The 144179-nt window shown below is 36.6% G+C and overlaps 1 protein-coding gene across 3 annotated transcripts; it reads right to left on the bottom strand.

The window, feature by feature from the left end:
- Positions 1 to 28565: 28565 nt before the first annotated feature.
- LOC124959450 (suppression of tumorigenicity 18 protein) lies at positions 28566 to 135154 on the bottom strand. 3 transcript variants are annotated; one of them, XM_047517909.1, is made up of 22 exons: positions 135119 to 135154; positions 134138 to 134239; positions 127757 to 127810; positions 125512 to 125543; positions 91292 to 91482; positions 82915 to 83706; positions 78426 to 78560; positions 76558 to 76648; positions 75457 to 75561; positions 73289 to 73482; positions 70840 to 71051; positions 62132 to 62377; positions 54884 to 54999; positions 50424 to 50486; positions 49613 to 49681; positions 47143 to 47205; positions 46962 to 47042; positions 45879 to 46100; positions 42670 to 42758; positions 35666 to 35769; positions 33231 to 33374; positions 28566 to 31082 (listed from the first exon to the last, which is right to left on the bottom strand). In XM_047517909.1, the coding sequence occupies exons 3-22, from the start codon at positions 127808 to 127810 to the stop codon at positions 30942 to 30944; spliced, it is 3144 nt and encodes a 1047-aa protein (XP_047373865.1). In that variant the 5' UTR covers positions 134138 to 134239; positions 135119 to 135154; the 3' UTR covers positions 28566 to 30941. The 3 variants fall into 3 exon arrangements, with proteins under 3 accessions (XP_047373865.1, XP_047373867.1, XP_047373868.1); XM_047517911.1 differs by lacking the exon at positions 78426 to 78560; XM_047517912.1 differs by lacking the exons at positions 91292 to 91482; positions 134138 to 134239; positions 135119 to 135154.
- Positions 135155 to 144179: the final 9025 nt, after the last annotated feature.

Here is a 144179-nt window from a genome sequence, read left to right as displayed (position 1 = left end):
AGCCGGGCAGGGCAGCTAGAGTCATCCACAGGCAGCCCTGCGCACTCCGGTGGTGGGCCCCGCCCACACAGCCAGCTTCTCCAGGTTCTTGGAATGGGCCCGCTAGTGAGAGCCTTTCTGACCAGAACAAGCTCCAAGTCCCAGAGCCAGTGCAGCGCAGCGTACTCCGGCATGCAAGCAGCTTCAGGGACCAGGATAGGGCAGCCAGAGACTTCCCCAAGTAGCCTGGACCCCTGCGGTGGGAGGTGCCTTTCAAGGCTAGCTTCTCGGAGCAGACCGCCCAGTGAGAGGCTTTCTACATAGAACCAGCCACAAGCCCCCGAACCAACGGAAAGCTTCGATCCGCAAGCAGTCTCTGGGATCAGGGCAGGGCAGCCAGAGACCTCTTCAGGCGGCTCTGCCCACTTCAGCTGCAGGCTCTCTTCACGGGGCGATCCAAGATGGCGGCTTAGAGGGTGACTGCACCCCCAGTCGCTCCAGAACCCAGGAGTTAAGAAGGGGAGGCATTGAGAGACTCAGACTGAAATAGAGCCACAGGTGAGTCTGCCCACTGGGTAAAGCTCGGCCCGGTTGGCAGGCCCAGATAGAGGTGGCTCATCAGAGCCGGGCAGGGCAGCTCGAGTCTTCCCAAGGTAGCCTTCCACACTCCAGCAGTGGGCTCCTCCCACACGGCCAGCTGCACGGTGCAGGCCCACAGTGAGAGCATTTCCGCACAGAGCCAGCTCCAAACCGTGGAACCAGTAGGGGGATAGGGGCAGTTTTCTTCGGATACGCTGCTTTATCAGATTCCTCCAAGACATCAGGCTACTGAAGGCTGGGAGGTGATACACTGGAAATCTACAGGGACACTATAAGCCAATAGCGGAAAACTGCAATATCTCAGGGTCCCACTGGACAGCTGACCAATATGAGAAAACAAGGGAAGAAAATGTCCCAAACAAACCTAGATACTACATCAATAAAACCCAATGACAGCACAGCAGAAGAAATGTCAGAAAGGGAGTTCAGAATGTACGTAATTAAAACGATCAGGGAAGCTAATAAGGAGATGAAAGAGCAAATGCAGGCATTGAAGGAGGAGATGAAAGAGCAAATGCAGGCATTAAATGATCGCACCAATCAACAGTTAAAAGACCAAATACGGAAAGCAAGAGATCATTTCAATAAAGAGTTAGAGATACTGAAAAAAAAACAAACTGAAATACTTGAAATGAAGGAAACAATAAACCAAGTTAAAAACTCCGTAGAAAGCATAACCAATAGGATAGAACACCTGGAAGACAGAACCTCAGACATAGAAAGAGACACCCATAGACTAAAGGTGAAAGGATGGGGAAAAACATACCATGCACACGGACACAGCAAAAAAGCTGGAGTATTCATCCTCATTTCAGATAATGTGAACTTCAAACCAAAACTAGTCAGAAGGGATAAAGAAGGACATTACATGCTGCTTAAGGGAAGCATAAATCAGCAAGACATAACAATCATAAATATCTATGCCCCGAACATTGGCTCATCCACGTACGTCAAACAAATCCTTCTCAATTCCAGAAATAAAATAGACCACAACACAATAATACTAGGCGATTTTAACACACCTCTCTCACCACTGGATAGATCGTCCAAACAAAAATTGAATAAAGAAACTATAGATCTCAACAACACAATCAGCAATTTAGACTTAACGGACATATATAGAATACACCATCCAACAAAGAACGAATACACTTTCTTCTCAGCAGCACATGGATCCTTCTCTAAAATAGACCATATTTTATGCCACAAAGCTACTGTTAGCAAATACAAGAAGATAGAGATACTACCTTGTACTCTATCAGATCATAATGGATTGAAATTAGAAGTAAATGACAGAATAAAAAACAGAAACTTCTCCAATACCTGGAGATTAAATAATACACTATTATATGATGAATGGATAACAGAAGACATCAGGAGGGAAATAAAAAAATTCTTAGAAGTAAACGAGAACAAAGACACATCATATCAAAATCTCTGGGACACTATGAAAGCAGTACTTAGAGGAAGATTTATTTCATGGGGCGCATTCAAAAAAAGAAGTAGAAATCAACAAATAAATGGCTTAACACTACAGCTCAAAGCGCTAGAAAAAGAAGAGCAGACCAATACCAAAAGTAGTAGAAGACAAGAAATAGTTAAAATCAGAGCCGAAATCAACGAAATCGAAACAAAAGAAACAATTGGAAAAATTAACAAAATAAATAGTTGGTTCTTCGAAAAAATAAATAAAATTGATAAACCCTTAGCCACACTAACAAAGAGAAAGAGGGAGAAAACTCAAATTACTAAAATTCGGAATGAACAAGGAAACATCACAACAGACACGAGTGAAATACAAAACATAATTAGAAGCTATTTCGAAAATCTATACTCCAACAAAACAGAAAACCTCGAAGACATCAACAAATTTCTAGAGACATATGAATTACCTAAACTGAACGAGGAGGACATACACAACTTAAATAAACCAATTTCAAGCAATGAAATAGAAGAGGTCATCAAAAGCCTACCAACAAAGAAAAGTCCAGGACCAGATGGGTTCTCAGCCGAGTTCTACAAAACCTTTAAAGAAGAGCTCATTCCAATACTCCTCAAACTATTCCATGAAATAGAAGAGGAGGGAACCCTCCCAAACTCGTTCTATGAAGCCAATATCACCCTGATACCTAAACCAGACAGAGACACATCAAGGAAAGAAAATTTCAGACCAATATCCTTAATGAACATCGATGCAAAAATTCTCAATAAAATTGTAGCAAATCGCATACAAATATATATTAAAAAGATAGTGCACCACGATCAAGTGGGTTTTATCCCAGGGATGCAAGGTTGGTTCAACATTCGGAAATCAATAAATGTCATTCACCATATCAACAGACTTAAAGTTAAGAATCACATGATTATTTCAATAGATGCAGAAAAAGCATTCGATAAAATACAGCATCCCTTCATGCTCAAAACACTAGAAAAAATTGGAGTAGTGGGAACATTCCTTAATAATATAAAGGCCATCTACGCTAAGCCCATGGCTAATATCATTCTAAATGGTGAAAAACTGAAAGCGTTCCCCCTAAAAACTGGAACAAGGCAGGGATGCCCTCTTTCACCACTTCTATTCAACATCGTCCTTGAGACTCTAGCCAGAGCAATCAGACAAACCAAAGAAATTAAAGGGATACGAATAGGAAAAGAAGAACTCAAACTATCCCTGTTCGCTGATGACATGATTATATATTTAGAGGAACCTGGAAATTCCACCAGAAAACTTTTAGAACTCATAAGTGAATTCAGTAAAGTAGCAGGTTACAAGATCAATGCTCATAAATCCAATGCATTTTTATACATAAGTGATGAATCTTCAGAAAGAGAAATTAGGAAAACTACCCCATTCACAATAGCACCGAAAAAAATAAAATACTTGGGAATCAATCTCACAAAAGAGGTGAAAGACCTCTACAATGAGAACTACAGAACACTAAAGAAAGAAATTAAAGAAAACCTTAGAAGATGGAAAGATCTCCCATGTTCCTGGATAGGCAGAATTAATATTGTCAAAATGGCTATACTACCTAAAGTGCTATACAGATTCAATGCAATTCCAATTAAAATCCCAATGATGTACCTTGCAGAAATAGAGCAAGCAATTATGAAATTCATCTGGAAGAATAAAAAACCTAGAATAGCTAAAGCAATCCTCAGTAGCAAGAGTGAAGCAGGGGGTATTGCAATACCAGATCTTCAACTCTACTACAAAGCAATAGTAACAAAAACGGCATGGTATTGGTACCAAAATAGACAGGTAGATCAATGGTACAGAATAGAGGACATGGACACAAACCCAAATAAATACAATTTCTCATACTAGACAAAGGTTCCAAAAATATGCAATGGAGAAAAGATAGCCTCTTCAACAAATGGTGCTGGGAAAACTGGAAAACCATATGCAATAGAATGAAATTAAACCCCTATCTCTCACCCTACACAAAACTCAACTCAAAATGGATCAAGGACCTCGGAATCAGACCAGAGACCCTGCATCTTATAGAAGAAAAAGTAGGTCCAAAACTTCAACTTGTTGGTTTAGGATCAGACTTCCTTAACAGGACTCCCATAGCACAAGAAATAAAAGCAAGAATCAACAACTGGGATAGATTCAAACTAAAAAGCTTTCTCTCAGCAAAGGAAACTATCAGAAATGTGAAGAGAGAGCCTACAGAGTGGGAGAATATCTCTGCCAACCATACCTCACATAGAGCGCTAATTTCCAGAATCTATAAAGAACTCAAAAAACTCTACACGAAGAATACAAATAATCCAATCAACAAATGGGCTAAGGAAATGAACAGACACTTCACAGAAGAAGATGTACAAGTAATCAACAGATATATGAAAAAATGTTCAACATCCCTAGTAATAAGGGAAATGCAAATCAAAACTACCCTAAGATTTCATCTCACCCCAATTAGAATGGCAATTATCAAGAAAACAAGCAACAATAGGTGTTGGCGAGGATGTGGTGAAAAAGGAACACTCATACATTGCTGGTGGGGTTGCAAATTAGAACAGCCACTCTGGAAAGCAGTGTGGAGATTCCTCAGAAAGCTTGGAATGGAAACACCATTTGACCCAGCTATCCCACTCCTTGGCCTATACCCAAAGGACTTAAAATCAGCATACTACAGAGATACAGCCACATCAATGTTCATTGCTGCTCAATTCACCATAGCCAGATCGTGGAACCAACCTAGATGCCCTTCAGTTGATGAATGGATAAAGAAACTCTGGCATATATATACAATGGAATATTACTCCGCAATGAAGAATGATAAAATTATGGCATTGTAGGCAAATGGATGAAATTGGAGAATATCATGCTAAGTGAGATAAGCCAAACTCAAAAAACTAAAGGACGAATGATCTCGCTGATAGGCGGATGAGGACATATAATGGGGGGTGGGAGGGGTTAACATTAGGTTTAGGGTTAGGTTTAGGGATAGGGATAAGGAGTGTGGGAAGAATGAAGGAAAGAAGGACTGTATAGAGGGAAAAGAGGGGTGGGAGGGGTGGGGGGGAAGGAAAAAAATAAACATCATTGCCCTATGTAAACGTATGATTACACAAATGGTATGCCTTGACTCCATGTACAAATAGAGAAACAACATGTATCCCATTTGTATACAATAAAAAAAAAATTACATAAAAAATAAATAAAAGAATTTTAATGGCAAAAAAAAAAAGAACTATTTTACACATGGCATGTCTTAGTAATTTACTTAAGTAAAAAAATCTGCTTACCATGAAGAATTGTATACTTTTAATAGCAAGAAGAGGTGACCCTCACATTTCTTGTTGTTGTTGTTGTTGTTATTATTATTATTATTATACTGGGGATTAAACCCAGGGGTGCTTTACTATAAAGCTACATCCCCAGCCCTTTTCATTTTTGAAATTTTGGGACAAGGTATCACGAAACTGCTGAGGTTGACTTTGAACTTGTGGTCCTCTTGCTTCAGTTTCCTGAATATATTATTTTCATCATTTAAAAATTTATTCCCAAATTCTCCCAGGAGTTTTGTCAGTTTATTCACCTAGAGAATGAATTTCTTCCCCAATCAACCTCCAGGGAAAGGGAATTTAGCAAATTCTAAAGCTCCAATTCTTTAATGGGTATTTGAGAATTTATTAAAATACTCAATTTATCACCTTGAGAATATGAGAGAATAATGAATCACAAGTGACAGAACCCTCTCTATTTCACATTTTAGCTAATGATAGTTTTATACTAGGACAAACTTTTGAAAATTCACTTATTCCTCCCATTTGTTTTTAACAAGTTTATCAAATACAATGCCCCATATGACTTTAGAATGTGTAACTGTTTATACCACATTGGATATCTTTTTTTAAATTAACTTTCAGGCATGTCCTAAAATTGACTGTCATTCAAAGTTACCCCGAGACAGAGCAGCAAGTTGACAAACTTTTTTTCTTTTCTTAAAAAAATGTGTCTTTTAGATCAGGTATTTCCCCCAAACTTACTAGAACTGAATAAAAGGTCTTTAATTTTGGATAAGAAACCCCTCTCTCTCTCTTTGTGTATTAGTTTCAGAATTGTACACGGTGTCTGGCTGCTTTTGGGCTGAAATGCTCAAAGCAGTGATCTCTAGGTGGAGCTGTTTGGCAGGACAACCACAGGTGCTTGGGTGAAACAGCAGTTACCTGTGAGTAGGGTTACTCTCTTAGACTCTCTCCCCCTCCCTCCCTCTGCCCCTCCCCCTCCTTCTTTCACTCTTCCCCTCCCCCCTTCCTCTTCTTCCTCCTCCTCCTCTTCCTCCTCCTCCTCTTCCTCCTCCTCCTCTTTCCTCCTTCTCATACTTCTTTCTCTTCTTCCTTCTCTTCCTCTATCTCTTCCATGCCTTCTTTTTCTTTGTCTTCTTGCTTCTCTTCTTAACATAGTAATTAGTTTGTCAACTTGCTGCTATATCTGAGTCAGGGCATCTTTAGATGACAGTCAACTTTTGAGTCTGGCCTGAAGGTTAAATCTTATTACGATATGGTAAAACTGACTCAGTTACATATTCTAAAATCATATGGAGGTTATATTAGTTTTCTAGGAGTACAATACCAAAGTTTGACAAACTAGGTGGCTTGAACAGCAGATGTTTATTTTCTCAGAGTTTTTTCAGCAAGAAGTCTGAGCTAAAGGTATTGGTAGGGTTGATTCATCCTAAGGGGAGAGGCCTCTGTCCTTAATGTATAGATGTCCATCTTCATGTTCACAGGGCATTCTCCCAGTATAGTCAACCCTTCACATCCACCTGACCTGGAGCTGCAGCTTCTAGTCAGCAAAGAAAGTGTTCAGAAAAATAAATAGTACCTGTTCTGAACATGTAGATTTTTTTCTTGTCATTATTCCTAAATAATATAACAGCTATTTGCATAGCATTTACATTGTATTGGGTAGTGTAAGTAATCTAGGGATAATTTAAATCATACTGGAGAATGTGTGTAGGTTAGATGTAAATACTACACCGTTATATATAAGGAACTTGAACATCCAGAGATTTTGGTACTTGAGGAGTGTTGTGAAATTAGTCTTCCTTAAATAGTAAGCAACACGTGTATATGCATGTGTCTGTGTCCTAATCTCATCTTCCTATAAGGGCACAAGTCATATTGGACTGAGGACCACCCTGATGATAGTCCTTAGTCCAAAATGGTATTTTAACTCAGATACCCCTTTCAAGACTCTATCTTCAAATATAGTCACATTCTCTGTTACTGGGGAATAGGAATCCAACATATGAATTTGGGGGGACACAATTCAACCCATAACATTGATAAAATATTTTTACTATAAGTAATTTATATATGGAAAGTCAAAGACAATGTGAACAAAATTATAATATATAGATAATGCCAGGTCCCAATTTGATACTATTTACATTACATGCAAAAAAGAATACAGCTGACAATCTGGATATATGACAGTGATTAAGAACTTCCACACAAGCCAGGTGTGGTGGTGACACTACTTGGGAGGCCGAGGCGGAGTTCAAGGCCAGCTTCAGTAACTTAGTGAGACTCTGTTGCAGAACAAAAACATTTATAAAAGTCTGGGGATGTACCTCAATGGTAAAGTGCCCCTGGGTTTCATCACCAGTACTGCAAAAAATAAAATTTAAAAAAGAAAACACTTACACAAAATAGCAGATTGACTATAGAAGTATCTTAGATAATTTAAAAATACTCATATCTTTCCACTTGAAGTACATATAAATTTTTTTGCTCAAGTTTTCTGTCCTGTTGGCCTGATGGAGTATTCTGCCAATGTGTACATCTCCTTCATAAAACTGCAAGTTCATATCCCGCCCCCTCGTGATCCATGGGAATCTCAAACTGCATCCCAAACCTGAGTGACAGTCCAGCACAGGTGCTTCCCTTGTACTGCTCGGCCTCCTTTCAGTAATATAAAACAGACACCCATGGTCATTCCAAAGACACTTCTTCCCACACTGTACTTTATTATGTCACACTAGTGTATAATCTGTATCTTTATGATCTCTCTTCCCCATCTCCCACTTTTATGGTATCTTAGTTTACATCTTCACCTCTCACCCAAGGAAGCAATGAAAACTCCTAGCAACTTAAAAACACATCTATACCTATCAGTTGGTGCATAAAATGCATGATTCTCCTAGCAACATGTAACTCTGCATGTGGTCCTCCATCCTTTCTCTTGATCCTAAGAAGCAGAAATTGAAAAAGGTGCTAAATTATTATTAAAGCCATTTGTGATGAGGTGAATAAAATTTAATAGTTATTTTATTGATTTTAAATATACTTAATTGACAAAAGTTATGCTTAGCCTTAAGTTTCTGAAAGTGCTTCTGTTACATTAAAGCAGAATAGGATTAAACAAGACAAAAAGTTGGTGTTTCACGATATAATAGCCATGGCTAATTTAAGAAAATAAATCCAAGTCAAGAGATTGAACTTTAAGAATTTTTAACAATGGTAGAAATATATGATATTTAGTATAATTATATCTCCTGAAATGATTATTAGTTTCTAAATATTGAGTACTGTTTGGTATAAGGTCTCATTTTTTGAACACATGCCACATATCTTTTAAATAGTAGTCTGACTTCCAAAATTTTGAATATAACACAGTAGTTCACAAAATTGTCACATTCCTCAAGAAGAAAGATATGTCAATCAGGCAAATCTGTCAAGCAGATTTTTAAAATACTTTTCTTGGAGCATAATTTGATACATAACAAACTGTATGTATTTGAAATTTCCAGTTTGACAACCTTTCACATCCACATGTGTGAAACCATCATCTCAGTCAAAATAAACAAAGATGCTCACTGTACTGCAAATTTCCTTGTGCCCTTTGGTGACAGTTCTTTCCCAGTCCTTTCCTCCCAAGCTGTTCCTCTAATTCAAGGCAATTGATGACAATGCTTCAGCTGAGCCCTGGAATCCTGAAAAAACTGCAAAGACTAAGAAATTCCTCCCACATCTTCTGGTTTGCCAATATCTTTCCACCATTTTGCATTAAGAGATAGATAGATAGAGAGAGAGAGAGAGAGAGAGAGAGAGAGAGAGAGAGAGAGAGAGAGAGAATCTAACCATAAAGGACTGCATGTCATCACTTCTGAGATAAAACCCATCTCATCTTTTCTCTTGATTCCCATAGGATGCTGGATGAATCTCTTCTACCTACCTCTACAAATTCTGCCCCCTTTCTTTTCTGTGAGGTGTTCCTTAGAAATAAACATTCTCCCTATTGCTATAGCCTGAATAAAACCATGTATGTTATTGTCCAAAATGCATTTTGGACTTGAAAGCATGATACTCTGACTTGACAGGATTAGATCTCACTTTGAATCTGTGTTTATTCCACCCAGGTTTTCAAAGAACTCAGTTCCACATCCTGAGACCTAACAGTGTGTCCAACATTTGGTTCAGGACTGTGACTTCTCAAAAACATTCCTATGGGAGTGTTTTAAGGTTTTGGTTACACTTTTTTTTTTTTTTTTTTTTTTTGGTTTCTCATGCCAGTTTCTTTTGAATGTATGGCTTAACCATTTGCTGTTCTCTCTAAATGAACTTGAGTCTGTTGAGAGAAAGACGACAGAGAATCTGGCTTGTGGTCTTTTCTAATTGCCTTTTTTGAGCTCAAATCAATTAACATTCATATTCTCTGGAAAGAGAACAGCTTGCTGATATGGACCAGTGAGTTCCGTAATTCTGTGTTTACCTCTGACCCACGCTGAAATTTTGAATTGTAGCTATAAACTTTCTCTCTGTGTGTCCTGTGACTATGTCTATAATTCAGAAAAAGCTTTACCTCTAATTCTGTGAATGTAAAACATTTTCCTATCTCCAGATGGTATTAATGAATTAGATTATAAAATCTATTAAGTAAAGGAACATTACACTGTCTTGGAGATAAATAAGCACTTACATAAATTGAATATTACTAAAATTCTCAGAAATTGAGAAAATTTAACAGCAAATATTTTAATGTTGTTAAATATTTGTATTCTTACAGAAACCAGCTCAAAAAATGTCCCCATTGCAATAGGCTGAATAAAATCACACATTTAATTGCCTGGTACATTCTCTTCTTGATATCACTGATCTGTTTTCTAGTCTTATAGATTATTTGCATTTTTTTAGATTTTTTTTTTTGATGGTACTGGGAATATAACCCAGAGGTGTTTTACACTTCAGCTATGATTCCAGTCCTTTCAAAAAATTTTTGAGACAGGGTGTCACCAAGATCCCAGGTTGGCCTGGAACTGGTGATCCTCCTGCTTCAGACTCCAGAGTAGTTCAGATTATAGGCATGTGCAACTTTGCTCAGCTAAGCACCTCTACATTCTTTTCTGATAAATGAAGTTGATGTATTTAATTAAAACAATATTCACATGCATATACAACTTTCATGTTTTCTGAGGATGCACAGAAGCAACTGGCAATATGCTTTCAGAAGAAAATTACAGACTTTTTTTCAGTATAGTTTTTCAGAAAAACTATAAAGTTTCAGAAAAACTTTCAAACAAGTTTTTCAACTTATCTGTCCAGTTATAAAAATTTGATAAAAATTGTGTTAGGAAAATTATTGAAGGAATATTGGAAGAAGGTGAGGACAAGGAAATTGCTACAATAGGCAATGGTTGCAGATAAATAATGTGTACATGTTAAAAGAATATGTTTTTTAAATCTATTTTACTAGGCCTGGTCGTGCACATCCGTACTCCCAGGAACTCAGGAGGCTGAGGCAAGAGGATGGCAAGTTTGAGGCCAACCTCTGCAATTTAGCAAGTCTCCATATCAAAATAAAAGATAAAAAGGGCTGGGGGATGTAGCTCAGTGGTAGAGTACCTCTGGGTTCCATCTCCAGTACTGAAAAAATATTTGGTTTGTAATACTTACATTTCTTGAGTGTCAGTGCATTTTTCTGTATTTACTTGCTAATGTACTTGTATGAAACAATAATTTATAAGAAAAAATGCAAACAGTAAACAATAAAAACATAATTGTTCTTTTCATCAGAAGTCAGATAAAATAAATACATGGCAGAAAAAAGTTTTTCTGGTGTTCTTCATGAAATAGAGTAAAGAGCTATTTCTGGTGTATATTAAATGTAGTAGCATGTTTGCATTCCTCTGATTTTTCATGGAGCCAAAAAAGAATAAGTCTATTACTATAAATTACATAGTTAAAATTGTATCAATTTATTACCCTGACTTTTAAAATAAAATGAATAGTTTATGAGTTTGTAACAAAATTGGAAGTTTTTATAATGTTATGTAGTTTACCCAATGGTTGCTAAAGTGACTCTTACAAAGATATATAAAGTTTCATATTTTTTTAAAGAGGCAGGAAATGTGAATCAGAGGAATATGCTCATGATTCTCATATAACTAGACTGTGACATGCACTTTCATAGTGAATATGTTACTCATAACACATCTTCTTTTAAAATATATTAAACATGCTGGGTACAGTAATGCATGCCTGTAATTCCAGTGACTGGGGAGGCTGAAGCAGGAGAATCAAAGGTTTTAGGTCAACCTGGGCAACTTAGGGAGACCCTGTCTCAAAATTAAAATAAAAAATGGCTGGGGATGTAGCTCAGTGGTAGAGCACCCTGGGTTCAAGCCCTAGCACCTGCCCTCCACAAGAGCACATTAGACATTAAAACTCAGAAAAATCTGCTCATGGTCCCTGGAGTTTAGTTTCCCTCTTTGAATCTACTAATGGAAAGATGGAATAGATGGGCTTGGGGTCTCCAAGGCCTGCCTTTGGTTCTGGGTCAACCTCTTAGATGCTGTGTAAACGCAAGTTGTCTTGTCCCCTGCTCTTTGGAACACTGCTTGTGTTCATGAGGGGAGCAAGTCACATGGAATAAGGCCAGCAGCTATGATTGCATGAGTGGTGACCAGAAATTTGGGCAAGTGAGAATTTTGAGTGAGTGGTGACCAGAAGTATATAGTCCTTCTGAGAATCCTAATATGTATCAGAGAAGGTGCTGGAATGCCCAGAGGAGATGGGTAGAGACTTAAGACACAAGTTTGCTTATAACTGGATGATTCAGAAGCTAAAATAATATTTATAACATTTATAAATAAGGATGCCCAGAGATATTATTTCATCTAGTAGTAGGTAAAGTTGCAAAGCAATCTTTATGGGTTAAATGTCAATCTTATTTTTAGCTCATTGGACCTCATTCCTGAGTGTCATTGGTATGTCATTATTACACATTGTGGACACCAGAACTTCTCTTCTGCCTCCTTCTTCCTTCTCCCACATTTGGCCTATCCTCATCTACGCACACTTTTTCCAGTTCCTTTCCATTTATGATCTTTTACTCTACCCAATTTGTACCACCCTATATTTGACGAAAATGAAAAAAAAAAAAAGCCCTCCATTCTTCACATTTTTTATTCTTCTTTTCATGCTGTTTCCTTCACTTAGGAGACCCATCTACCACCCTCTATTCCAAAATTCTACACATTCATCAAGTCCCAGCTCAAACATTACTGCTTCCAAGAAGTTTCTTTGGCAGCATGAGAATTATTGGTTGTCCTCAGAGCAAGTGTTGTTGTTATTTTTTCCCTCTTTCATAACACTTGATAGATCTTGCTTTGCAATATAGCAGTTTAGGAAGAGGGCTTCCTGGTACGTGGGTGCTCATAACCCTCACTATCAGGCTAATATACTGACCCCCTCCTCTCCTCCCACCAGCCACTGGGATTGTCGGTCCCCATGGGATTGTCAGTCACCATCAGCTGTCAGATGGGTCCTCTCCTGGAGTGAGTGGCCTTGACCAAGCCATGTCCACTCCACAGGGTGGCTGCGATCTAAGGCCACATCTATTTGGGGTGGGTGAGCTTATAAAGACCCCTTGCCCCAAAGTGGAATAGCTCTGCAGGATCTCTCAGCTATAGAGCTCCCTTAGTCTTTGCAGTGATTGCATCAAAGTCCAACTCGACCCTCTGCTCCCTCCTGCTTCTGTGTCACCCATAGGACTTGACCCTAAGGGCACTCCCCATTATATTGTGTCCATGCACATTTCACCTCAGCATCTCCTTCCTACGACCTCGCCTCTTCCTAAATGGATGTTTCTGGCAGCACTTGTTTGTGTAGTGGAGTTCTTAAGAATACTGAACAAAACAGAGTTTCCTGGTCCTGCCCTTTGAGTAAAATCCAACATTTGTAAAGGGATCCAGTCTAGGTCTTACTCTACAGAGTGATGTGGAGTTGTTTGAAGGAAACTGGGCTTTTTATTCCTAGGTAGAAATATAATGCAATGAATATTAAACTGAATTAAACCTATATTTCATCCAGCAGGGAGCACTGAGCTTAAGAAAAGTTAAGAAACTCATCCAATATTATGTGCCGAGTTGGTAACAGCTAGGTCTGCAACCTGGTCCTTTCCTCATTAAAGGATCTTATTAAAGGATAACTTCCCATGCATTTCATGAGAAGCCCATGACTTTGAGTTTCTAAAAGTCTTGATTCCAATCGGATCATTGTAGAAAATGATTTTTTAAAAAAATTTTTTTTTTATTTTTTTTATTTTATTTTTTATTTGTTCTTTTTTTTTTAATAGTTTGGGTTTTTTTTTGTTTATTTATTTATTTTTAACGTTTACATAGGGTAATGATGTTTATTTTTTTTCCCTTCCCCCCCACCCCTCCCACCCCTCTTTTCCCTCTATACAGTCCTTCTTTCCTTCATTCTTATCGCTCTCCTTAGCCTAACTCTAAACCTAACCCTAAACCTAATGCTAACCCCTCCCAACCCTGTTCGCTGATGACATGATTATATATTTAGAGGAACCTGGAAATTCCACCAGAAAACTTTTAGAACTCATAAGTGAATTCAGTAAAGTAGCAGGTTACAAGATCAATGCTCATAAATCCAATGCATTTTTATACATAAGTGATGAATCTTCAGAAAGAGAAATTAGGAAAACTACCCCATTCACAATAGCATCGAAAAAAATAAAATACTTGGGAATCAATCTCACAAAAGAGGTGAAAGACCTCTACAATGAGAACTACAGAACACTAAAGAAAGAAATTAAAGAAAACCTTAGAAGATGGAAAGATCTCCCATGTTCCTGGATAGGCAGAATTAATATTGTCAAAATGGCTATACTACCTAAAGTGCTATACAGATTCAATGCAATTCCAATTAAAATCCCAATGATGTACCTTGCAGAAATAGAGCAAGCAATTATGAAATTCATCTGGAAGAATAAAAAACCTAGAATAGCTAAAGCAATCCTCAGTAGCAAGAGTGAAGCAGGGGGTATTGCAATACCAGATCTTCAACTCTACTACAAAGCAATAGTAACAAAAACGGCATGGTATTGGTACCAAAATAGACAGGTAGATCAATGGTACAGAATAGAGGACATGGACACAAACCCAAATAAATACAATTTCTCATACTAGACAAAGGTTCCAAAAATATGCAATGGAGAAAAGATAGCCTCTTCAACAAATGGTGCTGGGAAAACTGGAAAACCATATGCAATAGAATGAAATTAAACCCCTATCTCTCACCCTACACAAAACTCAACTCAAAATGGATCAAGGACCTCGGAATCAGACCAGAGACCCTGCATCTTATAGAAGAAAAAGTAGGTCCAAATCTTCAATTTGTTGGCTTAGGAAAATGATTTTTTAAAAAAATATTTTTCATTAACAAATAATAATCTTGTGTATTTATGGGGTGCAAAGAGAAGTTTTGAATTTTACATCATGTTATTATTAATTGTAGTCACCATGCACTGCAATGGATCACTCAAATTTAATCCTTCAATCTAACTGAAACTTTGCATCCTTTAATTAACATTTTCCTTTTCTCTATCTCTCCTATCCCCTATCCCCTAGCTTCTGATAACTACTTTTTTTTTTTTTTTTTGATACCAGGTATTGAACCCAGGGGCTCCTAGGGTCACTTAATCACTTAGCCACATTTTATTTAGAGATAGGGTTTTGCTAAGTTGCTTAGGGCCTTGCTAAGTTGCTGAGACTGGCTTTGAACTTGGGATCCTCCTGCATTGGCTTCCCAAGCCACTGGGATTACAGGTGTGCCCCACTGCTCCCAGCTGGTAATTTCCTTTTTAGTTTCTGTTTATATAAGATCCACCTTTTTTTTTTTTTTTTTTTTTTTTTTACATTGCATAGATATGTGAGTTTATACATTATTTGTTTTACTGTGCCTGTTTAATTTTGCTTAGTGCAAAGTTCTCCACCTTCACCCATGTTGTAGTAAATAACAGAATTTTCTTCTTTTTAAGGGGTGAATAGTGTTCCATTAGTGTACATACACATTTTATTTATCCATTCATCTGTTGATGGGTACTTAGTTTGCTTCCACATTTTGGCTACTATGAATAATGCTGAAATGAACATCAGAGTACAAATAGCTCTTGGACATATTGATGCCAATTCCTTTGTATATAAGCCCAGAGGTAGGATTGCTGGAATTTGTAGTAACTCTATTTTTTATTTTTTGAGAAACTGCCATACTGTTTTCCAAAGTGACTGTATTAATTTATATTCCCACCAACAATGTACAATGTGGCTCCCCTTTCTCCACATATTGGGTAACACAAATCATTCATTTTTTTGATAATAACCATTCTGACAGGTATAAGGTGATATCACCTTGAGGTTTTAATTTGCATTTCTTTGATGTTGAGCATTTTCTTTTTTAAAAGTGTTTTTAGTTGTAGTTGGACACAATACTTTTATTCTATTTACTTATATGTGGTGCTAAGGATCAAACCCAGTGCCTCACACATGCTAGGCAAGTGCTCTACCACTAATCCACAACCCCAGCCCTGATGTTCAGCACTTTTATGTATCTTTTGGCCATTGGTATCTGAGGAAAAGACAACCTCTTTAATAAATGATGTTGGGAAATCTAGATATCCACATACAGAGGAAGGAAATTGGATACTTATTTCACACAATTTACAAAAAATTAACTCAAAATGGCTAAAAGGATTAAATAGGAGACCTGAAACTGTAAACCAACTAGAAGAAAATGTAAAGGAAATACTTCCTAATGTTGGTATGGACTCCAAAATCATAGGTAACAAAATCAAAACTAGACAAATGGTATTGCATCACACTGAAAAACTTTTGCATTGTAAAGGAAACAACAGAGTAAAGAGATAATCCACAGATTGTAAAAAATATTTGTGACTGTACATCTAAAAAGGGACTAATATTTAGCCCATATAAGGAACTCAACTCAAGAGCAAGAAAACAAATAACCAAATGTAAAATTGGGCAAAAGAAAAAAATGGGCAATGGCTCTGGACATCTGATACTTCTCAAAAGAAAAAAAAATTTTTTTTTTAAAGAAAATATCTATTTTACCATCACATTGATTTTCATTTTTCTGGCCCAACTTTCTTGCTAAACAAAAAACTAAACATTCCTCATCTCTTGGAATCCTGGACCCTCTTTTTGGTGGTCTCTATCTATGGTTTTGAGAATTTCTTTGACTTCAGGTCATGATCCCCTTTACCTAGGCATCCATAGTCGATTGCCACAGGTGTAGACTAAGATCACCTCAGTGCCCCAGAGAAAGCATGCTCCCTCTGCTCATCTGGGGCTTCACTGGCTTGGGAATCACCTGAAGTTTCAGGCCTCCTCCTTGCTTGAGAGTGCAGTGCTGAGATGAGGAATTGTGAGATGTGGAGAGAAATGCAGAATTACTTTAGCTATCTCCAGTTTTACAACTCTGTGTTAGTTCATTTATTCTGCTATAAGAGAATACCTGAGACTAGGTAATTTATAAAGAACAAAGATGTACTTTCTCATCTTTCTGAAAAGTCCAAGTGCAAAGGGTCAGCATATCTGGTTGTCTGGTGAAGGCTGATCTTTTCTATCCTTATGTGGCAGAAGAGCAAACTGGTCAAATTATAAAGGGCACTAATCCCATGAATGAGGCAGGAGTCCTCATGACCCAATCACCTCTTAAATGTACCACCTGCTCAACTATCACAAGGCTGACACCTGAATTTTGCAGGGGACCCATTCAATGGTAGTAAACTTGAAACCTGTGGCTAGAATTCCTGATAGACCTGCCAAAGTCACTATAAGAACATGGCTACGACACACTCAAAGTGAATGTTAGGGGCTGAATTCGGCCTTGCCCCAACTCAAGCCAAGGAGAGAGGCCTCAGGAAGAACCCAACCTGCTGACAACTTGATTTTGGACTTCCACGTTCCAAAACGGTGAGGAAATACATTTGAGCTGTTTAAGTCACTCAGTCTGTGTTCCTTTGCTATGACACCCTGGGCTGTCACACAGTGGCTTAAGCATGAGACTCAAGCAACCAGAGTAACCTCAGGGAACTCCCCATTTTCATCTTTTCTCTATAAAGGTGTCCCCAGGTGAGGACACTGCATCCTCTTGACAGCTTCAAGTGCTGTACTGGATAGATGCTCGTTGTGGTTCCAGGTGGGCGATGACAGAGAGAAGAGGACCCTTCTACCTTGGGAGGACACCTTGCAGGGGATTATCCCCAGGAAGTTGTGCATAGTATGATGTCTGCTTGACAATTCTTGGGACATGCCACACTATGGCTGTATTATTATACTTTGTTTGTTTGGAGTTCCTGAAGCTAATAAAGGTAAACTTTATTATGGTTATTTTTAGAAAAGTCACAAACACTTTAGAGACAATTAAAGGGAACCAGGTGTGGGGGCACAACTTGTAATTCTAGCAACTCTGCAGGCTGCGGTAGGATTGCAGTTTGACGGCAGCCAGAGCAACTTAGCGAGATTCTGTTTCAAAATTAAAACATAAAATAAAAAGGACTTGGGGATGTAGCTCAATTGTAGAGTGGCTCTGGGTTAAATCCACAGTGCCACAAAAATACAAAAATACAAAAAAATTAAAAAAGAAATAAAAAAGAAAGAAAGACAAGGACATTATTAAGAGAAATTGTTCTGAGTCTACTAAATAGAAGAGTAGATGTCAATTGACTTTAAATCTACTAATGTGGACTTTTAATAAATTAAATTATAGAATAAATTCAATTAATTTTCAAATAGAATATTGTGTAGGCTTCACTGAAAGACAATTATTAGAGCAAAAGAGATAAAAGATGAATTAAAATGATTTGTTGAAAGGTGTCAAAAATAGGTCATTGTTACCATCTATAAAATGCATGTAAATTTCTCCTTCTGATTTTAATGAGACCCTATCCATAGATCATGTAAACCAACCCTTTCACTAAAGAGTAAAACACATACCTATATTGACACAAGCTTTCCTTCAGTGTGTGTCCTAACAAAATTAGGTGTTTGAGGAATCAAATATAGAAACAGTCTCAAAATTACGAAGAGACATTCAGAAAAATGATATCCACTATAGTAGGAAATGAGTTTTGAAATTAAGAGCATCGTGGGAGATGTGTATAATTCAGTGATAGGAACAGGCTAAAAAAGGCTATTGAAAAGTTGATTTACTCATTGTTTGGTGCCAGATCCAAATGTAATTGCAGTAGAGAAATTAGCATTAGATTATTGCATAGCAGTTTTGAAAAACTGTGTCTTGGCCAATTTGTTTTTCTAAATCTATATAACATTAGCTAACATGAGTCAGGCTGTAATATTTATCAGGCTTTGCCTACTTAGTGCCAAAACCCTTTAGCTAAAAAGTAAAAAACAAAACCATACTCATACAGATGCAGATGTTTCTTAGCTCTCAGACAACAAATATTTCACCAAAGAATGTTTCAGTTTTTGCTAATGTGAGTCACAGTTTTGTACAAGTTTTGGGTGGAGAAAACAGACAACCTACCTATAAAGTAGCATTTTGTGAGGTAGAAGGCTGAAATTAGCAGTCTTTTCACTGGGCTGGGTGTGCCTGCCTGTGCCTCTGATCTCCCAAATGAAGATATCAGAATTAACCCATTTTTTCCCATTGTCCCAGACATTAAACACTTCTAAAAACTTGCATATAGTGTATACTATACAAATATAATTTTATAGCAATAATGTAATTGTAATATGATTAATAAAAATATTGATATTAATTTATATAATATGTGAACTTTAGATTATTATTTCCAACCTATTATTTAAAAATACTTTTTCAGATGTTGATGGACCTTTATTTTATTCATTTATTTATATGTGGTGCTGAGAATCAAACCCAGTGCCTCACACATGCTAGGCAAGTGCTCTACCACTGAGCCACAACCCTAGCCCCATTTCCAACCTATTTTTAATGCATATCTATCAATTTCATGGAAATATTCACAGATTTAAAAATTTGGAACTTAATGGGTTAAGTGGCCACTGTGAAGTTGGCACTGCTTGTGTTTGGTCTTGTCCCTCCTGTGCCCATTCTGTCATTCCCATTTATCACTGTGGGATTTTAGCTGTATCCTCCAGAAGTCCCTGATACATGGGTTCCTGTGAAGGTGATAGGAAGCACTTCCAGAGAAGGGTGACAGAAGGCCAAGCTAGCGGGCGATGTCAGGGCAAGTCTACAGAGCAGGGCCATGGTGGAGAGCTCTGAGGACAGTGTGGATCAGGGAGGAGGGAACTGAACTGCAGCAGTCAAGGGCAGTCCCAGAGGAAGGGAAGCACTTTCCCAAGCGCTGCCCCTGGCAGATAAAATAGCAGATAGAGGGTGGCCAATTCCTCGAGGGATACTAGAGGCCAGGGCCACTGGCCTTCCATGACTCTGTTTCCTTCCTTGTGTTTTAGGCAGCTCTTCGCCTCCTCTGCTGGGACTGGAGCTTCTGACTCCAAGTTCCAGACCCTGGGCTGTCCTTAGTCTTCCCACCTCAATCTTCTTCTGATCCCTGTTGTTCTACACAGGGATGTTGGATGTTGGGGACAAGCCTAGCCATGATTACCACCAATAGTGGAGAGGACTGGGGAGTCTATGGGGACTATGACCTGCCACATAGTGTGCAAGACAAGGTATTTGTCATATTGCCAATGTCCTTGGCATCGTCTTTTTTTTTTTTTTTTTTTTCCCTTCTGTGTTGGGGATTAAATGCAGGGCCCTGTGCATACTAGAAAAGTGCTCTACCACTGAGGTACATCACTAGTCCCCATGTCTTCTTTAAAACTACCACAGATTATCCAGATAATCTCCACTCCATAATAGAAGGAGAGACTTAATCTGTTCATTCAGACTGCTGAGAAATAGTTGCCAAGACATGACTGGGCAAAGGGGTTGTCTGCTCTTGGAGGCAGCAGAGTCTCGTGTCTGGACTAAGCCTACCCTGAGAAAGAAGAGGTTGGTTGAAGACGCTTAGGTTGCAGTGGAGTTCCAGAAGTTTCCCTGACTGGTGGAGAGTCTTGGAACCTGTCAGTGGAGGCTGGTTCACAAAGCCCTGGCCACGTGTGACCTCTGGTTGCATGTGTCGTGGGGAGGTAATGAGACCAGGCACCTGCACTGTGTGTCTGGACAGCGTCTCTTCTGTCTCCACCCACACAGTCACAAGTTGGTAGACAGAGGGCTGGGACTCAAACTGTACTTTTTGCTAGTCTCTTCCTGATGATCTCAGTCTCCACTTTTTCTAGAACTTTAAAATATGTAAATTCCATATTTCATAGAAAAATGGGCAAACTATGAACTAGAAAAGTTCAGTGTTTTTCTGAATGATTCACAAAGAAAAAATGGTAGAAATGAAAAGAAAATCTAGAATTTATGATGTACTGGATTGTCTCCAGTATATTTGATAGTTTTTCAGGATACCTCAGCCATTTCTAAAACTAAACGGCATTACTGTGTGTCAGATTCTTAATAATCAAAATAATAATATTGGTGTAGTTCTGTTTTTAAGATGATTTCTCACAAGTGTGATCATTTAAGGATCTGAGGAGAACTGGGTTATATCTTATTTTACATTTGGAAAACTGGACATAGCAAAGAGCTAGTGGCATTTTACTTGCTTATTATCATTATTATTTTATTTATATTGATTCTGGGGATGGAACACAGGGCCATGTGCATGTTAGGGCAGGGTTCTACCACTGAGCTACACCCCCAACCTCTAGTGACGTGTTAGATGTCAGTCAGTCACTCACTCAGTTCTTTCTTCATTCACACAATTTTTCAAATGGTGGTGGTGACTCTCCATTGTCCTGGTAAACAATGGTGACCATGGTAGAGACCTGACCCCCTTTGGCTCACAGTTCAGCTGAGTAAACAGTCATACACAAATTACAAGTGTTTGGTATGTCTGATATTTCAAACCACACACTCATCTCACTGGTGGGGAGTTCATGACCATGGAGGGTGGAGCTCAGTTGGACTGGCCTCCAGGTAAACTTGGCTTTTAAGCCTCTTCTGATAGAGTCAGATAGATAAATGCATTTCAAAATTTCAGTATATGCAGTCCATTTAATGTGTCCAATAATTGCAATCACCCCCCCTTTTTTTTTGGAAGAAACAAGATCAATAACAATTTTTAAAAAATTAAGAAGAATTTTTTTTTAAAAAATAATGAGCTTTAAAAAAGTTGCAGTGATATGGGTGCTGTTCTTTGAAGAATTTCACCCTGTTCTACTAGATAAACAAGCCACAGGTTCATGCTCCACATCAGCTTGGTTCAAGTGACATGTCTGCGTCCATGTGCCTTTTCTTCCTGCTGAGAAAAAAATTCATACTCAGTTCTTAGCTAGAACTCAGTTATTACCTAGAAGAAAAAAACTTCCTCTAGAGTTAGGTCAGGCCAGGTGACTAATTCCAGCTGGCAAAAAGGAAATATGAGTGTCACATGTGGTATCTGGGATGGTTGTTTAAAGGGACTTGGCTAACCTCTAGGCATCCCCTTTTTCTCTTAGTCTGGAATACAAGTGAGACAGCTGGAGATGTAGCAGCCATTTTGGGTGATGTGATAGCCTTGAGGATACAATCTAGTGATAGGATGATGAGTTATTAGAAGAGATGAAACTGGACCCACACGGAACTGCCTACCCCTTGTTGGGGGAGGGGAGAAAGTGGTAATTTTCTATCTTAATAGAACTATATGCTATGTTCAGATGAACCAATTCTATCTAATACAATTACGCATTAGTCTTTATTTCTGTTAAAGTAGGAAATCCTAACATAATTTTAAGTCATCAAGATGATATCAATTGTTTGGTGATTCTGGCAGGAAGTTCTGGATATTTACATTCAGCCTGGACCCAGAAATAATGGTGAGATTTCTCACTCCTTACTAATTTCAGTGCTTTAAAGAAATGAAGGTGACAAATACCTAATGTTCAAGCACCTAGAGATTAAATTTAACTTGAACAATAGATGGAAATGGATTCCTAGTTTGTATTTTTCATTGCATATGACTCTGAAAGCTTTTGCAAAGTATTCATCTTAGTTTCTAAACATATAACCTAAAAACGGGCCACAAATTTCTTTCTTCAGTGAATAAAAGGAACAATTAAGTGTTGTGAAAGATTTGACTTTGGGAGTTAGGATCCATAGTTGGTTTTACTCAAGAAATTCTGCTACCTCATCCTTAATGATAGAAATTATGACACTTTGGCTTTCAAGTTATAGGTTCAATAAAAGCAAGACAATGAATGCCTTTGAGATCAGAAGTTGACAAAGCTCCATGAAAAAGAAAAAGAAAAAAAAATCCTTATGAAATCTTAGAGACGGTTTTTATTAGCATTGAATTAGGAAATATCTTTATCTCTTCATTTAAAAAACCCTCAAACAGTACTTATATTTCCCTGTTTTAAAAGAGCACCCTTCCAATTCGCTTCCTAGTTCTTCACAAAGCACACAAAAATATGCATATTCAATGTCCAAAGATAATTTTAAAAACTTCCATTAAGACCAGGAGGCATATTGTAATGCCAGCTGCTCCCTGTGAATGGAGTTGTTTGTAGATTGGCATTCAAGTTTAACCAGCTTTATTCTACTGCTAACATGCTTCTTTTTCTCACACTTAGCAGGTGCTCTGTTAGTATGAATACTAGGTGTAAATAATGGATCAAAAATAGTCATAAATTCAGCAGAAAACATCTCACTGGTCTTGGGTGATAACAACACAGGCCTCTCTCCAGAATGCTTAATGCATGTGAGCTCTAGATCCACAATGGTAGAGTTTAAACCCAAGCTCTGCTACTTAGAAATCTCAGTGTCCCAGCTGTAGATCAAATGTTTGTTTCCCCCACAAAGTCATTTTGAAATTTAACCCCCCAAAGTTATGGTTTCCTCAACAAAAAATTGCTGTTGCTTAAAGGGAAGGAACTCTCCTGATATTTGTTAGGAAGAACTTGACACAGGTAACATCATTTTGAAATACTTCCTTCATTTAAGAACAAGAGTCACTTCACCAGGCTGACCTAACCATAACCAATACTATCATCATGAGAAAAGAAATTATCTGGGATCGGAATCCTGAAAGACAACTTCTTATGAAGGTGACACTACAAAGACCCTTCCCTGACAACACCCTAGCAAAGGCCTAACCACAAAAATTTCCCCCTCCCTCACTCCCCTATATGTACCCCAGACTGCCAGTGGAAGATGGGTCTCAGTCTCCACTGGGCCCCACTCTGCAGTTTTGTCCCAAATAAAGCTGTGTTACCTTCATTTAGTTCTTTCCTTAAAACATCCTTTTGATTTTACAATTTCAAATAGGTTTTCTAATTCAGTATTGCAAAGAAATACATACTAAAAAAAATCATTCCAAATATTAAAGTGATTTTTTTTTTTTTAATACTGGGGATCAAACTTGGAGACACTACCATTGTACTACTGAGCTACATTCCCAGCCCTTTTTATTTTTTATTTTGAGACAGGATCTAGCCACAGTGGTCTTTTTTGTTGTTGTTGTTGTTTTTGGTACAGGAATTGAATCCAGGGTCCTTAACTACTGAGGCACATCCCCAGCCCTTTTAATTTTTATTTTGAAATAGGGTCTTGCTAAATTGCTTGGGGCCTAAATTGCTGAGGCTAGCTTTGAATTTGCAATTCTCTTGCCTCAGTGACCGGAGTTTCTGGAATTATAGGAATGCACCACTGCAACCAGCTTCACTACAGTAATCTTTTAAACCAAAATTTGGTTATGTAGATGAATAATTGAGAAAAAAAGATAAAAGAAAATAAAGAAATTTTCAAGTCATGTCAGCACCTGTGATACATTCCTGAATCTAGTGTGACTGAAAAAATATTATAATTTCCAGACATTTTCTAATTTGGGACATACCACCTCAAAAATAAAAGGTAGGGGTCTGCATGTGGTGGCGCATACCTGTAAATCTAGAGGCTAGGAATGCTGAAGCAGGGGGATTATAAATTTGAGGTCATCCTTGCATGACCTGTCTCAAAATAAAAGCTAAAAAGGGCCGAGGATATAGCTCAGCGGTAGAGTGCCCATGGGTTCAATCCTCAGGACCCCAGAAAGAAAGACAAAGTAAGTCTTCAAGAGAAAACAATTATTTAATGCTCTCTACTGTCCCAATAATACACTGGGACTAGTAGTTTCAGTTCTATCTAGTTCTGGTAAATGGATTGTTAGGAAGTTCCTGGAACAAATATAATGAAGGTATTTTCAATTTTCCTTCCTGGGCAAGAATTTCCTGGAATAGCGAGCTCATGATGATAGAGCCAATCCAATAGTCAGGGTTTGCCCATGGGAACGGAGAACCACGGCTGGAGCACACAGCCAGGTGTGTGGATGTGGATGATTCTGGTTCTGAGGTCTTTGCTGAGGCACCAGATGTGAAAGTTCTCTTCCATGTTTTTGAAATTCAAGTGCATTAGTCTATTTACAAAGATTTTTAAGAGTTGAAAGTTTGATTCTTTAAAAGCATTATTAGAGTGACATATCCCCAAAGTGCCATTTGTACTTTAAAATAGATAGCCTATAAATCCAAAGGATTTCATTTAAAACTGAAAAAGGCAATCACTCAGAAGGAAAATGACTACTTTTACATATGATAATACATATCCAAGAGGAAAACTCTACTAAAACAGCTGCTATTTCTTAAGAGCAGGGATCTTTACATTCTCTTTATGTTTTAAAATATTTAATAGCTGGTAAAGGTCACTGGAAAGTGTCCTTTAATTTGTTGGGGGCAATCCAAAACTGTCATACACAAAGCAGCTAATGACAGAATAAAATAATTATGTTGTTTTGCTCTAGAAAGAAACAGAAAAATGAGTTATTTACATTTTCCTTATTTTTGCCATTTTATAATGCATATTAAAATATTCGATCCCAATTCATCAAATAAATTATGAAGGCATCACATTTTTGTGATATGCCTTTACAAGAAAAATACATTTAAGATAATGTAGTCTAAATGTGGAAATGATACTTCTTTGAACAACTTTTTCTTAAGTGGTGATTGATGGACCATCTCCTCCCCAATGATTCCATGATTAACAAGGCAGGTTGGGGCATTGGTCAGTCTGACAGGAGTTGGCAAGAGGAATAGAGTCTGCAGGACAGGAGCTCATCTCTGGGTAAGAATTGAGCAGAATTTTGTCCCTGGTACTTATTTCTAGTGCATCAAGCAAATTCTTTCTTCTTCTTCTTCTTTCTTTCTTTCTTTTTCTTTTCTTTCTTTTTTTTTTTTTTTATTGGTATGGGGATTGAATTCAGGGGCACTCAACCACCGAGCCACATTCCCAGCCCTATTTTATATTTTATTTAGAGACAGAGTCTCACTGAGTGCGGCAATTCCTCGCCGTTACTGAGGCTGGCTTTGAACTCATGATCTTCCTGTTTCAGCCTCCCGAGCTGCTGGGATTACAGGCATGCACCACCATGCTCTTTATTCTTCTTAAGCCTCAGTTCCTATCAGTATAACACTGATCATAATAATTCCATTGCAAGGTAGCCATGAAGCTATAAGAGAGAATTCAGGGGGAACATAAAATTAGTAGATAAGCATAGACCCACTGGGTTATATGAGGGTCCTAGCATGTATCTTAATCTTACCAAATTCTTATTCTCTTTCTCCAGATGAGACAACATCTGGCAAGAGCCCATACAGAACCCAGCAGTTAAAGCTGCTAGGTCCAGAAGTCTACACAAGTCTCACTCATTTCTGAAAATGCAGGTCAGTGAGTTCTGCCATCATCCTGACCATAGTAAAACTATACATAGTACTACAGTTTTCCTAAAAGCGGGGGGAAAGAGGCTGTGGTTTGCTTTTCAATTGAATGCATCTGAGGTTGAATTCTTGCTTCATGTTTTTCTTGTTTTATGGTCTGGGGCAAGTTGCTAACGTTTTTTCTAACAGTTTCCTCATCAGTTAATTGGGTGTAGTGATATCAACTCCACAAATTTGCGGAATTTGTGAGATGAAGCATACAAAGCATCATTGATTGTGTCTGACAGTGTAGATAGTTATTAGTCAATTAAATCTGCTTACTTTATAATTATCTGCTGAATAATGAGAGAAAATAGCAGGGTACTGCTCCCAGACTACAATAAAATGGATGTAATGTGTGGAAAGAGACATAGAAAAACATTAGTTTTTATGAATATTAATAAAATATTTATGTACCAGAACAAGTTAATTAAAACTTTTTCTAATGGGGCAGATCAAGGAATTATTCACCCCTTTCTTTTCATTCAGGATTTTGATTCCAATAAAAGCATTTTAGTCCTATGTTTGAAGACCCCAGAATTTTCATAACATTTCAAAATGACTAAGAAAAACTTTTGTTACTCTTATTATACTCAAAATGTACAGTACTGGACTCAATTTTGTTGCCTTGATGTAAGAAATCTTAATTATTTGAATTCATGGACCAAATTGTCTACAACAGATATCTTAACATTTTCTGATTTTTACTCTTCTATTTTTTTTTTGGGGGGGTGTTGGTGAGAGAGGTGCAGGGAGTTGAACCCAGGGCCTCACACATATTAGGCAAGTGCTCTACCACTGAGCTACATCCTCAGTCCAGATCTTAAGGCTTTCTTTAATATGCTGAAGTCGGCTTGCAAATATTTGAACTCTGAAACCTGGCAGTTTATACTATGACCCCCTCTCCCACTTAACCTGGGCTTTTCGCCTCCTATCTTCTCATTTCTCACCTCCCCTTTTATCTCTTTGCTATTTTAAATATGTTCAGCAGCTTATTCCATGTCTAGTCACACTGCTTTGCTTTGGTGCATGTGGTTCCTGCTGCCTAATACCTTTTCTTGAACTTTCCTTACTAATCTGGAACCAGTACTTTTCCCAGGACAGGCCCCTTGCACTGTTTCCATAGGAGTTTGCATATACTACAATCATAATGTCTTTTACTTATCTCATTGTCCCCTACCCATTAGGCTGAACTCACAGGGAAGTCAGGAAGTGGGTCTGACATCATCGTGGTTCTCATTAAACATATGTTGTGTGAATGGGCGAATCTGACTCATCATTCCTTTTTTATTTCCAATAACAAGGGCACTCAATCATCTGATGAAAAGTTGCCTACACTACTCACTGATTTAAAATCACAGTCAGGGTAAGATGTAAAAATGTAACTCAGCAAAAGGGAAGCTAAGAACCTGACTGAGCAGATTTTCATCTTGTGGCCCATTTTCAAAGGCCATATCACATGCACATTTTGTATAAGTTAACTTGGTGACTAAAAGAGAGCTATGCTGTGCATTAACTGTCATGTGCCAACCCTTGTTAGGTGAAGGTCTACCCAATACAGCCTTGGCTTTCCTCTGAGTATCTAAACCATTTTGCATATAAGTGACATCTAGTCCCAGAGATGTGTATATCTGAGCAGAAACTGGAAAATTGTTAGGTTGGCTATTTGACATTAGGTGAGAAAAAGCACACAAGTAAAATAGGGATTGTCAAGAATTAATTATCACTTCTCTTTAAGAGTTCAACTAGCTTGCCAGGTGTGGTGCTGTATACCTGCAATCCCAGGGACTCAGGAGGTTGAGGCAGGAAGATCTCTAGTTTGAGGTCAGCTTTAGCAACTTGGGAAACCAGAAGCAACTTAGTGAGACCATTTCAAAACAAAAAACAAAAAGGGATGTAGCTCAGTGGTAAAGTCCTCCTGGGTTCTAACCCAAGTTTCAACAAAGAAAACAACAACAACAAAAAAAAAAAAACAAAAAAAGAAAAGAAAAGTTCAACTAGCTTGAATAAAGAGAAATACTCAGTGCTAAAAGGAATTTGGGGATCAGCGGGGTGGAGTCTGTATCTTTGTGTTCACTAGATCTGGGTGAACTTTCATGTTGGCAAAGGTGTCACTGTGTACGAGTCTTCTCTGTTCTGGAGCGTATGCCACACCAAGGTGGTAACAAGTCATCCATTGGCCAAAAGTCCTCCCTACGTGGGTTAAAAACCTAGGCCAAAGAGACCAGCTGTCAGAACAGAAGTGTAGCAGAACTACTTGCAGACTGGAATGCACTCTGTTTCATCAGGGCTGCTTCTGTTACTGAGGGTTTTGGGGGATGTTGACATAGCTCTCTCTGTAGTAGCTATACAGTAGCCTGAGAAAGATCACAGCCAAACTCATTATCAATTTTTATTTCCTACCATACACCAAATGTACAGCACTGAACACAATTTTGTTGCTTTGATGTAAGAAATATTAATTGTTTGGAGAAACAGGATATAATACAAACAAACTACTTCAAATTAAAAAAATGCATACATCATTGCCTTTTTGTTGTTTACAAAAGACCCAATTTACAGTATCGATCATTAACATAGTTGAAAAGAAAAAAATCAGTGCACATTACAAAACACATCAAGTACAAAGGAGGCAAATAAATACCAACATACTTCACAAAACATCCTGTTCAATCTATGCAAACACAAATAAATTAACCTGAAGTCATAGTAAATTATAGTAATAAATACATAGGTTGGTAAGGGATTTCTTTTTAAATTAAATAAAATATATAACAAACTTGTTAAAATATTTAGCAAATTAAACTTTTGTCTTTGTAATAAGTGAACTCATTTGTATGCATCTATGAAGTACTGTATAGCAAAATGTTTGCAAGTACATAACTTTAATAGAAAATTTTGTTTGGTGTCCCATTTATAATAGACAGCACATATGGTAGCTTTTTCTTTAAAATTGATTTTTAAATAAACACCGTTCCTACCTAAGAACAGACATCTCATTTTCACTAAAACTAAGATTCAAGAGTTCAAATGAACCCCAAACCAAAGATAAGCCCCACTTGATGCATAACAATGACCACAATTTCATGGGGGTGGGATTACTGTGGAATATCACTTTTCTTGTATTTGTGCAGGTAACTGTAGTGAGAGTGGAATATATCAAGCCTGTGAATGCCATCACATTCAATCTAAATATCCATGAGGCTAATCAAAAATAAACACTTTTGTTATAGCACAGAAAATTAAGCCCACACTAAGTTCATGTGTACATTTACACTGAGGCACGTCTGCACATGAAATGTGTGTGCACACCAAAAAGGCAGTTTAGCTGGTTGTCTATACCTTTTCCTTAAAAAAAATAAATATAAAAAAACTTTTGAAACAATGCTTAACTACTTTACAGTCCCTGAAATAGACATTGCCTTTACTATAGCAACTACTACACTCTGACCCATTCAGAAATTCAAGATTGTGGGCTCAATTTTATGTGTGGATGGGTGTCTGTGAGTGTGTATATATATATATATATATATATATATATATATATATATATGTGTGTGTGTGTGTGTGTGTGTGTGTGAGTGTGCCTGTGTGTGTGAGTGCATGTGTATGCTTTGTATCAATGGCAAGATTTTAATCAAATTGAATCCTATCTCCTATCTTCAATGTTGCCAATGTTCAAAATAATCACTCAGATTGGAGTAATATTTTTTCACGTTTTACTCTATTTTCCATTCCTTTTCAGTCAAACCCAGTAAGATAAATGCTATTTCAGGGGATATGGTATCTACAAAATTTTTCCATTTGGATGTGTTTGCATTTGCTAAGTACAAATCTACACCAATGTTGTCACTTGTATATTGTACCAACATATGGCAGGAAAGCCTGGCTGGTCACATCAAGTTTTATTTCTCATCTTAAGATGAGAGTTGCCAACTATCTGATATGACTTGAAAAACAGACAAATCTGCATCACTAAAAATGCTTATGTTTCTTTAAGACATTTCAAATAAATAATTCATATGAACTAAAACCATACAGCCAAGTTGAATACTTTGCTGACTGCTATATTTAATTATTGCTAACAAATTCTGAGCAGGCTGTTTTCCAGTGTTCTGTGCTTCTGTGAGTGCGGATGCCCCACTAGTGGGCGCCATTTATCTTCTTATTCCTTCCATGCAGCTCACCTTACTGCAAATTCATTTTTAAATACAAAACCAGTGGAAGAGGGGGAAAAGAACTGTGCAATAAAAATCAAACTCGACCATAGTGCAGTCCTTAGACAAGGATTTCTTTCACACTTTTTGTTTTCTCATTTTAACCCAGCAAGATAGATGATTTGAGAATAGCATTTCTATTTAAATCCTATTAGAAAATAAATTAATAAACACACTTGTAAAAATATGGCAGACTTCAAAATGCAGTTAAAAGATAAAAAACTCTTTGATTAGTAATAAATAAAATATAAAAATGTCACATTTATTTTACATATACTTTACAAAAGAAAGAGTGCAATGAAGAAATAAAAGAAAAACATATGAAAATAAATAAGATCTAATAATTGACTGCATTGCTTTTAATCCAAAGAGTCTATCATAGTTTTTCTTTCCTTTTTATGTCAGCTGGGGAAAAATTAGTGCAATGTTGCAGTTGTAAATGCATATGGCAACCTCCAAACCTTAGCAGTACATGAACCCCTTCGCAGGTCCATCTGGAGTTTACTGCTGTTGGTGATCTCTGTTGCCCGGCAGCACTGTGATCCTACACATGGATACCCTTCACTGCCTGTTTGATACTTTCCAGGAGAGCTTTGCATTCCGGGGAATAGTCCCGTTCCAGATTGCTGTACATGTCTGTGAGTGTATTTACATATGCTTCAAAATTCTGCTCACTGATAGGTCCCTAAGTGGAGACAAACACATTGAACCAATCATTGTGAGGCAAAAGGAAGATCAAATAACAAGAAAGAATGTGAGTGACTCAGGAGTCTGGGAGGGAAGGCAAGGATTCACATAGCTTCTGGAGTTTGGGAAAATGGAGAGATTTAAGTATGCATTGGGATTCATCTGTTTACTCTTCATGGAATTAATGAAACTTGATTGCTGAAACATTACTAGAGATCTGTTTGGAGCCAAATAAAGTATACATATGACTGCTGAGCTGAACTCAAAACTGTGATTTCTTTTGGGAGGAGCTATGACCTCAATTGAGCATGTGCAGCAAAAGAGACTCCTGCTTAAGGAAGGTGGATGTTTGAGGCTGGGAAGGAAGGTTTGCTTATGCCAATAGGTTTCACTAACAGTGCTGGGATGGAATTTCAGAAATGAAGATTTGAGCAAACTGCTCACTAACCAGTTGGGATGGAAAGTATGTCAGATGCCTTTGTGTCCATTTACCTTCTGCATCAACATTGCAATATATTTTATTATCTCCCTGTATCCTCAGGTAGAATATCAGTTTCACAAAGTTGAAATTTGTTCACCTTTATCCTGTTTGGTGTTTTGGTGTTTCCTTTGCCCAATGTGATGCTTCAGAGTATACACTGAATAGATCTAAATGGCATGCATGAGTGACAGGAGGTGTATGGCACAAAGGGAACCCTACTCAGCCATTGTTGGTGCCTCCATTGCCCCACCTTTTTAAAGATCCATGACATATACCTTACTTCAGAAGGTACTTGGAAGAAAGCACTCTTAATGGTCTAAGTATTATAGATGTATGATATTATTATCATTGTTGCTATTTAGAAGGCAAGCTTTCTAAATTTGAAGATTATTTGTTCATGCTTAGCAAAGTACTGCTCTAGATTATTAATATTATCCAGTCACAATTTTTTTGTTCCCTTTAAATTTCCCCCTTTTCCATACCATCCTCTTAAAAAACAGTTCTGGGTGGCAGAGCAGATAAAGGCTCCAGCGTGAAGCCAGGACCACCTGACTCATGCGGGCTTTGGAACTGATGGAAGATTCCTTCATCTACAGAAAGGGAATGTCAGTGTGGGTCTTTGGTGCTTTTGTGAACATTTCATGTGATCATCTCAAAAAGTTACCAATGGAATACTTTGTATAGTGACTATCCAAGGTACAAGTTATCTTGTATGACATCTATGTCTTTTATGGCACTGGCTGAAGAAGAAAATTTTAAAAGTTTAAAAGAAGAAAATTTAAGTATGAAGTAGGCAAATGTTAATAAATAACATTAAAATGATCTCCAATAATTATAATAAAATAGTAGTCATAAAATTTAAAAAATTCCTTTGTGCTATTATATTACTGATTTTTTAGGTCAAGAAACACATTGGAATTAAAATGAAGATTCCATTCTAGAAAGCTGGGTAAATTGAGGTATTTATTGTTTTAAGCAAAACCAATTGTATTTCTTTATTACATTGTTGCATTTTAAAACCATTTTATATATAAATCTGGAAATTTTAGAAAACTTATTCTAGGAATGTAAGTTCAGAAGAAATTAAAAATGTTCATCAATATGGCCCTTCCTCCAAAGATTTACTTATATTTATAAAAATGTAAAATAAACCATTTTTATAAATTCTAAATAGGTTTAGATTTTGGAAATACGGACTCTGCTTACTTCTGTGTTTTTATGCTGCATGAGAAGAACTGAATTATATTCTGCATACATACATATGAAAAAAGTACCAGGTTTATTGGGAATTAAACTTTTTTGTAGTTCTTGAGTTGGGGAGATAATGTAAAGGCTTGGTCTCAGATTTTGTAAGACATGAAATCTTACACTTGGAAATATATTTCAGTGAGGATGTTTTGTCCTGTAACTTTCATATTACATTACTAAACAATCTTCAAATAAACCTTCATCTTTAAATGACCTTGACCTTTAAGAATATCCTTGGCCTTCATATAATTTAAATCTATTTCTTTACCATTTTTCTATCAGGGGAGATTACTGGGAGAAAGACCATGAGGAAATCATGTGATCTCTTCACAGTTAAGTCTTGCTAACTGGCAATAACTACATGATGACCCTGGAAACACTTGCAATGGAGCAGCAAAGTTCTGGTCTTCAACTTACCATCTGTGGAAGCTGGATGTCAGCAAGGCTTGAAATGAGAGCTTGACTCAGACCTGCTAGTTCCTTCAGCAGACTTTCATTATTCTGTTCTATGAGTTTGTTCTCCTCCTCTATTGTCTTCAAGTTGGTCTCCATAGATGTGATCTAAAATGGAAATAATAACAGAAATACAAGAAGTAGTAGAGTTTGGGAGGTGTACAAAAGGTCTGTCTCTGAAGGAAAATGTATGGCAGAATATAGAAATGCACATGCCACAACTTGGTGTTCCAAATTGCAACTCCATCATATTGCTCCGAGTGTTGGAATAACAGTAATTATAATAATACTTAAGAATCATAAAATTATCATATGATAATTATTTAATGATACTAATAATTAAATAACTATTACATAGTCATAATAAATAGCATAAATAATAATTATTATATAATAATATAGTTCCCAGATTTATATCTTCAGCCTAGAAATCTCCATAGATTGCAGATCCAGTGTCTGCACATGATTACATGTTAAATATCTCAAACTCATTCTGTCTCAAAGCAAATCTTTGCCATTTTCTCCATACCTGCTCTATCTAGTCCTCTCCTTTCCAACTGATGGGAATCCCAATGTTGCTCAGGCTTCAAAGTGTCCCCAGGACTCTCCTTCAAACTTTGAATCCATTGGGCACCTCCTTTAAAACATATAGGATGGGCCCATTGTCCCCACCCATGCTGCTGCTGCCATGCTGCTGTCACCTGGGCGGCTGTACAATTTTCTCATGGGTGGCTCTTTGTCAGCCTTCACCCTCATGTAGTCTCTTTTTGGTCCTTCCTCAACTTAGCCAGCAGAACAAGTCTCTTTAAACTCAAGTTAGAGTCTAAGCCAAATAAGACCATGCTACTCCTTAGCTCAAAACCCTGCAATGGTTCTGTACTTATTCAGAATAAAAAAGAAAATCATTAAAATGGCCTAGGATGCCCCATGTGAGTGACTCTGGGTCATCCGTGTCCTGTGACCTGCCTCTAGCTCAGCTCATTCACCTGCAAGCACACTCCCTCTTTGCTGTTTCTCAAATCTCCAGCTCTTGGCACTTGGTGTATTTTTCTGTCTGAAATATCCTCCTATAACTATTTGGTTAACTCCTTCATACCTTATTTTGCCCACATGTTTCCTTCTTCCTGGGTCTGGCTGTCCTATTTAATATTGAAATCCAACCACCCATCCCATTCCTCCCTCCTTCCAGCGGAATTTATCATGTACGATTTTTGTTGTTGTTACTTTCTGCCTTCCCCTTCTAAACTTCAAGCTCCACAAGGGCAGAGGGCTTTGCATTTTTTGTTAATGGTTCCCAAGAGAAGCTCCAGTGATTTCCAAACCAAAGCATTAAGCTTTTTGTGAATCTGATTGCCCTCATGGGAGATTGTTGCAATGGTCAAAATGCATGAGGAAACTAAAATGGCATGATGGATTGTAATGGTCTTAAGCCACTTAAGCTGAGGAATACTGAGAAAATCAGTAACCATGGTGGCATAAAATCCTGCATTTCAGGAAAGAAAGGAAAGAAGGGAATGGAAAAGGACACTTCAGCCTCTGCTTGGGATCATTCTTTTTTCTTCTGGCTTTTTTGTAATAGTTATTAATTGGTATGGAGAAATATGGAGAAGTTGTGGAGAAGTCTGGGCTGAAGACAGAATACTGGGAATTAAATAATAATAATAATAATAATAATTACAGTGGCTGGGGTTGTAACTCAGTGGTAGAGCACTTGTCTAGCATGCATGAGGCACTGGGTTCAATTCTTAGCACCACATATAAAATAAAGGTCCATTGACAACTAAAAAAAATTTTTTAAATGCAGTAAAAATAAAATTGCTAAACTTTAAAAATAATAACTATGATTATTCTAACACTTTTTTTAATGTTTAAAAAATCTTGTTCCAAACTTTTTATTTCCAAAAATTTAATCAGGGGATGGGCAGGCATTATAGAGAATGAAAAACTAATAAACCGCTTGAATTTTTTTGGATAAAGCATTTGTTCAGTAAGACACTTTTAGAGATGTTCTAGAAAAATTAAACAGTTGTGCTGTTTCATTTTAATTTTGAATAAATCTAAAGATACTTAACCCTCTTATCATGATTTTTTTTTCTGAAGCACCATGTGCTCTGCAGGACTCTTTAATTACAGCATGATCTGCTGCTTTATTTGTTTATAAAGGCATTAATTCAACCAGGGCAAAGATGAGTAACTTTGCCTAAAGTTACAGAATCAGTGGTGCTCTGGGATGATACACTCATTCAGGATTTTACAATTATTGTGTAATCAGGAAAGGCTCAGGGTATTCCTTATAAGACGTCAGCGTATTTCCAGACTCAAGGTTTAGAAAGATCAATGTTTTGCTTCCACTAAAGATTATAACTATTTTAAAGATAACCAACTTGTTTTATTTTTACCTGAGTCTGAAGTTTCATCATATCTGCTTCAATTTTAAGGTTGGATTCATTTAGTTCCTTTATTTCTTCATCCAAATGCCTAATTTCTTCGTCACCTTCTATACCTATGAAGAATTCAGACTTAGTTCAAACTGAAAATGTGAGGTAGTGGCAATTGTGAGTTATTTTTATATTTAATTTGCCATTTGATCATTGAAAATGAGACTTCAGTTTGAGCATTTCCATCCAAACCTGCACATGAAAGATTTTGAAAAAGTGGTTAAAAGGAGTTGTGGGACTTAATTCGTTGCAAGAGAGAAAAGAGGGCACAGAAAAGTAGACTGTTAGTTCAGTTACCTTAGACTTTACACTTCCCTGCCCCCTATGGGCCTTGTCCCATTATCCCCTTTTCATATATAAAGACTTAGGGTTTCAGAGCAGTGAAAGGAGTTCTCAGTATCACTGGCAGAAGTTAAATAACCTCAGGTTTAAATTCTGAGATGGAGCTGGTCTAAATTCCAACACATGTGCTGCAAAGACAGGAGTGATGCTGAGTAATTAACAGCTGCTGAGCCGAGTGGGACTTTATCACCTGTGACTGGAGGCAGAGCCTGGGGTGCTGCCAGGTGAGTCAGAGTCCAGGGACACACAGTAGGGTTCTCTATATGGACTCTGGTGAGGAGCTCATGTAATTTAGGGGAAAAAGCATGACCTTAACCCTTGTCCTTGAATTTGGGCAACTTAATTAATTTCCTTTTGCTTCTGTTTCCTCTTCTGTAAAACAGACATAATATCTATGCAGTGAGAATGAATGCAGCAAAATGTAAAGCCCTGAATCAGAGCAGACTTTGATTGGATGGGCATTATCTCCATCATTGCTTTTTTGTTGTTGTTGTCTGTCTGTCTTTGTGTGGTGCTGGGGATTGAACCTAGGACCGTGCACATACTAGTGCTCTATCACTGGGCTACATCCCAGGCCCTTTTTTGTCTTTTATTTTGAGACACAGTCTTGCTAAGTTGCCCAGGTTGGCCTCCATCTTGTGATCCTCCTGTCTCAGCCTACAAGTTGCTGGGAAGTCACTGGGTTTACAGGTGTTCACCACCATGTGCGCCCATCAATGTTTTACTAAGTAAGAATTGGAGAAGCTGGGAAAGGTAGTCAGTATTATGGATGCCACCAATAGTATTAAAGGTAATTTCAAAGTGCAAAAGAGTGAGTTTAAGCCCATGTTGACAAACGAAGAGGGATAAATGTAAACATCTGCAATTAGATTTAATAAGATCAATTTCATGAGAGCAGGATGTGTGCATGGGCCTTAGCTTGATGATTTGTTTGGCAGAGATACAGACTCATACTTTCCTGGGTGACTACTTTGGAAGATAGTCTATAACTTACTGCTATGGTTTGAATGTGCCCCTAAAAGTTCCTATGTTGGGAACTTAATTTCCAAAGTCATATTTAATGGTATTTAGAGATGGGATCTGTGGGAGGTAATTAGGAAGAGATGCAAGTTATGAGGATGGGATTAGTGTCTTTGTAAGAAGAGAAAAAGAGACCCAAGATAGCCCTCTTGTTCTTGCCATGTGATGCCCTCTTCCAAGTTATGATGTGGCATGAAGGTTTTTACCAGATGCTGTGGAGGTGGCGGTGCCCTGCTCAGGATTGAACCCAGTGCCTCCCATGTGCTAGGCAAGTGCTCTACCACTGAGCCACAACCCCAGCCCCCAGTCTCAGGTATTTTGTTATGGCAACAGAAAATGGAGTAAAACCTTAATCCTTCACCTTAAAAGGTGAGGGTTCATATTCTCCATGACCCAGCAATTCCATTCCTAGGTATGTACTCAAGACAGATGGATGAACATATACAACAGGATGCATGCACAAGATATGTGTAGCAGTACTGTTCGCAAAACTCTACCCTGGAAACAAGCTACATGGCCCCACCAAAACAATGTAGATGACTCTTCATAATATAATGTGAGGAGAAAAAAGCAAGCTCTGAAAGTTTACATACAATGTGATATAACAGGTGAATATTTTGTAGGTCATTATTGCTTTATTAAAAGTAACTACCTAAATAAAAATGGGGGATGCACAGGCCAATGAAGAGAGTATGTTCCAAGACTAGTCCCATTCTAGGTTCTGAGATTCAATTGAAAAGATAAAACTAAAAGCCAACCCCACAACTAAGATGTGTATATCTTAGTACCTGGATCAATCTGAAAATGAGTCAACAGCCTAACACAGCTACTAAGAAAACAATAAGGGCTGAGAATGTAGCTCGGTGGTAAAGCACTCGCCTAGTAAGCATGACACCCTGGGTTCAATCCTGAGGACTGCAAAACAAAAAGAAAACAAAACCAAAAAACAGATAAACAGAGTTACCTGGGACCACATAGGACACAGGATTTATTCTGTGCTGGCGGCTGCATTTGGAGAACTCTATTTCATTTTTGAGCCCCATCTTTAACTGTCTAGTGCGGTGGTAGAAGAATCTTCTCTCAGTCAAGTGATAGGTAAGAATAAAGAAGATAGGATTGAAATATATGGATTCTCAATGAAGTTGGTATTTGGAATGCTAAGTACTTTAAATTTTTCTGATCTGAGCAAATAAAAACTTATTGATGTATTTCTTTGATACATTGTGTTTCCTTTGTCTTTTTGCAATAAAATTCCACTTCAGGGACTGGTATTTTCTTATATAACATCTGGCAAGACAGAATAAAGTAGGGAAACATATGAAGAGCTCTGAAGGAAGCAGGTGGGGTGCTCTGAGTACCCTTGATGGCGAAGACTCACTTATTCTGAGACTTGAAAGCTAAGGAGGAGGCGGAAAAGGAAAAGCAAAATGCCAGATGAGCATCACAATGGAAGAAGCCGGAAGTGCACAGTTGCATGTGGGAGGTGGGGGGGATGCTCCCGGAGTGAAAGGAGGTGAAGGCAGTGGAGGGGGCCACAGGGGACCTCATGGGGAGCTTGGATTTATTTTAGGAGCAATGGGACCAGTGAAGGATTTGAAAAGGGGGAGTTGTGTGATATGACTGACTTCAAGAATATAACTCAGGTTCTTGAGTAGAGAATGGATTGAGGAAGGCAGAATAGAAGCCAGCAGGAGATTACTGCTGGAGTTCTGGCTAAGTCTCGAGGCCTTGTGCCCCAGGGCCAGGGAAGCAGGAACAAAGATGGACTCAAGAATAATTTGTAGGAATCTGCAAAACTTGTAATGGATTGGAGGTTGGGGGTGGGAGAAGCGACAAATCTATGATCTCTGCTTTTTTTTGTTGCTGGATCAAGTGGTATTGTGGGACCATCCCCGTGATCAGACGACTGTAGAGGGTGGGCAATAGGAAAATTAAAGGTTTATTGGCTAAGTTATGGGTGCTTTCATGAATAGTCTTTAAGTGAGGGCTTGGGTTGTTGGTACTTTTTGTTAGGATTATGTTTTATTGATGTACAATCATAATAATAACTGCTATAATTTGGATTTTGAATGTCCCCTAAAAACCCATGAGTTAAAGGCTTGAACCTCAGGTGGTGCTAATGGGAGGTTATAAAACTGTACTAGCTGGGGCCTTGTGGGAAGCCTTTAGGTTACTTACTGGAGGTGTGCCTTCAAAGGGAATTATGGGACCCCAGCTCCTTTCTCTTTCTCTCTTTGCTTCCTGGCCATCAGGTACATAGTTTTGTTCTACTACATGTGCTACTGTGATGTGCTGCCTCACCACAGGCCCAAAGCAATAGACCAGCTGATCATGGACAAGAACCTCCAAAACTATGAGCCAAAATAAACCTTTTCTCCTTATAAGTTGTTTATGTCAGGTATTTTGTTATAGTAATGGAAAGCTAACAACAATGAAGTCTCTTAATAAAGATGGTGACACTAGGAAGATGCCCAATAACAAAAAGTGCCTGGAGCTTATGGGGAAAGTATCATCATGGGATGGGACTTAAAAAAAAAAAAATCACAGTAGTCCCTCCAATCTTCAGTTTTGCTTTCTGAGACTTCAGTTACTGGTGGTCAACTGCAGTCTGAAAATGTTAAGGGAAGTATCCAGAAATAATTCATAAGTTTTAAATAGCTTTTATTATAGTACATTGTTATAATTGTTTTATTTTATTATTAGTTGTTGATCTTTTACCATGCCTAATTAATAAATTAAAGTTTATCATAGATATGTATATATAGAAAAAAACAGTATATATAGGGTTTGATACTATTCTCAGTTTTAGATATTCATAGGGATCTTGGGACATATCATCTGCAGATAAAGGAGGCACTGTTGTAATGTTACCTTTATTCACAGATACATAACTTGTTTTAGAAATACAAATAAAAATTGTGCACTAATGTTCTTTTTTGGGCAGAGGCAAATGTTAGACTAGTTAGGTATTGCTGCTGAACAAGAAAACATATTAACTTTCCCCTAAATATTTTACATGACTACTCACTGATCCTGCTTTTAAAAAAGAGTCCATCTATGAAAGAACCAAAAATATGCTTTGTTTTTATTCAATAATTCTAATTTTACTTGGTAGTAATCTGTACTTAATTTGTGAAGTCAGTGATTATGTAATTTATAACATTTTCTTTGTGTTACATATAATTAATTATACAAGTGATGCATATACCTATATGTAGCAGGTGTACACAATTTACAGGAGGGGATTAAGTGGTTGTTTTTTCACATTATACAAACAAAATAATTGAATTATATTTCAAACAAATTCCATTATATTTCTTGAGTGAACCTTTATTTTTATATTGCTTTTTACAGACTATTTTGCTTCTTTTTTTATTTAGGGAAAAATGAGTTAATGTAAATTTTACCACCTTTGTCATTAAAGGTCTGAGGAGATTTAATATCCACAAAGGAATCATGGGAAGAGCTAGAAGGATCTATTCAGTGCAAGAATACGTGCATGGGTCAACTATTCTAATTTTTATTCATTTGTGTCTTCAAAGCATAGAAGGGCAAGTGTTCTTTCTTGTATAAATGTCTAAATTTGATGATCAAGGACTATCAGTGGTTTTTAAAAAGAGTAGTATGACAATAATTATGGCATGAACAGAGAACCAAATATCAATTAATTCTTTTTTTGTAAATGTAAAGCCTTTTTTGGCATAGGCCTTCCATGTGTGAACTGGCAATATTCTCCTAAAACATTATCTAACGCAACTAATAGCACGAATGACTTTTACCTAGTTTAGCTTAACACTGTAGGCAAGGTTAAACTCATATGCACCTTATATTTTATTGCAATTTTATTTTTATTTTTTTATGGCTTCATCATAATTTGGTGATGCCACAGGCTTAATGTTCTGTTTTTATCTTTATTAGAAGCAGCACTGTGATTTCTATTTGGACAATAGGTGGTGTTACTACTCTCATATTAAGGACTCGTAGGAAATATTTCTTCATGCGTTCAGTTCTTGAGAGAGATTTGCTCTGAATTAACTTACTATAGTGTGTTTCTTATAGTGATCACATTCTCCTTTTGCTTTTGCTTCTAAAAAGAAGAGTCAGTCAGATTTGAGATTCTTATTTACTGAATGTGAAATGGCTTGGGTAGCACATTTTTTTATTATCCTCAGGCTTTGTCTATCTTGTCTTCTTATCTTTGATTTTCCTCTGTACCATAGTTTCAATTAATTTTTAAGTAACTTTTTTTTCTGGAGCTTTGCTCTCCTTATCTGTTAAGTACTGGTTGTATTAAGGTGCTATATAAATAAGTACATTAAATTGTCCCAAATTTGAAAATGTACTGAGATTTTTGAGGGTGGGGAGTACTTTCCAGGGAAATCCAAAGTACTAGGGAAAGCTCCCCTACTGACCATCTGGATGTTGGAAATAGCAGGGGACTCAAGCCTGTCCCTAAAATCTAGGGTACTTACTCCTATTCTAGTGAGTGTTGTCCCGTCTTCTTAGGGTTCACTTTAAATAAAGCAGATGAAGGCCTCACTGTGAAGGGAAGCAGTGGGAAGCTCCAGAGTCTTCCAAGAGGGAGGCTCTCATCCTGTGGATATTGTATCCCTTCTATGTAAAACCTCATGTTCACATTAAAAACAGTGAGCAGGGCTTTAAGGGAAATGAAATGACAACAGTTAAAAGTCCTCAGCTTAAGCTGGACGTGTAGCTCAATGGTAGAGCACATGTTTAACATATCAGAAGCCCTGGGATCAATCCCTATCAAACCCACACACAGAAAAGACTCCAGCTCAATTATAATCACATGCCAAAGACACTATCAAATAAAAAAAATAATTGCCTTGCCATCATTCCTCAGATGCCTTAGAGATCTTTGATGGAAAGCATTGAAGGCCTGAGACAGTGCTGATTAGAAATCTTAGAAAAGCACTCGAGGACCAAAGAAAAACGGGAAGATCCAAATTAGGACTCAGAAACTATATATTTTAATTTTGATGAGTGATTGACACTAGGGAAACATGTAGGGAAATGAAGATAGAGATATAGCTGTTAAGTCTAAGGCAACCAGAATCACTATAAAAATATTTTGAGTATAGAAGAATATTTAAGTGTTCAAATACAGACTCTAGAAATTGTGTTTCCTGAAATTTGGTAGAAGACGTATCAGAAACACACACACACACACACACACACACACACAGAGAGAGAGAGAGAGAGAGAGAGGCACCGTCATTATGAAATTATGAAGACTGAAGGTCACAACTTCTGTGTGTGCCTGTCAACCCATTGGATACCATTTCCTGACTTTCTCTGTTGTTAGATATTTTTAAAAAGGAAGAGAGAGGCTGGGGGTGTAGCTCAGTAGTAGAGTGCTTGCCTAGCACATGTGAGGCCCTGGGCTCTATCCCCTGCACAGGAAAAGGTAAGTTAATTAGTAAATAATGTAAGAGAAACTAAGGAATTGTTGCTCTGATATAGTTTTACGTAAATTTGACCTTTCTTTTCATGTACTAAAATTATACTTCGCATACAGTACACACTTGGACATGCAGAACCTCTTGGGGGTTACCTAGACCTGAGTGGAGGTGGTCACTTACCCCCAGTGGCTTTCAGCTTGATGGTCATTAGTTCTTCAGACACCTTGCCCTTTTTGATAGCTTGTGCATTGAGAGGACATCCAGATAAGCTGCAGAAACAGATTTTATACTAATGTGTGAAAGACATATTATTTCTTATAAAAATTAGAGTTTTATTCACTACCTACTATTGATGTTTTATTTACTTATATCATTTATTTTTTACTATTGAGGTTTTGGTCTGCCCACTAATTATATATAGCCCATAGTCTCTTTGTACAACATAATCAATAAATATCTATTAAAGCAAAGGCAAAAGACCCTCAAGTGTGGATTTTTTTTTTTTTTCTTTTGGCAGTGCTGGGGATGGGTCCCAGGGCTTCTTGCAAACCAGGTAAGCACTCTACCTCTGAGATTCACCCCCAGTCCTGGAAAACGTTTTGTGTTGTACGTGGTTTTTTTTCCCTTAAATCAAAGTACAAATAGTCATTGCTGCTACATAATCATAACTTAATTCATTATGTTCTCCTCTGCTGTACTCATGTGAGTGCACTGATGTAGTGGTAGCTACTTTATTTTCCATAAACATGAAACTGTACATATAGATTATGAATGATGATGGTTTCTAACTGGTCAAAATCCCATGAAAAATAAAGCAGAATCCAGTTCTTGTTTTTATAGAAAGCATAGTCTGATCGTTACAGAATGACTTAAATGAACAAGTCAAACAACTCCCCACTTTTACCATGGCAAAATCAGTCTGGTTATGGGAAAATTTCTGATTTTTCCCTTTAACTGTTAAAACATTGTTTTTTTCATTTAAAAAGCCTCTACCCTGAAAGGAGAATAAAGGGAGCTGCGGCAAGTGTATTCAGATGCAGTCCTGGCCGAGATGGTCTATTATTCTGTGGCGGTGTCTATAACCCTTCCCATTGAATAGTTGCACTCCTCAGCTACACTCCTTTCCTTTAATGTCATCTGTTTTATTTAAATTGCACCAATATGATAATGAAAACATTGAACAAAAACTGTTTCCACCATTTACGATCAGATAATTTCGTTGTTTCAAGCAGCCATTCTTTTCTAGTTCCGTTGTATCTTTGTAGAAATGATTTTTAGATCAAAATAAAAATGATGCTAACCAGTAACTTAAAATATTTTTCATCCACAGAAATGTGGTTACAATTCATCTATAAAACAATCATTTTCAACCTGAAGTTTGCAACACTGTGAAAAGTAGACAAAAATATTTCTGGAGCAAAGCCCTTCATAAATGTGAATCACTATATTTTTAAAGAATAGTAAATTATTCTACATTAATATTCTATGAAATATGAAAAAAACTAACATGAAAATATAATAATAAATAGTATAGGTAACATCATATATAAAGTGAAGGTTATGTGGTTTGCTCAAATTTGATAAAAAGACAAATTATTTTATGGGGAAAAGAAAATAATGAGAGACATAAATTGAACTCGGAACCACAAATTTCCATTCTGGAAGCTGCTCACTGTCAATCATGACTGAAATATGCTTTCTTATTATTTCTTTTTCTGGAGAGTATGTGCAAGTTTGTCTTGTTTTATTGTTACACGTTGTGTTCTCAGAAAATGATCACGAAAGGGATAAATATTTAGTTGATCGACTGCATATTTAGTGGTGCTTGTAGTAAGTCTGTTTGTAATATATTGGATAGTAGCATGTCCTTTGAGGCCCTCTGACATTCTTTCCTAAAGGATAAATTTTGTTTAGATAACTTGTAGTAAATTTCTAGGGTGATATAGAATTATAAAAATGTTAATGAAGTATCCATCCATAATCACATGACTTAGAACTGAAGCATATATTTATGAAAGTGAGGCTTTGGTTTAAAAAATGCCACTTGATATTTATTCTGTATCTTCTAAGATATTGAAAATATTTTAAAAAAACTAGGCAGGAAAAATATTTTAGAACTCCTTTCTCCTTTTGAAGGTGGAATTTGGCAGGTCTGTGGTATAGCCTTCAGGGTTTGGAGCTCCATAATGAACAGGCAGGAAAAATAAATGTGCTTATGTGACTTTGAGCAAATTTGAAACTCTATTAAGGCATATCAAAGCAAGGTAAGCTATATCTTCATCTTCCCTCTTAAAGCAAAATGGAAGGTGACACAATTAATGGCACAATTGATTTGTGACAGCTGTTCCTGACTCCACAATAATGATCCAAACTCAGAATAAAACAAGATGAGCTATGGTAGACTTTAGCCTGCATTTGAAAGATATTAACAAAACAGAAAAACAAAAAACCCATAAAAATTCAAGTTTTCTCAGTAAGCAGGTTTCAATGACAACCTTGAAACAAGTACTTCCTGGAATACTTCATTTTCTGATGCTTTTTATCAGTGAACAAACTGAACAGTGTCAAGATACTCCAACTTTGCTCAATTTGTACAATGCTTATACACAAAGCATCAAAGATTTCCCGAACCTTCACTGGGTTTTCAATTAGCGTTGGGCACAGTGGCCCGCAAGACTAGAAAGAGGACTCATTACTCATTGATTGGAGAAATATGTCATAATTCTTTTAGCTTTTTTCCTTTAGGTAGAAAGCGAACCAAAAAGCTGGACTAAGATCGCTCTTGTCCAATAAAGGGCTCAGTTGAAATACACAACACTTGGTGATAAAGGAATTAAGTCATTGTGAAACTATAAAAGGGTTTTCTAAATCTCCCTTCATCCTGTTGTACACTTAGCAGTTGCTAAGCCATTTTCTTTCTGGCTGCTGTAGATGAGTCACATCTTCCTAGCAGCAAAATAACTACAATTTTGGCCTGAAATTGAGCCAATCCATGAGAGAGAGGGAATGGTATAAATATGTAAAGTGAAAGTTTATAATTACATAACATAATAGAGTAGATATCACCACTTGGAACTGAAGTGAACCATTAAAAGACTGAACCATTTTAAAATAGTAGCATATGTGATATTTTAGAATACAAAAAAACGAGTGCACAGTTTCTAGGGCATTCGAAAACTGTAGTGAATTTTCAGAAATATAGAAAATAATATTTTTTTTATTTTTCAGACTAGTCAAATATCTATTTAGCATGATAATGTTATGACATCTAAAGTGCTGTAATTAATGACATTTAGGAGGGGTCCCACACACCCCCACCAACCCCAAGCAACCCAGATGACAACCAATCACAATAACAACAGAACAAAAAGGCAGGAAACAAATGTTACCTTCTGTGGGTGACAAAAACATTATTTACATGGCCCAGCCCATTGCAGCCTGGCAAGGGACAGTGGGGCAGCTCTTGCTTGTTCAGTTTCCAGGAGAGGGGGGCCCCATTGAGAGGATTCTCCTTCTGTCTCTTGGCAGCCAGGGGACAGCCAGAAGCTGTGCGGTGTGATGTGTATTTACCTGATATGTGACCTTGGCCATCACACCCTATTACAGGACATCTAGAGAGACACAAGAGAGACATTACCAGCTGGGGAAAAGGCAGAAACAGTTCCATACCATCCTGGAGGAAATTCATGAAATTATAGACATTTAAAATAGGCTACCACCAGTAGCAAACAGCATTGTACTAATAGTAATAGTCTACAGGCTCTGATCTAAGCAATTTTCATGCATTATCTCTTTTAAAATTCACTGAAAACCAATAGGATAGTGTTATTATCCTATTTTGTAGGTGGGGAAAATGAGGCTTATAGAACTTAGCTGACTTGTCACCTATTTTATAAGAAGTGGAGCCAAGTTCAAGCCTGTACTTTTTAGCACTAGAGCTAACTACAAAGACAACAAGTTATATGGTTTCTGAACAAAGACCAAAGCTATAATGTGTTTACTGCTTTGATCAATGCTATATAGCATATTGCTCCTGAAACTGGAATTTTGATTTGCAAATATTTAAATATTGTATTTAGAAATCTTGAAGAGAAAACAATTTAAATGTCTATAACTACACTGTATTGTCAAAGACCTGCTAGCATATTTCTTAGAGGAGGAAATTCAACTTAGATACAATTTCACCTTACACAAAATTGAAATCTCAGGAGAAGATGTGGCTATATTTGTCATTTTATAGAACTTCCACAATGCTGCTTTCCTTTAGAACAACTAAAATTTCTTTTGCATTGTCAAAGAAATATGGAAATTTAGTTCTGAATGGGAAAATGTTCTCAAACCTCCAAACAATCTGACTCTTGCTTCAGTAGTCCTGGTGTTCAGCAGGGGACTCAGTTGATGCTCAATTGCATCCCAACCAAGGCTCCTCCAATTTGGCCAACAAGACACAGCTGACCCAATGTTGCACTTACTTAAGTTCAGGGTCTTCTTTTTCTTCCTTGGTAGGGGTCATTTTGACACCCCCTTTTCTTGCACGAGGACAGCCGGACAAGCTAAAATATATAACCAACAAAGAACAACACAAAAACAAGTGGTCTCATCAGTCCTACTGTGGACACCCATGCTCCCACCTCAGAAAGGGATCATTCCTACCTCCTGTGGGAAGCATAGTTTCCAGTCACATGCCCGGACCCATCGCAGCCTGGGGTTGGACACCTGGAAAACAGAGCATGGTCCCCAGGTTAGGGGTGGGCGGGGGACTATGACACATTCTAATAGAATCGAACAGAAAGACCTGCTTTTGGGTGGATTCTTTCTGCTTAAATATAACTAGCTTTTGGCTAAGAATTCATTTTTAAAGAAAAAGTTAAGATAAAACTACTGAATGATGCTGGGTAGACAATGGCATTAGCGCTTAGTTATCATATACTTGTTTTTCTTTTTTTAAACCTTATATTGAAAAGAACTTGAATGTGAGCCCACAATTTACTGCTGGGTTTCTGTCTACACCATGCAAAGCTCTTATCTTTCATGTAAGAAGAAGTGTTTTCCAGATTGGTTCTATGATTAATTTATTTTCTCTGATATGCTGTCCTGTCATGATAACCCATTAACTCCACATGAACAACAGTGGTATATGTGAATTCCAGAGACTCAGAGCATTAATATTATCACCAGAGAATTTAAATAACCTACACCTGGTCCGTCTTGCCTCATGACCCAAGTTCAGTATTATCTATTATCAACAATCAACCATTAAGGAAGGAGAAGGGTGAAAGAGGAAAGGGAATCCATTTCTACTTGAAACGCTGATTAGGAATAGGTTTCAAAATACGCTAGAATAAATACGGATTTTCATCTTTAAAAAAAAATCCCCAATGAAATGAAAACAGAGAGACCATCACAAAAATTTGCTTTTCTGAACGTTCTTGTACAGATTATCTTCTATTATTTCAGATCTCCACGCAAACAAGAATTCCATTTGAGAAAAAGCAATAATCCAAAGAAAACCATGAATACTATCTCTTTTCTTAAATTGTATCCCAATGAACTTTCATGAAATGTCAATTTCCAATGTCATATTCTGAGGCACAAGATAGGGAATAAATACTTTTTTATTTTCCAATGAAATTTAAAAAAATCAACACATATCTCTTTCAGCTAACTGGTAAAACCTGCACAAGTCTTTAATCAACCACTTAAAGAGATAATATGTATTCTCTATTGTAAAAAAGGTTTGCATTCTTAACTTTTTCTATTAACATTTTTTAGTGAAATATTGCTTTATTAGCATAGTGCAATTATGAAAACACCTGGGCCAAATAATCCTTTTGGGGGGGATTTTCCTTGAATATCTAAACAAGAGTTCAATGAAATAACTTGTATGGAAAAACTATTGGTAGTATTTACTAGATGCCAGAATAAAAAATGTAAATACCGCATAGCATAATAGAACCTCTCAATGTATACGCTTTCGAAGTATTACCAACATGTTTTTGAAATAATGTTTAGAGAAAATACTTAAGAGAACTGATAGCTATAATTAAGATGTGGCAAATGTAGAAGTGATTAAAATATTTTAGTGCATCCTACTTTTCAATCTGTTATGAATTTCTGCTGAACATTCTTCTAGTTTCACCTAGAAAAATGGAAGTCCAATAAAATGATTTCTAGAATCTGTTCTGACACACGAAATTGTTCTTAATACTTTGAAAATGAGAAATGAGAAATGTATATTTCATAATTTTCTTTACTATGTCTGTTAATAAAACTTGAAATTTTTATATGGGTTCATTATCAAGGTTATAAGATGTATTACAATTTTTATCATTATGTATGTAATAAAACAAAATATAAAAAGAAAAATGAGAAATTTTGAATAAAGAAGATAAAATAGGAAGAATAAAATCAATCAGTAAATATCAATACACAAGTAACTTTGAGATCTTAAAGATGATGTAGAAACCAGCTAAAAATGTATTTATCAACCAAAAATGAAAGGTTGTTGCATGATTTTAAACAACCATAAGGTAAAATGTCAAATTTTCTTAAAAATTAGATGATATAAATGCTTTGTCATATCTTCATAAGTCTGACTTCATAAGTAAATAAATTCTGAAATTAACAGACAAGAGTTTTCTGGGCATGGTGGTGCACACCTGTAATCCCAGTGACTCAGGAGACTGAGGCAGAAGGTTTGAAATTTCAAGGCCAGCCTTGGCAACTTAGTGAGACCATGGCTCAAAAACAAACAAACAAACAAAAACAAACAAAAAACCCAACAACACTGGGAGATGTAAGTCAGTGGTACAACATTCCTGGGTTCAATCCCCAGTACTGAAAAAATAAAATAAAAAAGAAAGGAAAAGAGAAGAAAAAGAAGTATTGGTTTAATAATTACATTATTCCTTAAAACTCTATTATAAAATTCTCTCAAAGCAAGAAAATTAAATTACAGTATCTTCTTAATATTATTCCAACTTTTTGGTGAAAGAGTCGCTTTGTTATTATTTAGTTAGGTACAGTTTACTACTCATTGATCACATTGACAGTGAACAAGGAGGGTCCCATGGGGGTGGGGGCGCTACGAAGGGCAAGGAGGGTCATGCCTCCTGACACTTACTTAAGCTCCTGAGAGTTAGCAGCCATGAGGGACTTAAGAGTCTTGTCTGCTAAAGGACATCCAGAAACACTACAAAGGAGAAAGAAAAAAGTATATACACCACACTGACATATACACACCTGACTCAAAGGGCATCCTCAGTTTGTAATATATGTTAAATTACTGGTGAGTGCAGGAGGGGAAAAAATAACTGTGTTTGAATCTGGTTTTCCTACTCTAATGAGTCTGTTTGCCAACATTTCAACTGTTTCTCATGAACTCAGATTTGCTATTTATCAAACGAAGGGCTTTAATCCAATGAGACTCCCCAACTCTGGAATTCAGTGATACAATGATTACAAAGTCCCTTCTCATTGCAGCACCAAATCATGATGACTGAAACTTTTAAACTAGTGCTCAAAAGGAAAGCAGATCATGTCAGAAAGAAGGTCAACAGAAAGATTCAACAACAAATTTTGCACTGTTAATCTCTCTAAGTCGTTATCTGCCCAGGATCGAAGGTACTGCTTCTGTAGACACACTCCAGCCACTCTATTGCCTTCACTTAGATTTAGACAGGACCAAAAAAGCTGGACATGAACCCTAACTCTATTTCTATAACCTGGATGAGAAAATAATTTTTTTTGTGTGCCAAGAATCATGACACCTGTATGTCATAATTTTATTTCTGAAAAACAAAATAAAACCCAAACCAAACTCACTCACTCTCCACTTCCTGATCCAGATAATATCTTGTTAGAACAGATGATGTTAAGTAATTGCAATAGAGCAAGATGAGGAAAACCTGACTGTGCAGGAGGTTGTTAGGTACCTGCGGTGAGATGCATAGTTTCCTGTGACATGGCCACTTCCATCACATCCTGGTGTTGGACAGCTGGGTCAACAGAAAAACACATCATTAGAGTCAAGCGCATTTCACAGATTCATTTACCCTATCTGATTGATTACAAAGTGGCTTTTCCCTTCAAGATAAGTTAACATTGTATAGGGCACATACAGAAGCTAGTGAATTAAGGATTTATATTGTTTTTTATGTAAGAATCAGTACACTAAAAGAAAACAGGATGCTGAATTACTTTCTTAGTTATCTGTGTTCAACATCATATTCAACTCTCTGATTCAAATGATGTAGGAACATGATACTAACATGTATATCCTAGGGATTTTGTAACTCAACAACAATCAGTGATGTTCTACTTCTTTGAAAATATGAATTCTATAAAAATGAACACTGTAAATTCATGCTTTATTTTGATAGCAGATTTTAAGAATACTGGCACCAATGATATGATAGATTCCAGACAGGAATTTTTCTGAGTTTTTAAAACCAGGCAACCTAGTAACTTCATAAACATTTTAGAAATCACTGACAGCAAAAGAAGAAAATCTTTCACTGAAATGTAAGTGGATATTTTATATGGGGAAGTTTCTGACAGCACAGGAACAGTTCAGTTGGCAAAGCTTGTGAGCAATTTCACCCAAAGCTGTAACCCAATAAAGACAATCCCTAATTCATGACAAGACCAAGAATAGACAGACTCTCAGGATAACTGCCAAAAGTGTTTCACTGTGATCTGAACCCATAAATTTCACTTTAATTCAAATCATGTCCTGGGGTTTTTATGTGTGTTTAAAAAATAATGCAAGAAGTTAGTTATCTTTAAAAGTTTTCCTTCCACAATCAGTAGGTTCCTTGGGTTTTCAGTGATTTAATTTCCTCTGATGCTACTGGAAAGTCACTTATTTGGAGTAAGCAGATTAACCCCAGTCTGCTTAGTGCTATTTGTGGAAGTGTTAAGAATCTGAAGAAAAAAATCAATTACATCATTTGTACATCTTATTTTTTCTGACATCATGCTCAGAGTGAGATCTTACCTATATATACTGATTACAGAATTTAACCATTTGAAGACATATTCTGAGATAGATTAACAACATTCCAATATTTTCTAAATTATCATTTTCTAAGTATTTTTCCCCTATGTGGTACTTTCCAATAATTTTCAGGTATATAATCTAAAGAATCTACAAGCATTAGAAGTCTCAAAGGGATGTCAGACTTTCAGAGCTTGATTCAAGCTGAGTAAACTGACCCTTTCCTTTTCCTGGATAGGATATTAGGAAGCTAAAATATATGTTAAAAAGTAAAGGAAAAACTAACAGGGATTAATTTGTGTGTGTGTGTGTGTGTGTGTGTGTGTGTGTGTGTGTGTGTGCCCTTCATCTCATCCATTAAATGCAGTCAACTCTCTTCTGAACATTATTTATCTGGAACAGTGAGAAGGTGGGAGATCTGGTTCAGTTGCTCACTCTCCACTTTGGAATGCATCGCCACCTAGTGTTCCACAGTAGCATTGCATTTATTTTATTTTATTTTTAATTTTATTTTTTCAATTACATTAACATTGTCAAAAAGGCAAAGAAGCCACAAATGATTTTTAGATAAATTAACTATGCATTGCCTATGAAATACAGCAATAAAATATGCACTTAATTAACTGATAATTTTTGTAAAAAATGTTTGGTGGTATATAAATGTCAAAAAATAAAGAAATAATTAGCGAGAAATGTTTCTGTTTAGGATTCTGGTAGCTAGATTTAATTCCAAATCTATGGTGAAAAATCTTACATGATAACATGTGCCAATACCCATTAGGTGATATATTCTGGGGAGGTTTGCACATGAAAATATCAAAATTAAAGGCAGAAAATGAGTTAATTTCCTTAGTAAGTGGAACTCAAACTGTATACAAATTCAAGAATAGTTGACAAAATAAAAACTTCTAAAGTATAATTAATTTAATGGTAGAAACAAAGTTAAACATAATAAGGTAGGGTGACACTATAAGTAGCAAGACTTCCATAAAACATGCTAACATAGATAATATATAAGTAAGTGATAAGCATCAAAACACTCCTTCTGCCTGTAAAATATATGCCCTGTATGGCCTCTGAGAGAGTTGATTTCCTAGGAATTCATGAATATGCTAAAAAAATTATTCAAAACTTGTACAAAATCTTTGGGATGCTTCCTCTTTTTGTATTTAGCTTTGTTTATGTGTGTGTGTCATGAGTTGTGCCACTTAACAAAAAATATCTTGTATGACATTAAGTTTGCAATGACTTCCGGTGATTTCCAACAATCCACCTTCAAAAAATAAATGTTTGCCATTTTTGAAGACATTAAAAAAATATTGTGTGGAAAGAAAATCCATCCAAAGATAAGCAATAGGACCACATGGGACTCTTATGTATGGCTCACCAAATGGCCTCTTGGAAAGAAACAGTGTTTGATGGAATTTAAGTTACTATATGTTTGATACCATCCATTAAGTGTCTATCCCCAAGTCCCAGGTAAATACTGAACTCTTCAGGGACAAAATATTTGAGCCAATAGTGATTGCCTATGAAATCCTTAAATAATGCACAATCTGAACTTACTTAAAAGTCATTCACATGTTGATACAACAAGCTGATGCTGGACTGGGAATAATTCAATTGTACATAGCCTACTATGTACAAAGCCTCTGTACTTGGCACCAACATTTGAGATGTATTCCCAGGTCATTGTGCAAGTAGTTTGGAAATAAGAGGCAGCACAGTATATATTATGCACAGTTATGATACCAAGTGGAGAACAAAAACTGAGGAATAGCACCTGTGCCCTCGGGGCCTTATTCTTAGTGAGGAGGCAGGTAATAGTGAGCAGAGGTGAAATGAGAAATGTCTGGAAAGAAAAGATCCAGAAAACTGAGCAGGCATATCAAGTCTGGAAGGTAAGGAACTATAGTAGAAAGAAGACCTCTGAGGGAGCAGAGGATGAGCCCTATAGAAGCCCCAGGGACAGAATTCTGGGCAGAGGAACAGCAACTGCAAGGACCTGGGGCAGCATGCTTTCCTGGTGTGCTGGGGGGAAGCTGGAGGGGAAGGGAGAAGACAAAGCTCCCTGCCCTTGAGGGCTGGAGGATGTGAATCTGGAAGTCACAGCTGGAGATGGCAGCTCCAGTGAATGTAGACAGAGCAGAGAAGAGACCCCAGGTGTGCTCTGAGACATCAGAGGGCTGCACTGAAGTCTAGGAAGAGAAAACGGTGAGAGGGAAGAAAAGTTCCTAGATAAGGAGTCCTGGAAGTCAAGTGAGGATGGTAGATTACAGACTTTGGAGGAGGGTGAGATCAGCTCTGTAGCATCTTGCTGTGCTGTCAGATAGAACAGGAGGATCAAGGACATCCAAATGTGAGGGAGCTCCTGCAGAATTTAACAAGAATGGTGACTTTATGGTGGTTTTACAGTGGTTTTGGTGGAAATAAAAACCTCCTGCAGAATTTAACAAGAATGGTGACTTTATGGTGGTTTTACAGTGGTTTTGGTAGAAATAAAAACCTGTCTGGCAAAGATTCAGAAGGGAAACTGAGTCACAAACTTCACAACTTTCTTGAGAATTTCAGTTGTAAAAGTAAGCATAGACAGAGAATCCAGGTAGACAGTCTCCTGGGTCAGGAGAAGTTTTTAAATTTACTTATAATGGAAAAATCTGAGTATTTTATGCAAAGAGATATAAAACAGAGATTATAGGCACCTGTTGCCTAAGTGGAAAAGTTACTGTTCACTGGAAACTCTCATTAACTGGCAGCTGTAAATGTATTCATATGTGAGCATAGTTGATTAGTATTTAATCATTTATATTTGGAAAACAGTTTCCTGTATTTCATTCACTCACTCACTAGTATTTCTTGTGGGTACCTTGGTTTATATTTATTTTATGTTCATTTCTAATTGATACTTGAAAACTGTACATATTTAGGGTATGGTATAATGTGTGCTTTGATACATGTATGCATTGCACTGTGTAATAATCAAATCAGGGTAATTGGTCTTTAAACTCTTCTGAGTCAAAGCACTCCTCAGAGAATATAAGGAAAATCATTCATTCCTTTACCCAAGTTAACATTTTGTATCAAGTGTTGTAAGCTTAGCAGATTCCCTGAAGTCAAGTTTTAGATACTCTGGGGTCAATGAACCTCAAGTTGGGAACTTCAGGAGAAAATATCTGCATTTCTAATTGTTCTAAGTCATTTCATTTTTTAATCAACAGATTTTCAGTTCTCTTAGCATAAGACCACATCATGTCCATTTTTTTAACAGCACCCTTATCTCAACTGCCCTAAGAGTCCTAAAGTCAAATGGACAAGCCAGATATGATTGCCAAAAATTATGAACTAGAGTCTCTCAACTCCAGGATCTTACAGGGCACAGCATTGAATACCACTTACGTGATTAGTTCTTTTTTGAGATCTCTTGCATGGAGTTTAGGTTTAGGGCTTGGTATAGAGACCTCTCCAGGAAATTTTTTTTCCTCTAAATTTTCCAGAGAGTTCACTGGATCTTTCTGGAAAAAAAAAGAGAGAGAGAGAGACAGACAAAGTCATTAGGGAACCCTGAAATGACAACTCTATTTGAAGTGATTGGAGTCAAATTTAAGTTGTGACTTAAAAGATTTAGCTAAAATACTACAAAGAATTTGTATAAGAAATAAGTAAGATAATGAATAAAAGGGTATGTTCTGATTGTTAGGGACCTTTACCCTAAGCGAAGAGTGAAAAATTATAATTGGTGGGGAACATCTTTGAAAAATTCACATCTTAGCAAATACAATTATAGAGGCATTTCTTGAACTATGTAATTGAGTGAATATATTAGTATGTTTCAATTTTTTTCTGTGTAATAAGTACTTCCTAGAGAACACAGGCATAGTTCTTTATAGCAGTCACAACAGCAGTAAGATGAAAGGAATATTGCAAAAAAGAATCACAGAGTTTAAAACAGGAGTCTAGATTAGCAGAATGCTCATTCCAATATACAAATAATTAACATCTAAATTATGTGTTTAAATCTGTAATAGCTAAGACCATGATGTTTAGCCATTTAATTTCATTTTTCTGGATAATTGCTCTTATTTTCACATGATTTTCTTGTTTTTCTTCTCTTTTTTGCTAAGTTAGTATCTTGTAATGCTTTTGATAATTGGGTGGTATTTCTTGTGGGATATTACTGATTTCCATGTTTTTTTTTTAAAGCTTAATATTGATCTTGATCCCATAAGGAAGAGTCAATAATCTTTCCAAATCATTCATTTACCAAGTAGTATATTATCTCACAGAAAACTTGTGATGGTTTTCCTCAATCACATAATTAACTTACTTTCATTGTTAAGCTTATATCCAGTAAATATAATACTTTCTGGATTTAAAATTAAAATCACATTAATTAATATGGAAAACAATATTCTAAATCTTGAAAATATTGATCTATTTAGGATGAGCAAACTATTTTGGGTTGTTCAAAGTAAATTTCATTTTTTTAATGGGTATAAAAATGATACAACATAATATAATTTTAATGATTCTGAATCTACATTCAAAAGCAATGGTAAAACCAAATTCCTGCATTTTCTAAACCAAAGAAAAATTCTGAACACTGATCTCATCACTAAGGCAAATGTAAATTCTTTCCTCCTTTACTTGGGTAACAGTTCGATTATTTTACACATGAGTATGCTATGTGAATACAGTGGTAACTATTTCGAGTGATATGATTATCAGATCAAATTAAAACAACCTTGTTTGGTACAATTTCTGTCTTCGGATTGTTTACAATGTTAGATATTCCATGCTACTTTACTGAAAAATAAAACACTAGTTGATTTTGTAAAATTTATTTCCAAGTTACACATTGAAAGAAGAGTTGCAGATAGAAAGAACTAAATGGACTAACAGACTACAAATCTATGGAATGGTACTATAAGTTCTCACTATTCATTGGACACCATGTACAATTACACTATTAACAGACATATCACTGTTTTATTTTTAGCATGTTCTGTATATTTGACTTTAGCTTTTTCCTTGGTATTTGAGAAAATTTCTCTACCATTTCTTTTCCTAAACATTTAGTCATGGGAATAATAGTGTACTCATAAGAAATGAAGATTTATTTAGGCAGAAATAATTTTAAAATAATGAGATGGACTTTAAAAATATAATATTTTCTGAAGATTTCAAATGAATTAATTTTTATCTTACAATTAAAAAATGCTAGCTAATAGAAATATACATTCAAAAGGCAAGAGAAGTGTATGTTTCAAAATAGTTGTGTACCAGCTGCAAAGACAAGTGCTATTTTAAAGTCACCTCCATGGAATTCTCAGCAAGACAGATGACTGAAGTTCATCTTTTAAAAATTTTATAGTTTAAAAGACTAAAGTAAAGTAATTCCTAATTTTAAAGGCTAAACCTGATCACTCTACCACCCATTCCATTTGGGACAATCTGATTCCATTTGGGTAGTAATTTCCACTGTAATTTAGAAGTATCTTGGCTTTTTGAAAGTAGATCCAAAAGCTAAAGCTAAGTTCAATATTGTCTCAGTGTGGAAGAGCTTTAGTGTTTCTGTTTAGATGTTGATGTTTTCACAAAAATGGCACAAATAGTGTCATTTCATTATTTTCTGTATAATGGAGTCCAGAACAAAGTCTAAGGAGGCTTGTACATTTGGAACATATAAATGTTTCCATTGTTGTTTGATGGTTGAATTTGTACATTATGGAAGGTAAGAGAATGTAGAGGATTTTGAAAGAAAAGGTAAATTACAAAATTGTGCAAATTATTTGACTAAAAGGCATATATATATATATATATATATATATATATATATATATATATATATATCCCAGTATATATATATATACTGGGGATTGAACCCAGGACTGCTCTACCACTAGCTATATCACCAGCCATTTTTATTTTTTATTTTGGGACAGGGTCTCATTAACTTGGCAAGACTGGCCTCAAACTCACAAACTGCCTCAGCTTCCTGAGTAGCTGGGATCACAGGCATGTGCCACTATACCTGCTATCATGAATGGTATTTAATCTGATATAATATTTGGTAATGATTTAAAAGGATTTTTTTTTATTGGAGATGATCCTTTAAATATTACATCACTTTAAAAAAAACACTCTAGTTTCTTATGTACGCAATTGATTTGTAAAATAACTGACTTTTTCCCTTTTCTTTACTTAACATTACAGCACTGGAAATTTGCAGAGAATAATTATATTCAAATACATGTGGTCATCACTAAAAGAATTCTTAAATTAGTTCTGTTACAGAAACACTCTATACTGGATGAATTCCTAAAGAGCACCTAGTGTAGAATCATTGATAGCATTCGTAAGAATTTTTCCCCAAAATTTAAAATATCACTTTGAAAATAATAGTTTTATCCTGTGTAAGATGTGTAAGAGAGAACATGGCACGTACATGTGTGTGTGGAGTATGTGTGTGAAATGAAATTCTTTAATGTACAGATGGGAAGTTTATATTGATTTCAGTAAAGACCAGAACATAATGATAACATGAATAACAGATAATAGCATCTGGCACTTTTAACATTTTAAGCCCTGAAATCTTTGGAGAACTGACAGTTGAATGAAACTGACAGCCCTAGTTATTTCTCAGTACTTTCCTTTCGAGATATTTTGAGTTTTTTCCAAATTCAGGATTTTTTTTTTTTAGGGGGCATCTGGACAGGCTATTTCACTGAGAGAGATAGACAATATTTTCTGAAAATTACCACCAAAATTAAGCAACTGTTGTGCATATGAACTAGATAACAATGAATTAGAAATAATCACTCAATTTCTGGTCATGTGAATGTTGTATGTATATTGTATGTGGCACAGAGGAGGTGACAAAGTGGTAAAGGGAAGGACAGGCAGGAGCAGGACACACCACATTCTGGTCTTCAAACATTCTTGATGTATTGTCAGGGTCACATGCAGCAATTCCAGGAGAACTCACTGGAAAGTGACAAGAAAGAGCCAGTGTTGTAACTGGTTTCTGTGTACACATACGGAGACCTTCCTAGGTCAGAGGACTTTGGTCTTACATCCTTGAAAACATCAGTGGCAGTGGGCTTCCACCACAACTTGCCACATACCATCTCTCCATTATTTTTGGGCTTTAATTTCCTTTCTAGTTTTTCGTAATATTCCCTAGGCTTTCTCTCTCACTCTCTCTCTCTCTTTTTTTTTTTTTTTTTTTTTGGTGCATTTTTTTCCTTCTCTCTATTTTACCTTCCAAGCCTAATACTTAATTTCTCTATAAGAAGGTCCAACAACTATAACTCCCCAAGCATCACTTTTATTCCCTAAAAAAATGTGATGTCAGTCCTGCTTTGCAGGATCATTGGGATAACGAGACACTGTATATAAAGACTCTTTGTCTTCACTCTTGTTGCACATAGTATCCTTCTGATACCCTCTCAGTGGGGATACTGAATACAAACTACTTTTTAAAAATGATATCTGTCAAGCTTCACATTTTATTTTCAAGATTTAGAACAGGATATGATAAATACTCCATTAGTAGACTACCTTGGCACACACAAAAGAACACAGAACAAGGGTGAGAAACTGTACCGGGGGGTTAACAATGATTCAGGAGCACTTTGTGTGTGTCTCCCATCAACGATAGCTTCTCAAGTGATGACTCTCCCTGTGCAGACAGCTGGGACAATAAGCATTCAGCTTAAAAACGTATTTTGCTAACTTAAACCTAGGGAAAGCACTTTGAGTCCAAAAATTAGAATCTCCAATGTCCTCTATGGCACTGTCGGTGGTACTGAATTTTAACATAGCTTCTAAATTCCAGATTTCAAAATACTCAGATTGAACATTGCAGCAATAAAAGACTTTGCTGTCAGACCTGAAGTCAGTCACTCTCAAAAAACAAAACAAAACAAAACAAAAATCCTGAAAAAACCCTCCTCTCAGTTTTTGTGAACTTGTGGATTTGCAGGGATACGAAAGACTGTCACAAATATATATGCATTAGATAAAAATATTCTCCAGCTGAATCTCTAAAGTTGTGAAGATGAATCAAGATTTTTTTGGAATTATGCAAGAAACACATAAAGTACATATAAAATATTTGTTATAAGGTTCAATTTTTGACTTTCTTGGTAATGGGAAGGATAGCCACGGAGATAATGGGGACATTCAGAATATTAGGGGTGTAAGGTTGACTTTATGGCTAAGGGCACACAAGTATAATCAATGTTAAACAGTACAAGATACTCTACACAAAAATGAGAACCCACTTGAAGAAAATTTGCTTCATTACTACTCAGGACTGAATCCCTCTGACACTGAGTTTGAATACTGCAGAAGTTTTCTGCTGCATGCATTGACCAAGGTCCCTTGACAACACAGTCACATAGAAAAGGACAGACGTCCTAGGTGCCACTTTGCACATGGCATTGAGGTACTCTCAGAGATTAGAACATCTGGGATTTTGACCCTGCATAATTCATGCAAGAACAGGGAGACAGTTATAGTTACTTTGTAAAGTACTGTCCTTCATGGATAATAGTGACTTCTACTCAACCCACATAAACAGATCTGGTGGCTAGTGTGAGGTATGCCTTTAGGGCAGCAGGTGACATATGCCATGATTACTGGCAATTGACTGGCTGGAGATTAAGCAGTTTTGTGAATTGGAGAGTATCTCCCTTTTCTAAAGCCCACTTGTATGTAGTGGGTTTGAATCAACAATCTTGACCTGTTAGGACTGTTCCTCCTAGCAACCTGCCCACTTCCTAGAATGCTCCATACTTTCATTTCAGACAAGTGGTGCAGCATGACCAAGTCATGTGAATGGTGAAAGATTTCTAGAGTCTATAAACAGATGGAAGTTCAGTGTAAGGTTGGATTTTTTGCACAAGCCTGGATGGCAGTGGGTTATTAGAGAAGAGATGCACCTTATCCAGTTTGTGATCATCACTTAAGATAAATAAACTTCTTGTACTCTGCAGGTGTCAGTTTCACATTTAGTATCATCAAACATGTATTATTTAAATAAAAGTATCTTCTAAAATACAGCTTGAGAAACCCTAATCTGAAAATCCAAATCCAACATGCCAACACGATACTTGAAAACTTTTTTTCGATTTTGTAGCATTTTGGATTTCAGATTTTTGGGTTAGGGATGTTCAACCAATAGTCTATGCAAACATTCCGAAGTCTGAAAACCTCTAAAATATGAAACAATTCTGGTCTCAAGCAATTCAGATAAGGGGTACTCAACTTACTGTATTATGATAGATTAATTACATACTTTAGGTGAAGTTTTAAAAACCCAGCAGAATACTAAAGTCAGTACGGCACATTCTAAGGAAAAGCTACTGTGGTATGACTCCCTTCATCTTTCCATGTTGGGGTGGTGGGGTTTCTTCTGGGTATCCATCTCTGACAATCCCATGCAGGGTTAGCTGTTTCCACCTTTCCACATTGGGCGTCTGCCTGTGCTACTCTGTTTATCAGTGCTTTTGGACGTGGGTCAGTTCTCCTATTGAACTCTGAGTGCATGTGTGACTGAGATGCACATGCATGGTGGAAGGGGTCCTGTGTTGCTGCATCTCCAGGACCCATCTCACTGTTTGGACTTGGAGATGCCAGTGAAAGTGTGTGGAGAGAAAGAAGGGAACGAAGGAGGGTGGAAATAAGAAAAGGAAGGAGGATTTGGAAACAGCTCAAATTTGTGATCACTACTATGTATGTTGACTCACACTCTGAGATGTTAAAGCCAAAATCAAATTAGATCCCCACCTCCTGCAAGTCTGTGAACTTCAGAAAGCTGAAAAAAGAATGTGTGTACTTCTGCATAGACTGGCTATTTCAGTCCTTTAAACATGTCAAGTGACAATCCCATCAAAATTTTTTCTGACAAACAGAAAAATAGAATCACTTACTGCGATCATTAGGTTCACACCTGCAATTATAGACAGCCTAAACAATGGGAGTTCTGTCAAAACTTTTAAGTGACATTAAGTAGTTCACGGTGAATCAGGCCAAGTTAGGCAATTAAGTCTCTAGAAGTAAAGGATAAATTGGTTCCTGCCAGGTAACGTCTGGCTTTCAGGATGAAACCACCTCTGAGAAAACCAAATGCACAAATAAGACTCCTTGACTTTGGGATTGCTACAATTTAGACATCCAACATTTATGATGTAATACCTCAAACAATGGTTCCATACATAGACATGCCAACACAATTCCTTCATGAAACCAAAGAAACAGATTTGACGTGGTTCCAAGATTCTTTGATTGGATTTAGTCTCCAACCTTCTGGTTCAAAAAGAATTAGTGAGCTGGCATTGCCCCTTTGTGATGGGACAGATAATAAAATCAGTCTTGCAGTGCAGACAATTGTCACCATCATGGGGATAAGAGCCACTATAATGAATATTCTTTTAGGCAAATGAAAGGAAAAGTTGGGTTCATTTATAAATTTCATGTGAAATTTAAAGTCATTAAAGTCATTATGATTAATCTAAATCAAGGTACAGGATTATGTATTATGAAAAAGGAATGTGAACTATAATGTAGGAGGAAAAAGCTAGTAATACTCTGCAATCATGCTCTGACTCCAGTTTGTTGATTGACACATTGAAACAATACCTCTTTCTCCTCCTCTGTCTTCCCATGAGTTTTGCTATAGTTGATAGGAGTGTCCCAGCCCTCTTGATCACAGAGAGCCTGATAGAATGCTGCATTGACCAGAATGCTGCTTGTTTTGAATGGGGAAGAGGAAGGTGTTGGAATGGTAGTATTAGAGGAAGTTAGGGGTGCAGCCTTGTCCAGGATTCGATTTTTTTTCATGCTTAAGTCCAATGTCCCATTTTCATCCACTTCTATCTCGGCTCCCTGGTACACAACAGGAAACAGAAAAACATTTAAGCAGTTTGCAGTTATAGCTGAGCCATGTGGGGCTTTTAAGGGATAATTTTAAATGTAAGCTTTTATGGAAGTATATCTGCTTTTAAATCAAGCTTTCTGATTTGCATTGGGTAATGTTCAATTCTTAGGCAGACTTTTAAGAACAGCTCCATTAGTGAGCTTCATGTTTCTGGGTTTAAATAAAGTAAGCTTAATACAAATAATAAGATGTTCCAAATACTAAGTATATTGACTAAAATTGTTTTGTATATGTATATGTTTTTAAAGTTTAGCTTTAAATCTTCTTTTCTAGTTTACAGAATTATCATTCCAAATTCATCATTTAAAGCATTAACATTTGTGTTCATCAAAAGGCACATATAACTTCCCAACTCCCCCATCACAATATTAAAGTAACATGAGAAATATGCAAACATAACCAGCTGGAAGAGAATCTTTATTGGAATATCATATAAATATGAAAGCAATGTTTCACCCTAGGTTATTTGAACTGGAAAGCTTTGTTAAATCATGGCGGGTGAGAAGAGAGAGGCAGACAGTGTAACCAGACTTCACACTTGGGGGCCCTCAGGTAGCAGCTGACAGCATGACTATTTGGGGTTTAATAATGGTAACTTCAGGATAAAGATGTTTATTTTGCAGATGCTTAACATGAGACTTAAAACTAATATTGCTCCTTGTGATACCTTTTGCCAAGTTTTTTCAATTTTCAATTTTTTAAGGAACAGTATTGCATTCTGTGTTTGGCTCAAGTCCCAATAAACTGCTCATGTGTTCTGGATCTGCCTCAAGATTCACACCACAGGGGGGCTTGTATAGAGTCAGGAATTGCAAACATTGCCATGCAGTAACTCCTCAAAGCTGGAAGAACATGCTTGTCATTTTTCCAAATAGGTCAAATAACACCTTTCTAGTACATTCAACATCATCTATCAATTCACAATTAACTTCTTGACAATTTCTTTACTCTTTCCTTTTGGTTGGCAAAGCAAAAGCATTAGGAATTAGCAAGATTGCTAATGTCCATGGTCACCAGTTACTTTCCTGGGGATGCATTTTAACTTCCCCCTACCTCTGCCCTCTCTCCACCAAGCAGTTGCCACTGAGTCCTGGGCTGCATTTAGTTTGACTAGCCATTTGTGCCTGATTGAAAAAATAAAAGCACCACTTATATTTGCTTGTTTTACCTGCAAAGTTCATATTTTCAATCTCTCATTCCACCAGCTAGATATGGTGCATTATATTTGTAGGAGGTAAATACACTTCTAATATGTGGTACTAAGATGCTTTGGCTATATCTTTCTGTCCCTTTTTAGTAAACAGTTTAATCTCCTGTGATAGTTTTAAGCCCCGAATTTAACAGTACAGCTTATCCTGGATAATAACGTAGTAACCACAACATCTTATGCCATCTGTATAATATCAAATACGTTTTTATACCAGCATTAATAAACCTTAGTTACAAAAATCCAAGATATTAACCATATCAGTGCCATGTGCTCTCTTCGTTCCATGATCTCACAATGTATTCTGCCAGGAACGCATCAAAACAATTTTTGGCTTTATAGCTGATATGTAACTATAGCAATGAAAGAGAGCTATAGTAATCAAGTTTAATGGCCAACGTAAAGTAAAATGCTAAATATTGTAGTTGCTGACATTTTTCATAAAAAAATAAAAAAAAAAACTTGGGTTAAGACTGCACAACCAACATTCACATAAAATTCCAGACCTCTGTGACAGATGGCTTAGGAAAAAGAAGCCATGTGACTGGGCTGCAGAGTTTTATAGTGCAAAACCCATAAATAGTGCAGATTTGATCTCTCTGAAAAATACAACTATTCCAAGACAACACTCATATATATTTTAGTTTTTACAGAAAAAGAATTCCAAATAGTAATTTTTTTAAAATATGAGAAATCCTAGGAATTGTTATAATTATACATACTGAGTAATCAGGGTTTGATTGAAAAATAAAATCCCTCCTAATGTTTAAAAGAGGTGCTTTTGTATACCCGTGCCCCAGCCGGCTGCTCTGAGCACCTGACTTGACTCGGAGAGTGAGCTGCACGTTGGGGAGTGGGGTACAGATGGGCTCTAAGTAAGCACACAGATGCATTCAACAATTACACACAGTAACACTAAGGGCCCCTTTCTGCCCATAGATGGGAGATCACACATTTATAGCATGGATTTTTATTCAGAGCAATATCAATAGGCATCACTTCTCTGTGCTTGAAACTTTAAATGGCAGCACAAAAGGGGGAAGGTGGGAGAGGCCAGTGGAGGGAAGGGGCTAGAGCCGCAGCTAATATGGTCCTGTCCCTTCCACTCCTGACATTCTGATTCTTCAAAGTGCTATTTGGGATCCTTATATTAAGTATTTACATTTATATTTTAAGGGTTTTTTTTTGAGGCTAGGCTATACTTTCCAACCTAGAAAAGTTATTAAAGGCCATCTATTTCAGCCATTTTTCAGTGATACTACCTATCTCTTATGTATTCAATAAATTACTGAGAAAGCACTTTAATATGTCCAAGACACTATATTTTGGGGAAAAACAAACTTGAGAAACAGATTGTTCCTGCCTTAAAGGGACTTATTTTGTGCTTATTAATTTCTAGTGAAAGATAACTTGATAATTACATGTATATATTATTGTTAAATTGAAAGCTGAAAGAATTATTGATTATAATCTTTATTTGTACTACAAAATAAGTACAGACCTCAACAGAGATACGGTTAATGAAATGATGCATATTATATGGTCAATAAAATGTTAATTATGAGGACTGAGTAACAAGTGATATGGAAAAATCTTCATATCAGTGAAAACAGGAAAGAGCATGACATTCCTGCTATGTTTACAACTAGGAAAAAGAGACTTTTTTTTTAAGACTAAGAGGGAACACACATAAATGATCATACTTGTATTTAGAGGATAAGTTTACAATTGTTTTTCTCCATTATTTTCCAGGAAAATGCCAATATTATCTTGCTTTGACAATTAAAAATTATACATTCAATGAGGGTAGGAATGATAGCAGAATGAATTGGATGGTATTACCCAATGAGCATATACGATTACATGTGTAACTCCATACCATGTTCAACCAGACAAGTGAGAAGTTATACTCCATTTATGTATGATGTATCAAAATGCATGTATAACTAATTAGAACAAATAAAAAATCATACACTCAAATATGATGCTGATGTAAAAGAAGTTATAATTTCACCTAAATGTTCTGATTATGAAAATTACTGATTTTCAAAACATTGATAAAATAAGACATATTGCTTTCCTTCTTTGGCAAGTCTTTTATTAATCCATGAAAGGTCACCTGCCATCTTTTGACTTGGCAGAAAGGAAGTGCAACCTAAGCGTCACTCCACTCAGGTTTCTGCTGCAATTCGCCCCTAGCTTTCCCTCATAGCTCATGTTCTTTCATTCTTGCTTCTGTGCTTTTTGTTTGGGGAGTACTGATTCTGTATTAAAAGCTATCTTAATTAGGTTTGCAAAGTATTCATTTAATAAATAATTATTTCATTAATAAATAAATGAAATGAAAATATTTTATTCTTAGCCAATGGCAATCAAGCATTAAGACTATTAAGCTTATAAGCTTTTGAAATATATTTAACAGAACAGAATGATGGGGTACAGAGAAGAAATGACTAATGTAAGGTATAACATTTAAATAAAATTTACAACCACTTCCCCAATCTTTGCCTGACATTTGAAATCATGGTATGAAACTCTTCGGGGGACTGACAGTCTATATACCATAAGGTCTTTAAAAAAAGAAGCTACATGGATGAGAATTCAAATTTTAATTCCAACAATTATAGCTGTGCCAGTCAAAGAAAATCATCTAGTATCTTTACAGTACTGTTTCTTCCTCTGCAAAGTTAGAGAATATTACATACTTCACTTCTAGAATATTAGTTTCTAGAAGGATTAAAATGTATTCATGTGGGCAAAGTGTGTATGTACAGTGCCTGGCATATCGTAGGTGTTCTATTAATGATGGCTAATGATAATAATGATTTGACTGGGTTTTTGAATAGCAAAAGAGACATACCCCTAGGTTATTAAGTATCTAGTTTCCCTGAACTTATAAGAATAGTCCTTTTGCTCCCTGGCCCAAGACCCTTATCACATTTCACTCACAATGTATGGTACAATTTGTCCTTATGTTTAAGTTACTGGAAAAGACTGCGTTTGGATTGTAACCATCCAGTGTCCCACCAGGCTATTCCTGTTAACAGGCAGCAGGAATGGGGCTGCGACATCATGTCATTTCTAGGCCTTGTTCAAGCACAAAACAGACTTTGAACTTTAAACATTTCAAGCAAGTGTCAATTTTTTGTTTTCTTTTAAGGCACACTGTGCATATGTCATTTTGTCTAAACAGGTGGGGAAAACACCAAAACAAACAACAGAATGCTTGGCAAGCAGCAGAGTTGAGGATAAAGATAGACTGTGAAGCGTGTTCCTACCTCTGTCGATCAGGGTGGGAGGAGGGAAGGAAAATGGGGAGTGGATTTGACTCAGGCTGGCACAGGCTCTCATGGGGCACTGGAAGAAAGTGCTCAGTAAACCTATAATGCTTGCTCACTGCCCATTAGTACCAGGTGCTCTGCTCTTGCCAGGAGTCACAGTATCAAGACCAAAGGGGAGGTATTTGGAGCCATGGTTCATTTATGTTTCACAACTCATATTAATTCCAAATTAAAATGTGGAATATTATATACATCTTAGAATCAACAAAAGCACTAGACTCAAAAGAAAGATAATATGTCACACAAAATTACCTTTAACCTTTATGATATCCTCTAAGACTGGAAAATGTTACTTATTTTCTAGTGACCTGATTCCTTAAAGAATCACTTAAAACACAGGCAGGCAATTTTGGTGGTGCCAATGTATTATGCACAGGCCAGATGGTATTTTAACAGATAAATAATTCCTTTGAAAATCTTCTACTTTCAGGATGCAATGGGTTTCGGTTTGGGCAGTGATCAGCAATGATTGACAAGCACTGATGTCCTCCATGTTGAGCATGATGGGCACCCAAGATTGGTGGATGCTAGTTGGGTGAATGGACAACAATGTACACAGAAAAGTGTGCTCTTCAGTGCTGGGAAGGCACAGAGAAGCAAAGTGTCTTAGTGTATGAGGCTAAGAAACTTTCTGAGAAAAGTGCATTTTAATTTATCTGTATCATCTTTCATTATTTTTAGGCTATGTAGGAGCTCAAAGTTTTCTTGCCCCTCTGAAAACAACCTGTGTTCCCATGATTTTCCTTAAGGGTAGTGATTTTGCATATTACCATTTCAGATCTCCCACCAAACTTGGGAGTCAGTTGTGTGCTCATATATGACATGAAAAATCTGTATTAGCCCCAACAAGTGGGCAGGTAGGCAATTTTAAGTTAGTGGTCTTTGACTTGATTTTAAAAGGTTGTGCCAATAAGTGTCAGTCTGATCTTTAATTCATTGGGTATGTTAAGCAACTGAAGAGAGATGTGCATAGCATAAAATTAAGCAACAAATGGGAACAAAGGGAAAGTAAGAAATCAGTCATCATACAAATTCTGATCAAACTCATAATTGACCTCATCTCTTCAAACTCTATGCTTTATCTAAAACAATGCAAGGCCAGAAGGTCACTTTTTTGACACGTTCGGGGGGTGGTGCTGGGAGTTGAACCCAGACGCTTGTGCAAGCCAGGCAAGTGCTCTACCACTAAGGTATATGCCCAGGCCCAGAGGGTAATTTCTTTTATTGTGCTTGTCTATAAGTTCCTTGAAGGTAAAGTCTGTGGCTTGATCTACCCTTTGACTAGGGCAGTCCAGCACTTAGAGACCTTCTGGTCAGTATAGCTATGGGTCCATTTGTCAGGATGTCTCTCTAATACACCAAGAATGCTCCATTACAGAAATATAAAGAAAAGCTGTATATTTCTACTAAGTAAGAAATAAGAGATCAAGAGGTCTGTTTATCTGGGGCTATCAGAAATAAACATACTAGCAATAGAGGAAAAAATCAAATCTAGTGGAAGGAGAATCAGGCTAGCATTCAATGTGGAGGGGAAGACTCTTTATACTCAATCCTGCATTAAGGAGAAGGCTCAGAGTAAAGTGCAACACTGACAACAGGAAGGACCCATACAGGGCACTGTTTGCTTAGAGGTCGTTTTTCAAGGTTAATTACCTTGGCTTTTTCTCACTTTTGCTAGAAGTAATATTTTTTGTTGTTTCAGGAATTGGTGAGATATTCTTCTTTATTCAGAAAATAGGGTCCAACAAGGGCAGGATTCTACAAATTGTTACAGTTGTATGTGAATGTACATGTTGGCAGGATTCTCCACAGTGACATTGCAGGGTGCCATATTTTAACAATCACTATGTCAAAGGAGATAATTTTCATAGGAAAATGACTTTTAAAGCTCCTGACTGATCAACTCCTTTAAAACATCTTTCTGCACTTTCTGTCTCTTCCATCCTCAGCATCATATCAATGGTTTGGTCTCTGTCGGTGAGGCTGAGTTGGCAGCAGGAGGCTGAGTCCTACAGTGGAGCTCCAGTCACCCTGGACCAGCCTGATCTACTCCACAGAGTTGCCTTGGCACACAGGGTGGAAGAATATACTTTAGAAATGGATTATTTAAACTGTGCCAATTAAATAGTCACTCTTCTGATCAAAAATGAGTTTTTAAGAGAGAACATACATTGTTAAGAAAAAATAAACACCCTTAAATTTTTGTCATCTTTGTTACATTGTTTGATGTGAGCAATTTGATGAAACACAGAGAATCTTAAGGTGAAAGGCAGAATTCTGAGGAGCATAAAGACATCTACATGTGCAGAGAGAAAGCATGCATTCTAGAACCATTGCTTGAGTACGTTAAATGACATTAATAATTGTAATACTGGTAAGTCTTATTTTCACAGGACAGCCTAAACCATCAAATAATAAAGTACTAGCAAGGAAGCTATTTTAGTATTTCTGCAACCAGATCCCTATTAGAATATACCTTTAAAAAGAAATTTACTCAAATTTAGAATGTGGATTTAAAAATAAAGTTACATTTTAAAAATCCTCCAAATCATTTGCCTATGGCAATAGTTTGTGGCCTGGATTCCTTTGAATTCAGACAGTCAGGTATTTTCTTCATATTTTTAGAGAATGTGCTTTTCTTTGTTTAAGAACCTCATTTGTTTAAAAATTGTTTTTGAGTGCTTTTTGGCCACCAACTCTTCCTGGGGTTTACTTGGCTCAGCTTTGTCCAGAAGCTAATTCTGATTCTTCTGTCAAATGCTCGGTGGCACTGCACTACCTGCTCTCCTGAAGGCCTGGCACAGCACAGGCGAGCAGCTGACCACTCCGGAGACAGGCTGCTCTTAAAGGGGAAAAAAGGGTATAGGCTTTAATTGCCTGGGTTTCAGGGTTCCAGTTTAACCCAGGGAATCTTCCACTTACAGCAAAGGTAAAAGCTGTTATCAAGTAAGCCTGGGCACTTTATTTCAGCTGCTTCCTCCATCTAGGTAGGAAAATAATTTCTTTTAATTGAAGCACTTTGTGTAAATAGGAGTTACTGGCTCCAGTGGGAGGAAGTGACTTGAGCCCCTACAACCTCCTCTTGTGGATCATTGGGGCACTTGCAAAATAAGTCCCTCACTGGCAAAAGGCCAGGCATGAATGCTCTGTGTATGTATTAGTTAAGTTACCATGAGTATACGCATGTACTTCTCATGTGTGGAAAGGAGAGGCTGTAGAAAAAATGTTATTAATTTCATGGGCTTCAGAAATGCAGTGTTTTCATAAAGATCACAATATTTGATTTTTGGATTAGAGCACTATAAGTTCTCAAGCCTCCCTGCTGAATTAATGTATCCGGGAGTTTCCAAGTGTCCTCTGAGAATGCATCGGCAATCTAGACTATCTTATATTATATGACAGTAACATGTGCAATAATAAAATTTCATGGGTCAGTTTTGCAAATGTTTTACCAGTCACTGTTTAATCAGACATTTCTTATCATCTTTGATTTGCAGGCAGCAAAAGCTTCTATGGTCGAGATTTATTTTAATAACAATCCTCTTTTCTTGTTTTACCAAGTCCCCTTAACAAAAATAGCTTTGAAATCTGCAAATTCTCCCCCACCTGTCTCCATAACTCACTTCTCCCCAAACTGTGGTACACCATTTTCAAGAAGAGTCACCAACCAAGGGATGCACACTTTCCTTCTTTGGACCCACCAACTTTTTCCATTGTCAATGTTCCTCTTCCTAAGACAGGGAGGGGATGGCTTCAGGGGTGGAGGAGCTGAGTGGTGGCAAATGTGGTTAGGAACATGAAAGGCAGTTTATTCTCACGGTTCTGTCAGTGGCCCACCCTCCGGGCTCTTGGACTGGCCTACCTTGGCATGCAGACTCTGTGGTTTGTTGGAGAGGATGTCTGCGGCTTCCCTGCAGCGGGTGGAAAGGTTCAGGATAGCAGCAGCTGCTGCTATGTGGGTGTCTTCACTACATTGACCGTAGCTATAAGAGCTGGCACGGCTCACACTCTGTGTGTGGGCGCCTGCACTAGGCAGTCGATTAGGAAATTTGACTGGATTTGAAAAATGCTTTGCTGTTGAAGAGAGATTTGATTAGCAATTGCATGTACGTGGTTTTAGTCATTAAATAGATTTGTTTTTTAAAGATATAACTTCTTGCATTAAAATATGTGAAGAATAAATTAACGCATGAACCATTATCCATTGGTATATTAAATGAAGGTTATTCAGATGGGTTTTCATGGAGGTTCACAGATCAAATGATGTGATTGCTGGGAAAGAATGCCTATTCTCTTAATATTTTTTGTATTGACACTTCTTATGGCAAAAACTCTATGACTAATGTTATGGGGCAGGTGCATTGGCAACATTTGTGGCAAAAATGCAGCTCAAAACCTATAAGCAAAACCCATCAGGGACTACAGAGAGCTTAAGGCATGTACATCTAAAAATTATGTATCTATAGGGCCCATAATTCCAGTATAGAAAAAATGTATCCTTTCAATATGACAATTTATACTTAGATTCGTAATTGTATTTTTATTTTTTGACACAAAGGTTTGTTCTATATTTGAACTAGTAGAAAGTGTTCTTCATCCAAATAGAAGAAACTAAATAGATGGTGGAGACTTTAAGGAGCTGGCATTTTGCATATTCAGGGAGAGTGAGATAAGCAAAGGACAAGGAGGAAATGTTCTCAAGGTGAACAGAAAGGTAATTTACTTATCAAGACTGAGTTTCTATTTTATGTTACTGTCGTGAGTAGCAAGGCATTACTGAGAGATAGAATGAAACGTATTTCTCTTCACTGTGGAGTGTTTGTAAATATTACTCAAGGTTATGGGAGAAACACCCAAGATATAATGAGAGCTGATATAAAAGCATTTACCTATTTATTTTTCATTATTTCTTATTTTAAATATTTGATTATTTTTCACAAGACAAAATTTAAAATATTACCAAATGTTATTCCTATGATTACAGAATATGAAAATGTCTTTGAATGCTTTGCCAATTTAAAAAAAATCAATATCCATATTATGTGAGTATATAGAATGTTCTTATTAAATGGCTTTATATGAATTAAATATGTGTTTGTATATATTGTGTGCATATTTAATAAAATTATATATCTATAAAACTGTACAGATAGCTATTAAACATTGTGTCTTCATATAACATTGTTTTCCCTGAATCTAACAAGTTGTCATTGGTTATTTAAGTTGGTTTGGACCTATTTTTGACAAGAATAGATAAAATATCTTTTGGAGTAAAATGTACTTCTCACTGATGGGTATAGTCCTTTCATATCTGTTTATCTACTGCTAGGTTTTATTATTTATGGTGCTGGGATCAGATAAAGGGCTTTGAACATGCCAGGCAAGTGCTCTACCTCTAAACTATACCTCTAGCCCTCCTGTTGGTTTTAGGCAACCTGTTCTCTAAAAATGTGGACCAATGTGACATGATGAAGCAAATATTCAGCACTCAGTCTAGGTGTAAGATCTAAGGGATTTCATGAGTTTTTATTGCTGTAACAAATTCATGGTCTTTGAAGGATTCCATATGGGTAATTATTTGGCTTCTTCCTTAATGGAAGTTAAGTTACCTATTGAAGGAATCATTTTCTGTGTTTGTTCCCAACATTTCTTTTCTCAGCTTTTATTAAAATATTTAGGAACTCTAAACAACCCAAAGAAACAGGTAAGTAAAAACACCAAGTTTTATATGTTATGTCTTCCATATGGACCTGGCAGAACTAAAGAGTATTAATTCATTTTAAATGTTTTTATATTAATTCTTAAATCTGTGAGTACATGTCATGATAGTCACACATACTTTTTTCCTGATAAAAAAATCTTGATTTCTCAACTGCATTTCTTTTAAGACTTTTCACCTATCCCTCTCCCCTCTTCAGTCTGAATATGTTTGCTGACCTAAGTCATATTTTGAATAACATTTCAATATTTTATCTGTTAGATTTCCATCATTTTGACATGAATAAAAATAATGTATTACAATAGCCATTGCATTTTTCAATATATTAATCCTAATCCTAGCTAAATGTGAATTAAATGTTTGTTTAGAATCACTGTATTTGGATGCAACAATGGCTGAATAATTGTGGAATAAGTAATTCATTAACTATTCGCCACATTCAGTGTAACTTCAGCATAAAATCAGTAACACTGATCAATTTATTTTATTTTGCTGCACATTATATATATTTTTTACTTGAGCAGCCCTGCTCAACACACACACAAGATGCATGTGGGGGGAATAAATGTGAGAATTTAAATTTGAAGCTTACATTCAGGAAATGGTGGAGTTTTTCGTCCTTGCCCTGTTTGTACAAGGGGGCGTTTACCAAAGACTTGGGCGTCAAAACTGGCATAATCAAATGGTACTTTTCCAAACTTCTCTTGTTCTTTTGATACTGTGGCTCTGGGAGAAGTGATGGCTTGTGATCGGAAATTGAACTCAATTTGCTTCACCAAACTTGTCCTGGAGAGAGGGGGAAGTAGTTCAAAATAACAATGAAATCATCATGAGTGTATGAGTGTCAGAATTTCCAAGAAAGAAGTGTCAATGCCTATAGGTACCCATAGAGACATTACACAATAACGAGAAGTGGTCACAACACAAGAGGGCAGAGTACTCTGGACACTGAATAAGAGAGAGGGATGCTTTGGACTCTGCCCCGTTGTGATTTCTATTGAGTATTCAGTGTCCCGGTCTTCCATTGGCAAAATTAAGACCATGCACTCTCCATTTACCTCATGAAGATGCCATGAGGAGCATATTTGTCAGCACTTTAAGTTCTACAGAGAAAAGTGACATGGGATCATGCAACTAAAATATGAGTTAAGGCACTGAGAAGGTATGCACATTTTGCTTATTAAAATTGTTAATTATTAGCAATGAATAGTCATGATCATGCCTGATGCCTACTGGGATAGTGCAGACACCAAAAGACTTGATTTCCAAATTGTGAGTTTCAAATTATGAGGCTTTTCTTACCTTTAGTCTGAATGATTTTGCTGATTTATGTAATACTTTAAAATAGTATTTCAATAATTTATCTATTAAACTGATATCATTTCAATAATAATCAAAATTACTATATTATAATACCTAGCCCATTTTTCAATATAATTATTCCACTCCAAGCTAAATGTGAGTTAAATATTCCTGTAGAATTAGTGAATTTGGATTAGATAACGGCATCATATTTGTGAAGTACAGTTCTAGCCAAAGAAAATATAAATGTTCTAATGGTAAGAGAACCTAAACAAATACATCTTTCAGAATCTAGCAATATGAAAAATATTTTTCCTTTTTTTAAACAAAATGTTCCCAGAATGTCGAAGTTTCAATGACGGTTTTTGGATTAGATAAAGGAAATTTTAGCTACTACATAAAAATATTGCAGGATTAGTGGATTTTATTATTATATATGTAATTCGGTTTATAGCCCTAAAGTTGCATAAATGTTCTAATCTAAAACATCAATCCTTCATGAAAAAGCAAAGAGAAACTTCATGTTATTTCTATATTTGATAAATAATCTACTTAGGGAAAACTGAGAATACAGTAATACTAACCTAGAATCCCATTTTAAGATTTCTAACTGCTACTTAATCAGTAATTAATGATCTTCACTTGACATTTGTGTTTTTTTCATGTAATCTGAATGCCAATTTTGACTCTTTAACTTAAATCTACAGAAACAAAATATTAAAGGAAGCTATGTCCTGAAAATATTGAAATGCTTAAGAGCTGTTTTGACAGTTCAGTGCCTCATTAACTACAGTTATCATCTTTCTTAATCCTGAAATCACTTTTTCTACATGTATGACTTTTGTAAAATAGATATACACTGTCACATTAAGCTTCAGCATACATATTTTATTATTTAGGTATAAGATCTTCCAAACTAATAGATACCATGAAGAATCTGGGAGCTATAAGACCAATGGGAGTTATTAATAGTTATCCATCATGGAATAAAACTTTGCTTTAAAAATCTATATGTATATGTGGAGCTCAAGGATAAAAATTTATAATATCACATATTTTGAGTGGGTATGAGAAGTTTCTGATGTTATTTTCTCCAGGCAGAAAAGGTAAAGTCAATCACAAAGGGAAGCTCACCTGAGTTGAGGGATGTGTTACATTAGTGAATCAGAATTTTGATTAATGCATGTTATTGAATGCTGTATTCCTTTTAGACTCATCCATATTGTGTTATCTTTGCAAATAGACCAATGTCAAGTTAAATTTCTGGAGGATCTCTTAGCTCACTTAAGACATAGTATCATTCTCTAGACTAGCCTTGCCAATGAGCTGCCCACAAGGTCCATTGATGGCTGAAAATGAGGGTCAGGCCACAATGAAGTGACACATAAGGGACATGAGGTCCTGTTGAACTGGATCCTGGCATGAACAGAACATCAGGAACTTCCTGGGAGCTCCTACCTGTGTGCCTGGTCAGGACATGGCCCAGTTTGGGAAGAATCAAGCTGATTTTTATCCTGGGACATTGCCAATTTTTCAGCTGCAGCAATTGGACAACCTGAAAGACTGTTTCAAAAAAGAAAAGCGGGAGGATGTGAGTTAAAATGATAAAATGATTTGCTTTGGCATGTGCCTCGCAGCATACTTGGCACACACTAAATGTTAAGTCATATTAATAGTTCACTTAGCACTATTCTCATATGAAAAGATCCCAAAGGGTTTTGCAAACTACATTGTCAACACTTGTCCCCCAGCCCCACCTCAGAGGTACAAGGCAACAAACTCATTTTAAAAATCGAAATATTATATGAAGGAGAAATAACTAAATGATTCTGAAACTATTAATATTTTAAGTAGTATGTGCTCATTCCAAATGCAATGGATCCAACTATAGATGTTAGCATGGTAACTCTTCAGCATAATTTGAGGGTCTGAATCTTATAGTTTAAATTGAAGTTTTCTTGGCCATGTGCTTATAAGTCAAAGAGTACCTCATAACCAGAGTCTACACATAATATAAAATGCACACAAAAAACAATCAGCATTTTTACGTACAAAGACACACACATAATGCATTTGTATATAAATGCACATAAATGCATTATTTTAGTTCCAATCTCAATGGAAGGATGTCACCTCCCTGCCTAGCTAACAATCTAACCACTGTATATGGAAGCCCTTTAGATACTTTCTTAATGTCTAGAGAGTGGGACCTAAGATAAGTGACTCTTTTTGGTATCAACATTATAATGGTGGGCTTCCAGAACAGAAGAGAATATGTTCTACATATCTGATTATATGAACATATAACCCCAGCATCTTCAAATATAATAGTTTTTCATTTTGAAATTGACTGCTAATATAAAAATTTCTAGGAAAGGAAATAATGAGGTGATTTTTCTTTCTTTTTGAGTCTGCAAAAGTTGAGAATATTTCTTATTTATTTCAGTGGTAACATTTGATAGTGATGCAGTGATTTTCATAACACATAGCCCATAATTTGATTGGTGGAAAGCTTCAATTTTTTAAAATGTAAAATGATTAGCAAATCATCAGAATTACCTCCTGTGAGTGTTGCGATTACTGTTCACATGACCCCTTCCTGTGCATCCAGGGGTGGGACACTTGAGCACATTTTCATGCATGGCAAGAACTAATCACAAAAGAGCATATTAAAGAGAAGAATAATTTACCACAAATATATAAAAAAAGCAACAGTTCATTTCTTAATTTTGCAATTAAATGACTTCAGTTGCATAATCCACTAAGCTTCCTCCCCAGACATACTTAGTTGAAGAAAAAAAAAAGCACACCAGAACTTTAGAAATTAAATCTAGCAAGATTTATCATGTTTTAATTGCTCTAAACTCCAAGTTATATTTAACTGTAGACTTAAACAACTCTATTCTGTTCATATTTAATTTAAATTGAAAAGTTTATCATCTTTCTTCCCCATTCAAGTGCTTTCCCCTGGAGGAGCGTTTGGAGAACAATATTTGCCAAATAGCTCTTTTCACCTTTTCCCCAATTTGAAGTTCTGCCTGTGAACTTTTCTAGTTCTTAAGTGATGCTATTTTGATTCTTTCTCCAACCACCATCCACTGCCATGTGATATTTGCAGGAGAATGGCTGAGTGGCACTTGCCTATCTAAGGCAGGAAGAACATAAGTTTGAGGCCAGCCCTGAGAATTTAGCAAGACCCTGTCTCAACATGAAGAAATTAATAATAAAAGGGCTGGGGATGCAGCTCAGTAATAGAATATCCCTGGGTTCAACCCCTAGACCCAGGGATGGCAGGAGGGAGAAGAGTATGGCTGAGTAAACCATCAGAGAAGCAGTCTAAGGAATTGCTAACTCAGTGGCATAGGCCTAATTTGGCTAGATTAGTGACTTGCTCACTCTTGGTATCAAGGAAGGTGATGCTAAGGTGCCCCTACCTTCCAGTTTGTATAACCCAAGAAGTGTCTCAAAGAGATTCAAACAGTGTTACATCTTGGAAGGTGGCAGTCCTTTCTTCACCTGCAGAGACCCAGTTCACAGCAGGACAGTGATGGAATGATGCATTAAGGGTTGCCCTGTTCAGGACTCTCAGTTGTGATAGGATGTCCTAAGCTGACACTACAGAGCACATGTTCTCACAGTGAATGGAGGCTAGAAGGATGCTGGAGACTGCCCTGTGATGTGCTGAGGCTAAGATTGATCCTGGACATACTGGAGGCCATGCCTCAGACTGAGAAAGAACTGTGAAATTACACAGGGCAGTACGGCTTATTTTCTGTATTCTGATGCTTTAAAACCTGGGACTTGCTGACCCAGGTGGAACTGCTCTTCCCAGAGTTAGCCAACTCCTAAAGAAGGCATACAACTGACCAGCTGAGAACACTCTTAAAGTGCCATCCAGCCACTTTGGAACCCACACTCCAAGGGACTTATTTGGTTCTAATATTCTGGGTCACTGTCCTCCTTCCCTAATTAGCCCAGGTCATGGACCAGAGAACTAGGGACAAACCTTATACTCCAGAGCTAGAGGAACCAGCAACCCTTATCCTGCTCACCCTTCCCTGTATGCTCCTTTATATAGAAGCTAAAGGCTTCCGGTCTGAAGTTCCTCTTGCCCCGGTCTCCTGACTCTCCCTGGGGATTCCCCATGTGACCTCAGTGGCATGATGAGACCCCTCTCATCTTAGGAAGTACGGGTAACAAACTATCTTTTCAATGGCAATTTTCTCTTTATCTGTTGGCCTTATTGTCCCTCAGATTTTCTACTAATACACTCTATTTTAAAACATACAGTTAGATGGAAATTGCTTGACACAGAGAAAACTTTGTTTCCATTTGTAATTCCAAATTTTAAGAGAAAGCAACGCATACTGTGATGTTCTGGCACTTATAAGAAAGTACCTACATCTTTAGGAATAGGCAGTACTCACTTTCCAGGGGAACCCGCACTTTGTGGGGGCACCCTGAAAGGCTGCGGTGGTGGGGATAGAGCCCAGTCACATGTCCTGTACCATCACACCCAGGAATGGGGCACTTGGTCTCCCTCTTTTCAGGCCTCGGTGAATCTACAGAGAAATTAAATTGAGAAATTCATTTGGTTATTCTTGTTTCTTTTCCTATTCAATAGTGGCCTTGCAAGGTGGCATTCTCACTTTATTCAGTTTTACCATCATAAACATTCTTTTCACATTGCCTTGAATAAGACCCTCAACTAAGACCTGTGGAAATGTAAAACATGTTTTCAATTTTCTTGGTTTTCTCCACAAAGGCTGACACAGGGCAAGGGGCTGTTAAAATACAAAGATGGTCTTAAGTTGTCATGTCACGTGTTTTAGTTAAAGCCTCTTTATGAAAAATCACCCCTATGGCAGAGGGTGAACAGGCTTCTGAAAAGAGGGGGGAAAAAAAAGAGAAAGAGAAAGAAAAGTGAGAAAGAAGAAAGAATTTATTTAATCCCAAACCATCTCCTATTGAAAGAGTCTGGAAAAAGCCAGATTCGAAATTACAAAATAAACTAACATTCTGAGAAAGGCCTCCCTGGCCTTGTCCCTATGAGTCCCTAGCAGCAGGTGGCCCTGGGGTTGAGGGTCAACCAGTAGCTCATGCATAAGCAGAGGTAGTTTCCTGTAGAGCAACTGGTAAGAGTCAGGATAAGACTTGTGTCCTGCCTAACCAAGTACTACAAAGTTGTGAGATTCCCAAACCCCAATGGCTGCTACTTAGGCCCCATGCATGGTCACATATGGTGAAAAGCTATTGATTTTACTGACTGCTGGAACTGAAAATTGAGGCAAAGAGAAGACTTGGAAAGGTAATGGTCTTGCTGGGGACTTTAAGAAAACGGAGATATAGAGGGTAGAAGCTGCCTCCCTGGTGTACTGGAGAGAGCTGCTGTGAAGTCAGGTATGGTGTGGTTCTCAGGTGAAGCCAGGCATGGAAATGGCCACCTTATAACACATTTTGTCAGGTTGTCATGGGACAAGAGGAACAAAGTTAAGCTCAGAAGTTTTCTAATTTTTCTGGCACTGATAGTGCTAAAGACTAGATAAAAGGTTATATAAATACTTAACATAAATGAGTTAAAAAACAGGAATAGTGAAGCAGTCAGAGCTAATGCATGCAAGATGTGGATCCCTCACATGCTCCAGTTCCAAGTGGGGCACCCAGAACAAGCCATTGTTGCAGGATGCGAACAACATATCTGGGGAGACTATTGTGAGTAGGCAAGCCTCTGTGATACCATGTCACCCCAGTTGTTGGATTACAATCAGTCCTGGGCAGATGGGACACAGCAGGTTGTATGTAATGCAATTATATGGGGGCATGGTTTCAGTGAAAGGGGGAGGAGCAAGGATCCTGCAAGTTGTAGCCGGAACTACCAATGGAGGAAGGGTCAGGAAACAGAAAGCCTGAGTTGTAAATGAGCAGTGAACAGCCAAAGACAGGGATGCACACAGTAGCAGATATTTATATTAACCAGAGACAGGATTCACAAACAACGACTGATGTTGAGACTACCGTCTTTGTATTTTATAATGGATAAAAAAGGCATATGAAGAGTTTGTGATGTTCATGTCTGTTTTTATTTAATCCAAATTTGGTGCCAAATTTCAAGTTCATTTAGGTATGTAAAATCTGTAGACCACTAGTCAAAATCCTTGAAGTTTGATTAAAGTAAACCAAGAGGGGCTGACACCACGACAGAGTGCTGCTCACGGGGAGCAGAAGAGCAACAATGTGTATTTTGATGCCCTTCCTCTCTTGGATCTCCTCCAGGCGAGGCCACATTTCTAAACCGCATTGAAAGGTTTGGCGCTGAGCACTTCCCTTCCTTGCCACGCTGCTTGTCTGTGGGAAGCCAGAGAGGGTGTTGGAGATAACACAGGCTGGCACCTGCCCAGATGGGGCCACTGACAGTCCACCATGCACCTTTGTCTTCAAGTCTTTCCTTGGCTGGGCAAAACAAAGATGCAGATGAAATGCTCTGGAGGGCAGAACCTGTTTGCATGATAAGAAGCCAGAGCACGAGCTCGGGGCAACTCTCAAGGCTGGTTCTTTTTAAATTTTCTGTGCGGTGTTGCACAATGAGGGTGATGTTAGATCCTAGTTTTCCTGGGACTGTCTTCATAACCGATAGACTTGCATATTCGTTCCTATTGCCTCCCCCTTTCTCAAAAAAGCATCATAAGCTGGGCAATAAATTACTTGGTGACTCTACTTAACACTGACTCCTATGGTCTCTAAATGTTTAGTAGCCTAGTATGCTGAAATTTATTACAGAATTGCTGACTCATCTGAAGGCTTGGGTAAAATGATATTTTTAAGTTCTAGTGTTCTTAATGGTAGAGTTGTATGTCCAAGGTGTATGCAAAGTCAGAAATTGCTTGAAGAAGATGGTTATCAGTTGGTATGGATGTTCGCTTAATATGGAGTGCATGGCAGAGAAGAAAAATCCCTCTTGTGCTTCCCCACCAGGAACAAGGAATAGAAATGTGAATACTTAATTTATACTAATGGGCATGCTTATCTAAGCCTATAGTTCCCCTGCAATATGGGTTTCACTTTTTTTTTTTCTCCCTATTTCATATGAACCTGGTCCTGATCTTGCAGAGGCTTAACAACCCTAGAGCAGGATCATGCCCTATGCCACAGGACATCCTATTGACTCCTGAAGTCACGTCTTCAAGTAACCCACCATTTAAAAGTACAGATTCTATTGCTTTGTTAGTTTTTGAAAACAAAATGAAAAGATTAAAAAGCTTTATAAAAATAACCAGAGGATCACTGAGAATTTTAAGCCGTGGCTCAAAAGGTTTCTACAAATATTGGATTTCATTGGTTGTAAGATATCAATTTTAAGATGAAACATCACTTTGTATGCAATTAAGACACTACTATGTACCTTTCTGATTTGAGTCATTAGAATGGGGAAACTATATCTCTTAGAATCAATGAAACGTGGTGTATTAGAAATTATAGATTTAGAAAAATTAGAATTAATGTCAGATTTGTAGTTCATTAAAAGAAAACAGGCAAATTTAAAAAACTGCATATTAGTGGGAGTGTACAGAGTTAAGTACAATGCCTTGTCCTGAACCACACATTGGTCATTAGTATTCTGTCTCTAATCCAATCCTTGTAGGATGTTTGTATAGCATTATGATCATGCTCCTTACTACATGACATTATTTTAGTCTTTTCTGTTTTCTCAACTCTGAGATGAAAGACATTATTTGTCAAGATTGCAGGTGAGTACTCAAATGGAATTAAGTAATAAATTATATATTTCATTTCTGGATAAATCCCCACAATCAGAACTTCTAAACTATACCAACATAGTATTCATATAAGCCCTTTAGATCTATGATCTTGATTTTCTTTAAGATATTCTTCCCCTAATTCTGAGCCCAAGAATCATGTAAGAACTGTTGAAAAAAAAATGCAAACCATGGAGTTCTGAATCTGGCTCCTGGAAATAACCATCTTAAATGGGACTTCTAGGCATTGAGGGACTACTGGGAAATTCCACATAACTGTTGGAATACACTGGGCCTATCTGGTGCAAGACCATGTTGAGAAAATGGGCGGAATACTCCATGGAAGAGGACACAATTTTCTTAAAGACTGAGGAGCAATTTTAAAGTTTCCTCAAAGTATATTCTCTGTAAATTCAAGTTTGACCCAGATTATTTGTGGCCCTGCATTAGAGAGCAGGTAAGACTATATAAACCCATTCACACCCAGTTTTATTCCAACAAGAATCAAAACATCCTGCCTGGATGCTTTGATATCATTTTGAAGCTCAAAAGCAGCCAGATGATTTTGAAGGAGGGTGGGAAAAAAAATTAAATTTGTGGAATTGATTTGATAATTAAAGTGACTTGAAATGCAACAAGTACTACTGTACTTCTAACAATAGTTTTCAAACATATAATCAGTTTTTAAAAAGCAATTACATTTAAAAAAATACATGCAATGAATATTTTTTCTGTGTGAAGTTACTGCAAAACTAACAAAGTTTGATTCAATAAAATCTACAGCAGGGGGTAAAAATAAGAAATTATTTATTTCCCAGTTATGAATTGACTTTATTTATTTATTTTTTTGGTACCCGAGATTGAACTCAGGGGTACTTCACAACTAAGCAACATCCCCAGACCTATTTTGTATTTTGTTTAGAGACAGGGTCTCACTGAGTTGCTTAGCACCTTGCTTTTGGGGAGGGTGGCTTTGAACTTGCAATCTCCTGCCTCAGCCTCCTGAATTGCTAGGATTACAGTGTGTGCCACTGTGCTCCACATGAATTAACTATTAAATAGCATTAAGTGGTCAAAAAGTTATCTGGAAGAAATAATAAAATTTAATCTTTTAACCCTAAGGTAATTTTATTCTAAAATGAATGAAAAAATGTTTTCTTACGTTTGTTGTTAAAGATTTGTCTTCCACCCATGTCAATAACTTTGGTTTGCCGCCTTTCCCCTGTCAGGTGCTCCAGAAGAAACCTGTCCAGCTCTTTGTAGGTACTGTGGAAAACGCAGCCTCGCTCAGCCTGCAGAGCAATGGCTTGCTCCAGCAAACTCAAGTTCCCCTTGGCTTTCTCCAGATCGCTGGATTCTTCTGTCATCGTGGCCAGGCTCTCCCTGTCTTCTTCCTCAGTCTCAGGGAAGGAAGGCTGGGCTTTGCCATCCAAAGGCTCCACATGAGCATTCTGTGGTTCTCTCCGATCTGTGTCAGAATCACACCTGTTCTCACAAGGTATAAATTTGTCACCTTCTGTTTTTATTTCAGGAACTTCCAGTAGATCTTTTTTCTTATCTGCTAATGTGTACTTTGGGCCTCTATGAGGTTTGGTGTCTTCTGACAAGTTAGAGCCACTGTCCCACCCATTCTCTGCACTTTCAGAGTTACTTTCGCTGTCATCGGAAGAGCAGAACGGGGGCTGGGAATCATCCACTTTGTCTCTTCCATCATCAGAATGAATCATAAAGCACTCGTCTGTTTCATCACTCTCTGCTTTTAAAGACTGGATGCCACTGTCATTGAGGTTTTCACTTATGGTCTGAACAGACATATTTTTTTCAAATTTCCCCAAGTGCATTAAAGATTTGACTACCAGCTCTTGATAACAAGTGTATCGGTCTTCTTTCCGAGGGGAGTTTTCTTGTGCAGTTGAATGAAGATTCTCATCCGCAGGTTTTATCATAATTTCTTCTATGGAAAAAGAACACCAATATTTGGAAATCGAGAATAAAAAATATTACATACACACATATACATACAAATATATAGCCCCATGCATATGTATGTTCATGCACATGCACATATGTACACATACTTAATATGTGTAACATGTGGTCATTATTAATTTTACAAACATTAGAGGAAGATATAAATATGATCTTAATATAAAACTTAGAACTTATATTCTAAAATTGTCTTTAAATTCACTATTATAATTTTCAGCATATTAAGAGCTATATGCTTCTGGGGTATTGGCCAAGACAAGACGATGATACTTAACAACAGTAGAGTTATGGATGTTGTTATGGTTTGGATGGGAGGTGTCCCCCAAAAGCTCACGTGTGAGACAGTGCAAAAAAGTTCAGAGGTGAAATGATTGGGTTGTGAGAGTCTTAATCCAACCAGTGATTTAATCTCCTGATTAACATATGGATTAACTAAGTGGTAAATGAAGTAGTAGGGTATGGCTGGAGGCAGTGGGAATTAGGGTGTGACTTTGGGTATCTGTTGAATGGAGACTCTTCTCTGCTTCCTGATGATGTGAGCTGCTTCCCTCTGCCATACTCTTGCACCATGATGTTCTGCCTCACCTTGAGTCCTGAGGAATGGAGCCCACCTACTACAGACTAAGACCTCTGAAACTGTGAGCCCTCAAATAAACTTTTCCTCCTCTATAATTGTGCTGGTCAGATCATTTAGTCACAGCAGTGAAAAAGGTGACTAAAACAGATGTGAAATGACCACATCTTAGCCAACCAGAAGAATTGAATACATGTAATACTACACATTGTAAAGAAAATATTCATCACATTGCTCTGTTAGCATGGTAATACATTTTCAAAGCTTACTTGGTTTAAGTTTTATATTTTTCTCAGATGTATTTTCAGATTTTATGGAATATTAATTAAGATACACAATACATCTACATAGAGATGAAAATTGAAGGAACTCTGAAGCTTTCAGTTTTCCTGTTTACTTTTGCAATTGTCACACTAAAATTCCATATTGAGGAAAATACAAACAGGATAATAAGGATGACCAGATAGTAGCTTAAATAGTAACACAATTCCTGGTTTGATATTTGCATGAATATGCGTAAAAAGAAAATAAGATGAGAGGAGGGGTTGACTGGAGGATATTGGATGCAAGCTAGTTGTACCCAATACAGAGCCATCTTGGGTTCTGAAAGTCAAGGTATCCTGTGACCCAGAGCAGGCCCCAAGAGTCAGTCAACCCAACACAGTCAGAGAAATGGCTATCTCCTAGGATAGCTGTGTCACCCCTTCACTCATTGAGGGTGAAAGTTTAGAGATATGTGTGCTGAGCCTATCGGATCCTACCCCAGGGCATATACACCAACTGAGTCTAGAGACGCCAATCCCAACCCAAAGCACATGGAGTAGTGCCCAGCACACAATAGGGTATGAAATGCACCAAACACCTCAGGGATGGTTCTCTGACATCTACTTAGACAAACAAAACAAAACACACATACACACGCACACACACACACACACACACACAAAGAGGAAAAAGATGAACTGTTTCTGTTTCTGAAAGGCAGGATAGGGGGATGGGAAATGCAAAATAATAAGCCCCTTTAAAGACTGTTAAAGACACCAAGTGAAGTGTATTCTGTGTTAATAAACATCTTTGGAGGAAGAAAAGCACAGCTATTGGTGCGAAGGCTGTGGAAGAGGGTGTCTGCATGGAAGACAATGTGCCTTTTTTGTCTCATTTAATTTTTTATAAACATTGTCTCTGACAAGGACACTCAAAAATACATCTCCATCATCTTCCTTTCTGGTAATTATCTTCCTAAATCAACACTGGACTGCCAGGATCAAGTAAATATTGCCATAGTAACTAAAAGCATTTTTGGATGAAGGGAAGAATTCAGTCACAACACTGGCCCCTGTAAATAATGCTGATTATAGGGTGCAGTCTTTTGTTGGGATCTATTCAATGTAAACTGAAAAATTTAACATTTTAGTTCCTAGAAAAGAGGCTGGATAAACAGGCACACAATATTTGATAGGATGGGCCTATCCTCTCCTGAATTCATATCAGAGGAACTCCAGGTTTAAATAATATATTAAACATAGTCTAAAATGCAAATGAAGTTTTTCTCAATATCACGGTTGGCTATTAAGAGAAAGTGTAAAGGGTTATGATAATTTTAAAGTATTATGAACTACAGAAAACAAATAAAAAGCATTTTCAGTGAATATGCTCAATTCATTGAACTATTCTCTCACTCCACTTAACTACCCACATGTGTACAATAATGATTTATAGACATTATACCTAATTATGCATATTTGGGCTGTGTTAGAGTGCTAACAAAAGCTCTAGAAAGCAACAATTACCTCTGTTGCTTAGCTACATAGTTTAAAATATTCCTATTAAGTGCAGATCACCAGAGAGGCGGGTGTGACAAACATGCACATGTGCACGACAATGCACTTCACTGTGCGGCTGCCAACTGCTAGCATTTTGGGTCATTTCCAGTTTACATAATTGTTTGGTTCAACTGTTTGTTATATGCTAAAAGAAAATATTTATTAATTATTCTTCAGAAAAAGAGGAGCCGGCCGACAGAGGTGCCTACGTGCATCTTATGCACTGGTTTCTGGGGATGTTCTTCAAACTGCAAACCAACTTTCCACGTTCCCAAACCCTCCCTGACTTTTCACTGTGGTCATAAGAACAAAACTGAGTTTGCTTTTGAATCTGACAGATCTGCCAGCAGACTCAGGTTTCTCCCAGCTTTGTGATGGGTGCTTGCCTTTTTTTTTTGAAATGCTAGTTTTTATTTTTCTGGGTGGGATGGTGATGTGTTTTGTGCTTTTGCCACTAGAATAACTAAAGCAGCCATGCCTGTAGAGCCATGGGCCTAGGCTCAAGTGCTGATGCTGGTGTTCATCTCTGTGACCATGGACAGGTAGCTCAGACCAGGCATTCTGTAAATGATGGATCTTCTTCCCCTTCCTGGATATTATTTTTCAAAGATAGTAGCAATGACAGAGGGCATATGGGATCCTTAACACGAATGAGGTAGGACTGTTCTTCATTTAGAGTAACCAGTAAAACTAGTGCCTAAGGAAAGCAGAGTCCACAGGATAAGAAGGTTTAGTGGATTCACCACCTACAAGGACTGTGGAACTGTTCAGCAATTGCCTTTGAAAGCTTAGCTAGTGCATGATGCACAAATCCATGGGGCGTGAAGTACAGAGACTGGGGTTGAGCTGCTGGCCCAGTGCTTCTTGCCTGTATGATGCTGGTCAGATCCTTGGCCTCCTGAGTGCTGGCTTTTCATCTTCAATATAAGGGTGGTCCAATGACTCAATGACTGTATGACTCAACGATCCTTCTTAAGACAATAAACTTGATATGTCCCTGGCAAGGTATCCCCTTTATTATTTCAAATAATATTCACAATAACTATAAGAAAGGTCTTTTCTAGTCCATTTTATAGAATGAAAACCACAGATCTGGGGAGCTGAAGGCTTGCTCAAAACCACATGGCTACCCAGCAGAGGGTTAAGCCCCAGACTCAGGGCTACCTGACTTAAACTTTATGTCCTTGCTTCTATGACATGGTACTCTACAACCTATAGCCTAAGAATACCAGTGCCATGATTGGTGTTTATGAAACACAGCTACTCCCAGGAAAAACTGCTAAGAATACTAATAGCCTATTATTTTCCTAAGTTTGGATATTTTCAAAAGTGAATTTAGCCAAATTATATTGTTATATCATGTGCATATATGAATATGTAACAATATCCCATCATTATGTACAACTATAATGTACCAATAAAAATGTGGAAAAATGTTTAAAAAGAGTGAATTTGAATAAAGGAACTAGAAATACCATTGTTAACATGCAATATGGAAAAAGATAATCCTTATCCTTAAAAAACACACAAAACAAACAACACAACAGCATAAAAACTAACAAGCAAACCAATCTTGACTTTGCTAGTACCATAAAGATGATAGGTGGAAAAATTCCTAGGGTCAACTCCTTGAGAACACAATCAAGTAGTTGGGTCAAAGAGTGGACTGTGAACAGTGCATGCCTTTCTCTGTCCTGTGCACATCTCAAAGGATGCACACAGGAAGAGGTGGAAGAAGGTGGGACTGGGATGCATTCCTTGTATACAGTTTCAAAAATACTTTTTCCTTGTACATAAAAGTTCATATATGTTTGTTTACATTAAACCAAGGTCTCAACTTTGGTAATCCTATAGCAATACACTAAGGAATTCTTATGTTGGCTAGTCTGCTTTGAAAACAACTTAAAAAAATCTTCTGAAAATAACATGTTTTGAATAGACTCTTTCTGTGTAACTGGATCTTATCACTGTATTTCAGTTCTGTTTCTTTAACTATCAAGTTTACTTTTATAGGAAACTTAATTTTCCAGGCCTCTTGAAGTTGCAAATTTTGCCAGGAATAAAAAGCCCCAGAAAAATGAATTCACCATTCAAAATTCTGAAACTGCAGTGGTTTTTTCCTTATTTGCTATTCATTGGGAGATGATCTGTTAAAAATATCATTCCAACCCTAGAACTTCTATGTTTGGGATAGATTTCCTCGAATCATGAGCATGTGATCACATTGCTGGGAACTCTATGCCCTTTCTTAGTTAATTCCACTTCGAGATGATTCTCATTTTCCTTGTCTGTACTAGGAAAGTCTGTGCTTGTCCTACTTCCTGATAGTGCTTTGCAAGCTTGAATTCCCAGTGAAGAAGGTGTATTTGTGTGGTTTTGTCCACATTCTCTTCTATCCCTCTAAATGCCCACCTGCATCTCTTTGAGACAGTCAGTTGAGAATATGGAATGCAGTTTGTGCCATAAAATGGAAGAGAGGGTTTATAAATGACCTTAGCTTTCATGAGCACTGTATACTCTCATTATCTGAATGTCCCAGCTGAAGATACAATTTGGCACACATCTGGCCAGGTAAAGACATTGGTGTACCCAGAGTAAATGAGAGGCTAGATGGAAAGCACTTCTTTTGGGTTGGGTATTAGCTCAGCTCTCATTCCTTCTGGGGGGTAGGGGCAATTTGTGCAGAGGGCCGAAGCAGGTTAGAATCTTTGCTCTGTTTTCCAGGGATAGAAACAACTATGATCTGCCATTTGTAGAAACTGAGACTTAATGATTTGATATTGTCCAAATTCTGTCCAGTCTGCATTCTGAAGGTAGTCAGAGGAAGGGGATAATTGCATTACAGAGTATGATTAACTGGAAAATAATTATTTTGCTTGTCTTTACAATTGTCTCCTAATTATTTTATTTCCATCACCTATAAGCTGTGTTACCTTCAGCACTGACTCTCTTTGATTCCCAATGATCATCTGTAAAACATGACCATAATTATACATACTTGTGGCATTGTAATATGGACTAAATGATATAATGTGTGTGCCTGAATATATGAAAAACTAAAAAATAATGGTCACTAATGCTGCAATATTAGTATATTCATTATCATTAGTAGTAGTTCTAACACTAAATATAAAAATACTTAGCATTTGTAAGCCTGCAAATAGATGTTATTCAGTGCATGTAACTGAATGCTTAACTAAATACATTTGAGCAATGTATTCACGTGGCTAATATTAAGCATCTACGATGATCAACAACTATAGTAGAAGGTAAGAAGACAGCCAACTAGACACAGTTTTTGGCCTCATTGATTTATAAGAATATGTTGATGCAAAATCAGACTCATTTTCTAAAATATTTGGCTAATTAATGCTAGCTAGGTGAGTTGAACCTCGACTCTATTTGCAATGATTCAATGACTTTCCCTAAGACTAGATCCAACCTGTAATTTTCATGAATCAATAAGTAAAACCGACGAGCTCAAGGAAATAAGAAAATGATGAGAATAATTATAATTTATAGATGAGCCCTGAGACTTTAAACTATATGCTAGGCCAGGTGCAGTGGTGCACACCTGCAATTCCAGCAACTTGGAAGGTTAAGGCAGGAGGATCACAAGTTTGAGGCCAGCCTCAGCAAATTAGTAAGATCCTGTCTTAAAAAATAAAAAGGGCTGGGGATGTAGCTCAGTGTTAGAGTGCTTCTGGATTCAGTCCTCAGTATGAAGTAAATACATACATACATACATACATATATACCATATACCAAATACAGAAAAGCTAGAAAATTTACTTAACTAGGATACAACTTTCTTTTAAACACAGCATCTTCATCTGCTTCTAAGCTAAGATAGTCAAGATAGGATAAATCTGATCTGTGATTTGTGCCCAGTCAATATACTTTAAATTAATATATAGCTTAAATTAATACCTATGGTTATTCCTATAATTCTATTTATAAATAGTTATATATATTTTAATAGTTATATTTATAATAAATAATACTTAATATTTATAATAAATAGTTATGATCTAAGAAAATTGATGCCTTTTGTTTATATAATAATTTCTTTTCAAATAGAATTATTTAGTACATTTTGATTCCTTAAAATGTCATATTCAGAATTATTAAAACATATGTACATACACCTCATTTCATCTTTTACTAAGTTAAATATTAGCTCTGAATTTGCTTTTTCATAATTTTTTGAGACTTTTGCATGTCCCCAATTTCAGTCTCATGCAAAAAGTCATCAGTGATTTTCCAACTCCTACAGGCATGTGACCACAGGAGACCAGTGAGAATAACTATGAACTGGGGAGGAACAAATTCTAAAGCTTTGAAATAACCAAGTTTCACTTAGCATGCAAAGGGTGTTTGAAGACAGAGTGAAAAATCAAATTCATGAATTATAATGTGCATCTAAAGGTAAATTTAAATGATTTATTTTAGAAATAATGGTTATGGTGATACACTTTCTATATGATTTTCCTATTGAAGGAGCCTCTACGATAACTTTAGGTCAATTTTACAGTTCATTGCTATAAATATTTATTCAAAAATATGGAAAATATTAAGGTCACAAGTCATCTGCCTTGGTCTATGTTGTTATTACCAATTACCAATTATATTTGGGGGCTAAATAATACTCTACATGACTACATATGTTGATAAACAAGTAAAAATAAATGTTTAGCTATCTATACATGTATATACATACATATACAATAATCATTAATGATAATCAGCAATGAACATTATAGATAACTTGATCATTAAAAAGGTATTTTAAGACTTAAATAAGTCCTGTAATTTGAAGGAGTCTTTCAGTAATTAGACACTCATTATATTACATACAAAAAATACACTTCACATTTAAGGCTTTTATTTTCTTCAAAAGAAGTCAGAGCCCAGTCCAGTGCTTTTGAAGGAACTCAGGGCAAGGACTAGGCTGTTTGTCTACAAACCCTATAGGTACTAATTAAAAAAAATGGATCCTCAAGAAGTGAATACTGAATGAAATCAATGTTTGGTTTTTCTTCCAAATGCCAAATATACTTTTATAACCACATCAACCATAAGTTCTACATAAATTAAGACTGAATCTTTGATGCCAAGGAATAGATAAAATCAGGGCCACTGTCCCTTGCTACCTGTAGCAGCACGATCGTTTGTTTCAGAGAGACCATCATCCTCAGTCCTGTCGTCTGGGTCCCCTTTGCAGTCCAAGTTTGGGCTGTAGTGTCGGGGCTTCATTAGCAGGGATTTCCTTTTGTTGACTGGGACACCCAAAGCCTGCTCATCAGCTCTCCTCTTCTTCGCCATGGAACAATCGTATGCAACACTGTAGTGAGTGGGGCAAATTAAGAACATGATAAAATAGCATTTGCTGGTATGTGGAATTTGGCTTTACCCAAAGCCTTTGGAAACTTGGGATTGGAGGTTTAGGGTTAGCTGTTGGCACTAACATAAACAGCCCGTCTGTGGAATCCATTGAACTGTGTGTATTCTATTTTACTGTCTATCAGAAGACATTTTTTGAAAAAAATCATCCTTAATCCTAAGTAAGCATATGTTAATCTGTGCTTTGCTTGGCGCTACACTAAATACCCAGAGAGGGATGAAACAAGATTTGCACTGGTTTGCTAATCCTAAGAAACAGCTAATGTGAAAAATATACTACCAGATAAAAACATGCATCCAGTATGGATAAATCACAAGATTTTTCAAATTGTTATTTGCCGCAGAAACTGCTTATCTCTGCCACAGTTGTGCCCTGAATAGGAGATGCCACAGGTCTTGGGCTAGGACTTGAATGAAGGGGCCAGTGAGTGAGGGGACAAGCTATGAACCCATTCAATCAACCCATTCCCAGCCTCCTTCCTCACCTCTCTCTCTCTCTCTCACATGCACGCATGCACACACACGCACACACACCAACACACATAAGCATTCTGCCTTTTGATTCTCACCCATTTGGCACACAGAATGAACAAATAAAAAGAGGAGAAATAAGACTGAATTTCACAAAAATGGACAACAGTTTATCCTTGTTTCTGTTCTCACATGGTTTTATTTGGAAATGCTCCTGAGGGTGGCCCTTTCAATACAGATTTCCTACATATAGCTAGCTCATTCAGAATTAATGCAGATCACTCTATGTATGAAGTTAAGACAAACATTTTCTTGGCAAGATCTATGAAGACCAGAGGATTTAGCCAACAGTAAATCTATGAGAGATATTTATTAAATGCTTTCCAAAGAAAATTGCAGGAGCTTCAAATGAAAAAATCCAGAGAAAATATTACTAACTCCATCTCTAAAAGATGATTGAATTCTAAGTAACATTACTAAATAGTCAAAGACCTTAAACTGTGCACAAACATCAGTGCAAAGATGATGGCCTATTCATGAAAACAATTTGGTTATGGTTGTATGTGCATTCTAGAGTATAGAAGAGCAGATGCAAAAACATCTAAGGGAAGGGAAATGTTATTCCTTTTAGGAAAAAGGAAAAAACAATGATTCTGGAAGAAGAGATAATTCAAGACTCAGAAATCTTTCAAAAAAAGGTGAAAAATTAGAGAATTAAAAATTATGCTGACAGGATGAGATGAGCGAGTTCCCTAAATAAACTAATGTGGTTTCACAAAATATCTCAAACCCAAATTTAAAATGTCCAGAAGTACCAAATTTAAGTTTTCCAGAAGACGGAGAAAAAGAGAATATAACCAGATAACTGAGAGCCAAAAATGCCTTCGTAAGACTACTTGGCAGAAAGTGGAGATGGACATGGACTGAGTCTGCTGATCCATGAAGAAAACACGGGTCTCTATTACACAGTTATGGTGTAAGGAGAGTGGGACCAGACAAACAGAACTACCCCACACCTGCCTTCCTGGTCAAAGGAGACTCACTTTTTAAGAAGAAGGGGCAAGGATGAGGTAAGGTATGTGAAAATTTATTGTTATATTAAAATTATTTTATTAAGTGAAATAAACCAAAAACGGAGGAAAAACATCTATGATTCCACTTGTATGAGGAATACAAAATAGTCAAATCATAGGCTCCAAAGAATAAAATAGTGGTTGCTAGAGGCTGAGGGGAGGGGGAAATGAGGAGAATCAATAGGCATAAAATTTCAGTTAAACAAGATGAATAAACTCTAGAGACCTGCTGTATAACATTACATGGAGGGTAACAATAATGTGTATTACACACTTAAAAATGTGTTAAGAGGGAAGATATAATATTAAATCTTCTTACCACAATAAAATTTAAGACAATGAAGAAGGAGGAAGATGAGAAGGAGGAGGAGAAGGGAGAGGAGTGGGAAAAAGGAGAGGAGTTGGGGGAGGAGGAGGAGATTTGTTGACATCAGGAAACATTCATTCTTGAGGTAGGCATAGTGGGCATGTTTAACAAGGACTGGTCAGTCAGAAAAAAATATCAGTTCTTTCTTTGATGACTGGACTACCTGATCCTTACAAGATAATAATGTTCACAAGTTGAGAATATTATTTTTCTTTTAAGGATACGTATTACCCATAATCAAATAATTTAGTAATTGATGGAGCTGATATTTGAACTCAAGTCTATTGGTTCCCAAAACTGATGTTGCCTCTTGCATGCTGCCAGATCAGGACAACAGATTTGGATAAATTCTGTATGCATTTGAGAATTCGTTCACTTGGAACGTGGATAAAACAGTGACCTCTCTAATTAGAAGGAAGGTGCTCACCCCAAGGCCTTGCCCAATTATTTGGGTGTGAATATACAGGACAATTACACAATCTGAAGATTTTACTGGGTTGCAGCAATGGAAAACATTGCAAACCCTAATTAAGAATCCCCTTAGCTGGGTGCAGTAGTGCATACCTGTAATACCTGCAACTTGGGAGTTGGAGGGAGGAGGACTGCCAAGTTTAAGGCCAGTCTCAGTATGTTAGCAAGACCGTCAACAACTTAGCTAGTTCCTGTCTCAACATAAAAGAGGACTGGGGATGTAGCTCAGGGGTAAAATGTCCTGGGCTCAAGCTCAATTCCCAGTACAAAAAAAAAAAAAAAGAAGAGAATCCCCTTACGGTAATATTATGTGCATGTACAAATATGTAACAACAAATCCTACTATTATGTATAATTGTAGTGCATCAATAAAATGAAAAAAACCCTAAACAACAATTCCTTAAATGGACAGAAATAGTAGCTGACCCTGATGAAATGATTTTTTGGGAGGAGTACTGGGAATTGAACCCAGGGGTACTTTACCACTGAGCTACACCCCTGGTCATTTTTACTTTTCATTTTGCGACAGGGTTTCAATAAGTTGCTGAGGTTGGCCTCAAATTTGCTATCCTCCTGCCTTAGTCAATCATGTACACCTTGTGCCTAGCAAGATGACTTTTAATGATAATAAAAACTGAGCTCAATATTTATGTCATAATAATAACTGTGCAAGTGTAGGATGAAGTGTACTGTGCAAGTGTAAGGTTTTATTAAAAGTACAAGTTTGGCTTAAAATAAATCATTGCATTTGATACTATGGGTACATGAAATATCTTCAGTAACCCTAGCTGTGTAATCTGCAACAAAGGGTCAAATCTAATGGAACATCAAATTTCTCATCTAGGGAATGTAGGTGATAATTTCTATATCACATGTTTGAGGATAAAGGAGGTAATATCTGTCCTGACAGTGACAAAAAAGAGGTAAAGATGGAGCCATCTGACTCCCAGTTCAGTGCTCCCTGGACTCCATCAACACTGCCTCATGCTGTTGCTCTGCAGCAGCTTCACCAACTCACATCCTGGCACATTGCAGAGTATGCATGCATGTATGTCCCTAAGTGCATTATATCTTCCTACATATTATTTATATTTACATAAATTACATTAGATTTACACATAGCATATGCATTAAATCTCACATTCTGTACATTTCTCCATTGCAAAGTAGTCACAGCCCAGGCAGCATTTGCAGCTAAAATGAAAGGCTTCATAATAAATATTACCCTTTGTGTGTGCATGGAAAATGGTCCCTTTTCTGAGTTTTCCCTGAGGGCACACTATTTTGGCTTTATTGTGACACTTCACTGTGACACTGCAATGAGGGAAAGCCATGCTTTACATGTCACTGAGAGAAATGCCACAAAATGCTAACATATCTTCTCAAGGTTGCCAGAAATCATTTCCACTGGGTTGTGTTTTCCCATCTGCGGAGCTCTGAAATGTTAAGGAAATAAATGAGCTCTATTATCTATATTTTTCTAGTAGATGAGAAAGAAAGAGAAAAAAAATACATTCAGCTCTGCATTTATTGTTCTATTCAATCAAACTGTTGCTTTAAACATCCAGACACTGCCCACCCCCCAACAGGGAACTTTATCAGTGTGCCAAATACTTTCAACATCATATTTAGGTTTTGATATTATTAAAATATCTTTAACGGGTCTGTATTTACAGAACCAGATTCAGTTCTGGAATCATGTTTAGGACAAATTTATTGAACTTTCAGATTTCAGGAAGAAAACAACAAATAAGAGAACTGCATATTCCCAAATTCTGTCCAATAAGCACAGTCTTCAGGCTTTTCTAGTAATAAATTATCAATGCAAGTTATCACAAGATAAGAAACCAATTTAAAAGAATAGGTCCACAAATGGATATAATCCAAACTCCTCAAAAAAGAATTATACAGAAAAAGAAATGGAGATTATGAAACCCCGAGCCTAAGGAAACCATTTATATGTTCCAACTTTTCATGGAAAATTCATAGCAGGAATTTCTACTGAATTATTCAAATTAAGCAGAATATCACAGACTCATCAAAAGGGACCAAGAAGTATGAATTTGAGTTAGGAATAAGAAGACTCACAGAAAAAAAGGTATAATGACTGAAGAGGAAACAAATACTATTTGCAGAAACATGATTGTGTTTGAGGGAAATTCAAAAGAATCTACAGATAAAATCTTACAGTAAGGAAGTAAATCTAGTGATGTTACTATTCAAAAATTAACTGTACTTCCCTAAACCATAGAAAATAAAAAATAAAAATCATTACAATAGCATAGAAATATTAAATCTTTGGAATAAACCTTATAAGAGAAGTATAAAACACTGTAGTATGAAGCAAAGAAAATATTGAGAAAATTAAAGAAGACCTAAATAAATGAAGATGTAAAATATTCATAGAATAAATTACTCAGGATAGCATGATTTCAGTTCTCTCCAAATTTATGTTAGATTCAATACAATCCCTATCAAAAACCTAACAATATTTTTTAAAAAAAAGAAATTAACAAGTTGATTCCACAATTTCTGTGGAAATTTATGGAAGCAAGAACAGTAAAGACAATCTTGAAGAAGAAAAAGTTGGAAGACTGCCAGTCTTAGAAGTAAAAGTTTATCATAAAATTATAATATTCAAGATAGGGTGTTATTAGGGTAAGCACAAACAAATAGATGGATGGGACAGAATAAATGTTCCATCTTTTGGGTCTAGAAATTGACCTACACATGTAGGGTTAATTTATGACAAAGGTGTCACTGAGAAAAGGGTTGTTTCTTCAGTGAATGGTGCTAGGTCAATCTCAAAATAATGTTTTGACTTGTACCTCACATTATATACAGTTATCCTCCTTCATTAGGTTTTTTCTTCCTATAGTTCATTACCCATAGTGAACTAGAATCCCAAACTATTAAACAAAAGATTCTAGAAATAAACAATTCATAAATTTAAAATTGTATGCCTTTCTGTGTAACACAATGAAATATGGCACCATCCTGCTCTGTCTTGCCTAGGATGTGAATCCCTTTGTCCAGCATATCCATGCTATATATAAGCTTCCCCATGCCCATTTGTCAATTAGTAGCCATCTTGGGTATAAGATCAACTGTAGCAGTATCACAGTGCTTATTTTCAAGTAACCTATTTTACTTAATAATGATCCCTAAACATAAAGAGCAGTGGTGCTGGCAATATGGAGAAGCCAAAGAGAAACTATAAAGTACCTCCTTTAATAGAGAAAAAAGTTGAATATTCTTCACTGAGGAAAAACCAGTATTTATAGAGCTCAAGGAAGATATCGCCTGTGGATCAGGATTGTACAATAAATGCCAGAAGGATTATGGACTTAACACTGTTAAACAATAAAGATTCTAGAAGAAAATGTGAGGCCATATCTTCATGACCTTAGATAGGCAACAATTTGTCAAGTTTACAAAGAAAAACACAAATTTGAAAGAAAAGACTGATTAATCATGTCATATTAAAATTAAAAACTTTTGTTTTTAGACAGAACTTTTTTTAGTTTATACAAAACTTTTGTATCAGAAGGTACCAACCAGTGTGGTGAGTTGCCTTTTATCAATATTTTTGTTTCTTGGTCAGTTTATACAAGCATGTTCAGGTTGGTAATGTTTCATTAAGCTCTGTTCTTCCTTGATGTACACTACATGTGCAAACTCTTCAAAACCATTTATTAAATACCATTAAGAGTGAAAAAGTAAGTCATTGGATGGGAGAAGGTCATTGCAATGCATACAGAAAAAATGATGGGATATGTTATAGAATGTGTAAAAAATTCTTCCCAATTAAGAAAAATTTAAAAAAACAGGTAAAGGATTTGAGTAGTCACCTCACAATAGGAATTTGGCCAATACACAAATGAAGAGGCGTTCTATTTCAGGTACCTTTCATACCCACCAGGATGGCTAAACAAAAAGGCTGACAACACCCAGGGTGCACCTGGAATACTCACAAACCGCTGGTGTAGGTAAGCTGTTATGGTGGCTTTGGAAAACTGCTTCGCTGAGTGTATATGTAACTAGTGACCCAGAAATTCCACTCCTAAGTGTACACCTGAGAAATGTGTCTTTATATGCGGCAAAAATTATGTCACAAAAATGTTCACAGCAACATGCTGTCCAAAATGGGAACTATCACATAGTCCTTTGATTGTAAAATGGATAGAACATGGTGAAATATTAGAACACCTGAATACTCTCAGGTGTGAGGAAAAGGCAATTGAATAACACCAATTAAATTTTGTAAACATTTGGTTGAATGAAAGAAATAAGACAGTAGAATAGATACATAAAGTCTAACCAGCACATGAGCACAATTAATCTCTGTGGGAAAAAGCCAGGAGACTGGTTACCTTAGTGAGGGTGTGACTGGGGTTATCACGGAACAGAATCCCTGGGATGCTGATAAGTCCATATCTTTGTTTTTGGTAATTGCATGATTGTACTTATCTCGTAAAAATTCATAAAGCTATACACATATATTTGTGTATTGTCTGCATGTGTGTTACATTTCAACAAAAGTTACTTAAAAACTAATAGCAGGTCAATTTGAAGCATGGTATAATGTGAAGTACAAGTTTACTTGATTGCCAGAAGCACTTACAGATAAAGTCAAAGGACCAGACCTCACGTGTAGGTTTGTAATCCAGTGGAGCTAATGATCAGTCAGGTAAGAGTTAGGGAGCGCAGTTGTCTTTTGGAATGCGTGGGAGATTGGTTCAAGGAACCCTCCCCTCCCCAAATACCAATATTCTGAGTCTCTTATAAAAAGTGACATATAATTTGCATATAAACTACTCACATTCTTCAATATATTTAAAAATCATTTCTAGATTATTTATATACTTAACATATTAAAATGTTATATAAACAGTTTTTCAGGACTGTATTGTTTAGGGAATAACAGTAAGAAAACAGTCTGTACATGTTTGGTACAGATGCAATTATTTTCTAAGTATTTTTAATCCTAAATTGTTTGGAATTCTTGAATGCAGAACCAACAGATAAAACGTCTGTCTGTATTTACAAAATGCCAACTAGTATTCTGAATTATTTATGTGTGTCAATTCATTGAATTCTTAACTCTGAGGTTGGGGTCATTATCTCTGAAGCTTAGAGGGGTGTTTTATTAATTTTCAAACAGCCATTAATGGGGGAGTTTATATTTGAAACCCAGTCACTCTGGACCTAAATTCTGGCTTATTATTTATTATTTAAGACTGTTCTTCAAATTAGCTGTATCATAGTATTCAGTGATTCAGTAAACAGACATGACTTAATCAGTGAATGAACCCCAGCCAACCATAAAAGTTACCACATGATCTGTCTTATTTGTAGAGGCCAGAAATGAAATTCACTGATGAAATTTACTTGATTTAGAATTACAAGAACTTTTTTTCTTACAAGATAACCCACCATTATGTTGAGATACTGGTGGGGAACATTTTCTTTGACCTAGGAATAGAAGACATCTTTCTTTCTTTTTTTTTTTCTTTTTAATTTTTAAATTTAATTTAATTTAATTTTAAAATTTTTTTACAGACTGCATTTTGGTTCATTCACTAAGTGAAGATAAAGCATGATTAAAGAGAAGTGGTTTTTTTTTAGATAAGGGTTTATTTTGCATATGTTCTCAAATTATATTCATGTTACATTTAGCATAATTACCCAATTTGTAAATTATTTTAAGTAAAAAAAGTCTGAATTCATTTACATTCCATATCATGATTTTAAAAAAAACAAATAAAATTTATTATCTTTGATAGTGATTATTAATTGCTGTAACCTGACTTATTTTTACTGCTTATGCATACCTCTTGGTAGAACAAAACTCAAGAGTTATTCAGTACAATCATGTATATGGACAGTCTTTCCTATACTTTCAGTTTATATACTTAAGAAGATATTCATTCAATAAATGTGTATTTATTGCCAAATAAAGGTGAAGCATTGACTAAGGTTGAAAAAAAAGTCGTTATGGAGATTTTATAAAAAAAAGGAAATGGAAAATTTGAAGATAAGCACTTTGTAAAATAAAAAAAAAGAAAAAGAAAAAAAGGGCCACCGGGAATGCATGATAAAAAGGTGTGTCAGAATTTCAGATAGTGGCATTGGTCAACATTTACATCAGGTACTCGCGAACCATAATACATGCAGGTAGTTCACTTAAAGAGAGGAAATGTATTTTTGGCAAACAGTTTCACAGTGTCAGTCCATGACTGGTTCGGACCATTGTTTTTGAACCTGTGGCAAGACGGGTATTTGTTGCTGGAGCCACTATGGCCAAACTCTTCCTTTCTGGCGTGGGATGCACACTTCCAGATAACAATGGCCTTATACAGAGGCCCAACTTGTCTCAAGGTTTGCTACCCACTTCCAACTAGCACCAAGCCTGATCATCAAGTTCTTTAATTACACGGATCTTTGGGGATGAATCCAACCAGGATCAAACCCATAGCGACATGGGCAATCAGGAAAGTCCCATTAAGAAAGAAGATTAAAATTTTAATAAAGATATGAAGGAGCTAAGGGCAAACATGTTGCAGAAAGATTGGGGCACAGAATTTTATGCAAAAGGAACACCCAGTGCAAAGTCTTGAGACAATACTGTGCATAACCTTGTTGAGGAAAGCACGGAGGTTCAAGCACAATAAGGTCAGTAGGGGAAAACAGGACATTGGTTTTAGAGGAATAATAGATTCAGATGATACTGAGAATTACAGATTCATGTTAGAGGCTCTGTGAGATGTGAAGACTTTGTATTATTTTGACAGAGTGACATGTACTGATTTCCATGTGAGTAGGGTGACCCTGCCTCTGTGTTGAGAACAGGCTGTAGGTCACAGGGCAGAAACAAGGGAAGGGACTAGGGGGTATTACAATAATTCAGATGAGAGGTGATGGGTGGACTTGGGCTATGGTGGTAGCCACGGGGGTGGTGACAGTAGTTAGATTCTGATTATATTTGGTAAAGGAAAAGAAATGGAATTATTGAGAGATTATAGGTGGGCTATAAGAGAAAATGGAAGAGTCAAGGATGACTGCAAGATTTTTGGTTTAATAGTTGAAACTCTTGCCGTTTACAATGTTGAAGAAAATCTCAAAGGACTTCAAGATTTGGGAGGGTAGAGGTCAGGATGTTCTTTCTGGAACTTGCTAAATATACATGGTCCCTACCTTTGGAAGCAGGATAGGGATATTTTGTTGATGCACTCAAAAATATTGAATCCAAAGAGTGTCCTGGACCTTCTGAGCCCCCAGAATGTCTTTTCTCCCTCACATCACACTAAAGATGATGCAGAAATTTCCTATTTTGCACAATAATACATGCTTCCATGTCCCCTCCTTGCCTTCTGAACAAAACAAGGTCAACACACAACATAATCTGGCTTGCTAAGGGTAGAAATAGTCTATATGCCAAGGAGCGTGCAGGAATCTAGCTAATATTCCTGGCAGGAGCTGAAGGAGTACATATGGGCTGGATCCAGGGATGCTGGATCAAAGGCACTGGAACATCAAGTTGGATAAGGGAAAGTCAGTGTGGAAGCCCATCTCTCATGTTACAGGATTTAACACTCTGTCAAGGACCCTGGGATGGTACTAACATGCTGCTAGATTGGCTTTTCAAGCCTAGAAAAACAATGGTTCACTCTAGTTAGAATTTCCAGAACTGCCAGTGCAAATACTAGGAAAGGAAGTGGTCAGAGAACTGGGAATCCTTGGATTGGTTATCTTACATAGACCAGGAAATCCACTCAATAAAAAGTCATGATCTTTTGGCCAACTCTTTGGGCCTGATGCAATTCTTAGTCTCAAAACCCAAGGACTAAAAGAGAGGCCAGTTCCCCTCAAGGGAGTTCCATACAACAGCAAGTCAAGTCTGCACAGTGATTGTCCCACCTGGGCTTTCCCATAAAGATCTATGGCCATGTACTTGAAGAACAATTACTCTAGGTAGAAAAGATTGTGCAAACATTCAAGAATTGTTATATTGTGTCTGATTTGATACCAAAAGACAGAAGCTGCAACTGTAGTCTGTTATGGAAGAAGATAAAGGCAGTTCACAAATGGAGCCCTACTCCAGAGGGTATCTTGGGGTCTATAAACCCACCTCTCAGTTGTATGCCTAGTCTCTGTATGTATAATTGGAACAGAAATAAACTGGCTTCTTGGCTAGTGGCATAAAAGTTAATAAAGTGGGAATCATAAATGAAATTTTCTAAAACTTTTCCTTCCTATGACCCAAGTAGTAAATCCAAAACATGATATTCTGGAGGGAATGGTAAAGATAAGTACACTCTTAAAAATTAGAGGATGTGTGGTTGTTTGTCTATATCATTTTATATGAATTCACAAGTATGAACCCTACAAGAGTGACTCAGGAGGTTGACAGTGGACTACCACAAACTCAAAATAATAATTCCAACTGTAGCTGCTATGCTAACATATGGGATCTTTGCCTTAGGAGATTAACATAGGCTCAAATACAGGTTGAGCATCCCAAACTGGAAAATCCAAGACCTGAAATCCCCCAAATCAGAAACATTTTGAGAATCAACATGCCACTAGAAATGGAAAATTTCACATCTGACCTCATGTGTCAGGTCATAATCAAACATAAGTGCACTAAACATTAGTACAAAATTACCTTTGGGCTGTCTGTATAAGGTATTTATAAAACAAATGAATTCTGTGTTTAGACTTGGGTCCCATCTGCCAATATTGCATATCTCTTAGAATATGTAAATATTCCAGGATCCAAAAAAATTCCCAAACACTTCTGGTCTCGAGCATTTTGGATAAAGAATACTCAATTTGTACATGGTTTGAAGTTCCTACATGCCACATGTGTTCTTGTCCATCCCAGCAGAATCTGGAGCAGTTAATATTCCAATAAGGAAAAGAGAGTCATTCTATATTCTTGCTGTGTTAACTCTGCTGCCCTTTTGTCATGCACATTCTGAAGGGACCAGTATAATCCAGACCTCCTTCAGATCATCACATTATTACTTTATGTTGATGCAGATGAATGGATAAAGAAAATGTGGTATACAAACACAATGGAATGCTACTCAGTCATAAAAAAGAATGGCTTTGACATTTTCCACATAATGGATGAATCTGGAGACTATAATGCTAGGCAAAATAAGCCAATCCCCTAAAACCAAGGTCAAATGTTCTCTCTGATATGTGGATGCTAACACACAACAAGTGTGGGAGTAGGGAGAATAGAGGTTATGAAGGGGAGTGAGAGGAAGAAAGAGGAATGGGCACAGAGAAGATGGTAGAGTGATTCTGACATAACTTTCCTATGTACATGTGTGAATACATCACAGTGAATCCCTACATCATGTACAACCACAAAACTGGGATCCTAATTAGAATAAGATATATTCCATGTTTGTATAAATAAGTCAATTATACTCTATTGTCATGTATAACTAAAAAGAACAAAAATGAAAGATAAAAAATAATTTATGTTGATGGAATTAGAGAACAGATAAACAAGAAGTGACAAGTATTTTGGAGGCCTTGGCAAGACATCTGCATTTGAGAGGTATAACATATATCTAACAAAGATTCAGTTGATGAAGTGCTTATGGGCCCAGAAATCTAACAGGTGCTCATTTACAAAAAAAGGACAAACTACTGCATCTTTCATTTCCCAACACTGACAAGGAGCATATTGCCAAATTGGTCTCTTTAGGTTCTGGGGTTTGCATATTCCACAACTGAGAATGCTTCTCTGACCTGTGCATTGAAAGACAAGGGAGATGGATAGCTAGTATTGAGTGGAAGAATCACAATGAAGACTTGCAGAGTACTGGAGCAAGTTCTGCTCTTATAGCAGAGAATAATACTATTAGGAATACAGTCCTACTAGAGATGAAATCCCTCACCATGAAGTTAGAGCTGACCATCATGAACCAAATTCTATTAGACCCTTCAGGTCATAATGTCAAACAGATCTGAAAAAATCCATCTTAAGTTGAAAGGTCCAAGATCAGACTGAAGCAAGTCTACAGGGAACAAGTAAGCCACGTGAGCAGGTAGCCAGGAGCTCTCTGACCTTCCTGGTTGTAGTGGTAGTGCCTCAACTGCTACAGATGAGGTACACATGGGACTCCTGCAAACCAGCTTCAAAGGAAGGAAAAGTATAAACTTAGTTTATAAGTGGTGTCTCAGTACCCAGTATAATTTACAGATGATTTGTAAGACAATACTTAAAGGGGGCTCTGAAAGGCACAGAGAGATGAAATCCTCCTGATGGGCAGAACTACAGGGCAGGGGTACGTATGGTTGTTCACTTTGTATGGAGAAAAAACTGGCCAAGGTAAGAAAATACATGAATCCCTGGAGAAAATGAACAGCTTCTTGTCAGTCAGGAATAAGGAGATGAATGGCATATCTGGAAGGTCAGGGACAAGGAGGCCTGAGGCAGAGGCATGGTATTGGATTTATAAGAGTTAGGATGGCGTGTGAAGGTCTTAATCATGCATGGTAACATCTGCCGGAGAGTACACACACACACACACACACATACACACACACGCGCACACACACCATGGAAAAAGGCATTGAATTATCAATCAGACAGAATGAATAGTGTGTCTTGAGCTTTCCCAGGACTTGCATAATAGAATTATTAATGGAGTAGCGTTAGTGGTGGCGATTGAGGTACTTGTTAGACTCAACAGCATAAAATCCCATTAAGACTGATATACTACTCCCACAGCCCAATGTCTAATCTGCTGCCACAAGAAACATATAATGATTCCTCCAATTCTTGAGGAAAGTAACCAGTCATTGGACTTCTAACTACTCTAGGAGGGGCAGCAATTCAGTTTGGCTGGAACTGACATATTCAGGATATGACATTGTCTTCCCTGCCTTCAGATCCTCAGCCAGCACTACTATGTAAGGGCATCTGGGATATTTTCTCTACAAACAAATCCTCACACAATTCATTGGACCCAGGAACCCACTTAGGAAAATACCATGAGAACACAATCACAAACTCCATGAAGAGTATAAAACACTATACAGTCCAGAAATTGCTACCCTGATGGAGTGATGGAAGGGCCTCTAGAAGACATGGCTGAAATACTTGCTTAGAGGCAATACTCTGTCAAGATCAAGTGCCTTCCTGGAAGGTAATATAGAAGACCATTATATAATGCTTTGTCCTCAAGAATTTGAATACATGGAACTAGAAAGTTGATTTAGAAGTAATTTGATTTACCATGATGCCCAGTGACCAACCTGCAGGATTTGTACATTACCTACTCCCAAATTTAAATTCCATGGGTCTAAAGACCTGGTTTCCAAAGGGAGAAGGACACATTGTAAGAAGGACAAGGCAAGGACTGGTAGTGAGGCTGGATATGCTGATGACTATGGAGCTTGCTTTAGACCTCTGTTAACAAAGGATGCCTTGGGGAGTATGGATACACTTCCTCTTGCAGTTTTTGTTTGGGTCATATGATTCTATTTTGAACCCCTGGGTGAGGGAGGGTGAAGTAGGTCTAGAGGATATGTGTTCTTGGCTAAAGTATGTGGGTTTGCTCTCGACTCCATTTTAAGCAGGGTGGTAAGGACAGAATTCAAATTCATTTAGAAAGCCAATACATAATTATGTTTTATGGTGAAAAACATGTTAGTCTATGTGACAGCACAGTGGATTTCTTGAACATATGTTTATCATATTGCTCCATTAGAATATTCATTCATGGTGAGTCTTTAACAATATGTATTAGAATATATATTCAATTCTAAAACCTAAAAAAAGCACAATATATGTGACGTTATTAGATCAATATAAAAAAATAAAACAAGTGTGAGACATTCTCTATTTGTCAGGACTCATAATCTAAGAGATAGAAAGTAAATACATGAGACAATAGTAAACTAACAAGAGAATATGCAATTAAATTTCAAAGGAGTGATACAGACTATATGTGTGGGAGAAGGAGCACATGGCTGGACATTTTCTGTTTTAGTAGATAAGAAAGTTTACTTACACTGATCTAAGATACCACTCATTGAAATTTTCAGACCTCACTTATTTTTAAAGAAAACATAATCTTAATATTATACCTTAAGAATTGAGTTTTAATATTTTCCCACTACACATCTCACAAGAGAAACCTAAATGCTTAATAATTTCTGCTAAGCATTTACATTTAGACAGATGAGTAATCATCCTCCATCCAGAAGTGATGTTACATTTGGTAAAATTCTATATTCTCTCTGTATTAATTTTTTTTAATTTCAGGAAAGGGTCACTACTTTCTGAAGGCCTCAGCCCTGGTGCACAGTGCTATAGGATGTATAAACAATCTGTACCCTTCTCCTTGCATTGCACTTTTAGTAATCCAGGAGACAGGATGCTGGGGGAAAGTCCAAGTCACATGCATCCATTTTGAAAAAGGCCTCACGATTCCCAAGAGAGTTAACAGGTCACTGAAAACAATAAATTTAATTTTATGCAGTGAAGACTATGGAGCCGTTGTTCATTCTGCCAGGATAATACCTGAAATTCCTGAGCAGACTCTCTGGTTATGTCTTAGAAACTTTGTGAACCATGCTCTTGTTTATAGAGCTCTGTCATGCTGTAGTGTACCCAACAGTAAACCTGTAATTCAAGCTTCTCCTATTACTCATGTCATAAATTCGGTATCTAATAAGTTGTTGCTACTAATTGATGGTTGCTTTGCTGTCATGCAAAGGATTCTACTGGTAAGATTATTTGATAATATCAGGTTTATAAGAGGGGATGATTTTTTTCCCCATAAGGCAGAACTAATAGATGATTTTTTTCCTCCTTTAAGATTAAGTTTTATGAATGATAAATTAATTATGTAATATTTGCAACAGTGATTTTTCTTAAAATAATCAAGCTGTTAAAACCAACCATACTGTAATTAAAATCAGAAGAGGAATAATAGGAAACTTTCTCTGAATCATGAAGTGATACTTATGTGGAGTTAAGAAGTCTTCCCATAAATCTCTACTTGCCCTTCTGTGCTAGATGAATACCCTCCTTTGATTTTATTCTAGCAATAACATTGCAATACATTGCTCCTATGCTGCCATAGCATGTGGCATTTACCTTGATGATAAACTTACCTCTCTGAATTATAACTGTCTCCCTAACTAACCTGGAAACATCTTAAAGAGAACAGAGACTGTTTCTTGCTTATTTGTATACCTCCTGTACATAATATAGGCCTGTGTCTTAGTAACATGCTCAGTAAAATTTGCTAATGTTGAACTCCATCCAGGTATATGCCATATAAAGCTGGACTTCAGTGCAAACACAAATCTAGGAACTGCCTTCCTATAGGAGACACATAGAAAAGTCCATTAAAAGTACAGATCACGGGGCTGGCCCGCCCTTCTTGGGACAAGAGCTTACTGATCCATGTGAGCTTCTATGCCTAGCTCCCCTTGCCACTGAGGTTTACAAGACAGCTCAGAAAAAGCTAGAGGTAAGTTAACAGTAGCCTGTAAGTTTAGAAATCTTAATAGGGCCCCATGAAGACTGGCCAAATGAACACGATGTTATGAAGTGACCAGTCCCATATTCTAATCTCCAAGAACTCAGAACAACGATGTAATTTTAAAGATAATTAAATCTTCAGAGGAATCAAAGTTTATAATTAAATAACTATTCAATCATTAACTAAAACACAAAATTATATACCAAAATCTATACCTACTATACAATATAAATTTCTCCAATTTATACCCAAAGACAAAAATGCATTTTACTTAAATGTTGTATGTACTGTCAAACTCCTTTTAATTGCCTCTAGATTGATGAAAGAACTCAGTTACAAACCACGATGCAAAGTATACATAGTTCACTGGTTTCTTTGGAAACATAATATGATGGATTATGGGGATTTCCCCCAAAAAGGAGAAGTTGAATATGTCATTGTAAACTTATAAAAAAAGATAGTAAGAGATGGATATCATATAGATTCAGAATCAAGATATTGAAGGAATTCAGAAAGAATTTAAATACAAATAGAAATTTAGTGTATACTGGTAAATTTCACTTTAGTAAATTATTAGTATTTTAATTTACCCATTAATATTTCAAAATATATCCCTTACGTATATAAAATAATGAAATATATATTTTGTCAAACAGCAGTATAAAACTAAAAATATAAAGAAAAATTAAACAAATCATTTAAGCACAGAGAAATACAATGATGAAATTCACATGGTTCATAAATGTTTCCTTTACCAAAATAATTATTGTATTTAAGAAAGAAATATTTAAAATAACCATACTTTAAAATAGTTAAGAGACCATTGTATCATCTTAGTATTTTTTGAATATTTTATGATAGATTATACCTGTTAAAAATTAATGTGTAACAAAAATAAGTAAAGAATATCTTGACAACTGAAGTTAAATGAATTCACAGAACTGAATTCAAAATGACTCTTTCCTAAGTACTAAGCACTAACAACTTCTTCAGTAATCTGAATTCTCCTTTTCACTTTTGTATTTCTAACAAAAAATAATAATAAAGTAAAATGGGAATTGTGAAATTCCACAACAATGGGGCTAAAATCTCATGCTTTAATCTTTATATATAAGACCACACACAATCGGTTTTTTTATATTCACAAACCCGGAGTTTTAATAATAATGAAATCTCTTCTTCAACTTCCCTACACACCATTTTAGATCATTGAAACAGTAATTGTGTCAGAGATTTCAATTAGCGGAATATGCTTGTGAAATATGGTTAATTATAAAAGTGAATGATTCAGGGGCTGCTTAAGTACAAGGAGGTGGTATCTGGTGGAGGGCAGAAGGGAGTGTTAAGAGATACCCTTGCGGTACTTTGCCTCCCACCCTTCTGGGCTAGGTTTGTAAGACTGTGTCCCTCCATCTGGAGGAACCAACCTCATTAGCTTAGTTTGCTCTGGGAGAGAGTGTATGTCCCAAATTTCAAATATAAGAGAAAATCTTAATACAAGTATCTTCAACTTATACACAGTACCCAGTTTGTGATGGTTTAACTTAATAATTGTTTGACTTTACAGTGGTGCAAAAGTGATAACCTCTCCAGTAGAAACCACACGTGTAATTTTGAATTTTGGATCTTTTCAGGCTACTGCCAAGCAGGGTGACCCTCTCTTATGCTGGACAGCAGCTGCAGCCCTCTGTATTCAGTCATGTGATCCCAAGGGTGAACAAGCTACCTTCCACAGTTGCTAAGCGAGAAGGGTTAGTACTAATGCATTTTTCAACATATAATATTTTCAATTAATTATGGGTTTATTGGGATGTGATTCCATTACAAGTGGAGAAGTATTTATATTTTCAAATCATTCTCATGAATGATGCAGAAAGCTTTGTTCATCCCACCACTTAATAACATCCTATCTTATTTTATTTGATGAATGTCTGAGTTAATTTTGTGAGCACCGACATCCTGGATATTTTCTCCCTGACTTTATATCTCCAGGTGTAGCATAGTACCTGAAACTTCCTGGAGGAAGTTATGTATCTTCTAGGCACCCGCACCATGGAGAAACAGAACACTTGCATGCACATTTCTAAGAAAAGGAGAAACTTTTCATGTATAAATTTTTCATGTGTTGGACTTTAAAGTGAATAACAGTTATTCATTGTTTCATTTAAAGCAAGAACTTTACACTTTGCATAGGCAGTATCCACATACTGGTGAAACTCCATTTAAAAAGTTTCAGTTCTCATTTCTGAATGGGAATGCCAGAATGGAATAACTGACAGTGACTGTATAATGCACTTTTAAAAAGTCTGCTCTCAAGTTACTCTTGAACGAAAACAACCAAAGGTAATTAATATTTCATGCATTACCTAAACTCGGGTTCAAATGAATTAGCTAGACAACACAAGGTGGAAGAAAGGTTACTGTGGACAACTTAAAAAAATTATCTCTATTATGCACCACATTCAAACCTATCAAAGACTAAGTTCCTATTTCTGTTTAGGAGGCAGGCACATCCTTACTAATGACAATGATCTCACTTATCCACAAAGTAAAATCATTAACTGATGATGAGTTTGGAGCATCCTTATTTCCATGGGTCAGTCATCTTCAGAAACACTCAAACCAGGGCCACACAGGTAAAGTGGAGTCAATTTAGGAGGGTTTTAAGTGAAGATCAGGAAACATAAAGGTCTAATTAGTACCAAAATGAATAAAATTAATAACAGCACAGATATTCTTCTGCTCTCTAGTATGAATGCTTGGACCAAAAATTTGAAGCAAAGAGAAAATGAAAGATGAAAAGAAGCAAGGGCAAGTAGATAGAGTGTGAGATGGAAGGGAATAAAAGGAATGAAAGCAGGGAGGCTGGAAAGAGGAAGGAAATGAAGGTGTGTGTGTGTGTGTGTGTGTGTGTGTGTGTGTGTGTGTGAGAGAGAGAGAGAGAGTTAGAGAGAGAAGGAATTAGTCAAAAAGTGTCAGAAATGAAGACATAAAGCAAACCAAAGAAAGTCTAGAAGACAGAGACACACAAACATGAGATAAAGGCCCAGAGAGGGAAAGGAAACAATATAAAATAAAACACACACGTATAAAAAAAAACTTCTTCCAGTAATATGAGTAATTTAGTAATTTCAGGGCTTTTAAAGTAATGTAGATAAAAGACTTTCTCAAACCATGTGACTGCTGGAAACTAGTACCATAAATGCTGGTTTTAATTTCTTGATGTTTACCTTAATGCAGAGATTTGGCCCATAAATCTGAATTCCTCTTTTAGTTTGAACTAAAAATCTAGAAACCTTTAGATATACACAAGATCTCTGCTAAATATGAGAAAGAATTCTTTGTTTTTTTTTTTTTTTTTTTTTTATTTTTTTTTATTTTTTTTACGTTTACATAGGGTAATGATGTTTATTATATTTTTCCCCTCCCCCCCACCCCTCCCACCCCTCCCACCCCTCCCACCCCTCTTTTCCCTCTACACAGTCCTTCTTTCCTTCATTCTTACTGCTCTCCATAGCCTAACTCTAAACCTAACCCTAAACCTAATGCTAGCCCCTCCCCATTTATCCTCAACTTCACCAAAACACATCATAAATTATTTGACAAGCATTGCTAGCATACTGGAATAATATTTAAAAGGAGGACCACCATGTATTGAAATAGTCAAATGAGTACTGAATTGGTAGGGATCAATTACTTTGATGTATTATTATAATCATGCATATATAAATGTGTAATGCATCTATATGTGTGTGTGTGTATACATATACATACATACGTACAAACACAAATATGCTAAATGTTTTAGCAGTCAACTATCCTACTGAATCAGAAATAACAGCTTTTAAAGGCTGTCCATGATTTAGAGTCACTCAACTAAAAATGAAGTCTGAGTGTGCCACATGTCATTTCTTGTAACCCTAATCCCTTCTGGGTATATCTGTTTCTTCTTCCCAACCAACACAACTGGCAGGGACGGCCCCTCCCTGATCCACCTGCTTCCTCTTCTAGGGAGCTACAAGTGCCCCAAATCTGTCCAAATGTAATGATCTCATTATGTCTGTCATTTATCCACCCTGGCAGTTTGGCCACCTTGCTGGTCTTGTTTGTATTCACAGGGTGCCCCAACATTATCATTCACCAGTGAGGGTAGAACAGAATATTTTGTCAGTGTTTATGTCCTAATTTAATATTTCAGCACATAAAATTTTTTTCACATATTTTTTAAAATTTCATATTTCATTTGGATTAATATAGAACTGTTATCCCCTGCCTACATTTGAATGTTCCTTCTAAAACTCAGGCTGAAATTAGTTGCCATCATAAAGCACTGAGAAGTGGGGCCTCGAAGAGGTGATATGTGATGGGGTTATTGCCCTCACGAATGGATTAAGGCCACAATCTCAGGAATAGGTTAGTTCAAAAGGAGGAGTTTGGCCCTCTTTTCCTCTTGGTCTCATCATATGATGCCCTCTGTGATGTTAAGACACAGTGCGAAGTCCTCACCTTATGTGAACCCCTGGATTGGACTCCCAACCTTCAGAACCATAAGTCAAATAAACTTCAACTGTTTATAATTTAACCAGTTGTGGGTATTCTGTTACAGCAGCACAACAAGGACTAAGTCCTTCTCTGGGAATACAGCAATGAATAACATGGTTCTGAGTCAGAATTCATTTGTCTAGGCAATGTAGGCAGTAACACCCATTTCATGGTGCTCAGGATCAAGTGGACAAAAGATATGTGAGGTTTCTGCACAGTTACTAAGACACAGGAAGCACCACAAGACAGGAAAGGGCTCAGGAAACTCATTTTATTATGTGACCCACACACTGGTTGGATAGACTTCTGAAAGCTCTTCTGTAATTACGTTTATAAGAATGTTCCCATTGTAAATAATGCACAATGAGGTTAAAAACCTATTGCAGGCCTGGCCCTACTGTATTTTCCAGAAATTGCCCTATCTCTGTTTTAAATATGGCAATAAGCTAATCAAAGCTTAAGTCATTAAACAGCAAAATTATAAAAAGTTAAGGTATGTGGCCCTTAGAATATATGCCTTCTCTTAATGTCCGATTTTACATTGCTTTTTAAAATGTGGGGATATATTATTAAAGATGGCTAAGTAGAAGTGAGTACAAGCAATGGAGAGAAGTGTTCTTCATATGGACTCAAGGAACCATCTCTGTTCTTATTTATATTTCCTTATTTGATCCCACATCCACCTCCTGCAGACAAGTATCCCCACAGCAAGTCAAGAACCAGGTTGCTTGAAGAATCTGTAGTTCAGCCTAAATGAACACATCTCTACAGAGTGTCTGCTCTGTGCAGTAGGAGCTTATCTTGCAAACTCGGGTCAAACTCCCAGTCAAAATAAATTACTCATTCTATTGTGTTCCCAACATAAATCTATTTTATAGTAATTATTATAGTAAATTTTTTATTATTTTTTAAAGCTGTTACCTTTCAAAAACTATAAATTCTGTGTCCTATTGTAGAATACACAGAAACATTTATTCAAATATGCACTTATTCAAATTTTTTTCATTAGCACCTAATATGTGTCAGGCACTAATTTAGGTGTTGTGGATATTTTAATGATGTCAGAGATCACAATTCCTGTTCTCACAAAACATATACTGTGGTGAAAGAGACAGACTAGAAGCAAGGTAAATAATGGTTAGATTGCATGTCAGAAGGTGACAATGATTTTTTACACACACACACACACATAAAAATAAATAAAAAACAACAACAACAAAAAACCCAAAACCAAAACCAAAATAGGGAAGGGAGATAGGGAAAGCTGAGAACTAAAAACTTGTCATTTTAAAGGTCAGGCAAAATTGTGCTGACAAGGAAGCATTTAAGTAAAGACATGAAATAGGTGAGAGGGTGAGATACTCAGCTGTGTGGGAAATGATATTCCAGGCACAAGGGGGGGCATACCAAGGTCAGAGGCAATGGCAAGTCTTGGAGGTTAGATTGTGGAACCCAGGAAGGCAAGAGGCAATGAGAGAACAGAGAGAACAGACCAGAAAAAAGACTTCATCTTTTCCTCTGAAAAAAGGGAAACCAAATGGAAGGTTCCTGGCTGCTTTGTGGAGTGACTGTGAGAAAGAATTGGAGCAGGGAAACCTTGAAGAGGCAAGTATAATAATTCATGGGAGCAATGGTGACTGGGGTGTGGGAGGCAGGGCAACTGGTGATGGCAGTGGAGGTGGTGAGAAATGGTCAGACTGAAGATTTACTTTTTGGAATTAGAGTATCATTATATTTGGACAGACTGGATACAGTGTACAAAGAGAGAGGCAAGGAGGACTTCAAGGCTCTTGTACTTCCCCATTTACAGTATAGGGAGGCGGTGGGCATGGTCTGATTTATGCTAGAAGATTTTATTTTCAAGTTTGGTTGTATGAAGTGTGAGATGCTCCCTGGGGACCCATTTGAGATGACTCTATAGTCTGAAATTCAGCAAAGAAAGGAGAACTGGATATGTAAATTTATTTACATGCAATAAGCTGAAAGCTCGGAGTGAATGAAATCACTAGCAAAGAGGATCAAGGACATGCCTCTGGGAATCCAGTGTTTAAAGACTGGGTAATGGAGGAGGGAACAGCAAGAAGGACTAACCAGTTATAGTCTGAGAGGTAGGAGGAAAATCAAGGAGGCTGTAGAATTGGGAGATCTAGTTTTCTTTGAGGATGGCCATAAGAGAGTGAGCCTTCAGTCCTTCCTTCAAGCTTAGTAATCCTTCAGGACAGACTGCAGGCTTTGTGCCACTTCCACATGCAACAAAGACTCACTCATGGTCCTTTAGGGTTGTGTAGCAATTACCATGAGCACTTAAGGCATCCAGGAGTCTACGTTTACTCCATTCTCACAGGATTAACCTGGAAGAACAGAGTTATTCTACGATTTCCACACTGGGGGAAGGTGGAGATCATGTTCCCAAGGGTATCTTTCAATTGGTTCCCTAAAGGTTGCACCCCTACTCCTGCCCTTGATTTTGCTACGAGTCCTCTAGAGAGAGCTTCCCTATCCTATCTCTGAGTCTTCCCACAGATGGTATGGTGTGTCCTGTGCTGAGAACCACCAGGAGGATCCTAAAGGAAATTCACGCCCAAATGGTATTCTTGTTATCTACCCTTTTCTGAAGCTGGCTGCCCTAGTCTTTGATTTTGTCTTCCACTTTTATTTTTATTTTTATTTTTGCAGTACTAGGATGGAGTCCAAGGTCTCTTGCATATGCTAAAATAGTGCCCCTCTACCACTGAGCTACATACTCCATCCTGGATTCCTTCTAAGTATTCACAAGTCCTGGAAGTGATTTTGTGGCTTTATGATACAGGGCACTCCTGTCCACAGACTAACTCAGTGCATCCCCTCATGGAAGCACCTCAGGAATGGGCAGCATGCACTTCGTTTCAGTTTTGGTTTCTCTTCCCAACTGAAAATGACCAAATGAGACCAAGGGAGATGTTAATAGAATAGCTCCTCACTTTTAAATTTGATACACTGATAAAATACACAGATAGAGGAAGACCTTTATTGGTAGTAGAAAAAGCACATTAGAAACAATGAGACCAGGTTGATTTGTAGTTGAGGGGCATGGAAGCTTTTCCGTCTGAAGAGTCATGGTTTTAAAGCAGCAGAACTAGATTACTAAAATGGTTAGATCTGATTAGTGTACTTATTACGATATAATGAAATTCCTTAAAAAATAAATGACAGAAAAGGATTAAGGAAGGAACCTAAGAATTTGGAAGGAAAGAAGGTGTAGGCACTAAGATAGCTGTAGAGAATCAACAGGTTAAAGAGAAATGTCTTTCACTATGAATCACTAACATAATTTTATTCTGGAAACATGCAGCTAGATAATGTACAATAAAACATTTCTCAAATGAAGGTACTAGAATTAAGAGAATGAAATAGATTCCTGGCCCTTAAAAAGTTGGTGGCACATAAAAAAGGCAGAATTCCATATATGATCAATTAAAGTTCTTTTTATATGATGTGTTCCTTTTGTTATCATCTCCCCAACCAAGATCCTCAAAGGCAGAGGATCCGCTTCCTTTTGAATGAGTAGACAGATGGATGAATGAATAACCAAAGAGCTGTGATTCAAAGTAATAAGTGCTTTAAAATAGATAAGTAGAGAGGTACTTTGGGAACACAATGGAAGAAAATATCAGTCAGCCTGGGAGGTCACAGAATACTTCAAGGAGGAGATAATGTGAATCCTGAGCTTTAAATGACGAGCACAAATCACACATGGGGAAAGATAAAGGAGGGAATTTTGTTAGGTATAACCTAATTGCAGAGTTGAGATGAAAAGAGTGTTTTATAACAAAAATGAGAAGTAGCTTTAGGTATAGGATTTCCTTAGGAAACAGTATGGTGACAAGACTGGAAGAACAAAAATTTTAGGGTGGGGTGTGGGTGCTTAGGAAAAAAAAGCATTTCCTTCTATAGGGAAGAGGAAAATTAACAAGGAGGAAAAACTATACAAGAAAAATCCCAAGTTGAAAGGTGGAGAGGATGTCAGAAGATACGTTAAATAAGCAACAGGTACAGTTTCAGTATGCTTTGAGATGGATCGGGGAGGGTGAACCCACAGATCAGGATTAAAAGTGCTATATAGAAAAGCATTTACTTAGTCAAGAGAGCAGCAAGAACTGATCTTTGTACTCATCTCCAAGGTCACACAGCTAGTAAGTTAGCGAGCTCTCAGAACTAATGAAGCTATTAAACCAGTGTTCTTTCTCGTCAAATTCTAAATGAGAATTCACATTAGAATTAGAAGTCACCTGAATACAAAGTTTTCATTTTGTCAACATGATGGCACATATTTATTTCTGTTCACACTTACAGTAGGAACAAAATAATAAGGTGTTAGAAAAATTGTTTGTAAGCATATAATACAATTGAAACTATACCTCAAATAGGTACAGTTTACTTAAAATCTAACAGAAAGAAAAAAAGAGCTCTTTCTGATGACTAAACTTAATGTATTCCTTCAAGGAGGACTGAGGAGAAATGAGAAATGGTGTTAAGTAATTTTGTGTTGTGCTGGGGATGAACTGAAAGGAACAAATAAACTCTGAAATGCCTGAACAAGTTGAAAGGAGCCTTAGCATCACCTGTCATCAACACACCAAAGTTGCAAAGAGAGTTGTGTAACATAGAAGTTGACAGAGATTATAGGTTTGTTTGAGCCACAGTAATGATTAAATATTAAGAACACAGTCTAGATGGCTATAGAGTCCTCTATGGAGGTACATAAAATGTGTTTGAAAGTGTCCTTACCTAAATTTTCTTTCTAATGATATGTGACAAATATTTAAGGGAGATCTGGTTGATTTCAAACACTTATAAGAGGCAAAAAGAAAGTCTCACAAAGATGAAAAAGCATGTGATTTTTACTACAACTGTCAAAATAACTTATTCTGCTCTGCTCATCAAACAACCCCTAAGAATTCATAGATCAAAATAAATAAATAATAAAAATTTTAAAAAAAAGATAATTCCAAAGAAACCACACTTGACTTTTCTGCCAACCTCTGCCACTGAACAATAGCAATGGAGAGAAAAGCTTTGCTAGGTAAGTCATGGAGTCTAGTCTATGGTCTCTGAGTCTTGTGTTCTCAAACTTTAAATGTTCTTTATAGATCTTGTTAAAAGGTAGGTCTAGGGGGGAGCCTGAAGGTCTACATTTCTAATAAGCACCCAGGGTTGCTGCTGTTGCTATTGCTCTCAGACAGACAGTTCAAGGGTCACTTTGAGTCCCAAGTGGGACATGAGCTTCTCGACATGCCTGTATAGCACTTTTCTTGTATCGCCTTCAATCATGTTATTCTGTAATTTGCTGAATTTATCATCAATGCTGTTCATTATGTACCCACTGTAATACCTACACTACAGTGGCACAGAAGCATCACTGAATGGACAAATATTGAAAGATACATTTATTCCTCAGATAAGAGTGGCAGTTTCTTGCTGGTAAAAAGATTTATGTTACAGAAAAAAAATGCTAAATGGATTTAAACAATCTCCTTGTAGGTCAGCTCTAAAAATCTCAAAGCAATAGTGCAAGTAGTCCTCACATGCAGTCTGCAATGTTGATATTTTGCCTCAGCTCTGATTTCTAGAAATGTCAATGCCTTGGGGCTTTTGACTTCTATAAACCAATGGTTGGTTGAAGCCACCAGTATCCTTGGGATAATATTTGAACCTGGAGGAAAAAAAAGGTAAAGAAAATAAAGGCATTTTTCTTGTTCTTATTTTGTTTCTGAGTCTCTTAACTCTATGGACATTTTTTTTGGTTCCACAATATATTTTGGAAACAGAGATGGGTTATAATTTAAAATAGAATATATACCATTAATGTGGGGAATGCACTGTGTGTATAAAAATATATATAATATAAAAATATATATGAACTCAAAAAAGTCTACATGAAGAATACAAATAATCCAATCAACAAATGGGCTAAGGAAATGAACAGACACTTCACAGAAGAAGATGTACAAGCACTCAACAGATATATGAAAAAATGTTCAACATCCCTAGTAATAAGGGAAATGCAAATCAAAACTACCCTAAGATTTCATCTCACCCCAATTAGAATGGCGATTATCAAGAACACAAGCAACAATAGGTGTTGGAGAGGCTGTGGGGAAAAAGGAACACTCATACATTGCTGGTGGGGTTGCAAATTAGTGCAGCCACTCTGGAAAGCAATATGGAGATTCCTCAGAAAGCTTCGAATGGAAACGCCATTTGACCCAGCTATCCCACTCCTTGGCCTATACCCAAGGACTTAAAATCAGCATACTACAGAGATACAACCACATCAATGTTCATTGCTGCTCAATTCACCATAGCCAGATTGTGGAACCAACCTAGATGCCCTTCAGTTGATGAATGGATAAAGAAACTGTGGCATATTTATACAATGGAATATTACTCCGCAATGAAGAATGATAAAATTATGGCATTTGCAGGCAAAATGGAAGAAATTGGAGAATATCATGCTAAGTGAGATAAGCCAATCTCAAAAAACTAAAGGACGAATGATCTCGCTGATAAGCGGATGAGGACATATATTGGGGGGTGGGAAGGGTTAGCACTAGGTTTAGGGTTAGGTTTAGGGTTAGGGATAAGGAGTGTGGTAAGAATGAAGGAAAGAAGGACTGTATAGAGGGAAAAGAGGGGTGAGAGGGGTGGGAGGGGGGGGGGGGGGGGGGGGGGAAAGGGAAAAAAAAATATGAATCAAACGTCATTGCCCTATGTAAACGTATGATTACACAAATGGTATGCCTTGACTCCATGTACAAATAGAGAAACAACATGGATCCCATTTGTATACAATAATAATAAAAAAAATAATAAAAAAAAGAAAAGTTCAAAAAAAATAATAAAAAAATATATGGTCTATATGTTTATATATATATATACTAAACATATATAGTATATAATATATAGACCATATATGCTATAAAATATAGTCTATATATTTTATATATACATACATATTTATATATACATATATATGTGTGTGTATATATTTATATATATTTATATATATATTTATATATTATTTACACACACAGGCCACTGTCCTTTCCTTCTAAATTGATTTTCATGCACATGATTTAAAATCTATTTGAAAATATCTAGAAATGACACAAATGTCTATTTTTTTTCCCCTCTCAAAATGTCACCCTCCCAGGTGATGAGCTATCAAGGACCTTGTAGTTCCGATTTACACATATATACACACACACACATGCACAGAGTCAACCCTCAGTATCCTCGGGCATTGGTTCCAGGACCCCCTTAGGTACTGAAATCTGCAGAGGCTCAAGTCCCTCATATAAAATGCTGTATTAGTTTTATATAACCTATGCATATACTCCCCTATACTTTTATCATCTCTAGACTATTTCTTATATTTACTACAAGTAAATACTATGTAATTAGTTGTTCTAGTATATTGGTTAGAGAACAATGGCAGTAAAATAAAGTCTGTACATGTTTAGTACAGATGTACTTAAAATTTCTTTTTAATCTTCCCATCCATGGTTGGTTGAATTGAAAATGCAGAACCTATGGATACTAAAAAACCAATTGTATACATACAGTATACAAACGGGAGAAACAAAACCATTTAGTCTTCTGAGTTGAGCTGTGCTAGAAGGAATGGATTCCATTTTTAGCCCATTTAAAAAAGATTCTTAAGGGCCTCACATGGAGGTTAAGTTACTCATCCCTCCTACACTGAACAAGCAGAAGTAAAAGGCCCCTGATAGTTCATCACCTGGGAGGTGACATTTTAAGAGGAAAAAAAAGTAGGTATTTATGTCAGTTCTAGATATTTTCACATAGATTTAAAATCACATGCATGAAAAACAATTTTGAAGAAAAAACAAGTGGAATCTTTGTGACTGGCTGTGCAAGGAATGAAAAAAATGTGGCAGGGTTTGTTTGTAGGTCGGGATGTGTTTCAACTTGATTTATTAACTTATTGATAAAGTTTAAATTAATATTCTATCCAAAATGTGGGTGGTTACCCCAATTAGAATGGCGATTATCAAGAACACAAGCAACAATAGGTGTTGGAGAGGATGTGGGGAAAAAGGTACACTCATACATTGCTGGTGGGGTTGCAATGTATGCTGGGGTTGCTGGTGTAGTGCAGCCACTCTGGAAAGCAATATGGAGATTCCTCAGAAAGCTTGGAATGGAACCACCATTTGACCCAGCTATCCCACTCCTTGGCCTATACCCAAAGGACTTAAAATCAGCATACTACAGAGATACAGCCACATCAATGTTCATTGCTGCTCAATTCACCATAACCAGATTGTGGAACCAACCTAGATGCCCTTCAGTTGATGAATGGATAAAGAAACTGTGGCATATATATACAATGGAATATTACTCTGCCATGAAGAATGATAAAATTATGGCATTTGCAGGCAGATGGATGAAATTGGAGAATATCATGCTAAGTGAGATAAGCCAATCTCAAAAAACTAAAGGACGAATGATCTCGCTGATAAGCGGATGAGGACATATATTGGGGGGTGGAAGGGGTTAGCGTTAGGGTTAGGGTTAGGTTTAGGTTTAGGGATAAGGAGTGTGGTAAGAATGGACGAAGGAAGGACTGTATGGAGGGAAGAGAGGGGGGGAGGGAAGGGAAAAAAGAATAACAGTATGAATCAAACATTACCCTGTGTAGATTTATGATTACACAAATGGTATGCCTTGACTCCATGTACAAATAGAGAAATAACATGTATCCCATTTGTTTACAATAATAAAAAAAAAATGTGGGTGGTAAAATGACATGCTGGCTCTGTTGCTTCTTAATTAAAAGACCGTGGATTAAGCACTTCACTTCCCTAAACTCAGCTCATGACTTAAAATTAGATAATGTCATTTGTCCTGATTGCCTTTTAGGCTTGCTGTATGTATTCATTTAGATACTGTACATACTGTTTCAACAGCTCCTTCAATACCCACCTATTGAACATCTATTCCATAGTAAGTTAAATGCTGCAAGAAGCTAAGCAAATAGACATACATGATAGCATTACAATTGGTCAAGTTTTCTTTTTAAACAACAAACTCCTTTGTTTCCTTTTATTCTTCAAAAGCTTCCCTGGTATGTTTTAAGACACTTTTCTACCCTAGTAAGTATAATACGGTACATATAAAATAATCTCCCTCGAGTGTCAATGTCGGGAGTCCAAGCCACCTGTTAGCTCTGAGTCCCACTGTTACTAAGAGGTGAGTATGAGGAAGGTGCGGGAGAGGGGCTGACTGGTCATAGATGCCTCTGCCTTCTCTGGATGGACACAGCTCTTCTAAAGTAAATCTGTATCATCGTCTTCTGTGCTTATCAGTTTCACTTCCCCCTTAAAGTGGCTTATAGGAAAAATGGGTTTTCTTTAAGTGTCAGTTTCTTAGATTCTAATTTATAGATTTGGCCATAACATTAGAAAGTTACACTGGCAACATGAATATAATAAACGTGCTACTAAATATCCAAAATATACACCAAGTCCTGCATTTGGAAATGATAGTGCTAAAAGTAAAGAGGAGGGTTTCTCTGTTGTTTTAGTTAACTTGTCATTAAAACTATTAATCAAATTAACCTGAATGATGAATTTATGGAATGCTTATTATTAGGAATAAGCTCGTGTTCATTTTATCTTCAGTTGTTATCTCTGGAAGTCTTTACCCAACAAGGAAGTTCCAATAAAATTATAATTACTAAAGTAAATATTATTTAAAAAAAAGAAATTGGGAAGAAACTCAAATATTAAAATGAAATATTTAACTAAAAAAGACTGTAGTAAATAAAATGTGATAGAAGAAACAAGAAAATCCACAAATCACAAAACTTTGACATATTGATAAAAATGTTATTAAATCTATTACCTATTGAATGCAGAGCTCATAAAATATTTTAACAGTTTAAAAGTTACAAGAAAATAACAAATGGGGCTGGGGAGATAGCTCAGCTGGTAGAGTGCTTGCCTCACAAGCTCAAGGCCCTGAGTTCAATCCCCAGTACAGCAAAAAAAAAAAAAAAAAAAAAAAAAAAAAAAAAGTGCCAGAAGAAAATAACAAATGATGTTTTGGGGTTTTGTTTGTTGTGGTTGTTGCTGTTATTTTGCAGTACTGGGAACTGAACCAGTGGTGCTCTACCACTACACTACACTCCTAATACTTTTTAAATTTTTTATTTTGAGAAATGGTCTCACGAAGTTGTCCAGGCTGGTCTTGAACTTGCAATCCTTCAATCCTTCTGCCTCAGTCCAGAATGAGAGTTTTAAATGAAGTAAAAGATGAAATAAAATAAGAAAATACATCAAAATTAAAGATTTTATTACAAAACTTAGCCAACAAATTGGTAAGCAGTAATAAACCACAAAAGACAGTGGGATTTGACTCTAAAATACTTAAGAGCCTTGAATTCATTTGTCTCTCTAAGGAGTCACATAGGAAAGCCATTTCAGAAGCGAGAATATATTTTCCTAATTAGAGGAAGGGGGCTGGACTGATATAAAACCTTTGCCAATGCATGAGACAATTACCAATATTAGTAGATGCAATAGCATGAGGTTCAGATTAAGGATAATAGTAATAAAAGAAAAGAGCAGAGATAATGCAATGGGCATGATTTAGAAAGACGCAAGAGAGCTTTCTCGACACCACCTGTAACCTGAATTGTGTTAGAGGAAAGACTGGAAATGCTAATAAGGAATATGATTAAAGGTGGGCCTGTGGTTATAAATTGCTTTTTTAATGGTGATGATAGTAGCTGACATAGAGTATAATAAGAAGATGAGAATGTCAGTATCATTTTTATTAGTGCCATGAACAATATACAGTATATTTAAATTAGCTTCATTTGTATTAGTATTTTTGTAAGTAGTCTCTCTGGAAGCAATAACATGTCCAATGTATTCTAAAAAGAAGGACTAAATAAGTTGCCAACGTTCTCTATGAAATAGCCATAACTTTCATACTGGGGAAAACATGCCTCATTTTCTAAGGGTACTCAGAAATTCAGGCACAGATTGTAATTCTGAATCGCAACAAATCTGCAGAGTAAATTAGAAGAGCATTATAGGGAATGGATAAAGTTGTACAAAAGTTGCACAAAAATTGAAGAGAAACTAAAAATATAAGTTTTTAAAAATAAACCAGTACTCCCCCTCCCCAAGATATATATGGAATAATAATTAAGGATTATGTCTAGGTCAATTTAAGACACTTAAGAAATGGTTTGGCACTTCTTCAGCCTAAATATTATTCCGCTTACCATAAATTATTGTAACATTTAAAATGATCAGTTTGTAATTCTCTTAATTGGTTCTTATTAAAGAAAAATAAGGGAATTTGTTTCATGTACGAATCTTCAAAGAAATTACCAACATTTTTCTGAATTAGTCTAAAAACAAAATAGGATCAAATGGAATTTTTGACAGAAAAAATGATTTCTAAAGAATTAGGAGAACAGGAAACATTATCATTTCTAAAAAAAATATATGCTTGTTCAAATTTTAGAAAACTAAGTTTTTGAAAGATAACTCTGAAGGTTAAAATGTGGAGCTTTGAAAAAATGTAAGCAATGATTTACTTCTTGATTTCATGTTCTGGACATTACTAATTGTGGATGAGAGAAAGCATAGCCTGGTGAGAGAGAAACTGACCTATGGTCTGGAGTCTTGATTACTTACTAGTTTGTAGCTTTGTGTTATTTACATATGCTATTTATTTCCACTTATTTTTCTGAAAATTTGAATAGTCATAGTTTCTACTTCATAAGATTATTGTTGAGTATTAAATGAGATAATTGGATGAAAAAGAAAACTTGAGTGTACAGCACATAAGACCTCAATAATTTATTATTATAATCATTAATACTACAACATGCTTAAATAGTAATTTCTATTTTTCTACAAGGTTACATTAAACATTTTCCCCCATAAATTGTGCTTCTCTGTTAATTCTTCCTTTTCTCTCTGAGTTATGTGTTTTTTCTTAGGTCAATGCGCACATTAATTCCCTAAAAATTCTTTTTTTTCCAAGATATTTTCAAGATATATCACTAAAAAGATACCTTTTTTCCCTCTGAATGATTTGTTTCCCTAAAAGTTCTGACAGTTATGTTCACTGGGTGATGGTCCTCTGGTCATGGTACTGTTTCTGTGGTAGACCACCAGGAAACCACCTCACAGTGCTGCAAACATCTCTTACACTTTGAGCACTTGATTGTTTAAATTTATCTCAATCCTTTTACAGGAGACATAAAGTCTCCAAAAGAGAAATTTTAGACAAGAGTAGATTTTAAAAGCAAGAATTTAAATGAGCCCAGTAGTTCAATAGTTTAATCCTTCCTGATTGTGGGGTGTACTACATGTCCTGCTTTTATTAAAGTAGTCTGTAAAACAAAATTTTTAATGATAAGATTAATAACATAGGCAGGGTCTAAAATTCCCTATAGCAAACTTCTACAGAGAAGAGCATTAGGATGAATTCTAATAGGTATGTGTTCCTTGAAACAGATGGACTGGGACAGAATAAGTCATATGCAATAGGAAAGTAACTAAGACAACCTGTGATCCAGGGAACCACAAAGCATGGTTGCCTGGAAAAAGAACTATGTGAATTGTTAATGCATACCTTCTAATTGTAAGCTTGTCAGATACTGTAACACATCCTCTATTTTTCAAACACCTGAGGAACATATGCAGACCACAGTTGTTTTTAAAGAGGTGAACTAAATAGTGAATTTAGGACTTTCTGGAATTGCATCAGCAAACCATGAAAATGGGCAAGGGGATGAATCATGAATCATCTTGTTCCTGACAGAAAATGTGTCATCAGCATGTTTTCTTTTTCATTTTTTCTCAAGCATATTTTTCATCATTTTTCTTCTTTTTTACTATACCTCATCAAAGACTCTGTAAGAGAAAATCTAATTGGAATTTATTCTGCAAAACCAGGTAGAACTTTCAGAATAGTAGGTCTGAGGCATTAGTTATGATATATAAGGTGGAAACATATGGACCCATTCAAAAGTTCTATTTGTCACATTACCTTCTAATGTGTAGGTTAAAAAACCAAATTGTGACTACCTGATGGAATTACCTAATTCTATAAAGTAAAAAGTGTATAATTTAGGATCTGGGTGATTCATTAATCAGGTTCACAGATGGCAGTTCAGTTCACTGACCCTCAGTAAAAAATCCAACCATGTAGGTGTTTAGAAAGTGTGTGGCAGCCTATATTCCATGAAGAAAAGGGGGAAATTAGTCCCATGATAGCAAAATGTTATTTGTTTTGTTATCAGAATATTAAATCAAATTATCAATCCAGTTGTTCCCCTTCTGCTTCTCTGGTGTATAGACAGAGCCTAGTAAAATAAGCCCTTTGACTTATTTTTTATTCTAAAATAAGGACCATGAGACTTGAAAAGTACAAATCATTCTAATAATTAAAGTCAATTAATATGAGAAAAAATAATGTAGGGCAGATCTTACCTGAGCTCCTGGATCAGGGAATCCATTGGTACTATTGAAAAAAAAAAAGAAGAAGGAAAAGAGTCCAATTAGTTGATGATTTCAAAACTCTATGATTGAAATTTTCACCCACCTAGAGATATTAACCATGAATGGTTAGTACAGACCCCATGTGGTTTCTCACTGAATGGCTTGATTTTTCTCTTGTTGTCACCCCCTGGAGATAAGAGGACAGGTGAGGATGTCCTATGATGGCTTACTGTATTTAGTATCTTAGGTGGCCGTGGGGTCTTGTAGTCACATTTTGAATTTTCTAAGTACCTGTCTTTAAAAGTTTATTGAAAAATTGTAAGAACATAAAAGATCTGAACTACTTTTTTAAAATAAAATTTATTTCAATAGGAAATTATTCACAAATACTTCAATGTTATTCTGTGTGTGTGTGTGTGTGTGTGTGTGTGTGTGTGTGTGTGTACTTGGGTGATACTGGGGATTGAACCCAGGGCCTCATGCATGCTGAGCTAACCCCCTACCACTAAGCTACACCCAGTCCAAGATACATATTTAATGACATTAAACAAGTATTCAAACAAAACTGTCAAGGCTTTACTAAATGCATATGTCCCAAGATTTTATTTCAAAAACTTCCTGCCTAAGGAAGAAAGAAATAGCTTAAAAGCTTCAGAAATGTTAATACCAACGACTTTTTAAAATGAGACACTTATAGAAAAAAGGGCTTTGGTTTTCTGACTGAGATGCTGGGAACTACAGGAGCTCATGTTTATAATACCTGCCTACACCCAGGATAAGCAGCATATGGAGGGGAGGCAACAGGTGGTTTTCAAGATTACTCACGCTTCACAAGAACAGTCGTTTCACTTCTAGAAGAACATTTTGGCTCTATTTAGGACATGTGTGCATGTGGCCAAAAGAATTCGAAGTCCAAAAAAGAATTGCAAATTTAAAGACCCACATTTAGAAAGTATGAGAAAGTAGTGTGCTTTGAGACATCAAAATAAGAATCTGAAGATTCCAAATACAATCTCTAAAATTCTGATATTTATGGGCTTTGTGAGCTTACCTTAAATAATGAAACAAACTCTGAAATTTGTACAATATTGAAAATTTAGTGCCTAGAAATACTACATTTTAAATATAAAGGTAGAAAATATGGTTACTGTCAAACTGATTTAAACTAAAATTGAAAAAAAAAAAGACAGTATAAAACATTTGTTAGGGTGAGAAAAGTCCTATGTGATGTACAGAATTATTCTGTAGTTTGGGTATCAATGCTGATGATAATAACTGGTCACATCTTAATTAAAAAAATCCTTGAATGTGTTAAAAATATTTGGGATTTTGGACTTCACTTAAACAGCAATTGACTACCTTGACATATATAAACATATAGCTAACAAAAGTGTTCAACTTGATTAGCCATTTTCAACTGTAAATGTCAAAACCCAGATAAATGCAGGGTGACAGCTGGGCTCAGCTCTTCTTAAGCCAGGTAGACCCTGAGGAAGGTGGGGTGGGGAAAACAGCTATCCAGAGTGTTGTCAGAGCCATGGTGAACCTATAGTTTCCCACTTAGAATTAAGGGTCACAAAAATATAGCTAATTATAATAAAAGTTATTTTCCTTAAGGGGTGTTATTGCCAGTCAATCCTGTTTTCCAGATGTTTAGATCATCAAGGGCCTGTTTATATTTCAATATTACATTACCATCTGTTGGTTACAAAAAGAGAGGGATAACCGGCAAGTTAAACCTTCCAAACATTACTTTACAGAGCTGCTGGAAATTCCCAGCAGGCTTAGTCAAAAAACAAACATCATCATTTTACTTGAACTAAGTATAGATTGGGAGCTACTAAACCAGATAACATGAAATCAAAATCAGCTTTAGCAATAAACTAACAATTCAGTTGTTCCCTTGGTCATTTGAGGTCACTTTTATAATCTGAAGGTCTCCATGAAACATTCCTCCCTTGCTGAACCTTAGGATGTTTGCATGATGTTCAAATATACTCATGATTATATTTTGTAAAAATTAGCATTATATATCACTTGGACTTTCCAGAGTCCTTTAACTCTTGGTTCATAATATTTTGTCTCTCAATGCCAAGAGCCAGTAGGCTGGCGTGGTTTGAATAAAAAAGCCCGAGGAAGGTGTAATCATTCTGACTACACGCTAGGGACAGAACACCGGCACTCCCATATTTCATGTATGGTGGCACAGTGTCAGGGAACCTGTTTGCTAACTCACCTCCGTTCCTTTAGAGCGAGTCCGCAGCGTTTTATCTTCAGCCTCTGCATCCATCTGTAACATGAACACAAAGTCTTGAGGTCATGCCTTTGACATTAACCAAAATATGAAACATGCAATTAGAAGTTCATTGTGAAAAACAGAGTGCCCCTTCCTTGCCCTTGAATACCATTCTGACTCTATGGGGCTCTCACTGTGACTGCCCTTGCATACCAGTAGTTTGAGAGACACATCTACAGATGCTGGAAACCAGAGAGAACAGCAAAAAGAAGGCTGATATCCTTGTCCACAAGTGTTTGTGTTTCAAATGTATCTGGCATTACAGTGATTAAAAAAAAAAAAAAAAAGGAGTGATCAGCTGTGGTTGTGAAAGGAATAAATCTCAATGCTAAACCAAAAGGTTTCAAATGGATTTACTAAAATCAGATTCTTTTACATAGACCTTTCTAAGGAAAATGACTGTCTAAATAAGCAACTTGAAGCCAAACTCATGTAAAGCCCTCAGAATATATCATGGAAAAATTCTGTCAACAATAACCTGCGTTTACTCCCAAAATTCAGAAAAAAAAATACTGGTTATAATCATCTGATGTAAAAGGAAGGTGAAGTCTAAGTGAGTTCTGGGGCAGTATCAAATTCCCATCATTACTAAATATTTTAAATGCAATCAAATAAATTATCAAAGAGATGCAAGGACTTTCAAGGCCTTTTATTTTCATAGACTCTGACTTGAAGACATCTATCCATTTCACTAGAATCCGCTAATCATTGTCTTCTGCACACTGTCAGAAAGAATTCTTACATATAAATAAGTTGTTTTGTCTGTTGAAAATAAGAGGCAGGCAGAAGGCGCACTCGGTGGCTCCATCCTTAAATCCTGACATGAGCAGAGAGGCAGTGTGACTGCCATGGTAATGGGAGCCGCGTCTCGCTCTCCGAGGCTAGGTTGTGATTGAAGGCACTGACCTGCCATAGACTTATAATAGGGGAGCAGGTGTGGCAATGATGGACTTTAATTTCCTTTAATAAACCTTTTATGTGCCACACTTTTACTGCCATTCGACGCTCTCCAAGGTCCTGCACATAATAGGTTCATTACTTTTGATTACTATAGTCTATTGAGACAAACAACTCCAGAACACACTATATATTATGTTCAGTAAACCAATATAGACTATTTATCCATTGTGCATTTTTTCACCTGCAACACTACAGATGAAATTAACGACAGCTCTTGTAAGCTAAAACTATTAAAACCACCAGAACTCTTTTGTCATTGCTTCATAATAAACCCCATACCAATTGTTGAACTGCTTTTTAAATTAGCAAACAAAAGTGTTCACCACTTTGGTTGAACAGCAGCCGCTTTCGTCTAAATAAAATGGTTCATTGTTATGAATATTTTAAAACTACACAATAAGAAGAAAACAACAATAAAAAGAGGTGATTTTTTTTTCCTGTTGATTATCCTTCTTTAAAACTGCACAAGTTTATGACAAATATGACAGTGCCTAAGATTAAAATGCTTGGTTTCCTCAGGATGGTGAGCACTGCCTTGTGAAATCCCTCTCATCCCAGGAACATCCCTGTTGTATATAAGTGGCTCAACTCATGCAAACGCCCTTTCCGTGTGCTACACAAATAACTAGATTAGGGAGGATCGGTAGCACGTGAGGGTTAAAAGATGAAACCCATCAAATATTTCTGAGGAAGTTATTTCCATGGGAGAGCATCCACATAACACAAGTCTATCATCCTGCTACACAGGTGCTATTAACTCTTCCCAGTCACCTGAAAAAAATATCCCAAAAGAAAAGAGGTTGAATTCCATGAGTTTCCTTACTAAAACTGAAACAAACACTGCAAAGAATGCCAGAAGTTATACAGAAAGTAGCTTCAGACGCATGCTCACATGCAACCTCCTAATAACTTAACTAGCTTCTATTTTGCAATTCCGCTATTCAAGGGTCTGAGTCTTGTCCCCACCCCATGCAACCATCTCCACATTAAAGTCATTGGAAGGAATGCATAAATATCATGGACCCTCCCCATGAATGTGCTCGGAATGCTGGTCTCATAATTGTATTTTGTTGAGCTATTGTTCTCCTGTTGGTGTAGCACATTCACCCTGTATAAACATTTAAAAACTGATAAGTCATTCATAAAACTAAGTTTTCAAATTTAGCTTGTGAGTCAAGTAAAAGCAAAATAGATCAAAGCCATTATTTATGAGCTATCTATTTCACCTTCATTCTGTCCTTCAGAACTTAGGAACTAAGTTTAGCTTCTAATCATGTATAATGGCTCAATGGGAAAAAAGAATAGACACCTAAATTATTTTTCTTTTTAGGTGTGGGGAGTTTTAATGCTCATGAAATGGTTTCTCTTCCTCATCCATCCCAACTCAAAAACAGGTCTTTTGGATTGGGGATGTGGCCCAGTTGTAGAATGCTTGCTCGAGACTCTGGATCTCATCCCCAGCATTATAAGCAAGCAAGCAAGCAAACAAAAAACAGGCTTTTGTTCTCTAGAGCTTGTACATAGGAGTAGAAAATTCAAAGTATTCTTAATTTGGATTATTTCCAGGAACTTTAATTAATTGCAAATGGAAAGACTTTATTTTCATAAAATGAACCCTCATCTTCAATGGTACCTTGTTCAGGTTGTGGGTCATTCAAGGTGGAAAGCGATTTCTACCTCAGTACCTGTCTTGAGGCCCAGAGTTGGGAGTTCATTACCATACTCTCTAATTTCCAGAATCACAGAAGAGTCACATGATCATGGTGTGATTCAAGAAAACGACCTAAATAACATGTACTGCAAACTTGAAATACTACTTCTTGGAAAGTTTATTTTTTTTTCAACTTCAAAAGAACGTTTAGTTATCTTTATTTCTTAGGCCCCCAATACTTTTGAAAAGACTGCAATTAACTTTGTAAACTCTGAGTTATTCCTTTTCTTTATTGGAAATTTTATTTTTTTAAAAAATCTTGTCCTTCTCCAGATTCCATAGTTTAAGGATGAAAACAAACAGAAGATATTTCTGAGATTCCTACAATGGGTTCTTTCTGTCTTCGATAATCTATTTCTCAATAGGGATAAGAAAACTGAGGGTGAGCTTTGTCATTCTAATTTTTTCTGATCTGAAAACCCCTACTTTAAGAAAAATCTCATTTAACCTACAAATATGAACATACTGCATATAATATTTAAATAGAAAGGAGAAAAAAGAGGTTCTTGCTCAGCATTTAATTCATAATAAAGTCACAAAGAAAACTTTTTAAAAAGTTTCATATTCTAGTTCTCTGGGGGAAAGAAGTGAATACATGGAAAAATGGCAAGAGGAAAAGAAATTTATAAAATACCAAAGGTTAAGAAGTAAATTTGGAGGACGAATGTGTAAGAAGCAGAAATGGAAATAAGTAGACACGCAGTGAAGAAGAAACCGGACCTTAGAATAACATGTAACTATTTAGATGAATTTGGAAAACTCCCACTTAACATCTTTATATACTTAGAAACATAGATAGAAGTGTACAAAATGATTTTCTAGTTACTTGTACTTGCCCATATTTATTTACTGGAACTTACATCAGGGGCAATGAGCAAATCTCTTTCTTGTTACCCCAGGGCACAGATCTGAGACCTTCTTTTGGGCTGAAGAGAAAATTTCAGAATTGCTTCTTTGTGGAGGAAGAGATTCAAGAAGCAATCTATAAAACTTGAAAAATCAATTTTGCTTTCACTCATGCAATCCTCTTACTGGTATTTAGTTCCTTTTGATTTTATTTTCACTCAAAATTCTATTTTAACCTACTGACAAATAAATAAGTAAATAATAAAATTTTAAACAGCCAGTAAGGTGATATACACCTGTAATCCCAGTGATTGGGAGGCTGAGGTAAGAGGATCAAACATTTGAGGTTAGTCCTGGACAACTTAGTGAGATCCTGTCTCAAAATAAAAAATGAAAAGGGCTGGGGAAAGCAGATCAGTAGTAGAGAACCCTGGGTTCACTCTCCAGTACTGACAAAACAAACAAACAAATAACACCCATCTCTCCAATAAATATGTAATCACTTCTAAAAAACTGAGTAAGACAAATCCCTTGGATGTTGAGGTGTTTTCTCCTTTCAACAGAGCTCTATAATACCACCTCAGTATATATTTATAAGACACATTTACAAGTAGTCTTGAGTTTTTTAATATTTGTAGAAAAAGTCCTGGTGATCATCATGTTTGAAGGCACTCTTTGAAAACCCTTACACAATTAATCTTAATGCTGTCTAGTTAGCTCATGCATAGACTTCTAATTTGAGAAGTCTTTTCCATACATTAACTTGCAGTGATTTCACCTCTCAAGCAGATTTCATTGTGTGCCTCTTCTGAGATGTTTGAATGGGCAATGTGCTTTGTGTGCTGTAGAACATCACTCTTGTGAGATGTTCTTTCAGGACTGAGAAACTCATGGTGGTGGTGAGAGGAAGTTCTGTGACTGCTGAGAAAAGGTCCTGGGATCCGCTCCATGAGGAACACTTTTTCCTCAGGGATACTTTTCACAAATGAAGTTGCAAAAATGACAAAGAGAAACCCAGAAGTAGGAAAAGGAAAATTCCAAAATGAACACAATTAGATGAAGCCAGTATGTTGGGATTAAATTTGTCCAGATTGAGGAACAAAGAACCCTACATTGAGTGACCTTTCTTTTGATGATTCTGGCCTCATTTTGTTCTAAACATAGCTTTGGAACAGCCTAAAATGGTAGCCAAGATGCTTACCTGTCACATAAGGAAAAATTATGGGAAAATAAGCTTCAAGATTGAATGAAGGAGAATGTTGACTTCTGGAGAGCAAGGGTAAGCTAGAATGGTTAAATGTGTTTTTTTCTCTGCTCTTACTCTTTTCTAGTTTTCTTTTCATACATTTATTCATTACTCAGGAAGAATAGGAAAAAAAGTAAATTTTAAAAAATTGAAATGTAACAAAATTTTTTTTTTAAAACCACCCATGATGATACTTGTAATTTTTTGAAATTTTCATCCTTTGTTTGGGGCACATTATTCTTGATTCCAACTTTCTGTTCCTGTATGTCTCTTATTGTGCTGTCTTTGATTTCTGTATAAATGAATTCAATGATGTTTATGCTTTAGATTTTGATAATTCTCCTGTTTCCCCTAATTCTTCTTCTTTTTTTTTTTTTTTTTTTTTGGGTGCTGGGGATCGAACTCAGGGCTTTGGGCTTACAAGGCAAGCACTCTACCAGCTGAGCTATCTCCCCAGCCCCACCCCCTAATTCTTCTTATCTCCCATAAATACAAACTCAAGGATGAAGCAAATTCAGTTTGCTATTAGATTAGTACAGTTCCCTGGGAAATAGCTCTACCTGAGGGCCTCATTCCTGCACATTACCCACAGATGATTTTTAAAGAGAACTTTCTAGAGTCACTGGGAATAAAAGACATCTTAGACCTGAATCAAACTTGGGTACTGTTATAAGGAGGAGGATTTATTTTGACTCTTCCTTCTGATTTCTGAGTTGTCACTGCTGTTGTAGACTTTGTCCTGTAACTTTGTACAACTGGCAGTGCTGAATATAAACCAAAGCCATATGTTTGTGTCCTTTTGCCAAACGACTCCAGTAAATAGTTCTATTATTCCCTTAGGTAACCAATATGTGCCAAGGATTTCTATTAGTTGCCACACCATGGTCTCAGAGTTAGCTTTGTGACATTAGGGGCCAATCGCCAGCTTTATATTTCAGGAGATTTCTTTTTTGCATTTTTAAAATATGCCCTGTTTAAAAATAGGGTAAGTAACACACTAAAAGGGTCTTTAGGTTTTTTCTTCTTACTGATATTTTGAGACACCTCTGTTAAAAAATATGTGTTAGAAAATAAGCTCCTTCATATAGGGTTACATTATTTTAAATAGATTTGGCCAAGGACTACTGAACATACTTTTTACTGTTTGTAGGAATTAATTGCAGATGCCATCTATAGTACCTTTAAAATCTTGCTTTACAAAAATCTTACAATTGCTCTTAGTCTTTAAGCAAACAAATTTCTAATACAAATTGGATTTTTAAAACTATTTTAACAATTAACCTTTCTTTAAGGGCAAACATGCTTGAACAAATGACACATACCAATCAATATGCAAAAGGATTCTTTCAGAGAATTTTACCTGTTCAATAGTTTGAAATATTAAGTTGACTATGCTTAGAACAAAAATCACAATTCCAAATTCAGTACTAACAATAAGTTTGAAAGCAAATTCACAGAGATGAAACACTGTTGTAGAGAAAAGCCTTTAAATAAATTCTTTAATTGAACTTGTTTTCTTTCAATATATCTACTTCTTAATAAAAAAATGTAGACATACCACTTCTTTCTCCAGGTAACTCGTGTGCAATTCAGTTCACCCTGCTCCGTCAGAGAGACTAAATGTCTTTGTTCAATTTAGTAAGAAAGCTTGAAACTCATTCTGTTAAGAGAAAAAAATAAAAGAAGAAGGCAGGAGTAAGTATCTGGACAAATAAATAGAAGAGTAATAATAGACATTGCAATGAAAAACAATGTGTTGACACTTGTACCTATGATTTGGTTGGAATATACTATGAAGTTGGTACTTTGGATTATATTAAAAACTTGATACTATATATCAATTAGAAAAATATTTTTATATTTTCTATATGTCAGGTATTCTATTAGTTGAGAAATTAGATAAGGGACTCTCAATAATAATAATAATTATCATTATTATATTTTATGATGCTAGGTAGATCAACCCAGGGCTCTTTGCATACTAAATAGATGTTCTACCACTGAGCTATACCCCACCTCTATTATTGTTTTTTATTTTTTTAGTGGTGCTTGGGATTGAACACAGGACCTCACATGCTAAGCAAGGTATCCACCACTGAGTTACATTTTAGGTCCTATTACTTCTTTTATTTTCACTTTTAACGACCAAGAAGAAGACTTAAGACTAGATTTGCTTAAGAAATTGCAAAATAGAAAATATATCCTTTTGTTTCTTAGGGTTCTTCTAATGAGGCCATAATAAAATGCTACTAATCCTTTGGCAAATGTTTTAAATTGTTTTCCAAGGAAACAATTCACCCTTGATTTACTTTGTCATCAGTCACAATATACAGAGCTGCATCCCCTCTATTGGCCCCAGGGATGGAAACAGAATCTGTTTTCAGGAGGCCATTGGCCCTTGAGAGAAAACTGAAATTCCATGTAGTGTACTCAACATGCACAAGAGGGCCTGTTTATAGCAATGCCACATATACAGATACCACATGCTTTAAATGTTTATGGTTGGCAGTTCTGGAATTTTAAAACACAAGTCACCAACCTTCCTTTCAGAAGATTTCTGTCATCTGGTCTTTTACCCCTTGCAGTATATTGAAGAGCCCCGCCTCTGAAGCATAGATGTCTGTGTTACTTGTAGTCTTTGACCAGACATGAAGCAGATGCTTCGTCAACCTAAGTCTGCAACTGTAGTTCCTAGGGAAACATGAAGATAAAACTCTCTCGTAAGATATAGCAGACTGCTACACATGGTGTAACAACTGAAAACTAGCACAGGAGCTTGGGAATTCTTAGTTTGTGTTTGATTGCAACTTTAAAAAAAAAAAAGCTTTCTCTAACAAATGTTTTTGGCCCATTCTACTGCACCCTCAGTTCAGAAAGAGTTCCGCAGCTTTCCACCTGCCTATTCCCTTTTGTTTGCCATACACTAACCTAAAACAAAAGATCCTGGAAAACAGTCACACTGGCGAACAAAGCTCTTTCTAAATCCTGAAAGTAATGGCTTTTTGTCTAATACCCTATCGTGTTATGTATTTATTAGCAATACATTTTCCATTTATTTTCTCAAAGATTGCCAATAAGAACTGAATCACATAAGGGAGTAGCTGTAAAGCCTCTGAGTTCCCTAATGTCAAACTCATTAGCATCCGAATAAGCGCACAGCAGCACATCATCTGCACAATTGCAATTTTTTACTACTTTTAATAGCGTTTCTCAAAGGGCTCATTTTCAACTTTCTTCAGTGGTTAGTTGGGTCTCAGGGGAAAAGGAGCTTCCTGACGCTCACAGCTTCCACTCAACAACCCGGCCGTTTGCTGTCAGATGCATCAGCCCTCTGCCCTAACCCCATCTGCTGTGGCTCCCCTCCCTGGGGAGGAGGGCGGAGGCAGCACAGCTGAGATCGGCTTGGAGAAGTGTGCAGAGGGCATGGAGAAAATATAAGTTTAGGAATATGATTTGACACATAAGGGCTCAGGAAGTCGAAGCACACCAAAATACAAATGGGAACCAGGAGCCCTTCACGTGCTCTCATTCCAAGCGGCTGTCATAAACAACCCTGCTCACCTGCTCTTTGGAAGCCCACCCTTGGCAGATACCAGAAGGAATCATCCACTCTCCCCGCTGCATGTGTGCTATTATAGCAGGAGATATCTTTAAAACTCCATTTTTTTTTTTTTTTTTTTTTTTTTTGGTGGTGCTGGGGATCGAACCCAGGACCTGTGCTTGCAAGGCAAGCACTCTACCAACTGAGCTATCTCCCCAGCCCCTCCATTTTTATTAATTGCCATTCTTTAATCTTTTTTTGCTAAAGATCTTAAAGTGTGTTATAAAACTTAAGGGTTTAATAAAATATTAATGGAAAATACACATTTTTTAAGACGGTTTACTCAAGACTTGGAAACCTGACCAAGCTCCCAGAACTTGCAACAGAGTTAGTTCTATCCCCCACTTGCCAAGATGAACACTTGCATTGAAATCTATATTTTTCTGGAAAGGTAATCTTAAAGATGAAACTATATGACAACCAAGGTGTTAGTAACCTAATGGGTTACACAGTTCTTAAGTGTGCTTTCTAATCATAACTTGGCTTTATTTGTTACATAAAGTCATCACCAAGTACACTATTTTTCTGCTTTTGTATCTGAAAATAATTAAGGACTCTCAGGCCTTATAGATGCTTCATGGATGAGTACCTGCTTCTGAAAAAGACAGTTCTTCAAACCTATGGTACAATGTAATGAATATGCTGTGCTTTTTTTTTTTAAACAGAAAATATTTCAAATTGTATTGAGTCAATGATTAGGAAATGTCCATGTTTCTATCTGGGATCCTCAGGTCCCGGCCTCCCAAGTCACTGCAATTACAGGTGTGCACCACCGTACCTAAAGTGATACATGTGTCCACTGCATTCCTATAGCTTGACACAGATTTACTTATCCAAAAGGATGTACTAATTCAAAAAATCCTCCAAGCTAAACACAGTGAAAAATTTGGTTAACTGACAAATGAATTTAATATAAAATATATATAGCACTTATGGCTCAAAATATAACTAATATGAGGTCACTGCCACCACCAATTTCCTGGAGTCTGCCTTCTAATGAAACCAACCCATTTATTCTCAGTGAGGAAGGAATTGCATGGCGTTCTCTCTGAAGATTGGAATGTTAATGAAATCTCCAAAGACCACTCACAGATTTAATTCTTTAACAAGTAAACATGACAATGCGGATATATTTACTTTAGTATTGCTATCCCTTGAACCCCTGTTTTTTATAATTTTCAACAGTTTTAATCTCTCAGTCAATCTTAGTTATTTGTTTATTTATTGGTATTGGGAGTAGGAGTACCTAGGAGTACTTTACATCTGCACTATATTCCTGGCCCTTTTTATTTTGAAGCAGAGTTCAGCTAAGTGGTTGAGGCTGGCCTCAAATTATTACACTCTGATCCAGTGATGGAAGAGAAAGAATCAATGAGTGGGAAATGTCTGTCTCTATCCAGGATCCTCTGGTCTGAGCCTCCTAAGTCTCCTGGATTACAGGTGTGCACCACCATGCCCAGCTTGTTCTAACTTTAATATGTCGCCAATTGTTCATTAGTTAGAATGATGAAAAGGGGGGATTATCTTTGTCTGTTTCATTTTTTTGAATAAGGCAAGTTCTTTATAGTTCTATGTTTCTAGATTTATTTTTATATTAATCAGTATGATAATTTAAGTTATAGCCAATTTTGTATCATATAATGTACTATTATATTACATGTACATAGTCATATATATTTATATATAATCTTGATCATATCTTTATCTGGAAATACAATGGAATTCTTCAGTTTCCCATTTTTGATTTGGTGCCTTGAAATTTCTAATGATAATTTAAGTCCCTTATTTTGGAATTTCAATATAAGTGAACCATAAAGTTGTTTTTTCCATCATAGCAAGAGAGTCTGTATTTAGAAATTGATGGATAAAATTTTTGTGAGTCTACTCCTACTTAATTTTTATGCCACTGAAAATGACTTTCTTCTGTTAGCTCCCTAGGTTATTAGGGAATGTGCTTCATTGGTTGGAGTAAATGAAGATAAACATTGAGTTTCATTTTAGATGTTTTAGGAAAAGAAAATACTGATTATTGGTCACAAGCTTTACTTTTACCACCAGCCCATCATTAGGTGCCTGATCACAGTAGGAAGAGCTTTTGCAAAACTGGAACCACTCTGCAGGAAACACAGCTCCCATAGTAAAGTAGGTCAGTGGGATCACTTACTTTTAGGAAGGATGTTTCAGATTTTAAATCACTATATGCTCAACAAGATGAATTTTTTTTTACATTGGCAAACAATTTGTTCCTAATGATCCACTTTTAATACTTTTGACTTTCCTAAGTGATCACTGAAGTTCAAATATGAATAAAATTTCATGCAATTCAGAAGTTAGTCACTTAAAAAGAATAAAGTAAGATTTGTCAAACAATATACTAAATTTCCATTGTAGATTTAGTTGATTTCCACTGGTTTGCCCAGATTTTGAAATCTCTGCTCTACAGAACCTTTCAAGGAATTTTAAGTGCAAGGAGTGCTATGGCAACTTTGATCTGCTCCCAAAACATGCAGTTTTTGCTTTGCAGATTTGTCGAAGTCATCCAGAGCATCAAAATAACTTTCTGGTTTCCTCTGTGACAGACAGGAAATAATTGTACTTGCACTAGTAGGCATGACAGTATTTGTGTTTGTCCTTTCAGTTCCTGTAAAAATAAAACACAGATCTCTTCTGCTTAAACTCTGAAGCAATTCCAATAACTTATACAAGACCTATATTTCTCCTTGCAAGATGATTTAACTTTCACCTGATTTAAGTAACAAAATAGCCCTCAAAGATACTTAAAGCTTTGCTGTAATTAACATAACTGCATTTAGATGCCATTCATGACTGATAATTCCAACACCTTGTGGGAAAAAAAGTTGCATGCTGTAAACATTATAAACATATTCAAATAAGCTTAACACAATCTGCCATGCTTATTTCTGCCTAGATCATGGACCAGCGAAATGGTTAATGCAAATGGATTTATAATTTGCTTTGGGGGGCCAGTTTCTTCTCCTTATTTATTAGCCCAGCTGATGGGGCAGATTTGATGAGGCACTTCTGGAATAATTGAGTCATCACACAAAGAAGGCTGCTAGCATTCAGAGTGGTTTTATCAGCAGCAAGCAGGCCTGATTACTGACAATTACACTCTGATCCGGTGATGGAGGAGAAAGAGCCAACGAGTGGGAAATGTCCGTGTTTCTATCCAGGAATAATTTCTACATTCATTTTACATGCTAAGTGTTTCCTATCTCTGCATAATAAACTGTAAACAGGAATAGATGGCACAATGTCCCTTAATATTTCCTGGTAATGAAGACACAAATGTACAGTGAGTGCTGATAAATATAGATGAAACATAAGCTATTCTCCCAGTCTGTATTGTTACCTTTAAAACAAATGCATTTTTGTGGTAAAAGCATAATCATAGCTAATGCAAAAAAATGACAGAAGATTGAAACTGTCCTTGTAACTACATAGAAACTTTGTAAAAGTCCTGTTAATCACTGCTGCTTTAGAGGCTGGTGAGCTGAAGGTGAGATTCTAGAAACCACATCATTTTGTTTCTCAATAGTCAACTGTGAAGAACTCCTTGGGTTACACTCAGCAGAGGACAGCATGACAGTGACCTCCATTAACACTCACAGAAAGCACATCTCAATGCTAAACTGAGACAACAACTAAGCTGGCACAAGAAGACATCTTCCCTAGCATGGATTTCAATTTCCCTCCCATCAGACCTTTCAACAAAATGTTGATCATGAATAAAAAAGTTAGACCAAAGACTACATGATCTGTCATGTAGAGCAGTGCATTGCTGTCTTCAGTGTAGTGTTTTAGCCATTTATTTAGGACATGGTTTATTAACAAAACACCATAAGCAAAAAAATGCATCTCATGGAGACATCTTTTAAACTAGTTTCTCTTCTGACTCAGAATTGAGTTTGAAATTCCCAGAGAAAAGCAATGTCCAGACTTCTTAATGTGCTACTACAGATTTTAGTGGCAACACTTTAATTTCCTGTAATATCAGAAGTTTCCTCTTTTAAAAAGCCAATCAGGTGTGAAGCCACACATAATGAACCTGCCTAGGTCTGTTTGCTTAATCTTTTCTCTAAAGCCCCTTCCTGGATTCCAAAGAAATAAAAGTTATTCTCTGTTCTCCTGTGGTAACTATGGAAACTCTGTTTTATTAAACTAACCACTTAACTTCAAGGCTTGTGTTGCAACTAAATGTGCTATTTTGAGTAAATCTATACTAAACAACCTTATAATGTCAAAACACTTCTAATAAAGTTCAAAGAGCACTTGTTGATTCAAAAATGAGGCTTTTCATTATGTAAAGGGAATTTTCTCTATTTAAGCTATTTTATTATATAGATTGTCACACAATATCCTTGATATCTTTGGAAATTTTCCATTTTCCTTATCCAATTTTAAGAGGTTCTTTAGAATTTTTCAACAAGTCTGCTGTTTTTCTCAACAGTAACTGCTTTTCATTAACATCATTACTATATTCTGTAAATATGAATTAAGATAAAAGAATATAGTTATTTATCCTCATTATCCGACTACGAATATGGAATGGGAGAATCTACTGAAGTTTACAAAGTAGACCTGCCTCAATTATTGAGGTCAATGTGGTAACAGATTTTTGCAGAATGGTCCTTGGATTTTATTCTTACTATAAATTAGAATGTTTCATATAGATTATTTTAAATACAAGTATCTTTCTCCTAAATTTTTACTTATTACTGGTTCAATTCATGGTTATTGAGCAGCAATCTACATGTTGTTCCATGCTAGACAGTGGGCATAAAAAGATCTATAAAACACAACTTTTGTCCTCAAGTACAAACCAGCAAGCTATGGATTCCAATAGGATGTGGAAAGTATTAGAACAGAAGAAACAAGAGCATAGACTCAGAAATGCTTCCAGAAGATGATAATTACAGAAAAATTTATCCCTAGTGAGATTCAGAGAACTTTGACTAAAATAAATAAATGTCTCCAAAGACCAATTGAAAGGACACTAGTAGTCAGATAGGCTTGGTTTAAACAATGCATTAAAGCCATATTTTTATATAGCTACAAAAGAATCAACGAGACTAGATGGTCAAATTAGACAGTTGAAATTAAATGTTTTGAATCTGTTGATTTCATTTGTAACTTTCCAAGAATATTTTTCAGTGTCAGAACTATAAAATGTGCCTGTGGAAATGCATTTGTCATTCATGTTGCAGTTGAGAGCATCTTCCAGAATCCTACATTGCAACAGTCTTTTGATGGCACATTCATCTTGACTACTGTGTTCTACCTGACAGTCTATAAACTCAAGTCCATTTTCTTTTCTCAAGCCTTGGGTAGCCCCATGGAAGTGACGGGCTATGTCTTGTTGACCTTTTGAGGCAATGTAACTTTATGTCTCTAATAGTTGCTCAATTATTATTGAGTTAAACTGTAATAAACCCAAAGTAATCCTTTTCAGGTGTTTGAGTAATAGTTTATTAATTGGATTTAATACAAAACATCCCAGATGTTGAACATCTGGGATACTACAGGTTTTGTCACTTTGGTGACTATGCTAGCTGAAGAGAATTTCTTTCCTTATGTTGAAAAAGTCGATCACAAAACACAAAGAAGTACAAGTGTGAAGAGTGACAGATCTTATGGTCAGATTTCCCCCAATGTCTCCTTTTACCTCATTTATGTGAAAAATTAAGCCAATTTAAACTGGTCCTTCTGTTGAAATAAAAGCCTGAAAAATAGAAATATGGTTTGTCTTATTTTTCCAAATTTGGAAAGAAAACTGTCTAGGAAAGCCTCCAACTCATTTAAACTCTATGTCATACCTACTTCTGAAACCTCTCTTTTCTCTCTCAAAATTTGCCAGAATGTCTTGACTATTGTGCACTTACATTTTATTTTAAACCATGCATAGTCATATACTCCAAACTGATGACATTTGTATTGAGGAGAAAAATGACACAGACATAAAGAAAAATGAAACTACTGCATTCTTTTTATTCCATTCTTTTTTATCAAAACAGAGAATACAGAATTTTCTAAATAAATATAGCTCATCTTTGACCACCCTCCCATAAATACTTTATCTGTACTCTCTTACACTTCCTTTGAATATTTTTCCTTCATAATCATGGCATACCTATGGAAAGACATGAAAAAAGTGAAGCTAATAAGATCCCTACCTCCTGTGTTCATATTAGTAGCGAGAGGCAGAACAAGCAGCAGTCTGCTTCCAAGTACTAAGCTCTATTTCAGCAGCAGAGGTGTATACTTCCACCCCTGGATATTCCATTCCCTGCACTCATGCTCAGTTCAACACACACTCATTAAAGGGTTTGATAAAAACAGGTACATGTTTGCACCTCTGATGATATAGGCACTATGTTTAAAAAACACGTAGGGAATTTGGGGTAGGGAAGAGGGAGAGGTATCACAAAGCAGAAATTTCTGAGTTAGCAATAAGCATCATTCAAATTCACAGAATAAATATTTCAGTTTCTACAGACTATCCATTTTGGTCTCTCAAGAAATTTTTCCTGGGGTTAGGGCTGGGGCTCAATGGCAGAGTGCTTGCTTCGCATGTGTGAGGCACTGGGTTTGATCCTCAGCACTGCATAAAAATAAATAAAATAAAAGTATCCTGTCCAACAACAAAAACAACAACAAAAAAGAAATTTTTCTCTTCATTCAAACACAGGAACTTCTTCATAAGTTTATATATCTGTAAAATACATCCCATCTATTAGTTGACCTCTTTTCTTTATTAATTTTCTATTGCTGCTGTTAACAATTTTTTTAAACTTACTGGCTTAAAACAGTTCAGACTTACATCTTACAGTTCTGGAGGTCCTAGATCTGGTGTGATCTCACCAGGGTAAAACCAAGTCAGCTTTCATTCCTTTCTGGAGTCTAAGGAGAACTCATTTCCTCACTTGTTTGAGTTATTGTCAGAATCCAGTTCTTGCTCTTACAGGGCTAAGGTCCCTGTTTGATTGTTTGCTCTAAACTGAGAGCCATTCCCATCCTTTAGAGAACCCTGAATACCCCTGGCTCATGACCCCTTTCCTCCACCTTCAAATTTGGCAATGGTGGACTGGGTTGAGTTCTGAGCATACCATATCCCCCTGACTCATTTTTCCTTTGTCTTAAGGACCATGTGAACAGTTAGGCCTTTTTGAATAATCTATGGCATTCTCCCCATCTTAAAGTTCTTAATTCAATCACATGCTATTTGCCATGCAAGGTAATATATTCACAGATTCCAGGATTAGGACATGGATATTTTGTGGGGGTGAGAGAGGTGGGACATTATCTTATCTACCACATTCTTTAGTCACCTATGTGAATTCTCAATGTCTTAAAGCCCTAATGCTCTTCATTATCAGATATGTGAAGACCTAAATCAAGATGAACAGGTGTAAGCACTCCTCAAAGAATATATACAAATATAGCCCAAATTACCACAAAGATACAAATGTTTAACAAGTTCAAATATCATTGCTGGTCCTCTAAAGTTAATTTCCTTAACTTCTCAGATTTTTGAAGGACATTGAGAAATTTGGGATTGAAGGAAAAAAAGAGAGAAAAGAAGTGGGACTACTCTTTGAGGGGCAAGTTTATTTTTAAACAGTCTTCACTTACCTTCCCTAACAGCTATTGGCTTAGAATTGGAGAGTTTCCATTGCTTCAGAGAAGCATCATCAGAGAAAATATGGGGGGGGGGGGAGAAAACTTAATTAAACGGCAATTATCTACAGCTTATTAACTATATAAAATAATCCTTTCAAGTAATTTACTGACTATCAGAATATGGGTTGGGGTACTACTGATCTTCAATAGACATAATATTATCTGAAAGAACTCTCGCTTAACTAGGAAAACAGGTGTCTACTGTTATCAGAAAATGCTTTTTAGATTTGAGCCCTTTTATATATAAGTACATTTGAGAACCTTTTCTAAGGACACACCTGAGAGTGAAAGTGAATTA

This window comes from Sciurus carolinensis, chromosome 1 (assembly GCF_902686445.1).
Source record: "Sciurus carolinensis chromosome 1, mSciCar1.2, whole genome shotgun sequence".
In the NCBI taxonomy this organism is placed as follows: domain Eukaryota; kingdom Metazoa; phylum Chordata; class Mammalia; order Rodentia; family Sciuridae; genus Sciurus; species Sciurus carolinensis.
The sequence above is the reverse complement of the archived record's forward strand: the minus strand, read 5'-3'. Positions and strand labels throughout refer to the sequence as shown.

Coding starts and splice junctions, on each gene's coding strand:
- LOC124959450 (XM_047517909.1), bottom strand. CDS start 127,810: ATGGATGCAGAGGCTGAAGATAAAACGCTGCGGACTCGCTCTAAAGGA. Junction 49,682..50,423: donor AACTATGCATCTCACCGCAG/GTACCTAACAAC, acceptor TCTCCTTTGTAG/TGTTTCTGGATGTCCTTTAG. Junction 31,083..33,230: donor ACATCCAGCTTCCACAGATG/GTAAGTTGAAGA, acceptor GTCTCCACTTAG/GGACCTATCAGTGAGCAGAA.